The 137,075-nt window shown below is 44.6% G+C and overlaps 1 protein-coding gene across 2 annotated transcripts; it reads left to right on the forward strand.

The window, feature by feature from the left end:
• Window positions 1-61,565: 61,565 nt before the first annotated feature.
• LMCD1 (LIM and cysteine rich domains 1) lies at window positions 61,566-119,134 on the forward strand. Of its 2 annotated transcripts, XM_047849028.1 has the most exons (6): window positions 61,566-61,724; window positions 91,017-91,105; window positions 96,908-97,163; window positions 103,936-104,265; window positions 117,540-117,755; window positions 118,476-119,134. In XM_047849028.1, exons 1-6 carry the CDS (start codon window positions 61,683-61,685, stop codon window positions 118,632-118,634), a joined length of 1,092 nt encoding a protein of 363 aa, XP_047704984.1. In that variant the 5' UTR covers window positions 61,566-61,682; the 3' UTR covers window positions 118,635-119,134. The 2 variants fall into 2 exon arrangements, with proteins under 2 accessions (XP_047704984.1, XP_047704985.1); XM_047849029.1 differs by lacking the exon at window positions 117,540-117,755.
• Window positions 119,135-137,075: the final 17,941 nt, after the last annotated feature.

The raw sequence follows: 137,075 nt of genomic DNA on the forward strand, positions 1-137,075 counted from the left end.
TACACCCTGGAGAACAATGGAGTCTGGGGCCTTATGGAGCAGAACAGCATCGTCAGAGGCCTGAGATCTTAGAACTGACAGCATGTTAGTGGGTCTGCCATCCGCATTTCATGTCAAAGGGGACTTAGCAGGGCACCTGGTCAGCTCAGTCGTAAGAGCATGGGACTCCTGATCTTGGTGTTCTAAGTTCAAGCCCCATGTTGGGTGCAGAGATGACTAAACAAAATATAAAAATTAAAAATTAAATAAAAGATGACTTAGCACTTAGCACTACTAAGATAAACAGCTTATTCTTTGCAAACACAAAAGCTTTCCAAGTATTCAACAACCAAACAAGAGGGTACTCAAATACCTTCCTGAGAAAAAGTCACTACCTCATTTATGAGAAAGCCCACTTTCCTTCCTCCCTCATGATGGTGGTAGTCAGCGGACCCCTTGTGTGGTAGACTTCTAAAACTTGATTTTCTTATTTTCTGTATTCTTTTTTTTTTCATTTTTATTTTTTTATTTTTGAGACAGAGTGTGCACAGGGGAGAGGCGGAAAGGGAGGGAGACAGAATCCAAGCAGGCTCCTTGCTGTCAGCGCAGAGCCCAATGCAGGGTTCAAACCCACAAACCGTGAGATCATGACCTGAACTGAAATCAAGAGTTGGAGCTTAACCCACTGAGTTACCCATGCGCCCCTGTTATGTTCTGCTTTCCTGATGCTCTGGCACTTGAAGCCTTTATCCCGGTGAGGATAATGTCTCCCAGGGCTAGCTGATTCCTGGGCATAGCAAACACCTCTGCACAAGTATAAGTGCCTCAAATACGCACTGCCAACTAATCCCAAGCCTATATTCCAACCATCTCCTTTATCAAATTCTCACACCTCAAATCAGCATTCCCCCTCCTCCAAATCAGCCAGGGCCAAGTACTCCATAACTGAGACCACCCTTAAACCCAGAGCCCACAGAAACGATTTAAACTATTATCCAGCCCACAATTTACTCAGAGCTCCTATCCTGCCTATTTCTTCCAGTGAAAACCTCAGCAAAATCTCTGGACCTTCTCCCCTCTCCTGCTTCCTGACAGACCTGAGTGTCCTCCCACGTGACCCTGCATAGCTCACTGAGCCTCCTGTTTCTAGACATCTGTGAGTGTAAACTTCCTTCTTGACAATAATGCCCTGGTGAAAACAAATCCCGGGTACAATTGTTAGAACAACCCCACCCAGTGTCAACCTTTATAACTGAGAATTGGCCTAAGCAGCTGACAATGCTGAGCCAAGCTAGGAAAACCCCCACCCTCAAGTGGATTTTTCCCTTTTTAAGCTTATTTTCCAAAAGTTTTCCCTGACTTAATGTGACAGGACAATTTACTGAGATGGTATGGTTTCTTCCTTCCATCACTTTTTCTCCCATCCACGCAATTCCCACATGTATTTCCTTGACTTGGAGGATTTTTGGAAGAAAGCAGAAGCTGCTTGAAGTCAGTAGCTTTTCCCTTACTTGGTAAAAACTTTACTAATGGTCATGATTATGCTATAGATGACCCCAAGGAGAAAGGGAGGAGCAGGCTTTGTCTGGAGAGTAGTGAGAAAGATGAAAGAGAAGTTCTCAGATGCTCCCAAGAGTTACAACACCCCAGAGGGGACCGGTAGGACCCAACTCTGGACCTAGCCCCAAGCTTGACAACAGAGTCCCCAGATTCCAGTGGACCAGGTAAGTTGGGACATGGGGTCACTGCAGAGTAACCAGCATGGACCAATGCTTTGGAGCTACCCAAGAGCCTCCCTCCACTCAGGACTTTAGAAAGACCCCAGGGTAGGAGCTACAATAATCATGAGATGTAACATACCTGTAACCTGTGCAACAGAAGTTCGGAGGGTAATTTAGATTAACTAAATAAAAAAGAAGCTTGATGGGGCAAGCCAAAAGGACAGAGGTGCTGTGGTAGGCAAAAAAGGACCCCCACAAAGACATCCATGCTGTAATCCCCAGAACCTGTGAGTATGTTACATTACACGGCAAAAGGGACTTTGCAGGTATGATTAAGTTAAAGATCTTGAGATAGAGGGGATAATGGGCTTGGTTGTGCCCCCTCAGAATTCATATGCTGAAGCCTTAACCCTCAATGCGACTATACTTGGAAAAAGAGCCTATAAGGAGGAATTAAGGTTAAATTAGGCAATGAAGGTCAAATTAGGTAGGGCATCAATGTGATAGGATCAGGGCCCATAAGAAAAGACACCCGGAGGGAGTTCACATTCTCTCTCTTTCCCTGCCTTGTGAGGACACAGCGAGAAGATGGCCATCTGCAAGCCAAGAAGAACACTCTTACCAGGGACCAAATCAGCTAGCACCTTGATCTGATTTCCAGCTTCCACAACTGTGAGAAAATAAATGTCCCTTTGGGATTGCTGGCTTTGAAGATGGGCGGAGGCCATGAGCCACTGGATGTGGACAGTCTGTAGATGCTGCAAAAGGCAAGACTAGGAATTCTTTCCCACAGCTTCCAGACAGGACTACACGCAGGCAACTTCTTGATTTTTGCCCAGTGAGTCCCATTTTGGACTCTGACCTCCAGAACTATAAGATAATAACCTTGTGTCATTTTAAGCCATCAAGGCCACGGTAATTTGTTACAACAGCCATAAGAAATTAATACAGGAGCCAACCTATAAAAAGAGTTCTCAGTGGCCAAATCTGAAGCCATTTAAACAAAAAATTAAATAGCATGGTATTGGATTGCAACTCAAAGTATAAAATAAATATATGGGTTACAGGAATCCATATTGATTTAGACAATTCAATAAATAAGTAAATGGGAGGAAGGGGTGAGTCTTCCTTTACAGAATGATTCCAAATAATAGAAGTAGATAATTCTCCCTCCAGGAGGTGGACCTTAACCAACTCCCTCTAGTAAGTGGGGTTTCCACTCACTAAACAGGCACCCAAAGAACAGAGTATGGAAAGGAAAAAAATAGCGACCCGGCAACATTACCCTCATCAAATGCTCAGGGTTAACGTCACTAGCGGCCCCTCTTGTGACTTAATCATGAGAAGTGTCAAACAAACCCAAATTGAGGGAAAGCCTACAAAATATCTGACCAGGGCTCTTCAAAACTGTCAAAGTCATGAAAAACAAGAAAAGGCTGAGAAACTCAGACCAGAAGAGATTAAGGAGATACCATGGATAAATGCATTATGGTAATCTGGATTGAATCCTAGAATACAAGAAGGCTTTGGTGTAAAAATTGGCAACATCTGAATAAGGTCCGCAGCTTAATGAATAGAGGGAAGGGAAGAGAAGGGAAGGGGGGAAATGTGTTATTTTGTCAAATCTGAGTTTGTGGTTACAAAGCCCTACCAGCTACATAAACAAGAATGAGGACCAGGAGGCTATTATAAAGTATTAGTTATAAAGTAACACAGAGGTAAGTGTGTAGACATATAGACACATAAGTATGCAAGTTGTATTTTGTCTACCTCAGGCGCAGTTCTTTAACTTTTAAAATTACCTAATCAGGAATCCACACCCCAGGGTGGGGTGGTTAGCATCTGATGGACTCTAAGCAGAGGTCCATACTCTAGAAGCTGTCAGCTCAAGCACTTTAAACACTTCTATATAAATCTGCTCTAAAGGATCATTAATTGGCAGATAAGACATTAGAAAAACTTCTTCAGTGATTAAGTGGGTGGAGCACAGGGTATGTGGGAGGCTGGAACCCCATTGGTCCTGTCTCCTGCCTTTGTCATCTGGTCTTTCTTGTCTGTTGCCGGATCTGCTTAGAAAGTTTAGCTGCTGTCCCAAAGATCCTTTCATACAAGGGGCTTGTCGAAGCACCTAAAAGCACAGCAGCCAGCACAGAGCTGGCAGGACATGGAGTGATGCTTTGGTGGCCTCTTGCTTAGTAACAAGTGTGGCAGAGTTTAGAGAGGGCATAATAAAACACCCAGAAGTGAGGCAGTGAGAGGGAGACCTAGAGCCTCCACCTGACTCTAATAATTGGATGCTCCGGATGGTCACCAAAAAGAGCAGGACAACTGAATGGCCAAATGGGCTGTTTGCCTCAGTAGGGGATGGGAGGGAGAAAGCAAGGGAAGGGGGAGAGAGATGGAGAAGGGAATAAATATGAAGAAAGAAGAGAGAGAGAAGGGGTCGAGGGGAGGGGAAGAGAAAAGAAAGAAGGAGGGTAGAAGGAGGAAGAGAGATGTGGACGATGAGCCTTGGCTTGGAGTGGGAGAGGACCAGGGACAGGAGCAGGATGAGAAGGGTGTTGATGTGGCTACGGACTGGACTGAATTCCTGTCCAGAAAGGGAGTACGCATCATGTGCGCTGACCAGCTTTTGCACCCATGGTCACAGCTGCTGCCTCCAGCTTTCTGTTTCCCAGGCAGTGCTGGCTGCAGGAGGCAAAAATCAGGCCATGACTAAATAACTACAGGTAGGAGTGCTAAGAGAGGAGCTTAATGAGGTGAAAATAGCACATTCCTGTCCCTACCAAGGCCTGGAGTAGGGAGGGAGATGGGGCCCCCAGTAGTAGCACAAGGGAGCCCTGAATCTTAGGGCCTGAGATATCTGGGCACCAGACTCCTTGGGAGCACAATAAAGTGTTAGACCAACCAGGGCCCCTTCCTGTCTAGGCCACTGAGCACCCAGAATCTTAGCAGAGCAGAGACTAGCTACCTCCTTCCAATGTTTCAATAAACAGCAGCTGGCTTCTCTCCTCCCCCAGGAAGCCTTCCTGGAATGCCCTTCTTTAGTAAGCTTCCTCCACGGGTCTCAAACAATATCCCTTCTAGGCCGCTTACATAAAACACTTTGAGGCATTGAGAAACGCACAAGGATTTGGAGACAATAGTAAAATATTACTATTAAAAACGACCACAATAATAGGGGATGTGCTATATATTAAGCACTTATTCTGAGCCACATTTCGGGACAGCCATGCGCATGTACTGTCTCAATCAATTTTTCCAACCTATGAACTAAGTACTATGAAAATCCCCATGTTAGTGCTGAGGAAAACTTAAGGGAACTGAGGCACCAACAAGTCAAATATCTTTCCCAAGGTCATGACTAAGGGGTAATGAAATCATGATTCACACTCTGAATCAGACCCTAGCTCAGCCACTGGCTCTCAGGGGCACTGGGACAAGGGACTTCAGCTCTCTATACCTGGGTTCCCCCAATGGTGTGGATATTCCACCTACCCAACAGGACTGTAAGGAATGACAAAAAATAACATGTGTGATGGGCCCGGTTGATAGCCTGGGAAGGGAGAGCCACTTAAGAAAAAGTTGCTGAATAAGGAAAGAAACATGTAATGGCTACTAGCCACCACTGTTGCCTTGTGACATCTCCTGAAGTTCTCACATCCATGGGTAGTTTGCCCAGTCATCGGTGCTGTGGTCAGGATGCTGCTCAGTAGTACCCATCTCCCCGGGGACATCATCAGTGGAAGTGACCTTGACCTCCAAGTTCATGGGGTTTGGGGGGGGGGGCGGGGAGGGCCTTGCATCTAGTCCCTCCAGACCAACCAGAGTCCTCTCTTGAGATTTTTCCAGCAAAACCTAGAGAGGACAAGCCTTCAGCTCTGACTAGGGAGTCCTCAGGATGAGAGCAGGGGTCTGCTGGCAGCTATTTCCCCACTGTGCAGCAGGGGCCTCCACTTGGAAAGAGAAGATAAAGCTCTCACTCAGAGAGAGGCACAGATGAACCCTGCCAGCAAGTGTGTGAGTGCTCGGTCCCAGTTGTCGCTGAAGCCAGCCCCATCCCCACCCCTGCTGTCATGTGGTTTCTTGAGCCAACGCAGTCCCCTCTTTGAGCTAGTTTAAGTTACGTTCCTGTTACGTCCAAACAAAAGAAACTCAACAAATACAATCACTGAGCTCACCATTCATTCACTTGTTCATTCATCCAACAGGTAGGTGTTCACTGGGTGCTAAAAATAAGCCACGCACAGTGGACTCCGTGCAGACGCTGGAAGAGACACAGCGAAAGAAGAATGCAAAGGGCACAGGCGATGTTTCTGCTGAATCCAAGAACACACACGGGGCACATGCAAGGAGGACAAGAATTCTGCCAAGTAGGTACTCTTGTCCCAATCTTACAGATAATAAAACTGAAAAACAAAGTACATGTTCACTACTGTAATTACAATAACCATTATCATTAGCTGAGAGTTTACTATGTGGCAGGTATTGTGCTAAATGCTCATATTTAGTGATTCACTGTATTTCACTGACTCTAAGGAGCCATCACTTATAAGATACATTAACTGAAAAGACAACATTTTAGACGTTTGTTGAAGATGAATTGTGTGTTCCCAAAATTCATGTATTGAAACTCTAACCTCAGAATGTGACCTGATATGGAAATAGGGTGACTGCAGATGTAATCAGTGGAATTAATATGAGGTCACACTGGGGTGTGATGGGCTTCTGATCCAACATAACTGGTACCCAAAAAGAAGACTGCCATGGGAAGAGACAGACAGATAGACACACACACACGGAGAACACATTATGAAGGTTGGAGGGTGGCTGCTATAAGCCAAGGAACTGCTAGGAGAGACTCTGGGAACAGATCCTTCCCTACAGCCTCCAGGGGGAGTACGGCCTCACCAATACCTTGATCTCAGATCTCTAGCCTCCAGAACCATGACAGGATACATTTCTGTTGTTCAAGCCATTCAATTGTTTGCACTTTGTTACAGCAGCCCTAACAAACTAATACCACATTGTTGCTTGGAAGATGCCCTTGAATTACAAGATGTTAAAATGTCAGTCATCCAGCCATGAAATAAAGTAGTTTGGTCTTCACAACAAACCGACAAGCTGTCCCCATTTTACAGATGGAAAAACGAGGTACCAAATATCTTACTCAAGACTCACGTTATACACTGGTGGGCCAGGACTGAATGCAATGCTGGGTTTTTAGACAGTGTCCTGTGTTGCCTATCAGAGGCCCCCATAACCACACACAGCTTCACACACACATGTGCACACCCCCACACACACATACACACACACCCCCCCCCCCACACACACACACATACACACACATCTCTAGATTAATACTTAGGCCCTCAACTCACAGACCATTGAGAACTACTGACAAAGTTCCATCTCCAAAGAGGAAAGACCATTTGTCCAAGGAGAATTCCTCTTCTAACTTTTGTGGCCAAAACCAATTCAGACTTTGCTCTTTGCTCAGACCAGATTTGTGTCAGCCAGTTTACACTCTTCCTCAAGTGGTGGAGATTGTCCAGACCATTCCTTGGTAAAATTCTAGCCATGATGTATCACATCAGCACAGAGGGCTCCTCAAGGGACGCAGCAGGAATGCTGACAGAGGCCACAGCTTGCCCCCTCTGCACCATGAGTGCAATACAAAGTCCCCAAAAGGTTTCTCAAGTCTCCCAGATGGCTTAGGGGACACTAGTGTCATGGTCTGGCAACCCTGTTAAATTCTGGAAATGCCTTCCAACCCCTTCATCACTTTTCCTGTGTTCTTTTAGTTCTCAAAGGCATCTTGAGAAAAGGGCATTTGTGACACTCCTCAGAGACATTCTGTCTGGTGGGGAATGGGGAAAATGTAAGGACAAATGATTCCAGAGCTTTTATTTAAGAGTTCATTACAAAGTGCCATGGCTCCATGCAAATAAGGCAGGTCAGAAACTGTCATCTGCCACCAAGAAGGTGGGGTTGGCTTTGTTTGTTTTTCCCTGCGATATCCCTGGTGCCTGGACCAGAGCCTTGTGCACAACAAGCACTCAAAATACCTCACAGAATTAACAAAGCAAAAAGGGTCAAGGATATAAGAAAACAGAAGTCTAAACAGAGAAGGAGGACACAGAAAACAAACGTTCATGAAGAACCTACTACATGATAGGGACTTTCCAGGCATCTTCCCTACTTTCAGGGGGACCAACCATTCCAGTTTGCCCTGGACTGATTGCGTTCCTAGGATGTAGGACCTTCAGGGATAAACTCAAGAAAGCCCCAGGCGAACAGGGGCAAGTTGTTCATTCCACTTACATCATCTCATTAAACCTCGCAACAGTCCCATGACATAGATACTAAGAGCCCCAATTTATAGATGAAGAAACTAAGGCTCAGAAAGGTAAAGTCTTGCCCAAAGCCATATGGAAGTTGGCTATTGTGGCAAGATTGAAATCAAAAGAAGTCTGATTTCAGAGACCAGGCTCACCCAACCAGACCATGACATGGAATCCAACTGACTTCATGGCTTACTCAAATATCATCCCAATCTCCAACTACCACAAGGGCAGTAAATCCTGGTTTGCCAACCTTCGAGAACTTGCTAGAATAGAATAGAGCCAGGATCCGTGCCTCACATCGTGCAAGTCTTCAATAAGTACCTGTTGAATGAATGAACAATCAGTTGGGAAATCTCGGCCCATCTCCTTCCTCCCTGTTCTGTATCACCTGCACTGGAACCTACTTTCTTGGGCCTCAGTTTCCCCAAGGTTTTCCAAAATGGAAAGATCTGGTACCAGACCTTCAAAGGGGGTAGACTTTGGGCAAAGGGGTGAGGTGGCAAGAGAGTTCCAAGAGGGCAGAATGTCATGAACCAAGGCAGGGAGAAGGGACAGCTAGAGCGTGTTCAAGAGGTGTGAATTAGAAATAGAGTCTGTATCATAGCAATGGGCCCAAATGGCAGAAGATTCCACGTGTCAGGAGGACACAGATGATTCCCTGGGGCATACGAGGAGAGTGTTAGACCCCTATTTATGTTTACTTTTTCTCAGATTTAATTTTTTTTTTATTTTTGTCTACTTTTTAATGAAAATAGCTTATTACTGAAATAGGACACATACAGTTTGTAAATAAAATAAAAACACTGGAAGTTCTCTGGGTTTTCATAGCTGAGGCATAGTTTAAAAAACAAAGAAACAAAAAACAAACAAACATCTGGGAGTCACTGCATTTGCCTAAGGGGAGCTTAATATTTTTTAAAGCAGGGAAAATGAAATGGTCAAATTTGTACTATAACCTCCTGTTTCCTTGAGCTTTTACACTCCCCAAAAATTCACTGCACTTTTCCTCCAACTATCTGGTTACTTACTTTACTTTACTGTCTTAAGTTGAACTAGCCATAGATTTATGTTCATTCTGAGTATTAGCCAAATATACAGCCAGTTGGGGTTTAATGTGAAGGGTGCTAAGTTAGTTCCAACTGGCCAAGTGCCAAGGGGACTGATATAGTCTGCATTTATGATTGTTTTGTGTGTTTAACCCTGAAAAAGGATACTAAAATAAACTGCTATTTAGAACATGCTGTGTCCCAGTTGTGTGTTAGCACTTGGAATATAAAAGAGAAAGAGAGAATTCTTGGGGTGTGGGTGAAGGTGGGGGAGATTTCACTGTTTATGGGGGACACAGGAATGTAAACATATTACTACAATTTAATGTAATAAGTGCCTGATACAAAGTGGCTTTTCAGAAAATAGTATCGACCAAATGAGTAGATGAAAAACAAGTTAAACTAAGGGAAATAAGAAATGTCTTGAAAACCCAGAAGAACTGGCCTGGGTAGAGCAGGGGTAATTCATGGAGCTGGGGGCTGTGGGTGATACATGAAGAATGACTCTGTCATGCAGAGAATGGAATCATGGGACTTCATACAGAGGGAACTGTCAATCATCTGGCACCAAAACCTTAACTCCAGTCATCCTAGCGGGATTGAGGGACTGGGATCCTAGCGGGATTGACTACTGATGCAAGTTGGAGCACTGAGGTTGCCTGACTCCAGAAAGACAGAGAAACAGAGACACCAATGTGGCAGATCCAGGGTGAGGGGCATCTTTTTGGGAATGGGGAGGGAGGGTTGGAGAAAGCAGAGGGGGGAAGGAAGAACAAATCTGAGGCTTTGCATTCAGCTTTGACAACTACCTCATCAAACCACTAGATGTCACCAAATGCAAAACCCGCTGGAGAGTCCAGAGAACAAAGCCAGGAATCTTCATCCTTAAGAATTCCTCAGCTCACTCAGCCTTAGGAAAGTTTTAAAGCTAAGGAATGCTACGCCCAGATCACTCTAGGTCAAGGAGGACTGATTTTCACAACTGTCACCAAAGGAGATGCCACAACTTGGTGTCCCAGCATCTCTATCTCAGGCACGCAGTATCTCAATGAAACCTCAGAAAAACCCAGAGAGGCAGTACCATAATTAGCCCCAAATTACAGGGGAGAACACGGAGAGCCTGACAAGCTCTTACCTACTCATGCTCGCTCAGCTAGGAAGTGGCTGAACTAGGATTGAACCCAAGTCTCTCAGACTTTTCATGAGCTTTTTCACCTAAATTATGACATATTCCCAGGGACATGGCAGGCTGTCACCAGCACAGGGAGTCATCAGACATGAGGCTCAAAAGTCACACCGAATCAATTCTTTAATTCAATGACTCCGTGATTTTAATATAATTATTTTTCCTTGATTTTACAATAGGTAATAGGAACAGCTAGTAGAGTGGAATGATAGCCTGAGTTACCCCCAAACACAACTTTTTAAAAAAAACTTTTGACATATACTGTATATGTTGCACTTCATTTGGCGGGGGGGGGGGGGGGGGGAGGGGGGATGAGGGAGGTGTTGTATATTGTTGAGCAGCCTATTTATTTATTTATTTATTTATTTATTAAATGTATATCTATTTTGAGAGAGAAAGAGAGAGAGGAGGGGGGAGAGGAGGGGCAGAGAGAGAGGAACCCAAGCAGGCTCTTTACCATAGGTGCAGAGCCCAATGTGGGGCTCAATCCTATGACCATGAAACCAAGAGTCAAACACTTAACCAACTGAGCCACCCAGGAGCTTCTTGAGTAGCCCTATTTAGCATCTCAGTGTTGTTTGGTGTGGGATACCATCCGTGTGAGGGTATATGTTGTCTGACACAGGAAATGTATGAAAATATAGACTGATGGAGACAGGCAGCATATTAAGAAACCTACCACTCAACCATCAAAAGTCAAGGGACAACAGCAGTTTAGAATGGAGTGCACCAAAGTGTACTCATGTTCTCATTTGAACATTTCCTGGAAGCCACAGAAGTGGCCGAGGCATGCCCTTGCCTTTCCAGCCGGTCCCCACAGTGGAGAAAAACTAGAAGTGAATAATCACAAGACAGCACACCCAGTGCTGTCTTTGAGACACAGAGTGCTAGTGGAGGGGAAAAGAGGACAGAGAGGGAAGGCATAAGGGAAAATGACTTTACAAACCACTGGATCTGGGTTTCAAATGTGAAGAGAAATTCAGGTGCAGAAGGGAATGCCAATCAACCCTGTAGGGCAGGTGCAAAGGCACGGAGGCACAAGGACATAAGAAATTCACAGGATGGCAAAAGTTGTGGTGTGCTTGGTGGACTGGCAAACTTGGGGAGAGTGAGAAACTGGAAAAGGAGACTGGAGGGGTAGCCTTGGCACCACTAGCCACTAAGCACTTGAAGTGGGGCCGGTCCAAACGGAGATGTGCCACAAGCAGAAAATACGTAGCCAATTTCGAAGACTCAGTTGGAGCAAAGAAAGTAAAATACTTCATTAATATTTTTATATTATTTTCCTGTTGAAACGATAATATTTGGGATATAATGAGCTACATAAAATTGTTAACATTAGTATCGCCTGCTCGTTTTTACTATTTTAACGTGGCTACTAGAAAATTTAAGATGGCATATGTGGCTGGCGTTATATCTCCACTGGACAGTGCTGGGCTCGTTCAAGCATGAGAGCATCGAGTGCCAAGGTAAGGGGCACGAGGTTCATCTTGTGGCAGGAAGGAGTCATCAGAGGTTTGCAGCGGAGAGGCGATTCAGTATGATGAGGGTTTAGAAACATTCTGGGTGGATGTAGATGGGAGGGGTAAAGCTGTGGTCTGAGAGGGCACTTGGGACCATCAAAATTTGCTAAATCAGAAACGTTTAGTTCTGAATGAAACAGAAAAAGGAAACTTGGGAAAGCTATTTAGGAGGGCGAAAAAAAAAAATACCTTGCAGTTCCAATTCAGATTACTGCCCTGCAAAAAGACAGTCCTTTGGGCGGAAATTCCTCCTCCTCCCCAAATCACAAAATCAAACCTCCATAGCTGATGTAGAACACAAAGCTGAAAGGATAGCTCTCAAGGCACAGGAAAGTATAGTGGCCATGCTTAAGAGAAGGACTTACTCCTCTTTCCTTGTTAAGGATCCAAGAGGAAAATCCAACCCCCATTAGGCCCCAAACAGCAACACTCAACAGTGCGCTCTTTTATACGTAACTTCAAGGCTGCTGACAGGAAAGACTGTTGCCATGGAAACAGGCCCAGCCTGGAAGCAGAATGGGGCAAGCACAGACAGTCTCACAGCCTGCTGTGTCCACAGAGCTGACCAGTTGGTAAATATTACACCAGGCACATACCAGAGACACAAACAGTAAGTCATCCCAATGCTGTGCTGGAATCGGTCCACCAGGAAATGTTGAACTTGGAAACTGTGTGGCTTGGTTCCTGTGTTACAAAGGACCGTCTCCCGATACAACAGGGTCTCTCAACATTTCGCTATAGTTATAATGAGTCTCTTGCAGACTATAGACCTGTGGCTCCTAGCCTTTCCAGACTATAGACACCAGTGGCAAGAGACACGTCAAGTTATTCTGGAGAGAAACAGAAAATCAGTGGGCAAGTTACTTTCCCTTCTTAGCAGTCTCAATTATGTTTACCTTTAAAAGGGGTATTATCAGGGCACCTGGGTGGCTCAGTCGGTTAAGCTTACAACTTTGGCTCAGGTCATGATCTCACAGTTCATGGGTTTGAGCCCCACGGAGGGCACTGTGTTGACAGCTCAGAAGCCTGGAGCCTGCTTCAGATTCTGTGTCTCCCTCTCTCTCTGCCCCTCCCCCGCTCACCCTCTCTGTCTCTGTCTCTCTCTCTCTCAAAAAAAAAAAAATGCTAAAAAAATTTTTTTCAATGGGTATTATCTACATGTCAAAAGGTCACTGGGAGCATTCAATGAGATTAGGTTAATAAGTAACTGTGTAGCAGGTATATAGTAAGTGCTTAATAAGTGTTAGTTTCACTTTCCACTAACATGTATTCACATAATGTGTGGCATCTAGAACTAAAGATATTCTAGGCATGGTCTGATCACCATACATAACTATAGGATGATCACCTCCCTCTTTTTAGGCACAATATTTCTGTTAAGCATAAAGCTGTCTTAACTTTCTCTTTCTCAATACCTATCACTGAATAAAACCACAGTGACTTTTCTTCCTTTTTATTTATTTAATTATTTGTTAATATTTATTTATTTTTGAGAGAGCACAAGCAGGAGAGGCAGAGAAAGAGAGGGACAGGATCCAAATCAGGCTCTGCGCAAACAGCAGAGAGCCCGATGTGGGGCTCGAATTCATGAACCGCGAGATCATGAGCTGAGCGGAAGTTGGCAGTTTGACTGAGCCACCCAGGCACACCTCCTTTTTATTTTTTACATTAACTGTAGCTCTAGTCTAGAAAGATGATTTTAAAGCTACCCTCTGTCCTCAGAGACTTTACTGTCTGGAGCAATCTTTTTCAAAATGTGGTCTCTTAACCCCCTGAATCAGAATTGGCTAAGGTGACTGTTTAAAATGCAGATTCTAGGGGCACCTGGGCGGCTCAGTTGGTTAGGCGTCCGACTTCAACTCAGGTCATGATCTCGTGGTTTGTGGGTTCGAGCCCCACATCAGGCTCTGAGCTGACAGCTCAGAACCTGGAGCCTGCTTCAGATTTTGTGTCTCCCTCTCTCTGCCCCTTCCCTGCTCATGCTGTCTCTCTTTCTCAAAAATAAAGATCTAAAAAAAAATTTTTTTAATAAAATGCAGGTTTTAAGTGGTAAATGAAGTTTATCTATACAAATAAAATTGGATAGTATCTTTAAAATAATAATAAAATAAAATGTAGGTTCCTAGACATAATCCTAGATTTATCTAATGTGAACATCTGGAAGTGGTGCCCAGAAACTTGCATTTTAGCAAACTTCTCAGGTGATGTTCATGACCAATAAGGTTTGAAAATCAATTCTCCTTCCATTATTTTTGCATTTCTTACAAGGGTTCCTGGACCACATATATTGGAATCTCCTGCAGCCTGTTGAAAATGTGGTCCAAGAGCATCATCCACATGTAAAAAAATCTTAATCTCTACCCAGGAACTGGCAAGTGTAAAAAAGATCTCCAGGTGATTCTTACCCACACTAATGGTTGAGAACCATGAGCAGGATGAATTACAAAGCAGCAAGCCTAAGAATTGTTTCGAGAGCTTGTTAAAGCCCAGATTCCTGAGCCCATGTCTAGAGAGTCCCAATTCATTGTAGGTCTTGAGAGGGACCCAAGAATTTATACTTCTAACAATCTCCCAGGTGACATAGAAGCTGCCAATATACAGATCATGTTTTAATATTGTGTAAAACAGATATTGTCCTATATATTTAGAAACGTACCTATCGGGGCACCTGGGTGGCTCAGTCAGTTGAGCGTCCAACTTCAGCTCGGGTCATGATCTCACAGCTCATGGATTCGAGCTCTGTGTTGGCCTCTGTGCTGACAGCTTGGAACCTGGAGCCTGCTTCGGATTCTGTGTCTCCCTCTTTCTCTGCCCCTAACCCACTTGCATTCTGTCTCTGTCTCTCTCAAAAATAAATAAACATTAAAAAAAATTTTTTTAAATACCTATCTATAAAGAATCTATGCAAATTCTATTGAAACAAAAATGGCCATGCCCTTTGTTCTCTTGTTAATGTCTTATAAATCTCTTTTAATCTAGAAAAATGGTAACCATGGATGTTTTGGGGTTGTGTGTCAAGTACACATAACTTGACCATTTTAATTATTTTAACATACACATTTCAATGGGTATTTAGTACATACACAATGTTGTGCACGCATCACCGCTATCTAGTTCCAGAGCTGTTTTATCTCCACAAAAGGAAACTCTATACTCATCAAGCAATCGTTTCCTATTCCCACATCCCTTGACTCCCTGATGACCATTAATCTACTTTTTATCTCTGTGGATTCATCAATTGTGGACATTTCCTATAAATGGAATCACACAATATATGACATTTTGTGTCTGGCTTCTTTCACTTAGCAGAATATTTTCAAGGTTCATCCATGTTATAGCATGCATCCGTACTTTATTCCTTATTTTGGCTGAGTAATAGTGCATTGCATGGATATACTACATTTCATGAATCCATTCATCAGCTAGTGGGTATTTAGATTATTTCTACCTTTCAGCTATCATGAATAGTGCTGCTATAAATGTATATGTACAAGTTCTTGTTTGAACATTGGTTACCAGTTCTTTTGAGTATAAATATGGAAAGTTGCTGAATCATATGATAATTCTATGTTTAACACATTGGGGAACTGCCAAATTGTTTTCCATAGGATGCACCATCTTCCATTCCAACCAGCAAGTATAAGAGTTCTGATTGCTCCACATCTTCACCAACACTTAGTCTCCTCTTTTTTTGTTGTTGTTATGGCCAACCTATTGGGCACAAACTATTATCTTACTGTGGTTTTGATTTGGTATTTCCCAAACAACTGAAGACATTGAGCATCTTCTCATGTGCTTACAACCATTTATTTATGTATCGTCTTTGGAGAAATGTCTATGCAAGTCCTTTGCCCGTGTTTTAATTGGGTTGTCTTTTTGGTATTGAGTTGTAAGAGTTATTTTTATATTCCTGATACCAGACCCTAATCAGATGAATGATTATTAAATATTTTTAAGCCCATTGTGTGGGTTGACTTTCTACTGTCTTGGTAGGCCATACATTTTGAAGATTAATTAAATTTCAAGGTGATGGCAGTACTACCAAAGTTAATAACAGACAAGGATTTGGAATGAGTCCAGACAAAAGCTTTTCAAAGAAAATAAGGCCCAGAGAGCTACAGTGTCTGCTCCAAGGTCTTGGGGAAATTTAACAGTTTCCACTTCCAACGTAGGACCAACTTAGTTGGAAGGCAACTAGGGAAGATTTAGTCTACTCCCCCGAACCCAACATGCACATGCAAACACACACAGATGCTTGTGATCCCATTTTACATCTGGGATATTGACATCCGCCATGCACATGCAAACTTATTACCATACATATGATGTCATTTTATAATAGGAATATTAGAGTACACCCATAAAACATTAATTCTTCTCAAAAATCTACATGTAATACATCTATAGTGTTTAATGCATTCAGTGCTAAACTTTCAGCATTGGACAATCTTCTATTAAAATTCTGGGGTCAGAGTTTGCAAAGAGAAAGTAAAATAGGTGTTCACTTAATGGGAATCTGGAATGACTTTATATTGAACACTTTTATAATTTAGGCACTATTTCTGTTTTTATAAATTTGTTACCTACTGAGGAAATAGGTTAATAACTATAAAGCAGGTGTCTCATATGCAAATAACGACAGGGCCAAACATGTACTATAAAACATTGAACCCAAAGGAGGGAAAGGCAGCACAGCTGAGCTGCTTATTGTACAACTCCTGCCTTGTCATGTTGCCTCTTATTTTATGTTCATTTATTTATTTGGAGAGAGAGTGTGTGCATGTGAGCAGGGGAGGGGCAGAGAGAGAATCCCAAAAAGGCTCCACCCTCGGCACTGAGCTCCATTCTGTGCTCCATCTCACAACTGTGAGATCCTGACCTGAGCCAAAATTAAGAGTTGGGTGCTTAACCCAGATGCCCTGTTGTGTTGCCTATTAGAACACCAGGCATACCAAACAAAATGGCAGGATGAAATACTTCCAATGGCTGTGACAGCCCTCAACCAAGCCACCACTTGATGATTCCTATGTAAAATGCTCTTCCTCTTATTTTGAAATAAACTAAGTATCTTGGTACCTGATCCTCTCAAATCTAAAGAACTAAAGATTAAGAAAACAAAAGAAAAATGATCAAGTACTGAATGAGTATCTATTATGTGTCTGGGGCTGGTCCATCTACTAACCTCAAAGGTGCAGAAGTGAGGAAAGGGTAGAATCATCTGAGAGTACGATGCTAAGATGCTTAGCATAGTATCAGCAACCCACAGGTGCAACAACTGGCTAGAATTATGTGTTTGTTCATTCCTTACTTCTTTCTCGAAAGGATTCTGTGGAAGCCTCCAACAAAGAGTATAATAAAGTTAGTAAAATAAGTACAGGAAAGGTAATTCTAGACAAAGGAAAAGGTGGAAGAAGAAATATGAAACATGGTAGTAAGATAGCATAGAGTCTATGAGTAGCATCAAATTTGGCTGTGAACTTCCTGGCAGACGGGGTGAGAGGGAAGGAAACACTACATAATTTTTAGCATCAGGACCAGTGATTCTTCACAAATCCTTAAGAAAGAAAATGTTTTTCTTTTTTTTTAATTTTTTTTAATGTTTATTTATCTTTGAGAGAAAGAGACAGACAGACAGACAGAGCATGAGCGGGGGAGGAGCAGAGAGAGAGGGAGACACAGAATCCGAAGCAGGCTCCAGGCTCTGAGCTGTCAGCACAGACCCCGATGCGAGGCTCGAACTCATGAACCGTGAGATCATGACCTGAGCTGAAGTCGGACGCTTACTGACTGAGCCACCCAGGCACCTCAAAAATGTTTTTCTTAATTAAAAATTCCCAAAGAACATTCTTAGTTAAAATGTTTCCCAGTGGTTTAAACATAAGGATTTGATAAGTGCATCTAAAAACTGTCATTCTACCATTAATGCTTTCTCCTAATATTCTGTAGCAGTGAAGCCCCATGCAAAACAAACAGACAAATAAGACAGCTTCTGTTTCTGTAGCAAAACAGAAAGCTGTGTGCTACAGTTCAGAGAAGAGGGCATACTGTAAATCTTGTGGGAGGACCTGGAGGGCTCATGTGTTCAGCCACACATGCCCATCCCAAATAGGGCCATCCTCAAACATCAAGAACAGTCTACACTACACATCTCAGGAGTGAAATAATTCCAGAGTCTTATATAGCTTTCCAGGAAAACAGAATGGATAGCTCTGTCAAAAGAAAGGAAGAAAGAAAGAAAGAAAGAAAGAAAGAAAGAAAGAAAAAAGGAAGGGAGAGAGGGAGGGGGAGGGGAGGGAAGAAAGGAAGAGAAAGAAAGAGAAAGGGAGAGAGAGAGGAAGAAAGAGGGAGGGGGAAGGGAAGAAAGAAAGAAAGAAAGAAAGAAAGAAAGAAAGAAAGAAGAAAAGCAAAGAAAGAGCAGTTCAATTTTTGGAAAGAAAGAACTATAGCTGAGACACGCAAAAGATAAGCCCCTGGAAGAAATCCAGTTATACATTTCCTAGTAAGATGATGTCCCCTGAAGCAATACGTTGTTCTGTAGCCAACACTTGGTGAACTAGCAAAGGAAGAGGCTTTCTTCAGGGGGGACTGCAAATGTTAGTTAATAAATCCAACAAACCCTGGAAGATTGTCACCCAAATGCATGTGTAAGTGGCAAAGAGGGAGAGAGTGCAGGTTTAGCAACAAGAAGAAGTGACCATGGTCAACCAGAGTTTTCCATTCTGTGTCTACTTTCTAATTCTTGGTTTAGAGTTATTGAGTCATTAAATCTAAGGGATTAACCATTGCATTTATCAAGAGACCTTTATCAGAAGCAACAGAAACAAATTCAAGTTCACTTAAGCAAACAAGAAATTTTCTGATGGATAGGAAGTGACTCAGAGAATCGAGGAAAACTGGAAGAAGCCAGAAGGCCCCCCAGGAAGCCAGAAACCAGGGCATCTATCAGCATCTAGGTGCAAGAAGACAGGCCCAGTCTCCTTAGGGCACAACATTATTATTTTTTTTTTAATGTTGCCTATAGCCTCAGAACTTGACTTCCTCAGTTCCAGTATCTTTTAAGTTTATTCATTTATTTTGAGAGACACAGAGACAGTACAGGTGGGGGAGGGGCAGAGAGAGAGGAAGAGAGAGAGAATCCCAAGCAGGCTCTGCACTGCCAGCCAACACGGGGCTCAAACCCACAAAGCCATGACATCATGACCTGAGCCAAAACCAAGAGTTAGATGCTTAAACTGACTGAGCTACCCAGGTGCCCCAGGACACAGCATTCTTGAATCAACCTGATGATGTATGCTCTTGCATCATTACTCAGCTGGAGTGAAATTCCTGGGTGGGAGAGTCTGGGTCAAATGTCCATCCTCTGACTAGGGAAGGCAGATCACCTTGACCAGCGGTTCTCAATGGGTGGTGGTAGGGGGGATTTTCCCCTCAGTAGACATTTGGTACCATCTGGAGATATTTTGGGGCACCAGTGGGTCATCACAACTAGGGATGCTGCTAAATATCCTCCAGTGCACAGATATCCCCTCATGTCAAAAAATCCTCCTGCTCCAAATGTCAATAGTGTCAAAGCTGAAAAGTCCTGACCTTGACTGATAGGCCCAACAGGAGTGTGAAAGGGGTATTTTCTTAACATAAAGTTGAGGTGCATAGAGGACACGACCCACATTTCCTTGAATCTGTTTGGCCATTTCTCTTTTCCCCTCCCAAGCTTTGCTTCTTCCAGTTCCCCTCTGTACGTTCCTTCAAATGACAGTCCTCGGGCTGCTGGAGCCACCTGCAAGCTAGAGAGAGAGCTGGGAGTGCCTGGGAATTCATATCTTTCATGGGTAACTTTTATTTGGGGCCGGTAGGTAGGAAACCCCTGCTCTCTTGCCTCAAGCAGGTGCCCTTTACAGTCCAGAGCTCCCCCGGGGCCAGACTGAGACTCGGGCTTTGCTGAGTTTGCACCTGCTTCCCACTTACTTAATGGGTTCTCCTGGGAACACTTTCTTAATAACTCATTTTACTCAAATCCCCTCTCAGGGTCTGCCACAAGAGGACGCTGCCCTAAGATAAGGTGCTATTACCAAAAGAAATGGAGGTGGGGGAGATTGCTAGATAGCCAAAAACAACAGAGATCCACCATAATGATGCAAACTTTTCCTGGATTTCCAGCTTCCCTCCCCCCGGCCCCAGCCCCCACTACAGGTTTCTGGGTGGCCCAGGGGTTAAGTGCACCAACTTTGCAGTCCTATCTGGGTTTGAACCATGGTTTTTCTACTGTGCGACTTTGTGCAAATCATTTCCTCAATTTTCTCTCTTTTCATCTGTGAGAAAAACATAATGTTAGAACCTACCTCGCAGAGTGGTCTTGAAGATTAACAGGGAAGAATAAGAAGTGCTTATTCCAGTGTGTATGAATACTCACCAAACGCAGATGCTATGACTACTAATAATTAAAGGGTCTTTTATTCAGAGAGCAATGAAAACTATTCGTATCAATTAATTAGAGCAGAACAAACTCACCTTTCAATGTGAATCCAGAAGGTGGGGATTTGTAGGAAGGTGAATAAGACACAATTTGTAAAGTAGTGAGTACCTTCAACTCGCTGTTTTTATTTTATTTTATTTTTTAATTTTTTTTAACATTTATTTATTTTTGAGACAGAGAGAGACAGAGCATGAACGGGGGAGGGGCAGAGAGAGAGGGAGACACAGAATCGGAAACAGGCTCCAGGCTCTGAGCCATCAGCCCAGAGCCTGACGCGGGGCTCGAACTCACGGACCGCGAGATCGTGACCTGAGCCGAAGTCGGAAGCTCAACCGACTGAGCCACCCAGGCGCCCCTCGCTGTTTTTATTTTAAAGGACATGGTAACCTCATGAAAATCAATAACAATAAGAGAGAGAGAGAGAGAGAGAGAAAGTGCCCCAACCTAAATGGAATTCTAATCGGTGGCTTGCAGGCCATCTGTTATTAGAATTGCGTCTTCACAAGGAGGAGTAGAGATTTAAGACTCTAAAGTACTTTCTAATCATTAACAGGCTGATGTGCTGTAATCATTACTAGTATGTACAGCAAAATCACCACTGTGGCAAAACATGAGGCCTCATCCATGTGGATGGCTGGAGAAGCAGCCAACCCACCCAGGTAGGAAGAGAAGATTATGGAGACAGAGAGAATTAAGATCCTTAACCACAAAAATGAGATGGGAGAAGGCACAGCAGAAAGGAAAACATGGAACCCTGGGGAGCTGAATTGCTAGTTCCTTGTGTAAATTACAGCAGCCGAAGTACAAGGTTTAGATGAATGCCTTATGAATGAAATGTAAGAGATTACTAGTCTGCAGATAACAAAATTAGATGTTTGCAACAGCAGCAGAAAAGAACAGAGTAAGCAATCTTCACAGATGTGCAAGCAAAGTCTTTGCAGTGGATCGAAACCAAACAAAGGATATTAGCAGCAACCTGGAATGGGGGCAGAAAACTGGTCTCAGGGTGGGCAGGGAAGAAGAGCTTAAACCACTCTTGTTTCTCTGCCTTCCATGCTGCCTGTCTGGAGGTGACATTAAGGGCTCTCGGTGAGGTTAAGGAGATACATTTTTCTAAGGCTATGGAAATGCCTGGTACAGTAGCCACTAGATACATGTGGCTATTTGAATTTAAATGATCCAAAATTAAATAAGACTTTAAAAGCAGTTCTTCTGTTCCATTGGCTTCTCTGTTTTTTAAAGTAATTTCTATACCCAATGTGGGGCTTGAACTCACAACCCCGAGATCAAGAGTCATTTGCTCTACAGACTGAACCAGCCAGGTGCTCCCCTCCATCTCCCCACTCCCATTCATTGGCTTCTAATCCTAGCTCAGTCACTTGCTTAGGTAAGTCGCATCCCTCCCTGACCTCAGAATCTCTTTAGGTAAATAAGGGGATCAGACAAGAAGGTTTCCAAGATCTCCTGAAGCTCCCATGTTGTCTGTTCTGCAGTCTGTCTTGGAAGAAAAACTCAGGAGGAAACATCGTTTAAGTGATGGCTAGAGCTCGCATACCTAAACATTCGAAAGCTACATCTGCCTTCAGAGTAGGATTTGTTGCCTCTCTTAGCTCTTGTTGCCTTGGCTGCAGAGAGCTGTCCCGCCCAAAGTCATAGCCCTCAGGGAGCAGCCCATATCCACTGACTGAGTGAGGTAGGGCCGGAAAGCCTGGCCATTTCTCTACCACATGGGACACGTCCAATAGGCAGGACTCAGTCCTTATCTCCCCCAGGTTGAGGAGACTTTGTGGAGCCCATGGGGCAGTTCAGCTTCACCCTGTGCCCAATCCCACTTGCTCTCCATCCATTGGTGTTGACTCCTAACAAACATCATGTCCGCCAATAAACATCCTAGGATTTGCTACCAGAAAACCCACTCTGTGTCAACACGGTCTATCCGAGGGGGTGGGAAAATCTAGGAAAGTAGAATGAACAGATTCTGTGGAGGTTTGATGATATAATAATAGCAATTAATACCAATTATAATAGCTGCTCCAGAAACCCCCCACCCCAACCCCCACGTAGGTTTCCATGTCTCTTCTCCTAACATCAAAGGTGTAAAAACATATAAAGAGACATGGTGTGTTAGGGTCTGTCTCTGTCTCATGCACACACACGCACACACATACACACATGAAGTGGGACTTTCTCTGACTTAGCACGTAAAGCTTTATATCTGTTCAATTTTTAACTCCTACAACAAATGTGAAAGTGCAGTCACTCTTCCAAGGTCACAAAGTGCAAAAGTGTCAGAGTGAGGATTTACACCCAGGTAAGCTCCCACATGTGTGCTCTTGGTCTGTGATGATTCAGGGCCATCAAGGGTCCCCAGTGGTGCTTATTCAAAGTCAACCAGCACCCTCATTCCACGCCATTCTGCAAGGAAGCAGGAGATTAAGGGAAGTGTTGGAGAAAAGAGAGGGAAGAAAGGAAGGAGAGGGAGAAAGGGAAAAGGAAAGAGACAGATGGGAAAAGACAGACAGGGGGGCAGAAAGATAGACAAAGATGGCTGGAGTTACCAGGCAGGGGTGCCTACAAGTGAGGGAACTACAACCTTTGGTTTTCCAGTCTGACACCTGCTCAGGAAACTGCTAAGTCACTCCTTCCTTTGGCAGGGAGAACAGAGAAGAGAGAACAGGAAGAGAGACATGGAGGGCTGGAGGACAAGGGTGAGTGAATTTCCTGCTGGTTAGGAGCACGCCAGGCCCTGCTTGAAGCACTTTTGACCTGAATTGACTCATTTAATGCTCACAAGAGACCCATGAGATAGGTACTTTCAGATCGCCATTTTGCAAGTGAGAAAAGTAAGGTACAGGAGGGTTAAATGATTCACCCACAGTCACACAGCCAGTCAGTGTTCCCCAGAGTTTCATCTTGAACCAGCTAATTTCCTTAAGTTTCCATGATTGGGAGTTGCCATCGTGGCACACAGTCCAGCAATGCTGGGTCATGGAGGAATCAAAGGAACATTGCACTATGAGTTAGGATACCCGGCTGGTCCCACCTATGCCCCTAGCAAATTCTGATCTTGGGAAGGTCATTCCTATCTCTCAGAATACATTTCCTACTTATAAAACGAGATGATTGGTATAAATGATGAGCTCATGTGGTCGTAGTAGAAGTATTAGCAGTAGCAATAGTAGTAGTCATAGTAGAAATAGTAGTCGTAGTAACAAAAAAAGTAATAATAGATGCAATGGTAATAAAAGTAGGGATTGCAATAGAAGTAATTGTAGTAATACAAATAGTAATAGTAGCAGCAGTAATAGAAGGAGTAGAAGTCATAGTAGCAATAGAAGAAGAAACAAAGGAGCAAGAGGAAGAGGGAAAAAGAAATGGTAGCGGTGGTGATAAAAGAAATAATACTAATATAAGAGGCCACAGTGCTAATAGTAGTGTGGAACAAAAGCAGTAGTAATAGAATTAGTAGTAAAAGAAATACAGGGATAACAAAAGTCAGAGCAACAGGAGTAGCAGTAGTGATGAAAGAATAATCGTTATAGAAATCATAGGCGGTAGGAATAGAATATGTAGTCACTGAGGAAGACTAGGGCAGGTGGAGGAGGAGCGATAAGCCTTCCCTGAGGACCTTCCATGTGCAAGGCACTGTGCTAAGTGTGTCTTGTGCGCTCACTCCTCACATCTCTCTTGTTAGATGGCTACCTGTCATTATGCCCATTTTATCGATGTGAAAACTGAGATTTGGAGATGCCAACCTGTGCAAGGCAGAGTAGAGTTTAGACCACCTCCCTGGGGCCTCCTGTACAGTGCTCCAGAGCTTCTCAGCTTTTACAGTGCTGATTCCCAAAGTCTTATTACATCTAATGATCTGAACCCCCTGCCCTCTGAATTAGAAGGAAACTTAGGGCTAACTTCCTTCAGATAAGACCCTTTATAAACATTTTCCATGGAATGCCCTCTTTGCTTTGTTTGAAAGATCAGCGTGAGACTGGTTGTCACCCAACATTCTGTTGACATTTCCTTTTTAAAGAACATAACATACATTCTTGGGCTGGACTCAAACATTCTTACATTTTTAAAAACTATTTATGGAAAAACATAATCATTGAAAATGCTAGGTGGAAGCCCCAAGTTCTTTCTTCCTCTATAATGAAGGGCATAAAATGTCAGCCCTTTACAATTCTAGAATTATTCGTGTCTCCATTCCCAGCCCTCAGGACTGGCACAAAGCTTTATATGTATTGAGTACATGTATTGAGAGAACATGTATTGAGTACCTAGTGCATTAAGGATGCTGAGTAAAGCATTTTATCTACATTTGTTTTCACTAATTCTCACCATAACCTCATGAGCAGGTCACAAGTAAATGACAGAGGAGAGATCTTAAACACCAATTTGTTTGAATCCAAACCAGCAGTTCCAGACTGACTAGAAGTAACTGGAAATAACCAGCTAAAGGGATTTAAGTTGCTATAGATGGACTGAACACTTATTTGGCAAGTGACCCCCAAAAAACCACTCATGAAAGACGACTGGCAGTATTCACCTAAGTAAGATGAGGGAGGAGGGCTCTGTGAATATCTTCACAGTCATTCATTCATTGTTTATTGAACAAACATACACTGATCATCTGGAACACAGAGCAAAGCCCTAGGAACTGGGGATACAATGGGAATCAAGATGGACACAGTTCCTGCCTTCCTGGACAGCAGGAAGTGAACAGGCAATCACAATTACAATGGGAGAAATGAAATGCTTAGGTTAACACAAAGGAACTGTAGTAATCTGCAAGGGTACCCGGATACAGCCCTGGGGGAGGGAGAGTATGGTCAAGGAAGGTTTCCTGGAGGAGGTGACACTGAACTGCAATTAGAAGGACAAACAGAAGTCAGCTAGGCAAATAAGGTTGGCTATGGAAACAGTAGAGAGAATGGGCAGAGAGAATGCATCCATATTTACTCAGCATCTGCACCTGTTAGAATCCTTTTGATTGTGAAAAGCAGAAAACCCAATCCAAAGTCTTCACTAACAAGGGCATTTATTATTTCACATATGAAGAAGCTCAGAGGATGCAGAGTGAATTAATACAGTACCTCAATGATGTCACCAAGTACCAGACTTTTTCCCCCATGTTTTTCTCTGCCACTGTCTTGATACAGTTCCTGGTGTCTCACACAGAAATAATATTCATCAGTAGAAAAGGGGCTTTTCCATCCCTGTTTTTATTCCCAAAAGTGCCCCCTCCCAGAAGATTTCATTTCACATATCACAGAACAGAAATTAGTGGCATGCCCCTTATAGTTAGGCCAAAATTTGGTTTAAGAAAAGAAAAGAAAAGGAAGACTTGCTTAGACCAGATCCACCATGGGGAACAGAAAAAGCATCACCAAGCCTGACCCACAGCTCTATGGAGAAGGACAAATGTAAACTATTAGAGGTTCTGCCAGCCAGGAAAAGTGGGGATGGGTGAGAAATGGATATGGGTTATTGCTACCATGGCCATGTGTCTGGCATACAGTAAGGGCTCCATAAATGTCTTCTGAATGAGGAAGAGGAAAAACAAGTTGGGATGGTTGTAAGAGGTGGGGCAATGTAGTGGCTATGGATACATATTCAACACAACTCTTTGAGTTGCAAGAAATAGTCACCGCATGCAAGCTAGTTTCAGAGAAGAATATGTTCTATTTACTGATTTACATAATTGAGAAGTCGGAGATTATACTGGCTTCAAGACGTGGATGGATCTAAGTATTCAAGTAATATTTTCAGGAATCTGTCTCCATTCCTCTCTCAACTAGGCTTTTTGCAAGATGAGCAACAGGAGCTGCAACCCCAAATGCTCCCAGTTCAATAGCCCCATGAGAAAAGGGGCTCTTTTTTCCCCATCTTTCAACACCAGTCCCTGATCTGACACTCAGTGACCAGGCTCAGATCACATGTCCATCCCTGACCCAATCCCTGTGGCCATGAGGGGGCTGATTGGTCACCTCTGGGTCACATGGCCACCACGTATGAGTCACATGACCATCCCATGGGTAGGGGAAGGAGGAGGGTGGGTACTCAGAAGTAAGCAGCAAAAGGGGACATGGAGGCACAGCAGGCACAGGACAGGGAGGGAAAGAAGGCTGGGAAAAGAATGTGACTTGGTCCCCTTTCCATTGTTCCCTCACAGCTTCTACCTTGCTTTCCTTGGGTAAACAGGAAACAATGGAACAGTGTGTACATTTCAATACTCTCCTCTTCCTGCTAAACAACAAAAATTACTTCCAAGAAACATTCTAAACCAAGAGCGGGGTGGGTAGATGGGAAAAGAAGTTCATGTTTAATTAATGGAAACTGACAGTCTTCAAATGATCTCAGTGGTAAAACCTCATTTCACCCAGGTTTAGAAAGGGAACACTCTGGAGATTGTTAATGAAGTTTTGTTTTTCGTGGCTATACTGAAAATAAAGGGGGAAGTGTAATTGGTGCCATTTGGTTAAAAGTTGGCAATTTACTCCCTGGCAGATTTGTTCAGATGGGAACCGGTGGGGACAGGGCCAGGGCAGAACAAACAGGGCAAGCATATCTTAACAACGCACAGCCTAAGTAGCATTCCAAGCTGCCTGCCCTTTTGGAAAAGGAGTTGGGTTGAACATGTGAGTGGTTTCTATGTAATTTGGAACCCACAACACATGTACTGATTTTAGGAAGATTTCCCAAATGGGGCCCTCCCACACGAGCCTGTAGGAGGCATCAAGCATCACAACCCCCTGGGGTGATCACATGACAAACATAAGGACACACTCACGTAGGTTTGGTTGTGATGTATTCTTTGGCCCAATTTTCCCACCAGAGTCTTTGCCCTTGCTTATCTCCCCATCTGGCATGCCCTTCACCATAATTTTTACGTGGTTGGCTCATGCTCAGTCTTTAGATATCAACATAAATGTCACCTCATCAGAGGGCCTTGACCTATGATCTATTTTCTCACGGCACTATTTAAATGCTCAGCATCTCTCCCGGCTGGCCCTCAGGCAGGACCTTCCCCTTTATAAGTCTGTCTATGTCACTTTCTCTATCTCAGTCCTGGGCTGGCTATCACAGGAGGAGGGCTGGGGATGTTGTTCAGGGGCCAATAAACTGCTTTGATTCCCAGTAAGTAAGTAAGTAAGTAAGTAAATAAATAAATAAATAAATAAATAAATAAATAAATAAATAAATAAATAAATGTAAATTCTCAGCATCTCACTAGCTGATAAGTACATGGTTTGTTGGCATATTCATAGACTTATTTATGCTCTGGCTCTAGGATAGACCCCCATACAGTTCAAGCCCCTGTCCAATTTTGGTTGCCAATATGTGGTCATTGCCTCCATCAAAGACTGGCACAGCTGACACTAAGATATTTGTTAAAAAGATGAAATGAGTATCTTTGGGCCCTTCCCCCAACACTTAGCCCAGATAAGGGTCATAGCAGACTCCCTGCTACTCTATCCTTGTGTGCCTCCAAATCCTTACAGAGTTTCCTTCTAGGGGAATCATGACCTTCCCCATTATCATACTCTTGGACAACCTAATGAACCCCATTCATTCATCATGGCCTTAACCAAGTGTCCCCTTCTTTCTGTACCTTGCTTCAACCCCCACCTCAGCCCATGACAGAGTTGATTCTGCTCCCACTCCCCCACCCCCAACCCGATCCCCAGTCAGTGCTCCTGCCTCTCTCTGATCTCACGGCAGAGGTGAGGTTATAGAAATAGCACAGACTCAGAGACAGACAGTTTGAATTCCGGCTCCAATGTTTACTGGCTGTGGGTGCACAGGAAAATGGTTAGCTTTTCTGGACCTCAGTTTCCTTGTCTGAAAAATAGAGATCATAATAGCATCAACTATCATCATTTCTGGGAAAAATAAATGAAATCACATAATATACAATGTCCAGCCCCAGAATGTCACATCATTATTTTAGAATTCTAGCAGTAATCACAGCTATTTATGGATATGTGTATACTATAGGTTGTGAATTCTTCAGGGGAGGGATGACATTCTGCTTTTCTTTGTATTCTTGTGTCCTGCACGTTCCCTCAAATATAGTAGGTGATCAATTAATGTTTCTCCAGTTAAACTGGATGCCATTCCAACATGACTCGGGCATTTGAGTGGCTTCTGTACCCCTTTCTCCTTGACTGACAGCTATCCAGAGAAAGCAAACCCAAACAGCTCATGTGTTAGACAAAACTTTAAGAAGAAATGTTACCAGCCATGAGAAAATAGTTGTACCCCACATTGCCACACCAAACAAAATTATTTTCTATCAGCTGGCTAGTCTACACTCTGCCCTTCTAGCCCATGTTAATTAGTGTGAGCAATCAAGAGATTACTAAGAGAAATTGCACAGAACAAGCAGGAAACAACATTTGGTTGGTATCTGAGGGTCTCATCTCTGAAATGGTTGCCTCTTCACGTTCACTTCTCCACGTCCACTTCTCTCCACATTCAAGTGGAGGTCTGTTTCCCCCAAAAGTTGTTCAGAAAACACAAAACTTAATATCCTAACCTTTTGCTGCCTAAAATTACCAGTCCTTCCCTTGTTCAACCTCAGGGACTGTGTTAAGTTTAAGATCCTGCCCACAGGGCCACAGAGGAGCCAGACATGCCAACAAAATATTATTTGCTTCCCTGGTTTCTGGTGCATTTGACAGGAGCCTTCAGCTCCCAGAGTCCCAAGACTGCAAATGCCTGTCCCAACCCATAACTTCACTACTTACCCTGGCACCAATCATTTTCTCAGACACCTAAAGTGGCTCCACTACCTCATTCCAAGTTCTGACTCTGCTTTCTTTTTTCCAAAATTGTGAATGTGCTTCTTTTTTAAAACATATTTTTCTTGGAAAGATCTGCATGTCCTTATTACTGTCTTTCCTACTTCACCAGAGCATAATATGTCCCTTGAAAAGTCAATCACAACTGATTAAATGGTTTTAATGCATACATTTAACAGGAAGGCAATGAGATATGCTACATCATTCAAAGATGGGAGTGGTGTCGGGAGGGAAAGGAGGTGACCGGTGTGAGGTCACTGATGTGCCATCTGGGACCATTCTTCATTCAGCAAGTTGTCATTTACTTGGAATATGTCCTCCATTCCATAGATTTTAGGCATGCTTTCTTATTCAATGGGAAAATGGAAGGAATAGGTCATTGAGATGTTTCATTTTTCTCATTCTTGTCATATAAACATGAAGAAACTGCCCTCTCTAAAAATGCTGCTAAGTTAGGGCAGCCCAGGGATATTTCAAGCCTGCATTCTGGCCACTTCTCTGTTTTATGTGGCTTCCTGCTCTCACATCTGATGAAAATAGTTCTTTCCATGGCAACACCACATCGAGATATGGCAGGGTTTTTTTTAAGCAATACTGTTTATCTTGAAACTGAACAGAATTCTCCTTTTTCTCTCACTCCACAATCACACCAGTGTTGGCAGGCTCTCTTGAGGGCATATGAGGACACCTTAACCATCTTTACCAAGGAATTATAGTTCTTTCTCTAGTCCCCCATAGGACATTAATCCTGTGTACCTGTAAATAGTTTTTAACTTTCAGTACTAAAGTCCCAGTTCTTAGTTTGATGTTCAAGGCCATTTTCACAATTGGCCAGGCCTGCTTCTACATTTTCATATCCTAACACTGTCTACGTTTTATTTTGCACACTAACAACACTGAGCTGCTAACGTGGGACCCGAATGCACCTGAACTTTCATTACCAGCCTGCTATTATATCATAGTCAAGTTCAACATATCACCTCCTCCCAACACATGCATACTTACATGCACATATACATAAATACATAGACACTCAAATCTATTCTCTACAGCATTCAAACAGTAAAGGTGAATTATACTGAAGGTCTATACAGAGATATTGAAAAAGGGATTATACTACTTCTGCTCTATCACCCTGGGTCCTAAAGATTACATGGAACAGAAATGCAGCTAGCCTATGTAGCCATACAGCACAAGCATTAAAGAAACCTTTGTTCCTGTAAGCCACTAAGATTTGAGGGTCATTTGATTACTTCAGAATAACCTAACCTAAGCTGTAATGAACTCCACAAACCTTGTCTTTTTTTGATGTTCTCATGGCTGTGACTGAGACTAGCATCCCTCTATCCACACAAGTCATGCATCTGGAATTCATCTCTGGAACGTGCTCTCCTTTCCCCCAAAAGAATAAAATTAAAATTTTAATAATTGCAAGCCCTGTCAGTGAACTTTCCTACATCTCCCTGGAATGGAGTGCCTCCAGTTCTCTCTTCATCGGCAATACCACCATCTTAGGTCAAGCCACCACCATCTCTCCCTTGATATATCTGAACTCCCCAGCCCCACCTCAACCTGCCTTTTCCTCCCTCCATTCTATCCTGCACATATGCTCTGTTACAATGACAGCATCAATCATGTTCCCATGGTGCTTGAAAAATCTTAGGTGCCTTCCCATTGTTCTCAGGAGACTGAGCGATATCCTTAATTTGGTGTCAAGTCTTTCTGTGATCTGGTCCCTGCTTAGCTCCCCAGTCTCATCTTGCCCTACCCTCATGAACTCAATGCTCCAGCTACTCTCATCTTCTTACCACTCTTAAACAAGTCATGTTACCTTCAACCTTCAGACCTTGCATATGCTGTTCCTTCTACCTGGAGTTCTTTTTCCAAGACTCACCACCATTCTCCATCTCACTACTCAAATGCCACTTCCCTGGGGAAGCCTGCCATGACCGCCATAGTTTGAGTCAGGCCCCTTAATTAAATGCTTTCATTGGCCCATGTACTTCTCTTTCATAATATTTTTCACAGTTGCAATTTTAGTTAGGATTGTTTTATGAAACTGCCTCCCCAACTAGACTATAAGATTTGCATTAATGAGAATCATGACAAATTGATCTTTTAACCTGGATACCTAACAATTTCTGAAATATGGCAGATGACCAAAAACTATTTGATGAATGAGTAAGTAAATAAAGACCTCTTTCATTTGGATATTCTAGGGCTCCTTGTAATGCTTGACAAATACATGGGCTTGCTATCTCCTGCATCAGGAATTAAAGACAACCCTCCCCATTCAATTTGTTGGGTCAGAATACTCAAGATAACAGAACAGCAATATTTTTGCCAGTGTTTACAAAGGTAATTTCACATGTAATCCACTTGGGCAGCCTGGCCATGCAGATGAAAAGTTAAATTCAGAGGTGCCTTGGTGGCTCAGCCTGTTAAGCATCCAACTCTTGATTTCAGCTCAGATCATGATCTCAAAGTTCATGGGCTTGAGCCCCATGTCCAGCTCTGTGCTGCCAGCACAGAGCCTGCTTGGGATTCTCTCTCTCTCCCTCTCTCTGCCCCTCCCTGGCTCACGTACTCTTGCTCTCTCTCTCAAAATAAATAAATAAATAAACTTTTAAAAAAAGTTAAACTCAGAATTGCTCTGGACTCAGGCCCTGGACCTAAAGCAAATAAGATGAACGTGAATACTGGCAAGTAGGACTGGGTCTCTGCAGTCTCAAAGTTAACTTGGTCATCAGCTAAAATGGACTATTTGTCTTTTGGAATGTGTACAGATGGTGACCAGAATGGAGCACTGGCTGATATTTTCCCTTAACAACCGGCCAGGGCTTTGGGCATCCCAAGGGCACGGTATGAGCAGTTTCATATAAACAGTACCAGAAGCCCACAGCAGGGCCCCTGTGTTTTTCTAGGCCACTGATCACGACACTGGCTGTGCCACTGCTCTTACTGATGGTGGGCAGAGGGAGAAGGGCTGGGCTAGCTGACAAGAGATGCTCTGTGACCGGCCAGGCTGTGTTTGTTATTTCACAGAGTTCCAACCTGAGTTCTAGAAAAGAGCCTCATTGACATTCGCAGGACTGGGGAGTCCAAACATGAGCCCCATGATACAATGAAAGGAAGCCAACTCTGGCTTTTCATTCTCTTGGGTTCAAATCCCAGAGTAGCCACGTACTAGTGATGTACAACTGGGCAAGTGCCTGCATTGCTCTGAGTCTTAGCATCTTCATCTGTCAAATGGGAGCAGAGGAGGGATAATTCTTTCTACCCCTGGAGTATGAAATGGTATAACATATATGAAGCACCTAGCATATAGTAAATACTCAATACATATCCACATCTTCTCTCCATCACTAATCCTTCCTTCAAATAAGTGCAGAGTCAAATCCTCAGCTTTTATCTTAATGAACTAAGAATGATTCTTTGAACCTCATACTCTCATCCTTGCTTTCATGGAAAGGACAAAATGTTTTGGTTCCTTTAGAAGTATGACAATTGAGAGTACATTTCATGAAAACCAATGGACCATTATAGAAATGACTAAATACTAAGAAATCTCTCTCCTTCTGTTGCCAAAGCAATAACATCAATTCTCCCTTTTCTTGGGTGCCTGTCAGGGGTCAGGCACTGAACTGAGTTATTTGCATCCCTACTAGCAGTGTGAGCTTGGGCAAATTATCTAGCTATGCCTCAGCTGTGTCTACCAGAGAATAAGGATAATATTAATGCCTCTATCATAGGGTTGCTTGGAGGATTAAGTAGTATACTCTTTCACTTTTAAAAACGTGGGACTGTATGCATATTAAGCATTCAGTAAGTGGTAGATACTGTTTTCATTCATGAGTCTGCCAGACCCAATCTTGCTTACTCCCAAGAATAGACTGTCTGCGTTTCTTCCCAACTCCGTGCTTAGTGACATCACATAAATAGCTTGAAATCAGTTATGGTGGACATATTTAAAACAGTGTTTTCACCAGAAAACACTGCAAATAATGGCTTTTTATTTTCAGAATTAGTTATTAACTATCAGCATGCCAATCTAATTATTCTTTCTGTTTTACACATGAGGACATGATGCTTCTGGAGAGGTTAAGTGACTTACCCAAGATCACACAGCCATTAAATAGCAGAGTTGGGGGTTGTTAAATCAGGTCCATCCAACACCATATCCCATGGGCTTTTTTCCACAATAATTGTTCTGACATATAAAGTAAAGGAAGGGGAAGCAGTGTTGATTTCTAATGGGTTCCTTATATACCATGAGAGTCTTAAAAATATCTGAGCTATTGTTTTTAAATTATCAAATACCTTTATATCATTTGCTTTTATCTCATATTGCTTTTATCAGCACTTCATAAGTGTTAATTCATTAAATCCTAGTAACAACCCATTAGGTCGCTTTATTGTCATTCCACTTTACAGATGAGGTAACAGAGGCAGAGGGGAGCTGTGTAGATTGTTCAGGGTGGTGCAGCAAAACAGATTCAAACACAAATACTCTAATTATAATCTGTGTTCTCAGCTATGATGCTAGGCTGCAAGTCTATGCTAACAAGAAGCATTTGCTTCATGCTTCATCACGAAATCTGCTCCACTCCTTAGCCCTGGGAACTTAGCCACATTTATTTTTATTTTTTTAATTCCTTGAATCACAGAGAAAATATTTATGGATGCCCCACAATCACACCACGGGGGCAGAAGTCATTGTGCACAAGGGTCTAGCATGTGGAATTTTTCAGTCAACAAAATTCTAATTATTTTACGAGTATCGACTTGGAGTAATCCCTCATGCTGCTGAGAGGTGGTGGTTAGAGGCTCTGAGAGGGCAGCCCAACGTGGTACATCGCAAAGATCTATATCTCCTTTTTAGCTTTTTATTATAGAAATTTTCAAACATTTGCAAAACAAAAGAAATTGATCATTTTTGATTCAAGGACTGATTTATTTCCCTAATGAACAACTGAAAACTGTTCAACTCCCGTGGTTAGGAGGTAAGCGAGTCCATTCCGTATACATTCCAATTCCAGTCACTTCTCCCCAAGTCCGTGGCTGTGACCTTAGCCCAAACGGATGGTATCACTACCTGGAAAACTGTGGCAGACTCTTGGTGGGCCTCCTTGCTTCCGCCCATGCTGCCCTAATTCTGTTCTCCATAAAGCAACCACAATGAGCCTCATAAAGTATAAATTACATTATGCAACATCCCTAGCCCCCGCCCCAGTGGCTCCCCATTACACAAAAATCGAACTCAAACTCAAATTCCTTGCCATGACCCGGAAGACCCTGCAAGATCAGCTCTCAGCCTATTTCCTCAACCTCATCTCCCACCAGCTCCAGCCAATGGGCTTTCCTGAAGTTGCTCAAATAGGCCAAATTCTTTTTAACTCAAGGCCCTTGCACTTGCTACTCCCCTACCTAAATATTTTCTTTCTTCCCAAATGGTAATATGGCTGGCTTCTTGTCATGATTCCAGACTCAACTCAATACCACTTCCTCAAAAAGCATTCCTTGATTTCCCTGTTTCAAGCACTGTTCTGGCATGTTCTGTCCACATTTTGTTTCCTTCACAGCAGCTGTTGCTAGCCTATGCGTTTCTTTATTTAGTTGTTATGTTAATCTCTCTCTCTGCTAGCTAGAATGTAAATTGCATGAGAGCAGGGACTCTGTCAAGTTCACAACTGTCTCTCTAGTGCCTGAAACCGTGCCAAGTACCTGACAGGTGTTTGGTCAATATTTGTTGAGTGAACTAATAATAAGTGATGAAAATGAATTATGCAATGGTGATGACAGTCTGGGGAGTTCATTTCCCAAATGGGAGGGTTATTGAAAAAATGTCCTGTGGTGACAGAAGTGAATGGATGAAGAGGTTTCCCAAACTGAATAACATCCCACTGGAGGTCCTCAGAAAAGCAAAGTGATTTCAAAGACCAAGAGGTACCTATCATTCTGCCTGTACTACATCTTCAGATTGACAAGAGGGTGTGAAAGGCAGATACTCCTGCTGGTTATGCCTTTGTGTAATTGTGATGGGACATTGAACTTGCTTCTGATAACTAAAAATGGCAAAAGCAATGGAGTCTCATGCCTATAATTGCACTGCATTATTTAAGACTCCATCTCAGCAAAGCTGAACAGGAGAGGCTTTCTCTCTACTGTGGCTGCCATGTTGTAAGAAGGCCCATGGAAAGGACCATAAGGGAAGCAACTTCAGGTAGCCTCTGGAGCTCACAACCAGTGAAAAAGAGGACCCCAGGCATACAACCACAGCAGCTGAGTTCTGCCAACAACCTAGAGGAGGTCAGAAGTGTTTATTTCCACAGTTGAGCCTCTGATGAGGCCACAGGCCTAGCAAATACCTGGATTGCTGGCTGGTAAGAGCCAGCATGGGATCCAGCAAAGCTGTGTCCACACTCCAAACCCACAGAAACCATGAAGCAATTAACATGTATGTATCTTTAAGCCACCCAAGTTGTGGTAAATTATTACACAGAAATAGAAAACTAATACAGAGGAGATTAAAGTCATTCATTCATTTTCAGAAAGACCCCTTCGCTAAAGATATCTACTCTAAGGCCAAGTCAGAAGCAATTAGAATTTATAGAGCCTGGAAATCAAGAAAATAAAGAACCTGATGCTTTTATTTGCCATTTCAGAGACAATCAATGCTTGTTAACCAATAGTGAGTATGGTTGTGACAGCCCCTGGTATTACCATTAAGTTAAGCAAAATGTCCTGTTGGACTTGTCTTCTGGAGAGGCAGGAGAAAAAAGGGTCAGGAACATTTGTATCACTCTCCAGCCAGGCTTGGGGAGAGAAAGCCCCAGGGGATGGGGTACATAGAACTGAGAATAGAACATAACAGGTTGAGACCCTGGGACCTGGACAACATGGGCCCCCAAATGCAAAGGGGGCTTAGCAATAAAGGAGCCACTGGTGGCCCCAGTGTAACAGCTCCCTTCTCTTTCATCTCTCTCTGTCTCTCTCTGGGACACAGCTATAAACATCTTCAAACCATTCATTCCCTTAGGCAGGAGCTGAAGGGCATGCTGCAACACACATGATCGTGATCTCCTGGCACTCTAGTCCACTAGATGGGCCACGTCTATGATGATGTTGGACAGCACCTACAGTACAGGGTTGAATTCTGAGAGTGAGTTGGGCTTTAGGTCCAATCACTTTCCAAACTCCTGGGTAAGCTTCATGACACATCAGTTATGGTCCCATGCAGAACATCTCGTCCCTCAAAAGTTGTTAAAGTCAGTGCCTTGTGAGGGCTGCCACTGGGCACCAAACACATTTTGGAAGTGAAGTTATAAGATGTTGCACAGATGCAATCAATCAATCAATAAACCATCAGAGAATATTGCCAAGGTACCCATTTACTTCCTAGAATATCATCTTCATATCAACTGGTGATCCCTACCCAAAACGTGAAGTGCTTTTCTCATGGAGGTTATGACTCAGCTGCCTGGCTGTGATGGGTGTGTCTGTCACGCACACTCCAGCCGCATATACCCTCGGTTCTCTTACTTCCTAGGTGCAAGGAGAAAGGGAAACACAGGTCAAGGTGCTACAGAGCAGGAGAAGGACGGAGGAGCTGTCTGGGAAGAAAAATGGGGTGCAGAATCACAAGGGAAATGAATGAGAATAAAGGAACAAAGGTGGCAAAGGATGGGGTTGGCATGGAATCAAAGGAGAGGAGGCTAGGCCAAGCTTAGGCAAGATGGTCATTAATGAATATTGGCTTGTCTTCAGTAAAAACGATCTCCTTTGGGAAGTAGTTTGCAAAGTATAGTTCCTATAGGAATAACCAGCATTGCCTAGAATTTGTTGCAGGTACAAATTCTCCGTCTCTAACCTAGACCTACTGCATCAGAAATTCTGGGAGTAGTGCTTAGCAATCTGTATGAACAAAATTCCCAGGAAATTACATGCTAACTTTTGAGAACCACTGCTATTGGGTATCCAGTGCCCATTGTCTCCAGGTTTCAAAGCACTGCCCACCTAGAGAATAACTGGGTTTTGTCTTTATTCTTCTCCCCTCCCCTCATGGAATTGTATGAGCTCTATCTGCCAGGGCTCCCCATTACTACTTTCCATGTACTAAGTCACCTAATTCATATTCAGTTACTAATATTGGTCCCAATTCCCTGTATCTGGTACCCTCTGCCATGAAGCCATGCAGTACCTCCACACAAAAAAAGATGTATAACCCTATCCCTTTTCTTTGGGCTTGGTCATAGATCTGCTTTGCCCAAAAGGATGTTAGCAGACATGATACAAGTAGGGGCTTTCAATCTGCTTACGTGGTTGAGCTTTCCCTCTGCTATCCCTATGAAATGAGCTCCCCCAGAAACACTCCACCACTTCAGCCTTCTCCCAGAAGGAACCCATGTAGAGCAGAGCCAAACCAGCCATCTAAGCCAATGCACACACCTGAATAAAATAAATACTCATTGTTGTATGCCATAAAATTCTGGCTTTATTGGTTACCCAGATAGCTACCCATTACATTGGGGAACAGTGGATTTGGGTGCTAGTCTCCTGGGTGATCTGTGTTCTCTACAACATAAGCCTCCTGACATCCTCGTGTCTTATGGCACAGTAGGCCTTGTAAGGAGACAGCAAGGAATACAGTCATCCCCCCTTATCCACATTTACAGTTACTCATGGTAAACTGCAGTACAGAAGCAGGTGATGCTCCTTCTGATGTATCATCAGTTAATAGTAGCCTAACGCCACATCACAATGCCCACGTCACTCACTTCATCTCATCATGTATGTATTCTATCATCTCACATCAACACAAGATGAGCAAGTATAGTACAAAATAATTTGAGAGTAAAAGAGACCACAGTCACATAACTTTTATTATTGTACGTTGTTATCATCATTCTACTGTATAATGAGTTCTTGTGAATTTCTTACTGTGCCTAAGTATCACAAATAGGTACGTATGTATAGGAAAAAACAGATGGTTGAACCCTGAATCTACTATCTGTGGTTTCAAGCATCCATCGGGGGGTCTTGGAATGTATGTCCAGCAGATAAGGGGGGACTACTGTGTATTTTAAGGAGGATCAGTTTGGGGGATGGGGAGCTCTCCACTTCTCTCAAGCCAACTGAGAGCAGGGCTATTCTATGGCACTACTGGGTCAGCTGATGAGAGAGACACAGAGGACAGGGGGTTCAGAAACAAGATAGAAAGGAAAGACAAGAACAAGTTTGAATGGACAAGAGGCACTGGCTTAAAAGAGAAGGAAGTAACCGTCAATAAATGCCATGTTGGGGCGCCTGGGTGGCTCAGTCTGTTAAACTTCCGACTTCAGCTCAGGTCATGATCTCATTATTCATGAGTTCCAGCCCTGCATCGGGCTCTGTGCTGACAGCTCGGAGCCTGGAGCCTGCTTTGGATTTTGTGTCTCCCTCTCTCTCCACCTTTCCTCTGCGCACGCTCTCTCTCTCAAAAATAAACATTAAAATTTTTTTTAAAAAATAAATGTCATGTTGTATCCTCATCACCTCCCACTCCCGAGGCCCCCACAGGAAACCTGCAAGTCTCAGCTCCAGGCAAACCTATCTTCACTCATGCCTGCTTCTGATCTCGCCGCCCTGTCCCCTGCCTCTCACTTAGCAAGGCTGAGAGGAGACAGGGCCAGTTTGAGATGCAGCATCCTCTCAGTGGGAGGCGGCTGGGGACTATTTGTATTGAGTGAATTATTCACTCTGGAAGCCAAGTACTCCCACCCGGGCTCTCATACTGCAATTTATTATCCCTGGAGTGCCCTCCTAGGTGGGGTCACAGCAGGGAGATGCCATCCGGGCTTTGCCCTCAGAGCTGCCTGGGAACTTAGACACTGAGAGAGGCAGCTTTTGTAAGGTGCCAGCTGCCATGGCGCAGCCCTGGCTGTGCCGGGAAACCTGAGGTTGCCCTGGTGATCGCCATGCAGCTTCCCCATGTGGCAGATGACACTCACAACAGGCATGGCAGAAGCATTGGTTCTACATGTCAAATCCTGTCAAATGGGGCAATGATTTAAAAAGTGATTTCTGGGTAGCCAGCGGTGGGGAGCTGGCAGTTTTCAGCACTCAGTGACAGTGTCTGAGATATGTTGTGAAACAGCCTCTCTTCTCAACTCCAATGAATTCGGCGGGCTTGCACTATAGAAATATCAGGCAGGGATGTGGGCTGGCCACAGCTTCCTGGACAGAAAGGGAGGTGGAAGCCAGGGCTGCCGCCTGAGTACTTGCTTTATGCCAGACATTGGGCCAAGTGGTTTACATAAATCACTTTAATTCACCCACTAACTCAGCAAGGTGGTCTCCTTATCCCCATTTTGCAGATAAGAATAGTAAAACTCAGGGAGTCAAGTCCACATCGTTGTTACGTGGACAACCAGGGTTGAAATCCAGACTTAACAAGCAAATTTGCATTCTTGCTGTAACACACTATAGGGGCTTGTTCATTTTATTAATTGTCACTTTATTATTAACTTCCAGAGAATAAAGACTAGGTCTGTTCTCTCCCTGGGCTAAGTTTACTCACATTGCATCATCTGGTCTTCTCAGTGCTAACGTTATCCTGATTTTACAGATGTAAAAGTAAAGCTCAGAGGAGTCAAGGAACTTGCCTAAGATCACACAGCTAATAAGTGGTAAAGCCAGGACTTGAACAGAAGCCTGATTCCAGAGTCTAAATCTCTGATCATGTGCCCATTCTTTAGGTCGTGGATGTGTATGCATGATGGCCCAATCATGTCAGCTGAGAAGTTGTCACCAAGCAGAAAAAGAGCTCCCTAAAGAAACTAGATTTCTCAGAGTACATCCTTTTTGAGACATATGCCCTTGCTTACATCTGTATTCATGGCAAGCTTGAAACTTCAAAAATACTTTTGTAATGAACTCTACCCCCTCATACAACTGCCCTGACCCCGCCTTTGGAGCTCACCTTTGGAAACACCAGGAATGAAAACAATGATTTGAATGAGTGTCTATAAAAGTAAGTTACTTCTTGGATGAGAAACAATATTAAAAATGTATTCCAAAGGGTCAAAATTCCCCAGCCTGAAAACATCCAAAAATGGAGATAAGAGAGATAAACGAGAAGAAACAGAAAGAACCATGTCTATGATAGTTTTCCCCTCATTAATCCTAATTCTTCATGAGTTTGGAGAGACACAGGAGGAGTTTCCATGTGGACACATCAGGGGCTCCCTACCTGAGCTCATATCCTAATAAACCATTTTTTTATTTCAAAATATCTGCTTTTTCTGTTTGGTTTTGTCTGCTTAGCATCCATTCTTTCTTCTGGGAGCAGCATCCTAATGTTCCTGGAGGGGAACTACCATCTCCCACATGTGTTCTGGGGTTTGGGAGGGGACTTTACTCCCCAGCCTCAAAGACACTTGATGTACATAACTCTGGTCTCACCAGTGGGCATGCTCTGTTGCCTTGGCCACAGGGATTGGTTCAGGACCTGCTCACAGCTCAGCCTGGGCCACTCAAGAGGAATCTGAAGCTTCTGGGGGAGTTACCGGGAAGGTCAGCCCTCTGCTCCGCATGTGTCTGCAGCTGCAGGAGGGGATGGTGGCAGTGGAGACTGCGATGGACACCCTGCCTCACAGAAAAGTTGTGAGATGGGCGGGGACACTGACTCCTGACTATTTGACCTTCTTTTGCCAAAGGAACAGATGTAACCTCAGCTTTCCCTGTGTGGCCAGATTGGTGCATTAAGAAACCACATTTTGGTTCTTCAAACATGGCTACCAAGACAACCTAACTGATATAATATTAATGAGTAGAATCCAGGAAAGAAGTACAAATGGCCACTCCCTATATCCTAGGGTACTGGACAGGAAATCTAATATTAGCCATGTACCTCCTAAGTCCTGTACCCTGGGCGAACATTTTTCTTATTTTGAGGGCAACCATACCTGCTTCTACCCAAGTGGTCCTTCTTCCTGGAATAATCTCTCTCCTCATTTCCTCCAAGCACACTCCTACCCATCCTGCAAAACTCTCCATCACCCCCTCCTCTAGAGTTAACAGTCACCTCCTCTGGGTTCCCATGATGCCAGCCCACATCTCTGCAGTCACTTCTACCAAATCCTTGTTTTGTATATGCCTGTATGGTGATTTTTTTATTACCAAATTAGGGGATGTTCAATGTCAAAAAGAAAAAAATCCTAACAATAGGAAATGAGATACAAAGGGAGATAAATTCTCCCTCAATCCAGTGTCTCTCCCTGGAAGTAAACATCATGAACACTCATGAATCCATTCAGATACTGTTGATTGCATTGAGATAAAATGTCTGTCACGAAACACGTGAACTCTCCAAAAACAGGGATTCGGCTTCATTCATTCTGCAGTGGTACTGTGGGTCCACTCTGCCTGGATTCCAAGCCTGGCTCAAATATTTACTAGTGTGTGACTTGGGACAAGTTAATTAAACTCTTTGCACCTCCCTGTCCTCATCTATAAAATGGGACTCACACTGGTTACCTATCTTACCAGGTTCTTGTGAACATTAAATGACTTAATATAAAGTGCTCAGAACAGGGGCTAGCACATGGTATGTGCGGTGTAAATGTGTATCATGACTATGTTAGTCTCCATCTCCGGTGTCTGGCCCTAAACAAAAAGTTCTGAGTAAAGAGTCATTTCTCCGCAGTCTGCACACAGTTAAATGGACTCCACTAATTCTGCTGACTGTCTCTCAGGCAGACTTCTGGCACTTTCTCACTGGCATTTCTTCCCCTTAATAGGATCCACTTTCATCACCACAACTATTTATTGAGTCCTTATCATGGGCCAGGACATAATTTACCCTCTCAATATTCCTGTTAAAAGTAAGTATTCATGGGGCGTCTGGGTGGCTCAGTGGGTTAAGCGTCTGACTTCAACTCAGGTCATGGTCTCGTGGTTTGTGAGTTCGAACCCCGCATCGGGCTCTGTGCTGACAGCTCGGAACCTGGAGCCTGCTTCAGATTCCGTGTCTCCCTCTCTCTCTCTGCCCCTCCCCTGCTTGTGCTCTGACTCTCTGTCTCTCAAAAATGAACAAATGTAAAAAAAAAAAATTAAAAGAAAAAAAGTACTCACTAGTGTTCATAACAGCATTATTCACTATGGCCAAAATATGGAAACAAGCCAAAACATGGAAAAACTTGGTCAAAGTTCCCACAACTAGTAAAAGACATTAAACTCAAGCCTGTCTGACACCTAAGTACACTATCTGCCCAGTATGCCCAGTGTGTTGTAGGTGTTTAATAAATATTTGTTGGATGGACCAGATAATAGAAAGCTCTCATGACACTTTTCCCTTTTGCTATGTTTAATCAATGGCTTCCTGGAAACAGAGATGGCAAATGATAATCAAGTAAAAGTAAGAAAGATGTCAGTACTATCCTTGTTCACTCCAGGGCTCCCAATCCCCAAAGGAAGCAAAATCCTTGGAGCTGCCAGTGAGACACAGTTCTCCAAGAGCAAGCATACAACAACTGCACAAGGTGGTAAGAGCTGGTGGGGGGACATTCCCTTTTCCAATACATCAGCCACACTTGTTCTTAAAGTCAGTGAGAATCAAAAAATATGGAGATAGGTCCACAGAGCTTTGCTCAAAGAAAAGCTGTCCCTTTACAGATGAAGAAAGTGAAGCCCAGAGACAGAGAGATTAATTCAATGCCCTCCATCCTACTGGTGGTGTAGCAGGGGCTAGAACCAGACCTCATATTCCACAGGTCCACAAACTTGGCAGTAAGAAGACTGTGTAGCCCTGGTACCTTCAGTATACACCAGGTCAAACTGGTCCTCCGTGAATAGCTGTGTGATCTTGAGCAAGTCACTGACTCTCTAGGACACTCCGTTTCTCCACTGATAAAATAAGATGTTAATTCTTCTATTTGGATGAGTAACAAGAACATAAGAAAAAAACAGAAATTATTAAGTAAAATACAGCCAGTGCAATAGAAAAGTAGGCCAAGAAACAAACAATTCACAAAAGAGGGAACATAGTGCCAAAGAAAGATACGTGAACTGATGTTCAATATCACTAGTGATCAAGGAAATGCAAATCAAAGCCACAATGGGAGACAAAGTTTTTTTTAAATGTATTAGCTTGGAAAAAAATTTTAAATCTGACAATTCCAAACACTGGATTGGATATAATACAAAGGCTTTCTTCTACATTGCCATTCAGAGCAAAAATTGGTGCAACCATTTGGAAGAAGTGAGATACATAAGAAAGTTCAAAGGCCACACTGTTAACAAGAGCAAAAGTCTGGCAACCACCCAAAACCTCATGAGTAGAAGAGTGAATGAATAAACTGGGATATTCCCACAGTGTAATCTTCTAGAACCATCACCATGGATGAGGTACACAGAAGTGCACAATATGGATGGATCTCAGCAAGATATTTATTACACTGAAATTGTGTCAAGTATGGCAGCCTTTTGTATAAAGTTAAAAACAACTAAAATGAAATATACACATACATCTTTATGGATGCATACAGATGCAATACAATTATAAAGAGGAAAGCCAGAGTGTAGTGGAAATGGGGTTCAGGACAAAGATTGCCTCTGTTGGGGTGGCAGGGATGAGATGGGAGAGGGAGCCCTATGGGTAGATATGAGTCCATGTCAATGCCTGAGCTTTAGTTCTAAGTCCAGGGTCGTGAGTTTTCATGGCATTATTAAAACATGGGATTCTGAGTGTGTGTCATGAACCCAGAGTCACTATCCATTTAGTTCTTTGAAGCTGAGGACCAAGGGTGACAACAGGGATTCCTTCTTGGCAGGGTTGCTGGGAGGATTTAGAACGTATGGCCCAGCGCCTGGGCACCTGCACCAGAACATCCAGATCCTGGCTGGTGGTAGTGGTTGAGTGTACAAGTGGCTTGAGAACAGCTTGAAGTGAGCTAAAGAAAACCAAATTTCACTCCAGCTCCCTCTGCCTCATGGCTCCACTGATTTTGTGAATCAATGCAATCTCTCCATCCTCTTGGGCATCTTGCTTTTAAAGATCACATAGCTCTGGGTCATAACAAGACCCAGTTACTTTCAAAAGCTTCAGCCAACGTTCTCTGGAGAGTAACCTCTTCAGAGTGGTGTGACAGGCTTGTATTACCTTCCCTTCAGAAGGACCTCTCATAGTTCGGTCCCTCGCTCTGTCTTCTTGAAGGATTTCACATGGCCAGGACTTTGCTTTAAAAGAAAAACTGGCTTTCAACAGAGGTGGGGGTGGGGGTATGTTGTTGACATTGCTCTCTCACCCCACTGAAGGTAAGAGTTTTCTTTTTCCTCCCACACAACACAAGGAACAGAGAAGTCATTTAAGCCTTATAAATACTGGCAGGCTCAAAAAGCAAGTCGCCAGTCTTAAAAACATGTCTCTGTTTCCTTTGGCTATTCTGCAAATCCAGTCATATTTTCAGATAAGAAGGTAAACAGAGGGTGGAGGAGATTAAGAAGGCCTGTCTTAGGCCAGTATCTTTATAGAGAGACTGCGAGAAGAAATGTTATTGGAGTCTTTCCCTTTCAGGGAAAAGGATAGTAGCTAAACCCATAATAGCCCCCAAACCTAGGAGGGTGGTAGAAGTAGGCACTTCTCTCTGCACCTCCAAGAAAAAACCAGAACACCAGTGAATAGGGTGCCAGACATATTTGTGCCAGATCCCAGTCTCGGGACTTAGAGGCAGGGAACAGGGTGGAAAAGGAAATTGGTAGAGTCTGTAGGGCTGCCTCTATCCACTACTTGGATGGAATTGGCTGCCTGGAGAGGTAATAAGTCCATCATCTCTTTGAAAAAGAAACAAACCCACACCTTGTGGTAAGCTTCTCTTAGCAAGGATGCTGAGGAATGTTCTGAAGGTGGTAGAACCAGATCGGAAGCTTGAGGCTGGGGAGATAGGAAGGATACAACAGAAACCCTCTGAAACTAAAGGCAGAAGATGGCCTAACTCAAAGGTGGGTTCACGGCTTCTACAGTATTCTCAAAGAAACATGTCACCCTAAGAAAGATAATGAACCAACAGACTAGGTGATCTTCAAGGTTTCTGACTCTGTCAAATCCCAGGATCTGTGATCCTTTAGGTCTCTGAATTCAGGGTAAGGCATGTAGATATTTCATGAGACTTAAATATGTACCCTAAGTGGCATGGGGGCTCCATAAAGGCAAGGATTTCTGTGTGCTTCCTTTACTGTGCTGCACCACTCTCATCGACAACGGTGGTTGGCACATACTTGGGAAACATCTGTTGATTTATGTGCATGAATGAACCCTAGTCAAAGCCTCTACTTCTTTTCCTTTGTGACCCCTGGACAAATGCAGTCTCTCATCTGGCTGGCAGTGGTGATGGCTGGGCCTTGGCAAATGCTCATCTTTGGACCTTATCTGCACAGATTCAAAGAGTCTCCCCCATGATTCTAGTGATAATCTCATCTGGAATCTAATGTCAGATCCTGATTACTCAGTCTGATGGAGAAACCCTGAAATGTCCCCCTACTTCTGGCCTGGAAAGAAAGGTGTTAACTGTGGCCCTGGACACCAGCTTTATAAAAGGCTTCTGATGCCCCTGACTTCAATCCTTCCCATGTCGCTGATATTGAAACCTAACTGTGTTGATATTGGTCTCTAAGGTAAACAAAGCTTTACAGAGGAAATGTTTGGAACTAGAGATTCCTGTTTGCTCCAAGTTTGGACTAATGGCCGGAATAATGAACATTTCCATTCATTTCCTTTTAAAGTACCACTGATAATGTAGCTAAGTGGAGAGTCCTAAACCATTCCTATTGGTCACTTACCAAAAACAGTTTCTGAAATACAATTGATACTTCCCACCCCTGTGGAATTTCATAGAGAGAAGGCCAAGAACTATTCCTGTGTGAAGGCCTCAAGACCCTGAGAGGAAGAGCAAGGAGAGAAGGGGGAAAGAAGAGAAGGTTAAAAAACGAGATAGTGACAAATAGCAGTGGCTAATCTGAATTGCTAATCTCCACTCTGATTATGGGCCTGTCACAAAATTAAGCCTTTTAAATATATTAACTCATTAAGCCCTTTCAACAGTCCTGTGGGAAAGGTTCTATTTATCCCATTATAGATGGGAAAACTGAGGCCCAGAGACTTGCTCAAGGTCACACAGCAGAGGTGTGACCAAGCTGGGATTTATACGAAAGCCTGTGCTCTTAACCACTGGCTTGCACTGTCTCTCTTTATGCCCCAATTCTGCTCCTCTTTCTCTTTACCGTGTGTTTCCTTCGCCACCTATGAGGATGGTTTGACTTAAACAGTGACTCAGAGCCTGGAGAGAAGAGAAAGCAAGCCTATGAAACAGGGCACTCAGGGTGGTTCTATATGGGTGGGTTGTAGATTGCAAAGGCTAGAGATAGAAGTGGAGCTTTGTGGGTAGGCCAGGGAGCTTGACCAGGGCCAAGGCAGGATTTGATGTGAAGGAAAAGCGTGGCCAGGACTGTGTGTTGGAAACACACGCTGATTGTGGCGTGCCAACCCTCAATGGGCCCCGAGCAAGACAGACACCGCTGCATTGAGGAAGCCGTCTGGCCCACAGCATTCCCGGAAGGGGCGAGCCTGGCAAACCTCAGCCTCGTAACCCAGTCTGGGAAGCCGGCCCCTGTTGAGTTTGGCAAGGAGGCGTTTGTGAGCTCAGCAGGAGAGAATGCGGAGTGTCACTGGTTTAGAGAGGAAAAGAATCTGCTGCACCAAGATGACAGCTGGGCCATCACACAGAAAGGCTTGGCAGTGCGTCTGGGCTACCTTTGTTTCTAACACGTGTGGTATCACATCCGAACCACAGTCAGGCTCCTCCATGGTACATGGGGGCATAGAGCTCTGAAAATGATCTCTGTGAATCTCGTTATCCAGAGTGTGGTCCAGAGACCAGCCGTGTGGGCATACCCGGGAGCTCATCAGGGATGCAGATTCTCAGGCTCCACCCAGGCCTGCTGAATCAGAATCTTTAAAGTCCGAGAGGTGCTGTCCTAGACATGCCCTGACCTAGGATCAGAATCTCTGGAGCTACATTTCTCAAATCTGCCTGACATATAAGCTCCCCAGGTGAATCAGATACAGGCTGAAGTTTGGGAACCAACACAGGAAACCTGTGAAATGTCATAAGGCATTGAAGCCTCATCTCTCAAATGCCTCCCTGACCCAGAAAATTCCCTTTGAGCTAGCATGGAAAATATCATTAGTTGATTTGCAGTCCATCTACTTGTAAAAAAGGATTTATGACAGTTCGTGAACAGAGAAGATGGTTAGTGAAGCAGCATCACAGACTGGATTGCAGGGAAACTCCACCAGCCCACAACCCACTAAACACCTTTCTCCATACGTGCGGCATGACAGAGCCTAAAATCCCACCGCTGGGTTTATCCCTGTGCTTCTTTTTAAAATTATAAGTTTTCCTTGGAGGAAAAGGCATTTTTACGTTCAGAGTAAATTGCTGATGACTTTTCAAAGCCTGCTTTCCTGATGGCAATCTGTGAGCAAGTTCTGTCATTCTACCTCCAAAGAAAATCTCTAGGGTTCCACTTCTCTCCACCTCCACAGGGGCACTGGGTCTCACCTGCAAAGACCTGACAAGACCTTCCCACATGGTCTATTTCTACTTCTGTCCCCTCTGATCTCTGTTCCACACAACTCTCAAGGCAGTCACTGAAGGAGGGAAATCACATCATGTCACATCCCAGCCTAAAGCCAAAACCTGCCTGTATCAGTTTCCTTCAGCTTCTGTAACAAATTATCACAAACATGGTGGCTTAAAACAATAAAATTTATTATCTCACAGTTCTGGAGACCAGAAGTCCAAAATCTGTATCACTGGGTTGAAATCAGCATGTTGGCAGGGCCATGCCCTGGAGACTCCAGAGGACGATCTGTTCTTTGCCTCTTGCAGCTTGTGGAGGCTGTCTGCCTTCCTTGGCTTGTGGCCACATCACTCCAATCTCTGCCTCCATGGTCAAAATGCATTGTCCTCTTCTGTCTGTCCACTTTCTCACTGCCTCCATCTTTATAGAAATACATGTGATGGGGGCACCTGGGTGGCTCAGTCAGTTGAACATCCAATTTCGGCTCAGGTCATGATCTCCCTGTCTGTGATTTCAAGCCCCGTGTCGGGCTCTGTGCTGACAGCTCAGAGCCTGGAGCCTGCTTCGGATTCTGTATCTCCCTCTCTCTCTGCCCCTACCCCCCTCATGCTCTGTCTCTCTCTCTCTGTCAAAAATAAATAAACATTAAAAAAAAAAAAAAGAAGTACATATGATGGCACCCAGGACCACGTGGATAGTCCAGGATAATCTCCCCATCTCAAGATCCTGAATTTAACCACATCTGTAAAGTCTGATTTTGTCATATCAGATAATGGGGACAGTTCCAGGACTAGGGTGTGCCTATCTCTGGGGATCAGACTACCACACTGTCTTTCCATTGCACTTGATGAAATCCAAAGTCTGTACTGTGGCCGCTAAGGTCTCATGTGACCTGGTCCCAATCCAACTCTGAGACCTTCTCCTGCTCCACTTTCCTCATTTTCCAGCCCATTCCTCTGGTCTGCTTTTAGATCTTAAAGTAAGTACATCCCTGCCACAGAGCCTTTGGTCTTGCTGTTTCTTTTGCCTGCAGTGTTACCACTCTGGGCCTCATTTGCTGGATGAATGAATGCATAAATCAATGAGTGAATGTCTTATTCCTAAAAACTCAGGTAACAACATGATGGGGAAAGTAGAAACAGCAGCATGGGCAGAAATGAACTTCATCTACCTCTCAATTCTTCCTAGAAATTATTTGGCTAAAGATGCTTCACCTACTCTTTTTTCAGTTGCCAAACACTTCAAAATACCCACACCTCTTAGGCACTGGAGGCTCCCTAGAAAGGAGGTGCCTTAGATGGTTGTAGCCAAGGTGGAACTGGGCATCGATAGGAATAATATCACACAGAACCATCCCCACTCTCCTCATTCTTGAAGAAATAAGACAGTCCAGGGTACACAAAGCTATTTTGACTTCCAGCAACAATTTCGATGATGTTTCTTCTAGTGGTCAATGAATGTTCACTGTTGATTTTAGTGGCAATTTTACAAAGGCCACTGCTAATGGCTGCATCCTGCCCTGGAGACAGCATGCCTGCCAGTGGTTAAATGACCTTTAATTATCTCCTGATTCTGAGAGAAGGTCTATCATTAAGTGGAATTTCTTGCATGCTATTATGATGAAAATGTAAACAGAAGTTCTTCCTGCCCCAGAAAGAAGTAGTCTGAGTTCCATATAGTTATATAAATCAATAGTGGTCACTACATTATAGGTAGCAGGTAGTCTAGATTGACCAACTCATTTTCTTTTTAAAAAAATTTTTTTAACGTTTATTTATTATTGAGAGACAGAGACAGAGCATGAGCATGGGAGGGGCAGAGAGAGGAGAGACACAGAATCCAAAGCAGGCTCCAGGCTCTGAGCTGTCAGCACAGAGCCCAATGCGGGGCTTGAACTCACAAACTCCAAGATCATGACCTGAACCGAAGTTGTACGCTCAACCGACTGAGCCACCCAGGTGCCCCTGATCAACTCATTTCCTTCCAGTTTTCCCAGGTCTTTCTCCACTAGCACTTTAAATCCTGAATCCCAGGAAACCCCTTAGTCTCAGATACACTGGGACGACTGATTGCCCTAGTGGTAGCTAACAGGCCTACCTACCCCTAACATTTGTGGGACATAAGGAAAAACGGTATAAGTAGAGGCCCATGGGGTATATGTCTAAATATACACAAGTTATAAATCAAGCTAACATACTGCTAAATAAAAATATATTCTATCCTCCTACCCGACAATTCTTCAAAACAACCTAAAAGGCTGAGTTTGAGTTCCAAGCTCTTGGACTTCCCTCTGGTTTCTGGCCTGTCACCACCTTCTCTTTCTGCTCCTAGCTCTGCCCCACACCCCAAGGGGTCTTGCTTAAATAAGTGAAGATACTCAAACTCCATCGACATCCCATAAGCAACCATCTCTTGGTTTCCTCCTGGGCCTAGGGGTAAAGTGTGACAAGATTCATCCTTGGAGGAGAATGGCCCTAGGGCAGAGGCCCACTCTGTTCTACAAATGAGACTGGGGCCATTTACGAAGAGAATTCTGGGGTCCATGGAACCTAAGCCTGGCCTGAAAGGAATGGACCTGAAAGGGAGGACCAGGACCAGATGGGGTTTCAGGATAGGAGCCACTCTTGCCTGCTGGCAGTCATCACTCACTAGAGTCCCCTTGACATTAGAAACAATGGGATAATTTCCAATTTCCATATACACCACCAGGGCCTCCTGGGCACAGGTTAGAGTTGTTCAACCAGGAGAAATAAAGTTTGAGCAAAACGTTACAGATGCCCTGAGACTGTTCCTAGAAAGAACTGAGGTCATCACTAGAGAAAACAAAATTATAGGACAGTAGGGAAAAGAAGTCCTGTATCAAAGAGGAATAACTACTTAAAAAAACGGCTCTCTTGCCTGGAGATTGATAAGTGTCTGCCAGAGAGGGGAGACTGGGAGTTTGAATGTCATACTTCTGAGTCCATACTAATGCAGGATTTCTGTTTTCCTTCAGGGGATTTACTTTAATAGATGATGCAGACCGATCCAAATATCAGTGCATGCTGAAAATTACCTGTCTGTTCCTACAGTCTTGATCATGTGAGTATAGCAAGTATCAGGCAGCCAGTATTACAAAAATTAACCGCACAGAAGTGATAGGATGATGATATGAGATGGTGGAAAAGATCACCAAGTTAGAAAATACTGAGGTCTTAGTTAAAAGCATAGTGTCAGATAAGTTGGGTTTAGATAATTCCTCCGCCAATTAATAACGGTGAGACTGCAAGTGAGTTACTTTGCATATTTGAACCTTGTTTTTAACTCCTAAGCAAAATTAGGATCTCAATAGCACCTATTACATGCGACTGGTATGAGGATTAATTCAGATAAAGCGTATTAGGAACCCAACCATTGTCTCTAACATTCTAAGTATTCCAAAATATTGCTTACTAGGAGAAATGATGGTAGGGGTGCCACTGATGGTAAAGGCTGGATTGCACTGGTAGAATACCACTAGTTAGTGTCCAGAAGAAGTAATACTACTGTAGTAATACAGAAGAGAGGCAGATTACATGGATTCTGAGGCTCACGGTTCTTGGGTCTAGAAAGGAAATTCTTCAAAGATAATTAAGATACTTAAGAATAAGGGGATGATGTATGGACTACACCTGTGGCAACTGCGGAATACCAAACAGGACTGACAGGGAGACACAAGGAAACATGACTCATGCATACCTTCACTGAGAATACATGGCACAAACTTAGTGTCAATGAGCCCAGAATCATCTCAGACCACGTGGGGGACACCAAGAGAAGTTGCTGAGGGAGCTCGCTGTTGTATTCACAGTTGTACAGACTCAAGCTGAGTCATCACAGCAGTTCAGTAATATCTCAAGTGATAGAAGACAGATCACTCACTGGCAAGCCTGAATCAGCACCAGGGCAAGCAACTATCCCCATCCGTGGCCAAACTTAGGTACCACTCAATGTGCAGATGAATCATTTCTAAATTTAGCACAAAGATTTCCAAATTATCCCAGTATGATCTAACATCTGGATGGGAAATATTTATTATTGAGTTCGTGTTCGAGGAGGGGACATAAGGAGAGAGAAAAAATAGAGAGAAGGCTATGTTCTCTAAGAAAACTATTTTCTTTTGAAATAGGGGACTATTTTTGCAAAAATGACTGACTCACATTATTTTTTCATCACTGAAAAGGAAAGAGAGCATGTGTAATGGATTGCTTTACACTAAATAAAGACATCCTGTGGACATGAGGCTTTCTAATTCCGTTTTATATTATTCTAGCTACATTTAAAATGCACATACGAGCATAAGATTGATTCATTTCTGCGTTGGATTGCCTAAGGTCTTTCTACTGTTACAAATAACTTCCCGCAAAGCTTTCTCATGCCTTCTGGGATGCAGGAACAGAGTTCACCCCAAGATGCTCTCTGACCTGATCACCCCAAGTTCTTGCTCTTTTTCCCATGGGCTGTGAGGCTCAATGCAGAGCTCTTGGTTCTTTGGGAGTAGAGTAGGAAGGTCCAAAGGCTCTCTTTGCCCTGGCTTCTCAACACCTTTTGTTACAGAGTTTCCACTTCCTGGGCACAAAGGGGGAAAACATTCATGGTTATTTCCATGAGCTCTAGAATCAGACAGACCGGTGTTCAAGTCCTGGCTCTGCCAATTCACTCTATGTGACCAACACAAGCTGTTTATCCTCTTGTGAGCCTCAAATGCCTCATCTGTGAAGTGGGAATATGTAGAGACACTAACTCAGGAAAGATTAGGTGTTGTCTCAGTGGCTGTCTACATCGCAAGGGCTCCACAAAGCTAGCTCTTATTCTTTCTAATGGAAGAGTGTTTGGAGTTATGTATTTAGACACCCAGGAAGTTAAGCCACCGGGATCTGATGTTTTAGGTAATGGAAAACTGTAATCTCCAGCCAAACTGAACTTCTTTTGCCTCAGGGTTCATGCTTTTCCTATCATAATGCTCCCCATTCATCACCTTTTGTTGCAATTGCTTGTTTAGCATCTCTTTTTCCCAGGAGACTTGATTCTGTGAATCTGTTTTCACTGTGCATGTCTGACACCCAGGAGAGCTCTTGGTACAGAAAGAGATGTGCAAAAGTCATTCAGTGAATGAAAGACTGAACAACCAATGAACCAATGAAATGACTGAGTAACTGATAGAACCACAGACCAAATGACTGAATGATCAACTGAGTGATCAAATGAACAAATGAATGAACTAATGAATGAATGACTGACATTGGTCATGTAAATTCAACAGGATGTGAAAATACTTTCCTGGGGCACCTGGGTGGCTCAGTCGGTTAAGTGTCTGACTCTTGGTTTGGGCTCAGGTCATGATCTCACAGTTTGTGAGTTCGAGCCCCACATCCGGCTCTGTGCTGACAGCGTGGAGGCTGCCTGGGATTCTTTCTCTCTCTCTCTCTCTCTCTCTCTCTCTCTCTCTGCTCCTCCCCTGCTTGCTCACTCTTTCTCTCTCGCTCTCAAAATAAATAAATAAACTTAAAAAAAATAAATTTAAGATCTCGTGGTTTCATGAGTTCAAGCCTCGCATCAGGCTCTGCTCTGGCAGTCTGTAGGGGAGAAGACCTGTGAACATATGACAGACCCTGCTTGGGATTCTGTGTCTTTCTCTCTCTCTGCCCATCCCCCGCTCACACTGTGTCTCTCTCAAAACAAATAAATAAACTTAAAAAATTAAAAAAAAAAAGAAAATACTTTCCTAGTGTGACAAAAGATGAGACTACTAAATAAAGAATTTAAACTTGGAAAAGTAAGGTATTTAGGAGGATACAGAAAACCTGTTTTTTAATATCTCAGAGTTCAATTCACCCACCCCCACCAATGATAGGATGGGTGGTAATACCCTACTGAAAAACATTACTCATTCCACACTCACACGGCCCTTAAATTGTACATCCTTCCCACCCTCCATCATAATCCAGAATCTGTTTGACAGTTTCTGGTCTCAGCGTGTCTATCTGTGTCAGATGACATCATGGCCAAACCATGTGTCTTGGGCTGTGAGAACAACTTGGGAAATCAACAGGAAGCCCCAGATCTTCCAATGCCTAATTTCTGATAACTAAGAATCTTTCCTGAAATCTCCCATCCACCGTTTTCTTCTCAGTGAGCTCATCTAGTCTTTCCAGAAAGGCTGATCAGTGGCAAGGCATTGCTGGACTTCGTCAGGGGGATTTGGTGTCTTCATACATTGTTCATCAGCCACAGGACACACTCATCTTTCAAGAGTTCTGGAATTCTGCCCATGGATGTCTGAACACTCCACTGCAATCCCAAAGGACCTCTTAGAATGTACATGTTTAGCCACAGAGGATCCAAACTGTTTTTAAATTAAAACCTGCCTCCCATGAACATACTTAAAATGACCGTTGAACAGTATTTTGACAGTCCTATCATCCTCTAAGAATCTGTGATTGTAACAAAATACATGGAACACTCATTTAATGCCTTTTTCCTGGTGTAAGGGAGTGGGGGGCGGGAAAACTCCCAAATCCAGGCTGATGACAATGTTACAGGTCACTAGGAATATTTTCTAAGAGAACCAAGCATGGTAACCACTTGCCTAGAAATTAGTTAAAAAGTAATTATACAGTTACCACACCTTTTCCATGCTGGGCAAGAGATTGAATACTTGGTACATACATTAGCACATTTAATCTGCCTAGGAGTCCTAGGATATTGGTATCACTGTTTCCATTTATAGATAGGTAAGTTGAGGTTCCCAGCGGGTGTCCATGCAGGGATTTGAACCAAATGCCCCGGACTTCAAAGCTGATGCTCTTACCCCTCCACAGGTTGCAACATAGTTACCAAGATAGGGGAAAGGATGGCTATTGACAAAGTGGAATGGAATGGTGGAATGTAACTGGGGCCAGATAAAATAGTCCCTAAAGTCTGGGGGAGAGAAGACCTATGAACACATGACAACAGTTTTCTAACAGATCAACTGTCACTATTCAAGAAAGAGAGAGCCCTTCAAAGACATTGCAAAGGCTAGAAAAAACACGTAGGTAACAGCTCTAGGAAGGCAGATGTCAGCCAAGGTAACACAGAACCTTCTAACAATGAGAGATGTCCCAAACTGCCAGATTGGCCCAGTAAGAGCATGTGTTCTCGGACATGGAAAGCATCCAAGCAGAGGGTAGGTGCTGCATGGGTGGGGATAGGAACTTGGAGGTTCTGGCCCTCTTGTTTTTTTGGGGGGTAGATGCCCACTCATCAGCTGACAAGTTTACCCTTGCCTGCACCTGATCACCATGTGCAAGTAAAACAATGCAGAAACAGTCTAATGCAAGTTTCATCTCTGAGGCTAAAGAAAGGAATAGCAGGGAACTGTTACTCTGAATCTATTTGTGGATTTGAAGACATTCCAAAGGACAGAAAACTTGGGAAAGGAAGGAAACCATGGGTATTAATTACTTTGTATCAAGCAATGGGTTGGGTGCTTTGCACATGCCCCCTCATAAAGCAGGGTGCTACCCTCTGGAAGTAGGGCTGATCATTTCCATCTTACAGCTAAAGCAGTCTAAGAGAACAGTTAATTTGCCCACAGCCACATAGCTAGTAAGTAGTATAATCAGGGCTCAAACTCAGGATATTGGTATCACTGTTTCCATTTTACAGATAGGTAAGTTAAGGTTCCAAACCCTCACTCTTTTCTCAACAGTTTTCTGCCAAACCCAGCAGCAAGAGAAGCATTTTGCTGCATCTTGGCTGCAAAGTTGATGCAGGTCAGCAAATTACAGCGATTCAAGAGGGTCTACCTCAGTAAAGGGCTCCAAGTCCCCCAGCGTCTCACATTCAAGACTTGTCCCCAAAGACACAAGACTGGCTTTATGTCAGCTGGAACCCTGGCATGGGAACAGAACATTTGGAAGGGCCGTCAGGCGTAGACCAAACTTTTGCATATGACCCACATTCATTCCTCACAATGAGCCCCACTGTGACACAGGAGAGTGCCGAGGCACAAGGGAGTTATGCACCTAAAGCCACTGTCAATGGCCATGGGCAGCCTCCTCTTCATGACTCTAGAGCAGCTGTGGCAGTCTTGCGCTGGGGAAGGCCCCCAAATTTGTCTTGTTTCTCCCAACACCTCCTATTCTGGACAGGTTAGGGTCCTGGCTAGACACACTTGAAGGGGTGACTGAAGGAAATTTAATAAAGGCACTCTCAGTGAAGGAGAAAACAAAGTTCAAAGGACTCACTTGAGAAGAGGAAGCACCCTGAGGCCAGTGACAGCAGGAAGCAGGGACCACACCCAGGCCTGAAGCAGCCACGGGAGAGAGCTGTCCCCAGGCTGACAGGAGCTGTGGCTGTAGGTAGAAGAGCATGACCATCTCTAAAATCCAGGCCAACAAGGTGGAAGAGGGGAGATTAAATACTCACACCCCTGATCTCCTACCAGTCTCCTGCTTCCAGGAAGACAGCAAAGGGGCCCGAGAGTGGAGACCCATATGAGTCTCCAGGTACAGAGCAAAGAGTGGATATGGAAGAAAACACAAAAAATACCCATTACAATCCTGAAAGGTGAGGAGCCCATTCTCCCTGTCTTAGTCCAAGCTAAGCCCTTACTGTAAAGCCAGACATCTTGTGAGTGATCCCAGTTGGGTTTGGATCCTAACTAGCTATGAGGCTTTAAGCAGCTTAAATAACCCAGCGGGGCTCCATTCTCTTACCAGCAAATAGGCAAATACATTGTCCGAATGCCTGCACCCATCCCTGTGACAGAGCTAAAACACATGCAGAGATTTTCTGGGTCTAAATCCTGGCTCTTCACACTCTCTCACTGACCTGGCAAATAAAGGGAAGGGCTCCATTGCACCATCAAGTGGGATATGTATCTGATATTCAGAGCAAATTTATCGCTGCCTCCTAGTAAATAACACATTTGAGTCACAAGTGGCCTTAGAGATGATGGCCAGCCATATCATTTTAGGAGAGCTAGGATCAAAATGTAGGGCTCTGGACTCCTGATCCAGTGCTCCTTCACAATGGATAGATTCTCCTTGGGTCCTTCACAGTCCCAGTCAAAGTTAGGCTACAAAGCAGGAGAATGCTTGGGTCCAAAAACCATGTTTTGTTTTTATCCAGATGTTTTGACCTTATAGACAAAGCCTTTCCTGATCTAGGAACCCATCCGAAAATCTGGAAAAAATTAGATAGTTATTCTAAAATTAAAGTCACTGTAAGAATGGCAGGAAACAAACCAAAATATTTAAGTTGTGAACAAGTCATATATACTTGGTATAAATGATGGTCCAAGTTGATACAAATTAAAACATGTAAGTGGTTCATGGTATATTTGTATCAATTAATATTAATATATTAAAATATATCATATGGTTCAGGGATTATTTGTATCAATCAATTACTGCACATCAAAATATATCAGGTGACTCATGGATTATTTATATATAGCTATTCTTGGGTGCTGGGTGTTTTAATGAACACAATAGGTCTAAAAACTCATAACCAAATAGAAGCCATCACTCATGTTTGCATACTAAAACAACTGAGCCACACCTGCTACAATGTAACAATAAAAACATCATCATTGTGAGCCATTAATTATTGGCAAGTTCCTAAAGTGTCTGGCTTGAAGCCAAAAGATCTGGATTCAAGGTTTGCTTGGCTTCTTTCTACCTTTGTGACTTTGGCTAAATCACTTGCCCTTCCCAGTGTAAGTAGAGTAGAGTTGAAACAGAGTAGACCAGACATGTAGTTATTGGTTTTCAGACCCTTGGTCTTTCCACCTGATAACAAGCTAGGTCTCTGTTAGTACCTTTTGGGCATCCTTGCTGTGAATTAAATAGTAAATCAGATACTGTCATTCCCTGCCCTTGCTTAAAACTCTGTAACTGATCTGTTCAATATGGTAGGCACTGCCCACAAGTGACTACTAAGCATTTGTAGTGTGGTTAATCTCAACACAGGTGTACTGCAAGTATAAAACACACACCAGATTTCAAAGACACAGTACCAAAAAAAGAATGTAAAATATCTCAGTAATACTGTATATCAATCACAGGTAGAAATGACAACCTTCTGGATATACTGGGTTAACTAAAACATGTTATAAATAGTTCACCCATTTCCTTTTACCTTTTTTTCATGTGGCTACTAGAAATGTTTAAATGACTTAGTTGATACACATTATGTCTCACATGGAAAGCACTGACCTATAATTTCCCACTCCTCCCAGAAAAGAATTTAGCCTCCATAGCAAGGTCCAATGTGATCCAGTTACCAAATACCTCTCAGGTCCCCTGATGTATTCTCCCTGTCCCTCACTGCCCTCCAACCACGCAACCTTATGATCTCTCAGACACAGAAAACCTGTACCCCCCTTAGAGTCTTTTCACTTATGACTCCATCCTTCTGAAATGTTCCTTCCATGGAGACTCTACTCACAGCTGACTCATTCTCCTTCTTCAGGTCTTAGCTCACATGATCCCTTCAGTCAGGCCTTCCTGGACCATCTGACGTGAAAGGACCACATATCCAGTGAATGTCTTTTCCATGTACTTCCTCCAAGGCAATCACTGCCATCCTCAATTACCTTATCTAATTATCTGTTCACCTAATTAATGCCTGTCTCCCTCCACTAGAATAGAAGCTGTGTGAGGGCAGGAACCTTTTCTGTCTTATTCATGGTGTGCCATATCTCAGCTCAGGGCCTCCTAACCCATTGTAGTTCTCAGTTCAATGTTTGTTGAATGAATGAATGAGTGAACAATGAAAAGGGCAGGAGACAGAGTGAAAAATCCCAGTTAGGACAAACCCATTGGTAATGACAATAACAACAACACCATTTTCAAGTGCTTAACTTTTCCCCCATAATCAATCCTTAAGATTCATTTGAGAGGTAAAGCAGTACAGTTGAAAGGACACAGTTTGGAGTTAGAAATCCTGAGTTCAAATTTTAGCTCTGCCACTTACTGGCTATGTGACCCTGGATAGAGCTTGACTGTCCAATATCTCCATTTTTCTCCCAGAAAAATAATAAGAATTATTATGGAATAATTAGAAGTATTCTGTGAGTGTCTTGAAGTTCAAGTAAGAGAAGAACTTTGTCAGCTGGAGAGCTCCAATGATGTTTATGACACCAAAACATTCTTGAAAGGGAAGGATTAGTTTATGTACCTGGGGTGTCCCCAGTACCCAGCACAGGGCTTGGCTAAGGCAGGTGACCCAAATTGCTTGAAGGATGAATGAAGCTTCTGATAAGCCCTAGCACCACAAATCAATGAGCATTGGGAAAATCAGATCTCTCACTGTTCCTACCTAGAAATGACAGTCCACTTTCTTCCAAACAGAAACAAAAGGATCTCAGAGCTAGAGTGAAGCTGAGGTGTAATGGTCACATTTCCTCCTTTTTCCAGAACAGTCCAAAAATATAATAGTCTGTCCAGCTATCCAGCCAAGACTCTGAACTATAGGTCCCCTGGAACATTTGGCTCAAGAGAAGGGTTTGAAGAGTCAAAGTCAGCATCTTTAGCTGGGGACAGAATAAGTACTAAGCAGGGACTGGGGGGGGGGGGGGTGCCTTTCTGCCCACAACAGGTTATTTTCCAGAAAAAAGGGACTGAGCCACCCCAAGCAGTAGCTCCTGATTCTCACAAGAGCCACAATATCTGCCTCCTTAAATGACACTAAGGCCAAGGGTAAAAATATGGAGAGGAAGAGGGTCATGTGTTTGGAGCTATACAGTGTTAAAGTTAATACAATTAGAATTATTCCATGAAACAATAATTTCTCAAGATGGGGCAAAAGGGTGGCTGGGAAAGGAGTGAGAAATGACTTCACTGAGAAGGCTTCTGCCCAGTTTGTGAGGGATAAAGCCTGTCTTTGTTATTCTCCTGGCTTCTGTTCCTGTAACTCTGAAATACAAAGGCTTCTGGCATGACATCCCAGTTCAGCACTTTTGTTCCTAGGATTTGCTACTGAATGGGCTATTCACATGGAAACTCTTTCAGGCCAGTCTTCTGTTGGCCACCGTTTATTTATACACGGGTTTACTGTGCAGCCCACCTTGGAAGTTTGGACAAACTAAACCAGGTGTAGCACTGCACCGTTTCTTCCTAGCCCTGCCTGCCTGCTCAAAGCTGATTAAAAGACAGAACCCAACCTTCATTCATTCAACACATGTGTTCCAAGTGTCTGTCACATGCTAGGTGTTGGGACTACAGCTGGGAGCAAGCAAGACAAACATCAATTCCAGCAGATCCACGAAGGAGGAAAATGGGGAATCACGAACAGAAAGCCAGCCTTTTCCAGGAATGTAAAAAAGGAATCATAATTTGGGATCATTGGTTAAGATTTGGGATTGCTGGGGATGATGATGATATGTTAACAACCAAACTGGAGGAGGTTTTAAGAAGGAAAGTATCTCCAATAAGAGAGGAAGCCCTAGAATGTGACCTGCAGCTCCCCCATCCTCCTAAATAAGTCACATAAAGTACTTTAAGACCACTCCCCCCCCCCCTTTCAGTCTCCCTGCAACCTGGTTTATGTTAGCCCACCTGAGTCCTGGTAGAAGAGGGTACTCATTTCTGGCAGTGAGTTACAGGACCGAAAACCTCACGAAACAGCAGTATTCTCCCCAGGGTAAAAAGGGGTGGGGTTTAGTCCTCTGTCCGGGCAGGGAAAATGCCCCCAGGACCCCAGGTTTGTAGAACCCGCTTAATAAAGATGTGGAGTTATAGGCACACAGCACGGCACTGCGAGGGAAGACCTGGCTGATAATGTCTTACAGGACCTGTTATGCTAGACATGGCCAGACACTCTGCCCCACGGATGTGAGAAATCCACAGAGGGAAGCTTGCTGGTCCAGATCTCCATAACCCAATTTTCTGAGTTTAACTAGAATTTCCTGGTTTATGGCTTGCTATAATCCCATGCCCCTTCTTCCCAGGTAGGCGCTCACTCTCACTAACTCAGATTTTAAAGCCTTGCTGAAGAGTTCAACTTTGGACCAGTTATCCTCTCTGATCGTGTGTCCTCATGTACCAAATGCGAGTGAAAATCACCGTCATTATCATCACGGCAACAAGAACACCTTAAGTACTCACGAAACTAGAAAGAAAATGTGCATCTCAGCGCTTATTTAAAATCAGAATTGTATTCTCCTCCTCGCTGAATTGGGAGGGTGTACTCTAACACAACTTACGGAAGGCAGATTCATATAACTTAGAAACCTCCATTTAAAAACAAAAAAAACAACAAAAAAAACTTAACTCCGCTGGACTCTCACCTCTTGTCTGCTCACTGGAGGGAGGACTTGCCCGGGTTGGGGAAAGTTAGCAGGCCCAGTCGGTGAGACTGAATACCACCTGCCTCCCCCGCCTCGTCCCGCAACACAGCCCCCCCCCCCCCCCCCCCCGCCCGCCCGCCCTCCAGAACAAGGCAGAAAGGGTGGGAAGGGGAACACGCTCAGCATTTATTTTTGGACCCAGCTCACTAAAAATACCTCGGCCTACCAGTTTGATCACTCTCCCCTCTGACCTGAATGGATCGCGGGGCCCAGCAGCCCGCCCCACCCTCTGCCCGTTGTCCTTTAAAGGAGAAGGGCGTGGGGACGGATTCCTGCAGCTCACTCGAGGGACTGATGAGAGCCGCCCGGACGGGCAGGGGCCGCAGCCGCACTGACGTCAGGGCAGCGCTCGCGCCGCAGCAGCCGCCCAGCGCGGCCCTGGCCGCCCAGAGGGAGGGGGTTGAGCCGCGCGCTGCGATTGGCTGGCCGAGCGCGAGCGCTCGCGAGGATTGGCTGGCGCGGTTTTAGAGGGAGTCCCGCTCTCCAATTAAAGGACCTCGCGGCGCCGGGCTGAGCGCAGAGCTCCCCCTGGGCCCGCGAACCTGGCCATTCAGCCAGCGCTGTCCCCGCTGCGCGCCCTAGCGCCTCTGCCGAGAAGCCAGGCGCTGTTCCTGCACCACAGAAGATGGCAAAGGTGGCTAAGGACCTCAACCCAGGAGTTCAGAAGGTGAGCTGCTATCTGTCTGTACTTAACCCACATTCTACCTTTTCCTTGTGCCCCTCTCCCAGGTTTCGCGGAGACTTCCCCAGACGTAAGTAGAAGGAAATTCATTAAATTCCAAGACTTCCCAGAAAACAAGTTGGGAATACATATTTGAGCCAACAGGCACACACCCTAAAACTTACTCTTAAAAGCCATTGTGTAAAGTATTTGCAAAGAATCTTAGTTCTTCGGTGATGCTAATTAAAATTTAAATAAAACTTTTTTTTCTTTTTAAGAGTAATTCTATTGTCTGAAACGAGGGGCAAAAAAAACCCCTACCTCCTCCCACCCCATCTTCCACCTCCCGGAATTGAGGTGAAGGCTTGGGGGAGAGTAACATTTACTCACAAGGAATCTCCCTTTTGGCTGTCTGTCCTCCTAGTATTTTGTGTTTTTCGCTCACACACACGTTTCTTTAGTTGGTGATGTTGACAATGGCAGCAGTGCCAGCACAGGGGAACTAATTTCTCTCCCTAGGGTCTGCACGTTTCCCTTTCAGGAAGGGCTGGCCCAGAGCCCAGAAGGTCACGGGTGAATTACTGCAGGAGAGGCCCTCAGCTGTGCCTGTAGCTTCAACACCCACCAGCTACTTACCTGGATGCAATTGGGAGAGGGCACAGGTCAGAGACTTAGAGGGCAAATGAGCTGGAAAGGAACAGAGAGACAGTCTAAGCCAGTGGAGAAACAGAAGCCCAGGGTTATAGAGCATTGGTTCCAGCAGGCAACACAGGGTAAGGAAAGCCTGAGGCTCTGAAACCCTGGCCCTGCCCCTTTTTAGCTATACTGTATTGACCAAGTCACTTTTCTGTGCCTCATTTTCCTTGTCTCCAGTTTGGGGGATAATAGACCTCGCCTCCCTCCCAGCAGTTGTATCAGTAATGATACACTATGGGTTAATCTCCCAAAGAAGTCATTTTTAAACTCTTGCAGGCAGAGTCCTCCTTAGACATCTGCCATTACCTGTGGAGTAGAATGAGAGGCAAAAAACCAAAACCAAACAAACAAAAAACCCCAAACCCATGTCCGACTCAAAATAAAAATGCAAGCCAGATACTTAGAGCCACAGAGTTCGTGCATCTGATTTATTGCTGCACCATTACATAGCTGTCCTGCCCCAGACTCCCACACAGAGTCCTGCAAACCTTTCTGAATGTGTTCACCAAGTCAGACTTAATCAGGGCATCTCTGGAACGTACCATGTCCCATCACATTTGCCAGACTATTTGGAGAATCAGGTCGTCTCTCCTTCTATGGAATTCTCAGAACACTTTAGATCTTGGTAAGGTACCTGCTAATTTCTACCTAGTAGTGAGTCCTGCACACACTGCTCTTATTTCTTTACACATCTTTCTAAACTCCTTGAAGGCAAACCTTTCTGGTTCATCTCTGTTCCAGCACAGCATACCATACACAGGACTCAATAAACTACCGGGGAACCACTGAATATCCGTCCAGCTAAGACCATAGTGTTCACGGACAGTACATTTTGTACATGAATGTTTTTTAACTTGTAGCAGCCGGACATTTGTGTGCCTGAACTGCCTCCCCAAATTCAGCTGAGGTAAAAGAGTTTAGGGCTAAAGGGGCAGAGCTCTCACTGTCCTCTACAAAGTCAGGTGATTTGGGGGTGGTTTTACTACATGTTGACTGATAGATAATGTCTGAAGTAAGGCAGAGTACATGGAAACCCTCCTCCTTACTGAAAGCCAAAGCCACAGCTTGGAGGAAGCCTTGTTTTTATTTTCCTTTGCATCGGAGAGTGTGATTATCCGGATTAGAGGTGGAACATGTTCTCCTTCTTGTCACCCTCTAGTGCCAACTTCCTTGGCCTGCAAAGGGTTTATTTTCCATTTAGATCCAATTACAGGCTTAGAGAAGGAATGTGGTGGGTAGAGATGAAAGGGTGGACTTTTTTTTTTTTTTAACCTCTTGGGACTGTGGCAATGAGGACGGTCACCACTATGTAGATTAACCAAAGTCTTCAACTCAAAAAGTCAAGGGAAAAGAAGGGAGTGGGAGATAACTTCTCTTTGCTGAACTTTATAATAGTGATTAAACACTGTCATACCAACAGCATGCTGAAAAGCTTTTATTGCATATTTACTCTTTAAATCTGCAGCAGCGGGGCGGGGGGTATAACATTTGGCTTCAGGATGCCTAATCACACGTAGGCATTTTGAAACCATTTCATTAGACTCTTGGAGCTGCAAGAGACGCATTTACAAAATGAGAAATGGTTTAAAATGGCATACAAACTGTCTCTGCTGCCCTACCCCCAAAGGGAAGAGGGATACGAGGAATCCTTAGCAGCTGGAAAGTCATAAAAAGGTCTTCAGGAAAACATAAAATCCAGAACCCGGAGTAGCCTTAGAGACTGTCTAACCAATCTGACAGAGTGGCTCCTGAGGATCACATACCTAGTTAGTGGCAGACCTTAGAAACAGTTACCTGCCTCCTCTCATCTGTTCAATGCTCCCAGTGGCTACTCTTGAGCCATCATGTGTTTTTTTTCTACTGGGAAAGAGAAGGTGTCCTAGCACAGAAAGTTCCCTGAGCATAGTCAACATTCCTTGGTAATAAAGGGCCTTGAAGGCCAAATGCCATTTCTTTTAGTGGAATCAACCACTACTGCGGATTTATTCTGTTGTTGATTAAGCAAATTTAAGAATACTGGTACTGCTGTTCTTGTAACCAGATCCAGGTTCCTACCCCAACTCTACCACTTACTAGCTATGTGCTCTTGGGCAAGCGAATTAACTTCTGAGTCTGTGTCCTTATCTGAAAATTGGAGAGACGGTCGCAGCACCTACCTCCCAAAGTATCCGTGGTCATTAAATGAGATAACGTATATGACAGGCTCAGCACGGCAGCTTTCAGAGTTAGCTAGGAGTAGTAGGCGGAGTGGTAGGAGTAGTATTGGTTGGCAATGGTAGATTTCGATGGGTGTGTGAATGCTGAAAGGAGTCTTTTGGTGGATAAAGGACACGCTTTTCTTTATGACTATCTCAAGAGCAACTAATTTTTATTCAGCTGAACCAAAGCCAGTTGCTCAGTCTTGATAAGTTGAACATTGATCTTGTCTTCATTCTCCCCCCAACAGATACAAAATCTGCTTACAGGGAACAGAGATCACCAGTCATCTCACTCTGGAGTCATAGAATTTTAGGCCTGAAAAGGGACATGGAGCTCTCTTCACTTTTTAGACAAGGAAACTTAGCCCCAGAGGGGTCCAGCTCCTTACGTGAGATTGCTGAGAAAATGTGCCGAAACCCATTAGGCTTTGCAAGAATACAGGCCTATTGGCTGCCAAGGAGCCACTTGCAGGAATTTAGAAAGGACTAGAACAAAGAGATCTAAGAGCATGTTCACTGTTGACTGTACATGTGCCAGTGGATTGGCTCCAAAGGGAGCCAGTTTTTTCTGTTTTCACCCCTCAACACAATGTCAGAAGAGGATTACATGATGGTTCTAAGTGCATTGCCAGGTTCAGCTGGGCGTCTCCCCACATCCTCGTCTGCATCCCATCCCTCCTGGCTTTCCTGTCCCCCGGCTTCATCCTCTCCTCTGCCCTCAGCGCTTCCTGCTTTCACCTCCAGTTCCCGCAGCGTGCAAAACTGCTGGCATGTTGCCTGAGCAAGCCGATCCAATGTAAACACAGCTCCTCAAGAACTGTCGTTGGCTCCTTCAATCTTAAAAATATACTAGGCTGTCACTTAAAGATCTTTATAGCCAAGGCAGTGTAGACATGCCCATAGGTGTATAAGGAACTTGGCCCCAAAGAGAGCCTTTTTAAAAAAGAAAGACAGAAATTATCCAAGTCCTTCTTAAAGGATCTCTGAAAACAGATGCTGAAGCCATTACTTGGTAAATTGCAGATGCTTGTCATCTTGTGCAGACCTGTGTGAATATGTGGGGTTGGCGGCTGCTGATGGACTTTCACCATTGCATCCACCACCTGGGGTGGTGGGGGCAAGGAAAGGCTTAATCACAGACCATCTCCAGGCTTTACACTCAGCCATCTAGGCTCCAAGACCTCCTCTCAGCCAGGGCTTATCCACCATTCTATAAGCAGGACAGGGGGGAGAGGGCTTCGGTATTTCCCTCTGAAGTTCCTGTGGTTTGATCCTCTCTCCACACTAACTAGCCAAAGGTGACAGGAAGAAAAAGAATAGGCTGAGTCCAGCAAAAGCTGGGGACCAGGAAGGAGGGACAGTGACACAGGCTCACGTGTGCCTCTTTCTTTCCCACCCCCATGCCTGCCACTTCTGGTGAGAATAAGGTAAGGACAGAAAGGTGAGGGAATAATTCCTCCTACAGCCTGCTGGAGTCAGCAGGTCTCCTGAAGAGGTATTCAATTTGATTTTGGAAAGGAGATTCATTTTTGCTTTCCAACTTACACATTCAAAATAGCGTGTGAATAATAAAGTGGAAATCTGTCATGATGAGCATAGACCTTGGGAGTTCTTATCTCCCCAGGGTTCATCCAACACCACTGAAATATTTATTATGAGAACTTTTCTGGCAGGGGTTGAGTCATGATAATAACTGCAGGCATTTCTTTACCAGGTGACTTTGGACAGGTCACCTTTCCTAGGAAGTAGCGGACCTTGAAGGAGAACCAGTCTTCCTTTTCCCTCCAGTCCACTGACCTTTCCAGTACACCAGACTGTCTCCCAAATAGCAAATGTTTATGGAAAACAGGCCTAAAACCTTGTCCCACTGAAAGTAGAATTGTGGAACAGCTCTTCAGGACATCCAGAAGGAAAAGACAGCTGTTGTCCTTTAAGTGCCTTCCTTTGGAAGTACCACCCCCCTCCTTTTCATTTTCTGTTGGGAAGAGGATTTGGCTGGCAGCTGCCATGATCTTGCCAGGTGCAGGGCCACCAACCACTTCTATAGGAGTCGCTCAAGATGATGATATTTCTTTAACTCCACATGGAATGTCTAGGGTGTCCTAAACCTATTCTTGGAGCTTCATACATATCAATGGCATGGATCTGCAGAAGTTCTAGAAATTCTTTCTATAAAGCTCTTATAGAAAGCATTAAACAAGAAGTTGGGTCTCATTATGTGCACTGAGATTCTTTCAGTGGCCAACACTTATACTTGGTATCTAAGCCTAAATATCTGATGTGGAAATTTGATGGTGGTTTCACCAAAACAGAAACGGTAATACAATTACAAGGCTTTGTCAAACTTCCAGATCAACTCTTTGCTCATTGTCTGCTGTTTTATATGAGAAGCAAACCCTTTTACACTTTCTCTCAGAAGGGACATGTTTGATATTTTATCATTTATTTGGACTCCTGTCCCCTAAGGACTCTCCAGGAAGACTCCTTCATTCTCTGCTAGCATAGACAAATTCGAGGAAAGACAAAAGAGAGGAGGGAAAGACATCTCTTGAGTACATGTAGGTGCCTGACATTTTCTCACATCCCATTTAGCCTTAAAGACTACCATGCAAAAATTTGAATATCCTTTCTACACATGAGTAAATTAAGATTAAGTGATTATATGATGGCAGGTTACAAACTCAAACCCAGTCTTCTCTGGTCCCAAACCTTAACCTCTTTCCACTCTAAGAAAAAAATAAGAAGGCTTTCCTCAGAAGTAGCAGTCTGGTGGAGGGGAGCTGTGATTATCAGCGAGAGCTCCACTCAGAGATCAAAGTCCCTCTACACCTTACTAGTCTGATTCAGGAATTACTCAGCATTTACCAAATGTTACCAGGCATTTGTACCTCTCTGGTATCTCTTGGTCACTATACTGTCACCCACATCAAGTCAAAGCCATTTCCAGATATAGAACAAGGGCTTTCTAGATTTCTCCTGGTTCTTGGTTTTCTAGAAGTCTGGTATAACTCTCAAGGGAGGGGGCTAGTAGGGAGACAATCTAAGGAAGCATACAATAATATCCTGAAATTACTGAAGAAGCAGTGACCCTTGGCCAAAAAAATAAAAATAAAAATAAAAATAAATCCTAGAGATCCCAGTCCCAGAGCTTCCAGGAAATTCTAGCCTGGGGATAAGCTTGACCTCTGGAATGTGTATCTCTACATGCCTGGTCAGCCTGACTCATGGTCTACCCAATAACACGTGAATCAGGACCAAGCAAAACACAGCCAAGCCCCCACCAGGACATGCTTTAAAAGGAAATAAGATTGCTGAGGGGGGCGAAAAGCAAAGGCTCCATTTGGCACATCACTCTCTGGAAGAACAAAAGAGTACTGGGGTCCAGCCCATGGCGGCTGTTTCAAATCCACATGATATGTTTATGGATTTTTTTTCTCCTTGTGTTTTAAAACATTAGGTTCTTTATCAAATTAATCTTTGGAGAAAAATGCAAATGAATCATTTAAAAGAGCTGAGCAGAATCTAGGGATCCTTTGTGTGGCAGTTGGGACACAGGGGAGAAATAACATGTCCAAGATTTACCTGAGACATAACGAAAAGATGCACTGATTCACATCATCTTTTATGAATGCAGGAGAAAAGGGGATCTTCTCTATTCTGTCACTTCCATGCCCAGAGGACTCTAATTTCACGTCAACTTCATACCCTCAAACTTCAGAAGGTCAAGTGAACGTTTTGGCTATGAATTTAGCTTTAGCCACATGATTTAGAGGCCAACTGAGAAGCGGTTAAACACACAGCCTTTGCAAGTATGGAGATCTAGATGTGACTCATGGTTCTGCCATTTGCTAGGTCTGTAATCTCTGCCAAGTTGCTTTTCCTCTCTGGACCTCTGGTTCCTCATTTGAGAAAGCGAGTTAACAATAGTTCTACATGTAAACAATAGTTAACAAGATAAAGCACGAAAAGTGCCTGGATGCCTAGTAAGTGCTCAAAAAATATTTCCTCTTGCCGTTACTGGTATCCCCTCTCATCAGTACAGCACAGAAATCCCATAGGTAGTTAAACCAAGTTCAGCTTACCTACGTCATGTCACATGTGGCTTCCAAGATATCAGATTGCAGGACCTTCTCTTTGTAGCTAAACTTAGACTTAGCCATAAATATACTCAGGCAGCATCATATGCAAAATCGTGACAATGGCAACAATTTGCTTTGGGTATCTGTTGCTCCACTTCTAAAAAGGAGCCCTCCCCTTGCCTGAGACCAGTCATTGGCACCAGCCATGTGATCTTACACAGGGACTTCCTCTCACCAACCCTCGGATGTCTTGCTTATAAATCAGGGTAATGGTCAGTAATTTCTTCATTTAGCAAATATTTATTTAGCTTCTGTCATGTGCCAAGCACCGTGCTGAGCGCTGAATAAAAGACAATGAATAAAACAAGTTTTGGTCCCTGCCACATAAACTTGAGTCTGCTCAAATGCATTTCTCATAAAGGTAGGATAAAGGCCAAATAATGTCAGTGTCCTAGGATTCTGTGTATTCCATGACCATCTGTAGCGCTCAGGTGTATACACACACACCTACCTCTTCTCCTTTGCTACCCACCCTCATATTTCCCAGCACTGCACATTTGAGCCACAACCAACCCCAGTCATGTCTACAGTGCAACAGTACAACGAGTATGATAATTCTCCCAGTTACTGCATTTTAAACAGGCAGTTTAGTGATGAGAAGTCTGAGGCAAGGGGCATACTGGAAGCTCTCAGATGCTACTGGTAACGAGCAGCCCCTTCAGCTGCCTTGCAGACATGGAAGAAGACAGATCGTTGGTGCTCAGCCTATGTCCTCAGATACAGCCCAACACCCCAGGCTCTGTCCTTAGTGGTGTTGATGGCAGGGGCACCAAAGGACAGGAGCACAGAGAAAGGTCTCTTGGCTGACTAACACCCCATAACCTGCCCTTAAGAAGACGGCATCTATTTGGGCTGTATGACTAAGTGACATGTCCAGGTACTGATTCATGAGGCTGACTACCAAGGTGACTGGCCTGGCTAATCCATTGGCTAGAAGAAGTGGAGGGAGAGAGGAGCCCAGCCCTGCCCTCATCCTGGAAGAGAGCCACCCACCTGCTGAGACATTCCTGTGCTCCCTACCCAACCCTGGCACTGATGCCAGCCAGTGTCCTTCTTAAGGGGGATCTGGCCCCAATGTGGGCAGGGGTCAGCATTTGTGGGCTTATTGTAGAGGAAGTCAAGGGAATTTTTTAAATCTTGCTAGTGGATGGAGGAGAGGTTTTTAACCAGGGATCTGTGGATAGAACTGAGGGTATCAAGGAATGTAAATGAGGAAAAATCGCATCCCAATATACCCAGCCTCTATCTGATTCAGCTTTTTCTTCAGTTATGATGGAAGGCAAAAGCCCAGATAGCTTAGCAGCCCCTGACTTGTCTTTTTAACCAAATAAAGCTATTGAACAAGATATTTACATTAGAAAAAGATAGCTGGATGTAGGCCCTATGCCCTTGATACCAGTGGAAATGTGATACTTTCATATCCTATTACAGCTGAGATAGATGTCTAATGTACCACTTACGCTTATCCATGTTCTGTAATAACAATAAATCCACTGCTGAGTCTTATTAATAACTTAATAAAGGCATGTGTGTTCCTAAATCATAGATCTGTTTTTATCTATTGATACTGTTTCAGTAATAATGGTTTCCTCTGTAATCCTACATATTTTATGCATTTAGAACATTATTCTAAGAGGGAATGGCTTTGTGTCAGACAACCAAAAGAGCCCAAATATATTAAGACCTCTGTCAAAGTCAAGCTTTGACAGTATTCTATATACATATACACAAATATGTGCATATATAGGGGCACCTGAGTGGCTCAGTCGATTAAGCGTCTGACCATTGGTTTTGGCTCAGGTCACGATTTCACAGTTGGTGAATTTGAGCCCCACATGGGGCTTCGTGTTGACAGCATGGAGCCTGCATGGGATGCTCTCCCTCCCTCCCTTCTTCCCTCCCTCTCTCTCTCTTTCCCCCATCTGCTCCTGTGTGCTCTCTCTCAAAATAAACTTAAAAAAAAAAACGAATTTAGTTTGTTCAAACATATATGCAATTATGATATGCCAGGAACTAAGCTGATAAGTAGAAAAATAGAAGGAAAAGAGTCCCAGAAGCTGATGGTTTCAGAAGAGGAGCAGCCAGTCTGGCCATTAAAGAAGAAACAGTCCCTGAAGACCTTGACCAGAGGTAGGAGTATGGAAGTGAGGGGGATCAGAAGAGGCAGTACTTAAACCCCACCTGGGAGGTCAGGGAAGGCTTACCCAGGAGGCGACATCTGAGCTGAGTGTTGAAAGACAAGGATAAATGAGCTGTTAGGATCGGGTCATGGTCTAGTTTTATGCTTTCCAAGTACGTCACGTATACTGTCCATCCTACCTGACTTCTAACTCAGGGAATATCATCCATCTTGAATTGCAGAGAAATACATTTCCGTGTATCCATCCATCCCTACATCTGCAGCTTTTGTTTTCTCCTCTGAGAACTTGCTCCTCTTGCCTCTCAACCAAAATATTTCGGGTGATGAGGATAGCAAACCCTGTCAGATGGGCACACAGAAAGCTTTATAGCAGTGGCTTGAGACTCTCAGCACAGGAGATCTGGCAGACTCACCCCCGTCGAGTTTGAAGTTTTGCAGGAAGATTTAGATTCAGAGACCTGAGATTATGCAATAGAAATGGGAAGAAAGGAACACACACACACACACACACACACACACACACACACACACACACTGTGAAATTCAGCACACAGCACATGTGAGCAGAACATGAAAACAATCCAGAGCACCACAGGCAGCAGTTTTGCCCCCCGAGTTTTATTCACCTTTCAACTCTGAAACCATAAATGATACTTAAGAGGAAAAGAAATCCCAAGTAGGACACCTTAATGAACTAACAGAAAGAAAATCAGCCTTTTGAAATGCAGGAAGTTGGTTAATAAGATGGAGAATCTGCCATCACAACAATTCCTTTTGTCCATTTCTTCAGATTTCTCACTTGGTCTGACAATGTGGGTTCCTTGTTGCCATGTGGTAGAGCAGATGAGGCATCAAAATGAAAAACACATGGTTTGGATGTCAAAATGCCACTGGGATGATTGTTCTTGATTTTTGTCAGTTGTATATGGTATGTAAAAGAAAAATTCCAGATGATTCCCTGCCAGTTATCTGGCAAATGAAATTATGGAGATCATTGCTATGTGTGGACCTGAGAAGAACCTGAGAAGAGGCAAAGTTTGATGGAAAAGCTGTGTTTCCTCTCGAGTCTGTCCTCCTACACAGCCAAAGTCCTGAACAGCCCATGGGGGGGAGACACCCTATAATTAAGATTCATGCTACCTAGAATGGCTGTTGTCACTCACCTCTATTTTTCCTTGGACCCAGCCCAGGGCTGGGACCATCACAAGGGAAATCATCATACATTTATTTTAATAATGCTTGTAGTGAATACTTCAGCAACTACAATTAATTTTTAAGAGGTCGAAAAGGCTTCAGAGTTTCCCTAGGTCACCTTCCTTATTTAACAGACAAGGAAACAACAGATCTAGCAGGTTAGGTGACTTGTTCCAGGTCACAGAGCTAGTGAGTAGAAGAGGTGGGGTAAGAATTTGAGGTATCATAGCATTTCAGGTTCAGAAAAACTTTTAAAACTTTATTTTGCTCAACTGTCCCATCCTTAAACATCAGATGAACTGGACACGACAGGCAGATGCTCTGAGAATACCACTGACAAGCACTTGCAGCTCCCGAGGAGACCTATTGAACTCCTCTGCTTATGAGACAACTCCTCCTTATTGTGAGCTAAAATCTATCTCTGCAACCTCTTCCCATTGCTTCTGTTTCCCTAGCTCCTCAGTGCAAGGATGTGATGACCACATTTTCCTAACGTTCCTGTTCTGGTAACTGACCAAGTCCTACATGTTGTTCAGGATTAAGGTCAAAGCATCTGTTTTCCTGGGTTAGTTCCTGGCTTCTGGGGGACCTGGTGTCAGCCTTTAGCCAAGTGAGATGGCCAGGAGACAGCCCCCATGTTTTGTTTTGGCACGAGTTTGGTGACCTCCACTTAAGCAGGTTATTTACCTCTCCTTAAAATCTCACCCAATTGGGAAGGTCACTTCTATGCCACCAAACTATCCTATTTCTTGGAGGATAGCTTTTAAAGTGGAAAAACATGGCAAAAGAGGAGGGGATAGGCAACTCTAAGCACTAAGAACTCCAAACCTGTGTCCTAAATACTCATGAAAAATCAGCACTGGTCTATACACAAAGTACCTGATTTATAAAGGGCGGAGGTGTGGGGATATGATAAGAAATCAGAAAAGGCTAAGGAGGAAAAGAAGAAAACCTTGATAAACAGAGGTAATATCTTTTTTAAAAGCTTTTAAAATTATTTGCAAAGTTGTCATAGCTTACTATATGGAATGCTAGAACAGTAACAAAGTAGTCTAAATTTTATATCCTGGTGACTTTACCATCTAGAAGGAATGCTCAAAATATAAATATGAAGGGGGCACACGCCTAGGTAGCTCAGTTGGTTAAGTGTCCAACTGATGATCTCAGCCCAGGTCTTGATCTCAGGGTTATGAGTTCAAGTCCCACATTGAGGTCCATGCTGGGCATGAAGCCTCCTTTAAAAAAAAAAAATGAAGGCTGGTCACCAATAATAACTTGTTTCATTAAATGATGCCACTAAGAAAGTGAAAGACAATCCACAAAGAAAATATTCACAGTACATATATCTGACAAGAGATTGTATCCAAAATATATAAATAACTGCTTTAAATCAAATTTTTTTACCTTTTTTTAACATTCATTTTTGAGAGAGACAGAGCATGAGTGGGGCAGGGGCAGAGAGAGAGGGAGACACAGAATCAGAAGCAGGCTCCAGGCTCTGAGCTGTCAGCACAGAGCCTGAGGCAGGGCTCGAACTCACCAACCCTGAGATCATGACCTGAGCTGAAGCTGGGCTTTCAACCAACTAAGCCACCCAGGCACACCCCATTTAAATCAATTTTTTAAAAGCAGTCCAATTTTTAAAAAAACAATAGGTGAAGATTTGAACAAGCATGTCACAGAAAAAAATGTCTAAATGGCTAATAAGTGTAGGGAAAGGTATTCAACCTTATTACTCCTGAGAAAAACACAAAAGCACAATGATACGGCATTACATACCCAGAAGAGTAGTAAAATTAAATATTGACAATAGCAAGTGTTGACGAGGATGTGGAGCAGCTAGAATTCATACATTGCCAGAGACAATATAAAATGATACAACCTTTTTGGGAAACTGGTAGAAGAATCTTGAGATAAAAGAAGGAAAGAGAGCATGAGGGCAGAGGACACAAGACAGACATGGAAAAGAGTAGGTGAGACCAGCGTCCCTCTGCGGGATCCTCAACCATGGGGCTTATTCTAAAACCTTCTTACTCCTGGGCCAAGATCAGAACTGACAAGGTAGGAGTAGAGCCAGAGACATGGGAGGGAGACTCTGGTAGATTTAGGAAGAATCTGGAGATGAAAAGGAAATGAAAGTGAGAGGGTTGGGGAAGGCACCATTCCAAACCAAACTGAATTTTTAATGTCTGGTCCCAAGTTTTATTATCTTCCTGCAGGCTCGCCTATGAAAGGATTGGTTTTAGGATGGTGGATGAGCCAAGCCTTGATTTGTTTCCCTTCTTCAAACAACTGACTTGAACTTTCATCTGATCCTTGAGGCCCCCTCTTGCTGGCTGGAGGTCTCTTGAGAAAAAACTCCAGTGATTTCCATGGTCTGGGGAGGCAGTTGGCTCAGTGCTCTGGACAACAGCAGCCACATCTCAGCAGAGTTGGCCCTCCTGAGAGACAAGAGCCAGAGCGACAACTGAAAATTGGCTGAAATTTAGTCCAAACCACTCAGAGCTCAGACCAATATCGATGTTAAGTTTCTAGTCCTTGATGAATATTTATACCAAAATAGGGCCAGTGGAAAAGTTCCATCTGTGTGGATTTTAAGAATTTTGCCTTCCCTCAGCCACGTTGACCAAACTCAGGAAAGCAGCAGAATCATTGCCAAGTACGTACTCTTTGAAGTACAAGAAATTCTGAGAAGGCCCTGGACCCATCATATTTCTTCTTATCCCAAAAACTTAGATTTGGCACTCCTTTCTTTAAAAAATTCTTACTATCTCCACCTCTTGGTGCTTTATAATTTTAGCCTAGCCTTTGACACCATGAACACTCTTTTTTTAAATTTTTTTTTAAATTTTTTTTTGAGAGAGAGAGAGAGAGAGAGAGAGAGAGACAGACACACACACACACACACACACACACACACACACACACACACACAGAGTGTGAGTGGGGGAGGGGCAGCAAGAGCCGGAGACAGAATCCGAAGCAGGCTGTAGGCTCTGAGCTGTCAGCACAGAGCCCGATTTGGGGTTCAAACTCACAAACCACAAGATCATGACCTGAGCAGAAGTCGGGACACTTAACTGACTGAGCCACCCAGGCACCCCCACTATGAACACTCTTTTGAAAGAGTGGATAAGTCTATTCAAAGTCTTGTTGGGTGAAATTGCTTTCCTGGTTGATATTTTCCCCATCTTTCTAAAATCTGGGTGGTCCAGTTAATCACTTTAACTCACCTCCTTACTTTGCTAGTAGAGAAATGGCCCCAAATTTTCTCCTCAGTTGTATTACTCACTCCATACTCCTCAGAACCAAAAACAAAAAATTTCAGTAAGTTCTGCCCTTGATAGGAGGGATTAAATTAGAAGCTTTGCTCTTGCACCAGGCATATTAACTGCATTTATCAAACATGGGCCATGTGCCAGGCACTGTGCTACATAGTTTTTTCCTAATGTTTATAGAAATCTCATTTTATGGATGAGTAAACTAAGATTCAGAGAGATTAAATAAATTGCATTGGTGACATAGCTAGATGATGAACATGAATTAAATGTAGGAGAGTCAATCCACAGCTCTCCCTCTGCCCTCTATGCCATTTCTTATCTACATGTAACACATTTGCAGGGTTCCAGAAGATGAGTAATGATAGAGAGTAGTGCTCAGGCTCAGACCTTTTAAAAGTCAATAGCACTAGTTAGAATTTAATAATGTTGTTTTATATTTGTCATATTTTTTACACTTACCTTCTATTTTTTAAATTCTTTTTAACATTTGTTTATTTTTGAGAGAGAGAGAGCATGCACAAGTGCGTGCAAGTGGGGGAAGGGCAGAGAGAGAGGGAGACATAGAATCTGAAGCAGGCTCCAAGCTCTGAGCTGTCAGCACAGAGCCTGACGTGAGGCTCAAACCCACAAACCGTGAGATCATGACCTGAGCCGAAGTCAGATGCTCAACCGACTGAGCCACCTAGGTGCCCCAGTTTACCTTCTATTTTAATATATTTTAGGGTTAAAAGGTTTTTTTTAAGAAATAAGTTTTTTTAAGTAATTTGTTTAAAGAAAAATTATAATAATCACCCAGGTGGTATACTGAGGACAGAATTCATAAAGGAGGAACATAGGCTTTCATAAACATCTAATATTGGATTACCCTTGATCTCTACAGCACTTTACAAATTTCTCAACATCCTATATGCATGATCATGTTTGATTCTCACAACAGCCCCATGAGGATGGTAGGAATTATGATCCATTTTAAAGGTGAAAAAAATCGAGGTTCAGAGAGCAGAAATTGCTCACCAGGGTTACATGTGTAGTGATAAAGTAGTCAGGGCTTGGGTTCAGCTCCAACACAAATGGTGTCCCCTGCTGCTCCACCAGCAAATTCAAGGGCAGGAGTGGAGAAAGCGATGTTCCAAAGCAATAATCCAAGACCAGAAATGCCATTGAAAGTCTGTAGAACTGAATGACTCTCACAGGCTGGCCTGAGTTTTCACTTTCCCAGTGCTTGTGTGTATTCTGTTTCATGGAGAAGCCCGAGATTGCTAAGTCTGAGTTGCTCTAGAGAAGTTGGATTTTCTCTCTCTGGTGAGTCACCTTTCAGAAGGTCAGAAAGTGGCTCTCCCATCATGAGAGCATCTCCTATCTTCTGGGGTACACCATGGAAGCAATGGCACACACTAGAAATGGGCCCCTCAAAGAGGAAAAGCTGGATTCTGCCCAAGAAGAAGAGCATTTCTTTCCATGTCTACTTGCCTTGAACAACTGACTGGTATGCAGACCACAGGTCTGGGTGACTGGATGGGTAGGAATACCATAAAGATGGGAGAACCAGTGGGTTTGGGTAGCAAAGAAGGTGAGGTGGGAGTGCCAACAGCCTATCCAAGAAGAGATTCCAGGAGCTGAAAGCACTCATGGAGGGAACACTGATAGCTGGAGAGAATACTGAAGCCATTGAATAGACAAATGCATAAGAGAGAAAAGCATGTTGAAAATCAAGAGGCTATAATGGGGCACCTGGGCGGCTCAGTTGGTTAAGCGTCCAACTTCAGCTCAGGTCATGATCTCATGGTTTGTGAGTTCCAGCCCTGTGCTGACAGCTCAGAGCCTCGAGCCTGCTTCTGATTGTGTGCCTCCCTCTCTCTCTGACCCCTCCCCAACTCACTCTCTCTCTCTCAAAAATAAGTAAACATTAAGAACAAGTGCTGGAACCTTAGAGTAGAGGGGAGGAGGAAGCGGTTGGGGAGGGCTGTTAAGAAGGGTTGGGCAACCAGGGTAGGCTAGAATCTTGGAAACTACAGGAAATCAGGTTGATTCTTGTTTTCCCAACTCTTCCTACAGGCATTCACCTCAGAGGAAGGGTATCTATTACGCATTAGCTTTTAACGCAACACTGAAGAAGCATTAATCGAAGGCAAAAATGAAAGTGTTATAAAAGAAGCTAGTCAGACACATGTTTATTAAGGAGCTACTATGTGCAAAGCAGAATTTGAGGCACTGGTGACAGAGCAATAAACTAGACACACAGGGACCCTGCCTCCATGTTGCTTTCTGTCTAGCAGGAAAGAATGTCATTGAAGAGTTATATTCAGGATTAAGTGATAATCATGATGAGTGCTACAAAGAAGTATAAGATACAGGGTTTTCTAAGACCCTATGATAGGGGTACCTGAATGACAAATACGAGTTAGGTGAGGGGAGAGAGAAATGTTCCACACAGAAGGAACTGCATATGGGCACACTCAGAGGTATACAGGAATGTATCATCTTTCCTGGGGCATATGGTTAAATGAATAATCCTAAATTTATTCAAGAGATAACTTTCTGGAAAGTGACTTGGTTTCCATAGTTCTGACTACATTTTGATTGTGTTAAATGAGCTGCAAAGGTGAGACCTTGAAAATGAATTATTTGCAAGGTGAGTGACCAAGTGCTGATTTCTGTTTCATAAAACTAGCTTGCAAAAACTTGATCTAAATGCCCTTAAAGTGTTTTTATTTCTAAGACTATGATTTCCTTGTGTCAGATTTTCTTAAACATAGAATTCCACTATATAAAGTATATACAACTGATGCATTATGGAGAGGGAAAGTCAAGGAGAGGATTAAGTATTTGAAGATATATTTAATATTAGTTTGAAAAACATATGCTAGCGAAGAAAAAGAAGAGGGAAGTCATTTGTAAGAAAGGGTACTTGGTTGAAACCAAGAAACCTTCTTGGTAAAGGCACTCCAGTAAAACGGAAGTGGTTTCTTAACATCAAGGCACCAATGTTGGCTGAAGGAAATGTGCGTGTCTCCATGCTTCCAATGTCATAAGTTAACCTGAGAATTTATGTGTGCGATTCCCAGCAGGAGTCATTTGCATAAGCAAAGCCTTCAGACTTTTAATAACAGTGCTGTACTTTTACATGGCACACTCCCTATTACAATGTTAAGATTCGGATAAGCAAGATTAAAAATTCTCCAACTTGGTTTGCTAAGTCTCTCCATTTCCAAAATTAACTCCAATAAAAGTGTGTTATCCTTAGATCAGTAATGCTGCAAGAATTCAGACACATACACACACACACACACACACACACACACACACACACACCCAATTAACATCCTTTTAGGAAAAAATTCTTAGGACATCAGGCCACTAAAATCAGGAGTCTTATAAAAACTGGGGAGGTATAATAACTAAGTATTGCTGGCCTCAAGCTTAGAGTTTTATACGAGGAGGAGTCTACTAAGGGCTGAAACCTAAGAAGTAGGAAGCCACTTAGATTTTAATTTCCAAGTATGGCCTGAAGGTATTAGGCCTGGGGACACCAACAGCTTGTTCTCATTTAGGAAATGGGGGAGGGGAGAGTAAAGAAACCCTACAAGGACTTTATTTTATCTTAATTTCCCTCAAGCCACTTGGTAAATCTCTGATAAAATTCCCAAGGGGGTTGGAGAGCTTCTGGCTCCTAGCAAAACTAGTGGCATTACTTACATCTTCCCAAGAACTGGCAGGGCCTATCAGTGAAAGAAAAAAAAGACAAGTTTAAAAAAGATATGTTGGAGCCTCTGCAAACAATTTGGCAAGAAATGCTAGGTCAGCTCTTGCCCTGTGGGAATCCCTTTCACAGTCAATGAAAACAACACCCATACTTTGGGAACCTAGTGGTCTCAAAAGATCCATAAAAAGTCTGGATGTTGGGAGTGGGGGGGGGGGGGGAGGGCAGGAGGACCCTCCCCCCACTGACTATTTTAACTAAGCAGTGTGCCCTCAAATAATGGGCTGACCTGTCTAAAACCAGGCAGTTCTCAAAAACAGGAGAGAGTGGTTTTGGCAGTCTGCGTTTGTGCAATTCACTATTCATGTTAGCCTGGGCAGTCCAAAGGAAGCTGGTGTCAAAGGAAAATATTAGTTCAGCCTGAAAATCCTATCACTTCAGTCCAGCAGGGTCCCTTACACGTAAAATTTGTGGACCTGCTTTGGATTCAACCACATGTACCCATGAGCTGTCAGCAAGAAGCTGGCAGCACACGGGCTGCTTACCTCTCTCCTTCAGTCACCATCATTTCTGCACTACCAAAGGAATGTTCGACAATGGAGGCAGAGTCCTGAGCAGGACCTGACAACTTCCAGCGTTTTCCATGCGCTGCCTTCAGATGCAATCATCCAGCCATGGAGCACTCGTTTTAGGATTTGGAGCTTTCTGCCTTGTTCTGTACTCCTCTTTTTCAAAGTGACCCCAGCCCCATCACCTTTGAAAGAAGAGTTATTCTGCAAATATTTCGAGACTGCCCACTTTGAAGGGCTCCGGCCATCGCCAAGTGGGAAAGGAGCCCAGCCATGTGAATCGTCTCATGCAATTGCTACAGCTCCTTTGTCCAAAGCTCCCTCATGTCAGGCCTTTCCAAGAGCCGCAAACCCTTGGAAAATGTACTGATTTGAGTCTTATCGCTTTTTTGCCTATTTTTGATGAAAGTGCTAAAAATACAAAAGAGTAAAATTACCCAAAAGGCAGATGGAAGCAAAAGAAAAAGGGGGTAGATAATCCCCTATCTTGGCTAGCGGAGCACTCACAGTGCCTGCTCCATTATGCCAAGTGATGATGTGGTAAGAGGTAGACATTACTAACAGACGCAGCCAACCAGGCCTGATAACGGGAAAGAATGGTTGCAATAACTTGTTCTAATCAAGAGGAGACATTCAGGATGCAGACAGTTAAGGATGGGGTCAGCTGTTGGATGGGCTGCAGTGTTAGAACCAGCTACCCCAAAGGCAGGCTTCCGTGTGCCCACTCTGTTCATGGCCCTGGGTCTGGGCATTCCTGTTTTTCTGAAACCAGCCTCAAATCAATGAAGGTTGGCTCAAAGAGGAGGTGGGGGGGGGGGGGTGGATAGGAAGGGAGGCAAGAGCAGGGTCTTAAACAGAGAAAGCTTTCATTTCACATTTCCCTTCCCCCATATGGATTTGCTTTTCTATTCAGTTTTCATAGCTAGATTAACCCTTTTTGTTCACACATGTGAATCTTGGGAATCTCCAATAATTTCCTTCCCTGGAGGAGAAGACAGAACCAAACAAGTGATTACAAGTATAGAAAATGTTCCATACAGGGCTGTGTGTGCGTGCGCACTCATGGATATGCATGCTGTGTGTGGATGTGTGGATGTGTGCACGTGTGTGTGCATGCATGTGGATGGGTGTCTAACAGGTCATACGTGGTGGTTAGGAGCTTAGAAAGGACAGGAGAGGGGAGAGCTTCCTGAAGAGGTAATGGGCGGAACTGGTGGCAGTTTCCAGAACTACTCCAGGGGCATGGTCATCAAGGAGACTCAACAGATGGATTGGGACCCATTTCAGGGGAAGCTGGCAGGGTAGACAGAGGAGCGAAAAGCTTCTTTCACCACCCCAATGGGCTGGGATCGCCGGGCATCCTGATGACTTTTCACACCCTCTAGAGCATGTGCTGGGATTCTGTGAATTTTCTTCTCCTTGCTGGCTGCCCTGCTTTCAACTTAATTTTACCTGTTAAATATCATGTGTTAAGAGAGGAAGAATAGTAAAGAGAACATGATGTACTCTGTATTTTGTCCCAAACACAAATTCTCGTAGAGTCAAGCCTGGACAAACCATCTTGACAAAAACAAAAACAAAAACAAAAACAAAAAACAAAAACAAAAAAACTTTTCTTATAGAGAGTAAAAAGTGCTCTTTTGTTGGGCATTTGTTCAAAACTTTATTTGGGATACCAGACACTCCTAACATGAGCTAAATTCATCAGACTAACTCTCAACCACAGCTGGTCTGAGGAATCAACTTAATACACACAACCATTTAACAGGAAAGATAATCAGATCTATACCCCAAAATACTGACAACTCAAGCATTTCTGCCATCAGCTCATCAGCCACTAAATGTTTTCCTTTTCTGCTGCTTTAAATAGGATTGGGCTTTAAAAACAAAAAGGAAAAAGAACAAGTTTTCCATCCATTGAATTCTGAGTACAAGATCAGCTGGGCTAATCTCAATTTGTTTAGTCTATGCATTTTTATCCTTATTACACAATTCAGGAAAAGGGTATCTAAGTTGAAGTGATTTCGTTACATCTGTGCTTGTCCAGACAGAAGACTAGGAACGCCCAGGGAACAACCATGGAGAAGAAACAGTGTATGTGGACACATACCCACACAGATATCCACATACATCTGCACACACACATCCATGTACACACATGCACACACACACAATCCCCTGAGGAATATTTGTGTCCCCAGATATGACCTCTGATGTAGACAAGGTCTTTGTTGCTGCCTTTGTGAGACTTGCTGTGGTTTTAGGAGGCACTTTATCCTAAGTTGTTTCCATGGCTAATTTGCATGGCATTATAGAGAGCATAGGTCAGTCAGTGCAGAATGGAAATTTGAATAAGTAAGTTTCTGCTCACTCCTCTGTACCATATTTGAAGCCAGCCACCTTAAGGCCAGGCTACACACCCCACTTTTTCATCTCCTCTTTGGGGAAACAGGGTTTTCTTGGCCACAAACTGAAGCCCTGGCTTGAGGATTCTGCAGCCAGAGTACAAGTATCAGTAGGGAGGAGAGAGAGGCAGGAGATCAACACAGGGCAACAGTTGTGCCTAAGATTGGAGGGGACAAGATGGAGAATGCCCATTTTATATATAATATTCCATATATATGTGTGTATATATATATGTATATACATGTATGTATATATGTATATATATGTGTGTGTGTATATGTATACATATGTACATATACATATATATATATATGTATATGGAATATGGAATAACGCCCAAAGTCACCCTAATGTAAGAGTTTGTGTTGTTCATCCAGCATCCCTGGATTTCTGGGCCCCAGTCTTTACCTCTGGTGGCACACAGGACATGTCACAAGGAGGGTTTATGTTCAGGAAGGGTGACGAATGTAACTCTGACATTAAGAATGGACAGTTATTGTACTAGTAAGTGTATTGATTTCATTACTTTTTTAAGATTTTGTAAGGCTATTTGGCAACTCATTCTTTCAATCACTGGAGAGCTTCAAAAAAAAAAAAAAAAGAAAGAAAAAAAGAAAAAACACAGAAGTTCAGACCCTGTCGAGGCCATGGGGTTCTTGAGTGGGACAATGAAATATAAGGCCCCCATTACACTTCCCAGCCAGGTCAGTCTCTGAAAGGATCACACTTCTCAAGTGGGGGGTGGGGAAAACAACTTTCCACGATGCAGCTTGTAACCATCTGGGCCTTGAGTGTCCCAGCTTGGGCCCCTCTGTCTGGCAGGACCTCTCAGTCCCCACTTGGGCCCCAGGTTTAGGGAGGACCACCCTGACCTCAAGCCTGGCAAAGGATCTCAACATCAGTGGGAGTCATCCAATAAGTCATCCAGCCAGGGAAATTTAGAAGCAGAGGAAGGGCTGTGGTCTCCCTTCTGTCTGGCTATTCAGAGAGTTACTGCATTTGGCATGAATGCCTGTGAGGTGGGCTTATGCCAGGGAAGAAGGAACCAAAATGAAATAACAAAAGTCAGACATGCTGTAAATCTCACCTTGTAGGGAATGGTGGTCGGGGAGGAGATGTCTCTCTCCGATGAGCTGAGAGCCAGAGTCCAAGTTGTAGTGGCTGAGGGTACAATGGGGAAGCCCAGTTGTTCCCAAACTTGTCTGCACATTGGGCTCCTCCAGAGAACTTCCCAAATGACTGAGGTCTGTTGCCTGTCCCCAGCAATTATGGCTAAATTTCAGTGGCATGCAGCTGGGATTTTAGAAGTGTTAAAAGATCTCCAGGTGATTCTATTGTGTAGACAAGTTGGGAACCGCTGATGTAGCCCTTTGCTCTTTAAAGCGTGGTCCCCGGACTGGCAGCATCAGCTTTCCCTGGAAGGTCGGTAGAACTACAGAATATAAGGCTCATCCCAGACCTGCTACACCACAGTCTTCTTGTTAGCTAGATCCCAGCTGATGTTCATGCTAATCAGAGTGTCTGATTAATTTCAAACACATGCAGACCAGGCCAAATCCCCATACTAAAGTACAATGTCATGGCACATTCTTTCTAATTCCTGGCACCAAATGCATTTGCAGTTCTACAGTTATATGGGTTCTTTGAGAAGTAAGTGTAAGGGCCCCAAAATACCTGGAAAATTTCATTTCTTGGCATTGCCTGTAGTGCATTGGTTAAATTAAAATGGAGATTGGGGATTCTGAGAGACCTGGGTTTATTTCTAAGCACCAGGACTTTAATTTGACCTCTGTGAATAGTGTTAATTAGGGAGACCAACTCGTTGTGGTTTGTCCAGAGCATTCCTGGGTTCAGCACTAAAAGTCCTGCATTCAAGCCCTGATTCAGTCTGGAGCAAACCAAGACCATCCGTTTCCTTCAGTTCCTTTATGCACAGCCTGATCAGTGGTTGTCAGACTTGAGCTGTGCATGCAGATCCCCTGGGGGGCTTGAACAGCAATGGCTAGGCCCTACACCAAGTAACTGAGTTAGTGGGTCTGGGGTGAGAACTGAGGATTTGCACTGCTACCAAGTTCCAAGGTGTGTGGGGGTCCACACCTTGAGAACCACCACGAGGCGGTGTAAGATTTGCCTGAGCTTGGGCTTAGCACAGTGGCTGGAAGGCTGCAAGGCCTAGTAGTCGTTCCAGCTGCAACTGGTTATCTTTTTTATGGAAAAGATGCGACATGAGCTGGTCTCAAAAGAGTAGGTGGGGCTGAAGCTTCCTGAGGTTTGATAAGCCTGAGCAAAAAAACAAAAAAACAAACCCCAGTGTATATTTCAGAGAACTTCCAGAGGCTCAAGTGATTGGAAAGAGAATCTGGGTAGAAATAGTAGATGATATGGAAGTAAAAATAGATAAATTTGGACTGGTGAAGTGGGCCACATTCTAGGAGAATGGAGACATCTAACACTCAACAACGTTTATCCCTCTTAATGTGGCTTAATTCAACTTCAAAATGAGATGGGTGTGAGTATCCTTGATCTAAACAAATTATTAGGAGTTGGGAATACGTGTGCCTGGGTGGCTCAATTGCTTAAGCGTCCAGTTTCGGCTCAGGTCATAATTTCAAGGTTTGTGAGCTCGAGCCCTACATTTGCCTCTGTGCTGTCGGTGCAAAGCCCACTCCGGATTCTTTGTCTCCCTGTCTCTCTGCCTTTCCCCCTTTCACACAAGTTCTCTCTCTCTCTCTCTCAAAAATAAGTAAACATAAAAAAAATTTTTTTAAAGGAAATACTTGAGAATAAACCCCAAAATGACTTGCCTCTTGCCTTAGTTATTATGATTTTGTTCTTTTTTAAAGTGGTAACAGTTTCTAGAAGACAGTTTTCAACATGTTGTCCCCCAAGCCACTGTCTGTCCAATCATCTCCAGACCTTGGGTTGGAGGGTGAGCCCCAGCTCCCCAGTCTGGTACTAAACATAAGTGACCTCTCGCCCCTCACTTGGGCTTCCAGGGAGGGAGCAGATAAATCAACTGAAGCCAATACCCTGGTGCTTTTCTCCTACAGGCACTGCCTGTGGTTCTGATTCACTTTCTCCTCCAACCACTGCCTCTCTAGCTGTCTTCAAAGCCTGTCCATTGCCTTGAACATGTATACTTTAGTTTATTTAGCAGAACAGAGTTGGATGGTAAAAATACTGAGACCAATGTGATCATGGCCTTGTACTACTGCCCCCAACGCTAACCTGGAACCCGCCCCCCCCAACTCCTACAAGACACACTGTCCTGCCTGTTTGGATCCAACTGGCCTAATGCCCAGAGTCAGGGCTAGACCTGTAGGAGGCCGTCTGAGGTCTGGAGACTCCTAGTGTGGTAGGAAATCATAGGGTCTGGATTCCAAAAACATGAGTATGAATTATGTCCTGAGCAGCAAATCCCATTAGATCTATGAGCTCAGTTTTTTTTTTTTTCATGAGACAAATGCAAAGTGTCCACATCCTAAGGTTGTTGTGAAAACCCAGTGAGATAAGGAACGTAAATATACTTTGTAAACTGTCAAGTGCTATATCCTTGATGGAAAGTACCAGAGCAGATCAGATGAGAGCACAACTCTGAAGTAAGACCCGCCTGGTTTCACTTCTTGGCTTCACCACTTGCTAGCCATTAGATCCTGAAGAAGAGGCTGAACCTCTCTGCGCCGGCTTCCTCATCTGAAAAGGAAGTCACTAACAGTACCTCTCTCACAGGCTTGTCAAGCATAAATAGTATGAATATGCCTGGCATATGCCTGGCACATGAGGTCTACTCAATAAATGTTAGCTACAGTCAGAATCATTAGGAAAACTATAACATTTTGGCTTGAAGTACAGATGAAGGTAGAGTGAGGGGACCCCCCCTTCCCCATAGGGGCTCCAGCACAGACCATTCTGAGTGGACAAGTTGCTTCTCCTTTCTCAGTCTGTCATGCATCCTCCGTTGTTTAGGAATAATGATTATCCTTCATAGTGTCATCATAATTGTTCAGGAAAAATGCTTAAGTAAGTAAGATCAATCCATGGATTGTCAAGCTGTTAATAGTTGGGAATTGTTGATAGCAATAGAGTCATTGCTGGAATCATTTTTTCCTGTTGATGGCAGTTCTTTTCTGGGCCTTCTCATAATTTCACCCCACCCCATTCTTCACTACCCTGACTCTACCTTCTCTCGTTGGTGGGGAGGAAAAGGTTTGTTTTTAAGAAACAGCATGTTGGCTAATAATTTTTAATAACACATATGCTTATAGGGGCTCCTGGATGGCTCAGTCGGTTAAGCGTCCAACTCTTGATTTTGGCTCAGGTCGTGATCTGACAGTTCATGAGATCAAGCCCCATGTCAGTGCTGACAGCTGACAATGTGGAGCCTGCTTGGGATTCTCTCTCTACCTTTGTCTGCCCCTCACCTTCTCTCTCTCTCTCACTCTCTCTCTCAAAATAGAATAAATAGAACTTAAAAAACAAAGAACACATATGCTCAGAGACTTTACTTGTAAAAATAAAGTCAGGGTAATTGACTTGAAACAGAATTTAGTGTCAATATTCAGAACACCCCAGCTCAGAAAGCAAACCCATGGAGAGTCAGGAGTGCATGTGATGGTGTTAAGATGAAATTTTCAAAAACATAAAATCACAACTCTTGTGCAAATATACAATAAAACTTAGTAAAGATTTTACTCAACTCATTAGTTAATAAAGTAATCAGTAAGATATTTAGGCCAGTTCATAAAGCATCTGAAGGGCTGTATATTTCAATGTTAGGACAAGATTGATGGGTTAGGTACATAACTAGCTAATGTCCAGCAGGACAATAAACCATAACCTTTAAGGTTGTCTGTTTCAAAAAGACAAAAACTGCTTGTATTTGTATCTTTACTGGACAAAAAATCTGTAAGTTAACACGTGACTGCACCAAGTCTTGGGGTAAAGCAAAGTAAATTTGTCTAGATAATCCTCATGGGGGTGGGGAGTGAGGGCCAAGGTCATTGTCACCATATGATACTGAGAAGATGTGCCACCCACTTTTCTGCCTCATGCTCAATGTTTGGATAAGTTGTTTTTAACGATGGTAAATATTTTACTTTGCAAACAACCTTTTAATCTGATTTGTGGCTTACTACAGCCTGGTGGAGGCAGAAAGGGCAGGGAAAACCCATTTCTCAGAGGAGAACACCGAGTTACACAATGGGAGGAGAACTCGCATTTTCTAATCCCAAATCCTCACTCCTACACTTCGTATTGTATGTCCTCTTTTCCCTTCTTCATCCCCGTCCTGCCTTGTTCTTGGCTACATCTCCTCCCTGTAATACTTCCCCTGGCGGTTCACCTGAAGGAAATGCTCAAAGTGAGGAGAAGGCCCTGTGGCTCCCTGCCCTTTGCGCCCCGTGGCCCTTGCGCCCCCACGGCTCCTGGCCTAGCTAAGTCCTTTCAAGTCCCTGACAAGATTCAGTTCCACAACATCCTACTCCTCCAGAGCCAAAGAAAATTGTCAAAACATTTTATCTCCCCTCAAGAAAAGGGTTAGAGTACATGCTACATTCCAGGGACCCATTTTTTAAAGTGATGGCTGCTTTTAAGCTCTTCTGTGTTCAGCTACTGTGAACCACTGTGAGCAGCCACTGGGCCATCTTCCATCTGAGACCGAGTCCGCATCAGAGAAACCTACTGTTTATAAACCAGAATGTCTTGTTTGAAACGCTGTTTCTGCTTGGTGTTTTCCTCCCCTCAATAAACAGGATCATCATTTTCTGTGTCCCAGATAGCTAGGTCTGTCTGGCTCCTGGATAAATGACACACAGTGGACAAAATGGCTATTTATTGTGCTAAGCAGTCATCCAGGAAACTGGCTGCAAGTGTGTCCTGATGGCCCAAATCTGCTGCTTCCTTGCAAGGCCATCTATTTTTCTCTTCCATGGACTTCTGTCACCATGGAAACTGTCCCACTAGCAGGATGAAGGCTAAGGCCAACTGTCTGCCTCCTCCCCTTAGTCAGAGAGACAACATTTGCACGCATGAAGCAAAGTAGACAGTAAGAAAGTCTATGAGGTATGCGCTTAGAAAGTAGTTCCTCTGAAGCTCTCTAGAATTCTGAAGCTGGGAAAAGAATTGTTTTTAGAATGTCTGATTCAGGGTCTCTCAGACTGTTTACACAAGGTACAGTGACAACAAGAACAAACACTCGGTGCATAATATGTGCATGCCAAGCCCTTTCCATGCAGCAACCCACATAACCCTCACAGTCTGCAAGACCAGTTACTTGCCAAGGTCCAGCAGAAGAGCCATCCACCATTTGGAAACACATCATACAAGAGGATTCTGGGTAACAGAATTCCAACAACCTCGATCCAGGCCAGTTTTCTCATTTTACAGGGGAGCAACTTAGATGGGGCAAGGAAATGAGTCGCTTCTAGCCGCACAGCTAATAAATGTCAGAGCTGGCACCATAGAGCCAGCCCCCCGCCGCAGGCCCGTGCTCTTCTGTGCTGCCTTACATCACTAGTTCTAGCCAGACCCTGAGCCAGCAGCTCAGCCCTGCCGGCCAAGCATCAGGTCTAATCCCCTTATAGGATGACTGTTGAATCTGCCGCTCATTAGAAGAATGGCAATGCTCACACGCAGGGTGTTTTGCCACTTATGAAATGCTTCCACCTAGCTCTTCTGTTTCCAGGCTTTGCTGCCTCTGGGTCTAAAACAATCCAACAATGAAGCCTTATTCATACGTTGTATACCTTCCAAAATAACCATTGAATCACTCAAACATTAAGTGCGGAAGGATGGCTGCATTTCAACTAGTAGAATCCAAGGTAACAGGAGGCAGAAAGGAGAGATCAAAGTTTGCAAGGTTTTAGATGCCAGGGTCTTAGAGAGTAAAGTTCCACGTGTGAGTGAAAGCTCCGCAGCTTAGGACGATGACTTGATAGTGAGCATGCTCTTGTTTTCAATTTTCAACGCGAATCTAGCACTGAACGGGCACAAGTCGGAACGTGATCCCCTTTAGATATGTGCAGTGTGGCTCTTACTCTCCAAAGTTGTGAATGTGTATAAGAACAGCATAGTATGGGGGCACCTCGGTGACACAGTCAGTGGAGCGTTCAACTTCAGCTCAGGTCACGATCTCACAGTTTGTGAGTTCAAGTCCCGCCTCATGCTCACTGCTGTCAGCACAGAGCCTGCTTCAGATCCTCTGTCCATCTCTTTCTCTGCCCCTCCCACAGCCCTCCCCTCAAAAATAAACATTAAAAAGAAACTTTACAGAACAGCATAGTACGAGAAGATATGGTGCAAACCGCAGTTGTCAAAGTGGGGGGTGTGAAACCTAGGTGTCATTGTGGGAAGATTTGAGCAACGGAAGAGAAATCTGGTAAAGAATAACTGTGACCTTTCGTGTACTTCTCTGGATTCTAACAGTAGCAGTGAGGGTGGACTCACAAGTTTCACTCCTTTTTTTTCCTGCTTAAAAGCAGGAAGAGGAAACAGGGGTGCTCAGAATACAAGACACCCCCACACACACACCATCATGCCCTTTCATATCTTTTTGCCCTCACACATTTCTCTTCCAAGAATCCCCTTCTCCCTTTCTGCCTGCTCATAGCCCCCATCCAGAGTCACCTCTTCTAAGAAGCCTGACTGGACTTCCCCTACAGGTTTATTAACACCTCCCTCTGGGCACCTAAACTCTGTGTGCAAAACAACAGCAGTTACCATCTTGAGTACCTCATGTGAATGGGCACTTTGCATACATTATCTTTGTACCCATTTGACAAGTAAGGAGACTGAGGCTCAGTTGGTCCAAGGCCAGTATGGCTGGTAAGTCCCGAAGCTGGGTTGGTAATCTTGGTCTCCCAGGCTCCAAAGTCCAGCCTCTGCCACACAACAGGCAGCTTCCTTTGCCTCAAACTTACCCCTTCCAGGAGCAGGTGATAAGTATGTGTTTCTCTCTTCATCCCCCCCTAGTCTGCGAGTACTCCTAGGGCACACCCGAATCTTATGATGTATCCCTGTGCCTGACATACAGTAGATACTAAATTAGTGGTTAAATGAATCAAATGTCTGTTGAATGAGGAGCTTATCCGTTTATCTTACTAGTTGATGAAGACTTGTTCTTGATAAAATCATAGTACGTGTGCATACCTGCCACCAAGTCTTCCCCACCCCCAGTTGAGAGTTAGGGAAGTTTCTCAGCCAGCAGATCCATACACTAACCCCAGGCTTCTCCCATCTTAATGTCATACAAATCTCCCGGGAAGTTTATTGGTGTGCAGATTCTGATTCCGAGGGCTGGAGCGGGGCCCGAGGGTCTGTGCTTCTGGCAAGCTTCCCATGATGCTGCTGATTTGAAGACCCCGTTTGAGAGTCATTTGGGTCTCAACACATCAGCAGCGGCTGGTGACAAAGAGTAAAGCCTGTGCCGGGTGTTGTTCTCCTTCCAAAGGACAACCAGATTTCAAATGCTCCTGATTTTCCGTGGTTTAGCGAAATATTTAAGTTATGCTTTGAGCGATAGACACGTGGCAGCATGCGCATTTGTTTGTGCCTGTAGCTTTGGTTTAATCACACCCTATCAATAAATCACAAATAAATGAGGGAGAGGAGGCACTCACTGGAAGATTCCATTCCAGTGACAAGTGGACCAGGGGAGCTGATGAATATAAAGGGAAGAGCGGAGGGTTTTCAACACAGCCCTGGTGGCTGGTGACAGCACTGAAAGGCCAGCAATAAGCCCCCGCCTCATTCCATTTTTACTGGCAAGGACCCCACCCTTCCCCACTTGCCTGCCCTATGGCCACTTCCCCGGCTGGTCTTCTCCATTCTTGGTAAACAGTAACTGATGGCTTATTCATCTTGAGCCCTTTGAACCCCACACAATCCCTTTGCTGGCATGCCAAGTCTTTTAGAGGTCAAGCATCCCCGATCCAAGACTTGTGGAAGTGAAACACCCTCTTTTCTGTCTCCTTTTCCAGATGTCCCTGGGCCAGCAGCAGTCAGCAAGAGGTGTGCCTTGTTTGAGATGCAAGGGGACGTGTTCGGGCTTTGAGCCACATCCATGGAGGTAACAAACTTTGTCAGGAGAAGCTCTGCCTGCCTGCACTTCTTGGCTGCCCTTTCTGGGAACCCCAGCCATTCTTCTCTGCTGGGACTGCTTACTTAGGATGCATGTATTTCAGGGAGGACTGGCTCCAGAGTGAACGCACTCCTGCTTGGCCTCATTCAGAAATGACAGAAAAGCCCTTAGGAGCCAAGATGAGGAAGGAGCTTAGTGCTTCATGCACCGTTTTGAGGTGGAGACCACCAAGCTGGCCCCACGAAGGACTGCACTGGGCAGATGTGGGCAGATGTTAGTTGGTGCCTCGTCCTCTCTGGACTGCTCTATCCTTGGGCTTGGTGCATATGGCGGATCTCCCCATACGGTGCCGTCACCCCATTTGGATCTCAGAGTACCCCTGGGCCAGAAATAAAAGTCACTGTGTCCACAGTATTTAAAAACCAGGCGCTACATTCATATCCGTGAGGGAGGGCCATGAGATCCAGCTGGACTTGGAACTGTAGAGTGTTTCTTTCTCTCTTTTTATTGAGGAATCTGAAAAGCAGAGGTGGAGACCTCACACTGCACAGCCCCCAGGCGCTATTCCCATCAGCATCTATGTGGAGTTGTGCAGGGCACACAGCCTGTGTGACTGTCCTGGCAGCCCTGGAAGAGAGAGGCTAACCTCTGTAGGGCACGATAGTGAAGTAGAGCTTTTGATGCCCCTGCCAGAGGGGTTCCTGGGGCACTCAGAGCAGGAGTGAAATTTGGGAGGTATTTGTCTCAGAGTTGTTGATTTCCATGGTGGGATGGCAATTAGAAAAACATTCATTGCTAAATCTTGTACATTGGAATATTGAAGCAATCCTGAGCAGTTGGTATTAGTATCTCAGTGTCTCCATTTTTCATATCAGGAAACTGAGGCTGGCTAACAGGGGTGGGGAGGGGATGGCTACTAAATGCCAGGATTCAAAGTTGGGTCTTTGTGAAACCCCACTCCATGCTCTTAGACATTCTACAGTAGTACTGTGGGTCGTGAGCTTTTGAAGCACAGGACTGTTCCTTGACTTCATTCCCTGACAGTCCTTGACCTCACAGGAGCTCATGTGGTCTTCTGGATGCAAGTGACTTTCAAAGTCATCCAAACCCCACTGTATCCCCTGCACAGATACCTCCTACAGCTAGCACACTTCCTGTTGGGGGAATGCCCCACGCATCTAGTTTGGTCACTAGAGCTCTTTCTGGCCTTGAGGAGTCAGCTTCTCTATCATTCCGCCCCCTTGATGCTGAACCTGCCATCAGGGTGTCACGGAACAATGCTGACTCCTCATCAGCTCTCCAAGGACAGCTGGGATGCCTCCTTTCAGAATCCTTAGGGCAGCGGGGAGGGATAATGTTCCCTGAATGCACCCCCTGACTCAGTCAATAATGTTTCCCCCTCTCAATGTTCAGCCCCTTGCTGCCTCTTGTCTGACATCTGAACAGGGTCATTTAACATATTCTGTCTGGTTTTCTAGCTGTTTATGGCAGGAGGACACTTCTGGGCCCTGTTCTTCAGGACTGTAAGCAAGGAGTCTCAGCATTGTTGTAATCCCTACATTCCCCCACCATTCTACAAAGGACGTGAATGTCCGGTGAATTTATCCTTGAGAAATGCAGACTGCAGCCTCGGGTCCCCCATAGCAAGCATTGTATTTGGTTTGAATCACTTTAATGGGGACTTAAATTCAAGCCACACTGGAGCAGTGAGGTCTCAGAACCTTAGCAGGGAAGCTACATAAAACCATTTTTATGCTCCAATTTTCACACTGTCAGTAGTTAGAAATTTATTTAAATGACCCAAGTGGCAGCCAGCCTGGTTTAGTGAGCAATTTCCTCAAACAATAATTCATGTGCTCACTCACCTTGAACAAACACTTCCCTTCTGTAAGCCTCACCTTTTCCATCTGATAAATAGGAGCATTGGAGCCAATGTGCTCTTGGTTCCCCTTCTGGCTTTACAATCCATAGTTTCAGGCAAGTTGTCTGTAATCAAACTTGTGACTGACATGGTTAATGGAATTAGAATGGTATTAGAGGCACAGATGGTAGAGTTATTTGAAGAGGACAGTATGGAGTGAAGGCAAGAGCAGACTTTCAGAACCAGCATATCATGAAAATGGAAGGGGAGGCTCCCCCAGCAGCCTGCAGCCTCCCACTTCCCAGATGGACATGCTGGGCTTGCTGGCATTCCGAGACAACCTCAGGATGCTGAACTGCCCTTCAGGGCAGTGGCAAACATGCCTCCAGGACTTCAGGCTTTTCAGAGAGAGCCCAACAGAAAGTCTCTTCCTTGCGTACAGAGATATTTTTATATTATCTTTATTGTAATAACTTTATTTTTTTTTTAATGTCTACTGACTCCAGTGAGTAGAGAAAAACCGCAATTTGAGGGAAGCAGGGACACAGTATGAAAAATGGAGACAGACCACACAGGTGCTTCAAATTACAAAGTTTTACATGCTTCAGGGGTCACTCTCCAATGGATTCTCCCGGTCTCCTCACTGTGACGTGCCTTCTGATGAGGTCTTGTCTCCATACCAGCTGCAGGAATTATATTGTTCCCTCTGCCTCTTCTGCCCAGGGCAGTGGATCTTCACAGATAACTGTGCCCTGAGATTTGGGCTTCCTTTGCTTTTTGACAGACAATCTAGAGAAAGTCAACCAGAGCCGCTTAAATTCCCGAAAGGGACCGACTAGTGACTCTGGCACTTTGATGTGCATCCGAATTACCTCTGAACAGGATTACAAGTACCCATGACCAGATCCTGCTCCTGACCAGTGCATCTGACTAGCTGGGGCCAGGGAGGGCATCTCCAAGTTTACCAAGCTGCCCAGGTGATTTGGATGCATAGCAAAGTGTGAAAACTCATCAAATAGACCAGGGGTAAGCTAACTTGCTGTAAATAGCCCATTAGTAAACATTTTAGGTTTGTCAAGCCATAGGGTCTCTGGCATAACCAATCATCTTGGCCCTTGTAGCATGAAAGCATCCATTAAGCGTGTAAATGAATGAATGTGATTATGTTCTGTAGATCTCTATTTCAGGACACTGACATTCAAATTTCCTATCATTTTCTTGTATCACAAGATAGTAATCTTCTTTTCAATTTTTTCAGCCATCTAACAATGTAAAAACTCTTCTTCAGAGGCTGTGCAAAAATGGGTGATGGGTCAGATTCGGCCAATGGAATGTAGTTTGCCAACCCCTAATGTAGACCAACTCTCTCATTGTCAGATAGGAAATTTGACCACGGGCTGGTGTTGGGCTAGTGTTGAGGCTGGCATTACATTCCAAGGCTTTGCCTCTTCCACCATTCCAGGTAGCCCAGGAGAGATTACAGAAATGGCCATTTTAACACCTTTGGGGATCTTCCTGGGTGTGTCCGTGCCCTCTTCAGTCTGGGTGCCTGGAAAGAGTAGAGTGGGGCCAGAGGGGTGCCTTCTTCATTTATGGTGTCCCAGCAACCATACCTGGCAACATGACGGCATGAATAAAAGGAGACATAATACTGACATAATGTCAAAGAATATCTCATATCCGTCAACATTTTCCATTTCAAGGTGTTTTGCATTCCACACATCTCTAATAGCATCCTGAGAATCTACATTAACCAAATAAGCAAATTCAGCCTCCCCACCCAGCTCCACACATGGAAGGCATTGGGGGTCCAAGGGTCCACTTGGACACTGGGCTTTCCCTCACTTCTTTCCACTTCCTCCTTCCATTTCCTCCTCTGCTGCTGTCACTCCCTACGTGTAAACTAGTGGTTTATTCCCTACCTTAGGGAAGCAGTCTCCTCCATGTCTATCTCATGAAAGGGAGAGGCAAGAGAATATTTATCATGAGTAAGATGCCCCAATTCTGAAAACACGAGCAACAGAGAAAAAAAGAAAAGACTTCTTGGTTTTGCCCCACGTCATCTTTAGGGTCATATTCTCTTTTGTAGTGCTGGAATTATTCTTGAGATCAACAATTTTACCATTTCTCAAATTATAGCCCACGGAACGTGGACTGGGGCTGCAAGCTTCTCCTTGAATAACACTGGAAACGCTGCATTTTCCCTGACTTAAAGTCACGCTGTACATCAGTGCGTTAAAAACAAGAATCAGCCTTGCACTGAAGAAACTCGTTTCACCATCTGTAACCCACTGTTTCCCCACACTGAGCCTTTTTCCGTGTGCCACATACTTACATGCTGGGGGAACTGGTCCAGACCAGCGGAACCACCCCAGAGGATATGTGACTCTCATATGGCCCAACCTTACTCTATGTTACATTTTCCATCTGATTTGCTTTCCCTCTCCCACTCCAACTATAGGCTCCTGGAAGGGTGCGCTGGGTCCTCCTCACTTTATATTAGACAAGGTTTCTCAACCTCAGCACCACTGATGTTTGGGGCAGGATAATTCTTTGCGGTGGAGGGGGCCATCCTATATTTTATGGGATGTTTAGCAGCATCCCTGGCCTCTACCCTCTAGAATCCAGTAGCACTCCATTGCCATAATCAAAGGTGTCTTCAGACATTGCCAAATGCCTCCTGGGCATCAGAATTGACCTTAGTTTGGAACCACTGAGGTAGACTATCAAGGTGTGCTCCTGCGGGCATCCCAGGCAATATTTGTGATACATGGGTGAACATATCAATCTCCTGAGTTTAGAAGAGAAAAAAAGGAGGGTTCCTTCAGGCATGCCTAGCTGTGAGGCGCCCACGCTACTGCAGTGACACTTTTGCTTGGGCCTGCCCCATCCATCCCTGCTGCAGTTTCCGATGTTGCTTGCTTTACTTAACAAGCTCTTAAGTCTCATGCATGGGAGCAAGTGAGATACAGCACGCCTCAGGAGTCACAGCACACCTCAGGTGACAAGCCAGAAAGGGAGGGAAGAGGTTTTCCTCTACACCGCGAACACTCTGGATTTCACAACCTTAACAGCATGGCACAAGGCAGCCAGATGCTTTTGTTTTTCATTGTCAGAGAGAAGTGTCAGGCTTTCAAGTGAATGTGAAGCTTCCCTAGGATGCTTTTCCTTCTCGCAGCCTCACAACATAGCCTTGCCAGTGAATATCAATCTCTCCAGCCCAAGGGGTTTTCTTAGCTCATTCTCTTTCCCCTGGGTCCCAGCCACAAGTTGCTTAAAGAAATTTTCCAGCTGTATTCTAACTTCAGTATGAGTGCTAAAGAGTTCACAGTTGCTGAAGCTCCAACGCTCATGAATCTTGGGAGACAATTTCAATAATTCCTTAGAGCAGGGGTCAGCAAACATTTTTTATAAAGGACCAGAGAATGGATAATTTAGGCTCTGTGGGCCAAATGGTCTCTGCTGCAATTACTCAAGTCTGCCGCTGTAGCCCAAATGCATCCACAGACAATATATAAATGAATGAGCATGGCTGTGTTCCAATAAAACTTTATTTATAAAATCAGGTTGTGGGCCAGGTTCAACCTACAGGTCAAAAAGACTCCTGCTTTTGAGCATCTTTAATGAATGAACCAGCCCTTGCTGCCACCATGAGTAAAAATGTGCTGTTCTTCTGACCAGCTGAAGTCATATCCCACATTCCCCACAGACAGACAGATGGATTGATAGGTAGTCTCCCAAAAGCAGTTCCCAATCCCAAAGTCCTTTTGGTCTCACATTACCATTCATCTGCTGCCAGCCGTTCCAAGTTACTAAAGTTGAGCCTTGAACTTGCTTTCAAAAAGGCAGATGCTACCATCAGGAGACTGCTCCTCTTCTCTGGAGGTTGATCTCACTTTTCCCGATTACCGCCCCCCCCCCCCCCCCAGGAAAATATGCAAGTCATGCAAATGCAGCCATGAGGACCACTGCCTGAGCTCTGAGCTGGAAGACGATCGGAAAATTGGCCGCTTGCTGATGGACTCCAAGTATTCCACCCTCACAGCCCGAGTGAAAGGCGGGGACGGCATCCGGATTTACAAGAGGAATCGGATGATCATGACCAATCCCATTGCCACTGGGAAAGATCCCACCTTTGACACCATCACCTATGAGTGGGCCCCCCCTGGAGTCACCCAGAAACTGGTAAGACAGCTTCCTCCAACCAAATGGTTGTTGTCCTGTCCTTGTAAATGTTAGTCATGCCTGAATTTCAAAGACAAGGTAAGACGAGGGCAATATTACAGAAATGACAGGAATAACTAAGGTTCCAAACCTGCTCCTGCATCACTTATGTGATCTTGAAGTGAAAACTGTCTGGGCCTCGGTTTTCCTCTTCCATGAAATGGATAGAAGTGTTTCTATGAATTCTGAGGGCCCTTCCAATTCCAGTACAGGGTCGTTCATGATTCCCTTTGGGCTCCCCACTTCTGAACAAAGGCTGACTTATCATTCAGGATTCCCACAGTGCTTGTCTTCATGTGTGAGTTGTTCCTTTTCCCTCAGAGTGGCCTGGGATGTATCCTTTGCAGGCCTGTGGGGGAGCACAAAAACAGTCCTGTCTTCTTGCCAACAGCTGAAGGCTCTTAGCCTTGGAAGGGAGAACCAGACTAGCTTTACACAACCCTGGGGGTGAGGCACCCAGAGAAGGACAACATCCAGAGAGAGCAAGTAACTTGCACAAGGTCACACCCTGGCTGCCCACTACAAAGACCCGTATCAAGTTCCCATGCACAGGCCTCACCCCAGATCAGAAGCTCCAGATTACAGGATCAGAATCACCAGACATGGGCATTTAACTCTTCAGATAATGATACCTTCAGCCATCATCAAGACCCCACAGACATGACCAGTGCCCCTCCAATTTCAACAAGCACATACATCATCTAGACAACTTGCAGAAATATATCTAGGAAGCTTGGGGCTGGTCCTGAGACTCTGCACTCCTGACACGCTCCCAGGGGATGCTGGCCCCCAGACCACGCTTGGAATAGTGAGGGCCTAGATGATTTCCACAAGTTCATGAGATTGAAAAAGTTCCTACAATTTTAGAGATGGAAGCCTGGCATGTAATTAAATCTCTTCTGGGAGAAAAGGAGAGCCTTCAGAGTCCTGCATGGTCATACCCCCACAGGCTGTACCCGCAGCTCTGGCTATGACCCCTCACCCTTTACTTTATAGTGCTCTGACCTTCTTCTTTCCTGCTCTGGAACACTCCAGGCTTTTGCCCTCCTCATGGACTTTACACTTGCTGTTCCCTCCCCTTGAAATGCCTTTCCCTGCTCTTTGCATGGCTGGGTCTTTCTGATAGGTCTCAGACGGGCCTTCCCTAACTCCCCAGTCCACCTATCCTCCAGCTATATTTTTTTCTCTCTCCCTCAGTTCGCCATTGATTCTATAGAAGATTTATTGTGAGCCGCAATTGTCTTATGTATGTCTTTGTTTGGTTATCTCTCTCATTGGAGTGAAGCGAGGTCCATGAGGGCAGACACCACACCTGTCCTGTGCACCATCCTATCTGGCACATCCTATTTGTGCTACATCACCCTCCGGGGCAGTGGCATTCCACACGTGGTCTGTGGACTAACAGTGTACCACAAAATCCTGTGACTGGTCCACAACGAGAAGTACAGAAATTGAAAATAAATGTTGGGGAAATATAGTAGCAATTGACATCCAAGCATGTGATCAGACAACTCCTCTCACTGAACAGAATTCCACTGTGGTCAGACCCATGTGGAAATCTCATGTGGCATGAGCTACATTCTCATCGCATGCAGTGAGCCCAAGAATCCTTCTGCAATCGGTGAAAAAAAAAAATCAAACAAAAAAACCTGATCCTTCACCATAGAGCATCTGAGCAGCACCCTTCTAAGCTGTAGCTTAAGTGGAGGAAAGGAGGGGGAAATCCCTTTTCAATCAAGTGGAGAGAGGCAAAGATGCTTTTTTTAAAAAAAGCTATAGTTCTTGAAAACATATTTTAAAAGAATGCGTCAGCATTTGTGAGCTCAGCCACCCTGTGAGGTAGGAATTATTTTGCATGTAAGGAAACCTAGAATGGTTAATCGGCCTTGACCAGTTGGAGGGGCTGGGCAGGGGCAGATCCGGGCCACAGAGAGTGGCATCCAACTATAGCAGTGCTGGGTGGCTCCAAATGTGGGTCTGCCTCCAGCACCCAGGTCTGGCTAAGCCATCAAGCAGGTCTCCAAGATGTCAGTGGAAACTAAAGCAAGCAGCTCGTAAAAGAGCTGGCTGTGGGCGTTAGGAACTGGCTGGTGAAAACCCCAAATGCTTCGGCTCCAGACTAATCAGAGGAAGGCATCGTGAGGCTGTGATTAATGCTCGCTCATAAAACCACATGGTATAAAGGCCCCTCTGTCTGCTCTGCATCTGGCCTGCCTGAGCAAGTTGCCTGAGATTGGACAGCTCTCCCTTCCCATTCACCCTCCCCACTTTTTTTTTTTAATTACCAAGTGATCAGGACTGATTATATTTTGGAAATGGAACTGAATCTTGCTGTCATCCTTCCCAACCAGCATGAAAAATGGAGAAATTCTTAAGCCTTTAAAGATTAGTAACAATAAACCTAACAGCTAATATTTACTGAGTACTTACGTGTGCTAAGCTTAGCATATGCTAAGAGCTATGCATACGTGGTCTCGTCTAATTTTCCAACACTGTTAGGGATATACTGTTACTACCCTTATTCACAGAGGAGGAAACGGAGGCTCAGAGAAGTGACACCACTAGCCTGATGTCCCATAGCTGGCTTAAATGACAGAGCCAGGTCTTGGATTCAGGCCTCCCTGACTCCAAAGCTTAGGCTCCCACCTATCAAGCCAGGCCAGGAGAACCAGACAGGTAGGAGGAGAGGCAGAAAACAGCATGTATTTTGGGTTAGCACTTTTAAGGGAAGGCTTCTAAGAATAGGGAGGGACTTGGGAAAATCTTTGAAAGCTAGCCAGGATTTGGGAGAGGCAAGGATGAAAAGATGAAGGGAACCAGCATCCACTGAGCATTCTGCATGTGTGTGCGCACGTGTGTGTGTGTGTGTGTGTGTGTGTGTGTGTGTGTATGTATGTGTGTATTTATGATGATGGGGAGAGAGGGTTGGGTCAGAGCTATCTGTGCCACTCAGAGCTTGTTAGAGACTCTCTCAGGAATCCCTGTGATATATTTATGATTATGATAAAAAATACTATGATATATTTATATATATGATATATGTCATCAACATCTCACCACTCCCTACATGCTTAATAACCCCATTTTACAGGAGAGCAAACAGAGGCTCTTGAGGAACCCATGCAGGTGTGGCACTCCTACCTTATCCTCTACTCCCACACCCATGGCAAACATTGCTGGTCAGTTAGAGCACGATCTTCCATTGAGTCTCTTTGGGCCTCAGAATCCTTCTCAACACAGCACTCAAGTAGCCACTGTTGATGGAGATTAGCATGTAACACAAAGCCCATGTACTGTCCTTGCCTGACCGCCAGAGAAGCCGAAAGAGCAGGCAGGATGGGGTCTTCCAATTCCAGAGTCCATGTGTGTTCAACTATGCCCAACTCTGGGAATAAGGCACCTTTCTTTTCCACTTTTCTCTCTGCCTTTTGATTCTTCTCCTGATAAAGCCTGATTCTGGGAACCTCTTCACCCAAGATGTCCCAGCCAGACAACAATGCACCAAATGACTCAGAAAGGTCCTCGTGAAAAACTTGAAACCTAAACCAACCTTTCCAACTGCTCTGAGGAAAGGCCTCTTGCTAAAGGTTTTGGGAACATGACCTTAATCAGCTTCCTGGAGGGATTTCTGAGAGATTCTCTTACAAGCTCTGAGTGTCACAGGCAGCTGACTCTGAGCCAGCCCTCTCTCCCTATCGTCCCCTTCCCAAGCCCATGCCAGTCAACAGCAATTGTCTGAAGGGCTGTGTTGAGACGGACTCTGATGCCCTCACCGGGGTTGATGAGTAATGTCTACCACAGGTGTGTGAATAGGGTTCTCAGGCCAGCCAGGCAAGGCCAGCCATCACAAAACAACAACAACAACAACAACAACAACAAAACATTGGCGGCCACATGGTGTGGCCTTGACCCTGCAAAGGTAGAAAGCAGGTACTCAGCTGGGGCTTTGACCTGCAACAGGTTCCTGGGAGGGAACACTCCCTGTCTCCAGAGTTCTGGCCAGGAATCCGTTAGCCCTGCAGGTCACAAACACCTGTAGCCAGGACAGAGCCATGAAAGGACACTGAATACAGGGATCAACAGACAGGTGGCCAGTAAGGCCGCTGCCCCGGGACTCCTACCACAGTGTTTATTTGTAAAGCTATGCAGGGAGGGATGCATGCTCTTGAAGGCCGGAATCAGGGGCATATCCAGGGGCTGGGGGATCATCTCACTAGGCAGTGCCCACACAGCCTCCTCACCCTGATGAAATGAAGACAGAAGGAAACTCCCCTAGAGATTGAGGGAATTTGTTTTTTTCCTCTTTGCAAATCATTCGCCTTCTAGAGAGGCAGTGTAGAAGGGGTTGAGACCCAAGCTGCTGAGTACAAAGCTGTGTCCACCACAGACGAGTTGTGTGACCCTCTGGAGGTTATTTCTCTGTGCCTCGGTTTTTCGAGGGGTGATATTAGTGCCTTCCTCCTGGGGGTTCTGTGAGAAGTAAACGGGCTAACATGGGTCAGGCATTTAGAAGGGTGCTGGAACATAGTAAGTACCATGTAAGTGTGAGCTCTTCCTGCCGTTCCTTCAACCACTCAACCTGGGAGGTCAGCAGCCCTCACAGAAGAAGAGGCTGTGCTCCCATGAGCTCGATCAGCCATGCACTTGGAACTGCTTCCACAGTGGGAGCGAATGAGATGCTAGGCAGGTCTGGGTGCCCTTTCTGGCACGGTGAGCCATAGTCTTGTCACCACCTCCCCATCCCTTCCACAGATCCCGAGGACCGGGCAGGCCTCAGACACGAAATAAGAAGGCCTGGGATAGATATTTGCCCCCCCACCCACCTGTCTCTAACCCATCTCCCCAGGGCCCTGTGCCCTGCCCCAGCCTGTGTGCTGCTGGTCTGCTGCTTGCCCTGTCCTCAGATGGTCACACCCCTTCCCCCTACCCACTGTCCCTGAGTCCTCCGATGTCCTGCTTCAGATGACCCAGGAGGACCTGCAAAAGTGCTCACTTCTGGGCTCCTCCAGACTCCCAAATCAAAGTCTAGGGTGATCCCAGAAAGCTTTTTCACAAGGTGGTCAGGCGATTCTCATGCACCCCAAAGTCTGTGACTAGGTTCTTCAGACCTACCTGCCTGGCATTTTTGTGCTGGAAGCCACCTGTGGTTTCATACTGACCCAGGGAAAAACAGCATCACCCCACACCACCCGCAGACAGAGTCAGGACCGAGCCTTTCCCAGACGTGTGGTCAGCCGTGTGGCTCCCTGGCACTTCTTCCATGTGTTGGGGTTCAGAGTCTTGGCCTCTTTGGCGAACCGGAAACCACGGGTTTCCTTGAGCCGCTTTCCTGCACTGTAGACCCGGGTCAGTGCTACTGCCTCTCTCTCTGCTAATTGTGGTGAGGACCGAGTGAGGTCACCACAGACTTCTCACAGTGCTCAGGACCCTGAAGATCATGCAGTCTACCCCAAACTTTGCAATGATGAAACCGAGGCCTGGGTGGCTGGGTACTTTTTCAGTGTTACACAGAGAACAGCATCAGGGAGGGAGCTAGAAACCAAATTCCCTGATACCCTAAGATTCTATCTACCACCCAGTCCATCTCCTATGCCTGAAAAAGCACCTGGAAAAGTCCTTAGGGACTGTGCAGGTGAAGGGGGATTCACAGTATTCTGTGAGCCCACAGGTGTTCCAAGCTCTAGGGCAGAGCCACATAGGGCCATCTACAGCCACCTCTCACTTCATGAGTCCCACAGAAACCCAGGCCACCTGCCTCTCCCTTCTCTAAAACTGCTCTGACCCGGAATTCATTTATTATGGAAGTTAGCAAACCAGGCTCTGGACTAGTACGCCCCTCCATCAGGTTCCTTGCCCCTCCTCCCTAACGTGAGGCAAAAGCCGGGATTGTTCATTATGAATTACAGTATGACTTTCCATGTTGATTACCACAATCCAGTTCCAACCACGGGATGTGACAGGACACAGGCAGGTTCCAAGAGGGTAAATATGGCAACAGCCACCTGGGCAGTGGGAATCCGGCAAACTGGTGGGGGTGTCAGAGTCACAGTCAGGGTCAGGCACAGAAATGGAGACCAGTTGTAAAGGATAAACAGTTTGCTTTTCACACTTCCTCATGCTGTGTGGCCTTGACCTTTTTCTCCTCTGAATCTCCCCATCCCTGCAACCCACCCAAGTATAAGATTACTGTTCATTACAAAAAAAAAAAAAAAAAGCCAAATTGGACAGTTATCTATGGACATATTAACATTCAGATGGTTTTCAGTCATACTGATGTGGAAATGTTATTACCACGAGACCTTATCAATTTGTTCTATTAGAAGGTGCCTTTGCCTGTTTTTAAATGAACAAACCATGAAATACCTTAAGCCTATAATGATTTAATTATACTTTTCCAAGCAAAGCAATTTTAAACTAGATTGACTCTTTTTCTTTTTAAGGAGCATTGCCATGAGGTAAAGCGAAGTATTTAGTTTTGAAGGAAACCAAATCTGCGTTGCAAAGCCAACGCATCCAGTACAACACTCCCATTCAGAATGTGAATCTGCGACCACTTGGGTGGAGAGTGACAGCTTATTTAGGCCTCTCCGGGTGTCGCCAAATTCACAGCATTTCTGCCTTGACAAGCCTTGGGGCTCTGCAAAAACAGATGGAGATGCTGGAGGCTGCTCACCAATTCCAGATCTGGCTTGGGTGCCTGAGAATCACAGTCGGTTTATCTCCTCCCCACTAGGGCCTACAGTACATGGAGCTCATCCCCAAAGAGAAGCAGCCGGTGACAGGCACCGAGGGCGCTTATTACCGCCGACGCCAGCTCATGCAGCAGCTCCCCATCTACGACCAGGACCCCTCTCGCTGCCGCGGACTTCTGGAGAATGAGTTGAAAGTAATGGAAGAGTTCGTCAAGCAATACAAGAGCGAGGCCCTTGGCGTGGGAGAGGTGGCCCTCCCTGGGCAGGGTGGCTTGCCCAAGGAGGAAGGGAAGCAGCAGGAAAAGCCAGAGGGCACAGAGACCACCGCTCCGACCACCAACGGCAGCATCGGTGACCCGTCCAAAGAATACGTAAGTGTCTGCCGTGCCTCCAGGTCTGGCTGAAAAAACCAGGCCCAGGGCTTGCACAGGCAGGGCCCCAGCTCCAGGCTCTTGCCCCTCATTCCAACATTCATTTCACGCATTCATGTCGCCAGCGGCTGTTTGGTGCTCAGTTACTCTGTGCCAGGCATTATCCTGTGGAAAATAACACAAGGTCACTGTGCTTGAGAGGCTACTCGTCCAGTGGAGGTCACAGGCTACCAAACTGTCACGGCTTAGAGAAAGGGCATCTAACCTTGCTTGAGGTGAGGGTGGGCTTGGAGGAGGAGCTGAGGCCCAGCCTGGCCAGGAGAAATGACTAGGATGAATTCAGGCTTGGCAGGGAAGACCCAGGCCGTCTTAAAGAGGCAAGCTTGGGCAAAACAACCCTAAGTTCCAGAGAGCACGGTGGAGCCAGAGGATTGAACAAAGTCCCATGTGCCTGAGAGCGTGGTGTGCTGGGGGGCATGGGGACACGACGCTGGCAGGGTCAGCAGGGGCACACTTCCTGAAGAGGCAAGCCTTCCATCCATTCATCACCCAAGTATCAACCAGCCTGTGCTGTCTGCCAAGCCCCAGGAAATCAAACAAGTGGAGGACACCGTCCCCACACTGGAGAATACCATGGATGTAGGACTTCACTCTGAGGGCCACCGGCAGCTATGGCAGATTTCAGCGGGAGCTATCACAGGATCTGAGCTGTGCTTGGGAAGGCGCCCTCTAGCAGAATGTGGAAGATGTTCTGTAAGGGAGTGAGGGACTGGAGGCTATTTGAGAGAAAATGAAGAAGGTAGAGTGTCTGGGAGGTGAAAACCTCATGGATGGCTTTGTCTTCATCTGTCCCACAGGAGGTATAAAGGACTAGCTGGAGACGGGTACCACAGAGGGCTGATGTTTGCTGTTTCACGGCCTCTGGCTCCCGTCTACCTTTTGCCCTCTGCCCCAGTTAGCCAAGTGACTTCAGCTGCCTCTAATTGTTATTTGGAGATAAATGTCCCAATACGTGGAGCTCTCAAGCAAATAACCTGCCTTGCTGGTAACAGGCTGGCAGTCGCCCGTGTGAGCCGGACCGCCCAGGGAAATGCCAGCCCTGGTGATGTTGTCACTACATTCAGAAAGGGCCAGGCTCTTTCCTGCCTGCAGTGACTCAAACTTGCCATCCAAAACCTGTGTCCTGAATGTCCAACCCCCATTTGTTGGCACATTCATTTGGGATTACCGTCCAGTGAACTATGGCCGCACACAGTCAATCTGAGAACTCTAAGTCAAAAGAACAAAACTTATTTTCCTTACCACAGGTTTGGCGATGGTGTTGAAAAGACCCATTTCCGATGAAGAATCCATGTCCCAGCGACTTAAAAAAAAAAAATTAGATCCAGTTAGTGTTTCATAAACTAGTGTCCTCCCCATCCAGCCCTATATCCAAATAGTTATCTGTCCTTAAAGCATAAATACTGCATAATTCCAAGTTGGAAGGCAATCTCTTTAAGTTGTTGCGACATTTCCCAATTGCCATTCCCAGGAGAGATACGCTATTTTATCCTTGACTCAGCCCCACATATTTGTACAGCATGGAAGTGGGGCAAAGATGGCCTGAGATCCTGAGCCCCTGCCTATCGTCAACTTTAGGAAGTAGTTCTGACAGTTTGGAAGCATTTAAACAATAAGACCAGACCAAAAACAGAATTTGAAGGAAGCCCGTGGTGGTTGGGCTGGGCTGACTAGGGAAAATGGCCTTCTCCTTCCTTATCCTACCCCCAATCTTGATTGGATAACTAGTTATGTAACTAGTGGATCCCTGCCTGTACATCACGCGTTCATGTCACCTCTAGGTGCTGTGGGTTTCTTTTTCATCTCTGTATCTTCAGCAGGTGCCATTGATATAGATAGTAGGTGCTCAATAAATATGTGAACCATGAATGAATGAACAAATGGATGAATCAGTGAATATTCAGACTAAATAGAGCCTCTAATGATGGGGACAGTTTAGATGACCATTTTGCCCTGGAGGATGATGAGATCCAAGTTCACATTTATTAAGCACCTGCTGTGTGCCAGATGCCATGCCTACTCTTTCAGAGTCTTTGTTTAACTCACCCAGCTGCCTAGTAGGGTGAATTTCACCAACCCCATTTGACAGGTATGGAATCAGAGATTCTAGAGGGTAGGTAACTTTTCCAAGGTTCCACAGTTTCTAAGGAGTAGAACCTGGATCCGATACTTTTCCAACTACATGATGCTGAGTTATAAAACCCTGCTTATTATCTGTTCCAGGAAGAAAGAAGGCTGGGTGCTTTTATTGACTCCCTGTTTATCTCCTAGAAGCCAGGGAGCAAATCCTATAAAGGTAGCTAGATAGCCTGCCAGTCCATAGACAGTGTGTCCCCAGCAACCCCAAATTTGTTCTGCCTTACCCTAGTCAGTGGCCAAGTCAAGTGGACGTGGGTGCTGGCCATCCTGTGTGCTGTGTCCCTTCTGTTTCTCATAAAAGGGAAGTGTAGGACAGTTACCAGAGCCAAGCATCAGGCAGGAAGCCTGATTTTTGCTCCCCTGATGAGGACAGTGGACTTTGCCAGAAATGGTCAGGGCATTCAATTTGAGAACCCAGATATGGGGAGGAAATTGTAGAACTCAGACTGATGCCCCAAATCCAAGCGGTGATTTATGAGAAAAAAAAAATGGGCAAAAGAAAGAACACGTGAAACACATTTTCCTAGAATGATCTTGGTGACATAATATTGTTTGTCATCCTAAGAGTGATCATTATTACTATAGTTAGCAGCTACGATTTGGCTTTCTCTGAACCAAGGGCAGCGCTAAGAACTAGAGGGTCTGATTTAAAGCCCCCAACCACCCAATGACTTGAAGAAAAGCTGTGGGATTTGAACCAACCCCCCATCAGTCCCCAAGTCCATCTTACCTGTCGCCCAAAGCTTGTTCCTCCGATAGCTAATGGATATTAGATCCTAAAGGGGTTACATGGCCATGTAAGTTTGGGAGACATTAGAGTAACCAAAACTAAGTGGGTTTCTTTGAGGTAGGACTTCTGAGAGCTTCCAGCAGGTTGTGGCTGTGGTTCTCAAACTAAAATCACCTGAAAGGCTGGCTAAAATCCAGAGGACTGGGCCCCACCCTAGAGCTCCCTGCTTACTAGGAACAGATGGGGCCAGAGAATCAGCTATTCTAATGAACACCCGGGTTGATGCTGACATTGGTCTGGGACCACACTTTGAGAACCACTGCTAAAAAAAGTATAAAAATAATTTTACATATAAGCCGAGGAAAAATAATATCATTAAATTGGCATATGGTGAGGATCGGAGAAGACAACAGGGCATTCTATAGATGTTTTAGGCCTCCTGGCTTAGGGAGTCCAGCTCTGAGGACGCTACATAGGAATCTTCCTTTAAAGACCCACAGGGAGTTCGGGAAACACAGGCAGGGCATCACACACTGCATTACACCACACCCAACCACACTACTCAGCAGCCTGAGGCCACCAGCTCCCTTTTCACGGAGCCACAATCAGCCTATGCTGCAGGGCACTTCTATGAGCTGGCACGGCTCCGTCTACACTGCAGGGCGTTTCTCCTCGGAGCTGGCACGGCTCCATCAATCTGCTGTCAGCCCGTTACAGTGCTGTCCTTCCTCAGAGACCTTGGGACCCGAGCTACGACAGGATCAGGCTGTTGAGTCTTCACCAAGCCCCTCCACCAAAATGTGCTCAGAGGAAAGGGTTCTCCAGACCAGAGGAGCATTACTGCCAAAAGCCTTTTCCACCTTGTCCATGTGGAAATGGGCCCCTTGAGCTGAGTTAGGGGTGAGGCCACATGTATAACAGAGGTCTAGCCAGAGTGTGGGAACAGCACCCTCTGAGCTCAACTCACCCGTATGGCTGGGGCTGTGCAGTCCTTAGATCCGGGTACAGTTCGCAGATGTGTACCCCAGCTTTCCAACTCCAGGCCTGCACACCCACCCCTTGACGGGATAGGGCAACCTAACATCAGCTGAGGCTCACCTGAGAAGAGAACCCAGGAGCTGTGGCTGCCCTTGCCCATCTCAGAGCAGCCCTAAAGAGTCATTATTACACTGAGCTTAAGAGAGGCAGGACACCATGGGAAATGCTCTCAGAGGCACCTGTCTTTGTGAGGAAACACCGCAGTGAAAAATCCCAGATGCTAACTCAGCCACTGTCACCCCACAAGTGTGCCCTTTAAATCAGTGAGGCCAATTAAAAACCCCAAATATTTAATGTCTCCCCCTCTCTCCTTTACTTGCCCCACCGTGTGTGTGTTGGCAAGGAAGGGGGGCAGGTGGGAAGGGGACTGTTCACAGCAGGCTCACTCATGTCTTTGAGTCCTCCTAACAACTACTGGCAGAGGCTGGAGTTGTTCATACCCATTTCACAGCTGTGAAACCTGCAGCAGAGAACTTAAAAGGCTTGCTGATGAGAGGTGGGGCTGGGATTCCATCCCAGATCCTTGTTAGTCACCAGTCCTGAGGAGTCTGAGCGGTCCTGGGGTGGGGCCCTGGATGGGTGAGGACAACTCCACAAAGGTGTGTGTATTTATGTTTGCTGGTTGAGCCAGAGTTTGGAGTCACCCACAGCCCAGTTCAGTGAAGAATCTGGGGGCCTCTTGTAGGCATGCCAAGAACAATGGAAGGCCTCGCCCATTACACCCCAATCCCACCCACCATGGGTTCTCATAGGTTTGGGGGGCTTCAGAGAGCTCCATGGCCAGGGATCTGCCAACTCCAGCAATCTGGAACATTCCCTGGAGAATGGCAGAGCCCCATATCCACTTTCCAGGCCTTCCGCGCCCCACCTTTCCCACCTGGATGGAATCTATGAGCGCCTGGGCTGCGAGGTCAATGACCTCAATGCTCTGATTGTTAACAGCCCCACCAAACCATTTCCCTGCATTTAGAATGCTTACTTGGTATTTTCTCAGAAATGAAATGTGCGGATTTCCTGGGCATGGAATTTCCTCCCTTCCCTACACCCCAAACTTGTAACTGAAGAAAGGGGAAAGGAAGCCAGAACATAGCATTCAATGTAATCTCCACCCGTTAGTAATTTACCATCACTGCTGGGTGCCCCTCACCCAGCCCCTTCCCCACAAGCACCCCGCCCACTGAGGCCTGCCTCTCAGATGGAAACTTACAGCATCTGGCTGCTCAGCCCAACTCCTGCCCCAACAAGGGACATATTTGTGGGCAAGGGACTTCCAAATCTTTGTGCAGCAGATGTTTGGCTTGTGGGCTCGGCAGGCTGGCTTTCCTGCCGGCCCCTCTCGGGGAATTTGAAACCACTGCCCCACCCCCAGTCCTGAGCCCTGTCTGAGCTGGAGGACAGAGGGTAAAAGGCCCAGGGAAGCAGCAGGAAAAATCACCATGGTTACCAGGCTGCTCAACATCTGCCTCCCTCCTTCTTTACAGTGGAGATATTTTAATGACATTAAAGGAATTTTTTTCCACTGAAAATTCCCTTTATCCCACTTTTTTATGCTATAAATATATTTCCATGTTGCCACAGAGACTTCACAAGTTGGTTTTTTTTTTTTTTCCTGGAGTGGGCTGCATAATATTCCATTGACTAAAACAGGAGCTGGCAACTTTTTTTCTGTAAAAGGCAGATACTAAATATTTTAGGCTTTGCAAGCCACATGGTCTCTTTCACAACTACTCCCTCTGTTGTTGTAGCACTAATGCAGCCATAGACAATATCTAACAGATGACCATGGCTATGTGCGAATAAAACTTTATTTGCAAAAACAAGCAGTGGGCTAGGTTTGGCCCACAGATGTAGTTTGCTCACCCCAGAACTAGCACAACTGTAAAACATGATTTTTATTAGCTTTTTATGAATTACTTTGGTTTTATTCAATTTCATTTTGCTAATGCAGGTTAATGAATAATGATGATAATGATGTCATCTGCCATTCCTTGACTACCTAGATTGTGCCCAGCACTTGTGCCAAAGGCTTTACCTAGTTTTGTTTTTTTTCAACTGAATCCTAAGAATTCTCCTACAAAATATAATTTCCCCTTTTTCTAGTCATCTAGCTTGTGAGCGGTTAAGGCAGAACTGGAACTTACCCCAAACCCCACAAACACCACAGATGATGGAACCTCCTTTTTCCATAGCACCCCATGCAGCTGCAGGCACGTGCATGACCACTGTGACAAGATGACCACATATAAGGCTTCTTCCTACTCTGCAATGTCCTTGGTGGGAAGCCAGCTCTTGCCCACACACTTGTCAAAGCTGGAGTTGAGAACACCCCAGGCTGACGGTCTCTCTTCTCTGAGAGTAGCATTTATGAAGCCTTCCTGGCTCCGTGTTCCCCCTTCATCAGGTAACCAGTGAGAGGGATTCAGTTAGAGATGCCTAACATGTGACTTTGCTTGGCACAGAGGCTCATGTTCAATCGTCTGCCCCAAGAAGAAGCATGAGGTGAAATCGTTGGCCAACAACAGGGACCGCCATGTGTAAAGCATCTCCCATAAGCCAGGGCCTGTCATATGTTACAAGTGAGGAAACTGAGGCTCAGGGAGGTGGGTGATTTGTCTCAGGGCTTATCAGTGATGGAGCAATGGTACAGATCTTATCCCAAAGCCCCTCACCCTAACCACTGCACCCAGCCTGCCCAGTCTGTACTGTGAGGAGTCTCAGGAAGATGACAGTGTGGAGGAACAGAACACAAGAGTCTAAAGATACCAGAAATGACACTGGGCTGAAAAAGGAAAGAAAATGAGAAAAAAAAAAAACAAAAACCTCTGGGATACATGAGGCTGCAAAGCAAAGATGGCGAATAATCACCATAAGAGGAAATGGGGAGAGGCTGTTTATAAATAAATTGTTGAGTATTTGTGTTGGAAAGAACCCAGTGCCTGAATTCAAGGCCCTTGTGTTAATATTTACTGTATTGTAATAGTGAGATTTTCACAAGGCACTCTGGGTTTAGACTGAGTAGGCCTTTGGATAAGAGCCTTCCAGAAAAGAACAGAATTATTGGGACAGAGCTTCTGGCAACCCCAGCAGAGAGATTATTGCTGGAGAGGGTTCTCCACATCTGCTGATCCTGCTCTGAAGGCCAACACAACTCGGTCCTTAGAGACAGGTCTTTGGCCATGTAACCTTTGGCCACTGTCCCTAATATACTGTTGCCTAAAACACTTTGTGTCTAGGTTACTCCATTCCAGAAGTCTGAATTCTGTGTACTCACATTGGATGTTCTCGTCACCTAATGTTGCATATCCAACCACCCAAAGGTGGAGAGGCTTAAAGAAAGAACATCTGTCTTGCTCAGAAATCAGCAATGTGGGCAAGGTTCAGTGGGGATATCTTGTCTCTGCCCACGTGGCATCATTTGGAGCAGCCTATAGGCTGGGGGCTGTCTCGGTGGTCTGGCTTCAGTGCTGGGAAGACACAAACAGCTGGGTTGGACCAGCCAGGGAGGGGGTCTTTGGGCCTGTTGCTCTCTGTGTGGTTTCTCCACAAAGTCGCCCTGGCATAGAGGTCTCGCAATTTCTTTCCTGTCCTCCCAGGGCTCCCAAGGTGTGTGTATAGAGAGAGATCCCAGTGAAAGGTGTGCTGTCTTTTATGCCCTACCACAGGCATCTGTAACATCCCTCCCACTACACTCTGTTCAATAGAAGCAAGTCATTAAGGAGGGACCACAATCAAAGGAAGGGACTTAGATACCCCATTGGATGGAGGAGTGTCCAAGAATTTGTCAACAACATTTCCACACACCATGACCAAAAGAACCCCAACCCTGCAGGGTCTTAGCTTCTGAAGTAGCCAAATCTGAAATGTTCCTCAGCTTTCTCAAACCAGGCATTTTTTGTTTGTTTTTTGTTTTTGTTTTTTTACAGATTACAAAGGCCCAAAGTATAGAATTTTCAAATCCTTTCATTTAGACCTTTTTCATTAAGAATCTCTCGCCATTTGAGCAGGGACAGGGCAAAACTTCAGGGTCATAAGGAGAAACTTCATACCTGTTCCACCTGTGAAAGATTTGGGCCACTCCCCCCTCCTCCCAGGGGGAAGTGGTCTGCAAACTAAGTTATGTGGCAAATGTTAGAAAGATTCTCATGAGCAAGCTCTGATTTTAGATGGTTGAGAGTATGAATAAGAACCAACTGATACGCTAATGATAAGTGTTCTTCTGTATGCTTTTTAACATAGTCCCAAGGGACTTGTACTTGGCCACACTATCTCCTTCACGGGGGAAGTAGCCTGGGAATGACCACACTGGGCTTTCTTAAAAATTGTGTAGAATTTAAGCATCCCAGGAATTCAAACTGGCGTTTGCTATAACTGAACAGAGTTGATGATATCATTTTTGCTGAGCTTATTTTTAAGGTCATTTTTAAACTCTGTGTGGCAGTGGTTCTCAAAGTGGGTCCCCTGACTACACCAGCATCCCCCAGAGCTTGCAGATTCCTGCACCCCATCCCAGACCTATCCGAATCAGACACTGTGGGTGTGGGGCACAGCAGTCTGTTTTAAGAAGCCCTCTGGGGGGTATTGGTGCAGACTTCAGTCTGAGAACCAGGGTCTTACAGGGGGCGGTTTGGGGGAGAGGACTGATTGTAGCCGAGTCTGGGGTAGTGATGGACGATACAATTCCCAGAACCCTATTCTCTGGCCATGCACAGATGGAGACAATGGAGATGGGAAAGTACAAAGCTCATCAGTGGGAAAAGACACTTCCTGCCAACCTACATGATCATGGTGTTATGGAAAGGAACCTCAGGCCTCCAAACCTAAAGCTCATCCTGCCTCCAATATGTCTTTGTCATCTTGGGAAAGGGACTTAACCCCTCCGGGCCACAGGTCTCTCATCTATAAAGAGAGCTGGGGTACGGATAACCAGAGATTTTAGCTAATTATTACTGAGCCCTTATAAAGTCCATTAACTCTATTATCGCATTTAATCCATGCAACAGCTCTATGACATTGTTAATATTATTGGTATCCTCACTTGATGGGTGAAAAAACTAAGGCACAGAGAGGTTGGGTAACTTGTCCAAGGTCACGCAGCCAGCCCCACTCTCAGCTACCTACTGCAATTTAGAAATTGTCCACTTCAGTACCAAGGATTGTTGGAGAATAAGTTTGTGCAGAGAAAGGCAAGGCAAGGATCCTAGGAGCCAAGCAGGCGAGGGGGCGTTCGGACTCTTGGTTGCCAGCCTGCCCCTGGTGGCTGAGGGGCCACCAGGCTGACAGAGCCAGCACACTGTCAGATCTACTATCCAGGACACTGTCAGACAGGGAAAGGAACACAGAAAATAGCTCAGAGGCCAAGGGAGGAAATTTGTTCCTGACACATGCTGACAGGGCTCATTACTCGGACATCTTGTTTTCATAAAATGGCAGTGACACTGTTTGCTTTAAAAAGGGCTGGCTACTGGTAATAACGAGGCCAGGAGCCAGGGATGCTGAGGGAACAATGAGGGAAGGGCCACTCCTCACTGAGGGAGGTGCTTAAGACAGCACTTCTAGATGTGGTGGGGAAGGTCGGGACCAAGCTCTGCGAGCATGACTCTCCCTCCCTTCTCCATGCTGCCTCTGCCACTACAACTATCTCCTTCCAGTGCAAACCAAACACAGCCCTTCCAGCCTCAAGAACCAGTAATGGCCCCCCATTACCTCCAGAGATCTCAGCCATAACCTAGGCTCACAGCCACCCAGACTGCCCCTCTGACCTCCCAGCCCTCCGTTGCCTTCTGTGGGTTGTGGGTGCTTTCAGATGCTCCCCATACTCCGCCGCATTTCTATCTCTTTCCCTTCCTCTGCTTCCGTGTTAAGCAACATCTGGAAATCTGGAGTTGGGAGCCCCACTCGTGTACCACAGTGATACCCAGCCAAGGTGGTGGATTGACCCCAAGTCCCTTCTTTGCTGGACGAAAAGGGCTGGAAATTTCGTCCCATGAAATTTAGAAAGCCAGGCGGACAGAAAACTCACTTGGTACTCACATGACACTTGCCAAATAGTTTACACGTCCTGGCTGTGCTGAAGGGATGGTGAAAATAAGTAAATGATGATTCATCACTTGTTTTTGGTTTAAGACCTCTGATGAGCTCCATGGGAGCTGGGACTCAGTCACGTGCAGAGGAACAGGGTTTTCATTGCGGTGAAGGACTCACACCGTTCATTCTTGTGGGCATAACTGAAACAACAAGTCCAGCACATTCTAAGGAACATTGTCAAGCTGTCCGGATCCATTAGCCAAGCATATTTTTTATGTAGACATTCATTCAACAACTACTGTGCTCAGGGACCCCTGTCAGTACATGGGCATTCTTTGTGGTCTGGTTTTCTTTCCCTATTTTTTCTCATTGTAGCTTTTATTTTTTCTTCATATGCAAGAATATATATTAAGAATGTAATTAAACTATATAACTTAAGAATGCCAAGTGTCTAGGCTCTTAACTTATGCCTACTCATGTCTGCATGGCAGGACGAAATTTCTAGTTTGGCTGACACATAATTGGTGCTTGGTAAGCTTAGAGTCCTCGTCTAAAGCCGGGATCTGCAAACATTTTCTCATGGAGGCCAAATGGTAAATATTTTAGGTGTTGTAGGCCCAGAGCCAAAACTGATGATATCATGTAGGTACTTTATGTAACAAGAGGGAAAACAAATTTCCACAGTTTTCCATTTCTCAAATTCACAATCTAATAATATAAATACAGGTTTTTGTAATACAGGTTACATTGGTCAGCTCAGACCACCATAACATAACACCACAGACTGGGTGGCTTAAATAGCAGAAATTTATTATCATAATTCTGGAGGCTGGAAGTCCAAGATCAAAGTGCTGGTGTGGTGGGTTTCTGATGAAGCCCCTCTTCCTGGCTTGTACATAGCTGCCTTCTCCCTGTGTCTTCACAGGACCTTTCCTCTGTGTGCACACAGGGTGGGAGAGAAGTTGATTGGTGCCTAGTCTTCTGGTAAGGACACCAGTCCTGTCGGATTAGGGTCCCATCCTTATGACTTCATTTAACCTTAATTACCTGGTCTTGTAGCCACATACAGTCACAGTGAGAGTTAGGACTTTAACATATGAATTGGCGGCAGGCACACAATTCAGTCCTTAATACAGGTCTACTAATGGGGAAAATGAAGTTCTTTTTTGGGAGAAAACATTTCAGTGAATTGGAGCTCAAACATAAAATCTGTTCTTAGCCAGTGGGTCTTATGAGTACAGGGAGCATCAGGGTTTGGTGTGGCTGCAGTTTATGGACACCTACACACAGTATAGTAGAAAGAACCTTGGCTTTGGGGTCAGGCTTGGCCCATGTTCAAATCCCAGCTTTGCCTCCTATCATCTGTATATTAATGAACAACCACTGAAACTCTCTGAAACTCAGTTTTGCCAAGTCTGGAGGGAAATAATGATTTCCTTAAAAGGGAGCTAAATCTAGAAGGGGGAATATCTCTCCAGGGCTTCTGTAAGGAGTGCAAAATCCTGAGCATAACGCTGGATGTAGACCTGTCTTTAAGAAATGATAGCCACTGCCATCATCATCATCATCATCATCGGAATTTTGAGGAGCTGGAAATAACTCCAAAATGACTCAAAAGATTTGACGGATTACATATGTACTCTGGAAAGTATGTCAGGAGAATAGCAATTAACCTCTGTGGTTTTTCTCCCAATGTAATCATGACAATAACATCAGACAAATCCCAGTTGAGGTCCACCTGACCAGTACTCCTCCAAACTGTCAAAGTCGTCAAAAACAAAAGAAGTCTGAGAAGTCACAGGCAAAAGAAGCCTAAGGGACATGAGGACTAAATGTGATGTAGGATCCTAGAATAGAAAAAGGACATTAGGAAAATCTAAGAACATCTGAATAAAGTTGGGACTTTACTTAATAATAGCATATCAATATTGGTTAATTAATTGTGACAAGTATATCACTTTAAGATGTTAAGAACAGAGGAAATTAGGTGTGGGGCAAATAACTCTCTGTACTATCTTCACAATTTTTCTGTAAATCTAGAACTGTTTTAAAATGTAAAGTTCATTAAAAAAAATAATTATACAGAACACCTGGGTGGCTCAGTTGGTTAACCACCCAGCTTCGGCTCAGGTCATGATCTCACGGTTCCTGAGTTTGAGCCTAGAGTTGGGCTCTGCGCTGACAGCTTGGAGCCTGCTTGGGATTCTCCTTCTCTCTCTGCCCCTCCCCTACTCAGTCTCTCAAAAACAAAAATAATAATTACACGTGGGTAAAAGATCCATTCAAAGTGCAAGGTGGTCCAGTGGGTTTTAATGTAAGCAGGATGAAAGGTTAATTGATATGGTTCAGATTCCCCATTGACTTTTGAGAAACTACCACTTGTCCCATTTTGATTTAGTATCAAGGAAGAATATCCACAGTTATCTGGAAAGGCTATTAAAATACTCCTCCATTCCTTTTCTAACTCCATAGCAGGGTGAGGTCAGATTTTTTTCATATATTTCAAAGAAAGCAACATAACACAAAAGACAAAAAGCTACAACGGTTACAAGAATCCAGCAGTCCTTCATTGAGCTCGTCATTAAAGAGATTTGCAAAGATATAAAGCAATGCCACTCTTCTCACTAAATTTTTCTGTCTGGGGAAAATGGAGCTTTTTTTTTTTTTTTTTTAGCGTTTATTTATTTGTTTGGAGAGAGAAAGAGCATGTGCACATGCGGGAGAGAGCAGAGAGAGAGGGAGAGAGAGGGTCCCAAGCAGGCTCCAAGCTGTCAGCACAGAGCCCGACATGGGGCTTGATCCCATGAACCATGAAATCATGACCTGAGCCAAAATGTAGAGTTGGACACTTAACCAACTGAGACATCCAAGTGCCCCTACAGTTATTTTCAATTACAAATATTTATATTAACATGTCGGTTTATTATTTTAAATGAATCAACAAATAGTTATTCAAGTTTTTATTCAGTTTTAATTTTTCTTTTGGTAAATCCCAACAGCTGTTACCCATATGAACAAAAATTCTTTGGGGTTCTTAATAATTTGTAAGAATATAAAGGGTCCTGAGAATAAAAAGTTTGAGACTCACTGAGCTAAACAACTAACTAATTCGTCCCCACAGCAACCTATGAGGTAGGTTTGAAGATGAGAAAACTGAGGAACAGAGAGGTTTAGTAACTTGCTGGAGGGCCCTCAGGAAGGAAAGAGATGAGCTGAAGCTCAAACCCATGTCACTATGCTCTCCTGACCACCTGATATCCCTGGTGTCCTCCTCCCCTTCTAGGTCTGTGAGCTCTGCAAGGGAGTGGCCCCTGTGGACAGCCCTGTGGTCTACTCAGACAGGGCAGGCTACAGCAAGCAGTGGCACCCCACCTGCTTTGTGTGTGCCAAGTGCTCGGAGCCACTGGTGGACCTCATCTACTTCTGGAAGGATGGTGCCCCCTGGTGTGGCCGCCATTACTGCGAGAGCATACGGCCCCGGTGCTCTGGCTGCGATGAGGTGAGAAGAGCTGTTCTGCTCTTTCTGAATTCTTTCTGAGCCTCAGGGATTCCTCAGCATACATATACATATTCCAAAGTGTGTGGGGCGCCTGGGTGGCTCAGTCAGTTAAGCGCCCGACTCTCGGTTTCAGCTCAGGTCACGATCTCACGGTTTGTGGGTTTGAGCCCTACGCCAGGCTCTGCACTGCACTGTCCATGCAGAGCCTGCTTGGGATTCTTTTTCTCCCTCTCCCCCCCCCCCCCCCCCCCCCCCCGCTTGCATGCTTGCACGCTCTGTCTCTCTCAAAATAAAATGAACTTAAAAAAAAAGAAGTGTTATTTATTCAAAGCCCCAGTGACCCTGTGTGACCTTGCTGGTGAAGACTGGCCATTGGCCACTTAGCTATTGTTGGTCTGTCTTCACCGGGATATGTAATCCCATCTCAGAACAAAGCTGGGCTTTGGATTCGGGCCAAAGAGTATCATGGCTGCTAGCTAAGTAAAACTTGCCTACGGCAGAGAATTTTGTTTTCCATCTAACAAGCTAAGAGACAATTATGACCTGTGCAGATAACAGTAATTACTGCCTGAGGTTTGTGTCCCATTCCTCCACTGACGCATTTGAAGGTCGAGACCAGAATGGGGGAGGAGGAACCACCATTCTGCAACTTGTCCTCGATGCCCTGTCTCCACAAGGGACAGAACCTGACTGGCGCACTGTCTCTGCTCCCCTCCCCAGATCATATTCTCCGAGGACTACCAGCGTGTGGAAGACCTGGCCTGGCACCGAAAGCACTTCGTGTGTGAAGGCTGTGAGCAGCAGCTGAGCGGCCGGGCGTACATCATCACCAAGGGCCAGCTGCTGTGCCCAACCTGTAGCAAGTCCAAACGCTCCTGAAGGGCTGCCCGGCCACAGCCAGAATCCACAGGATCCCACCAAGGAGGAGAGCCAGGGGTGCTGAGGTCATTCTAAGGGTCCGATGTGACGGCCAGCAGGCAACAAAACCAGTGATTTTTTTCAGTGGGAATATATATATGCACACGTACACACACATATTCTAGGCTGGTAGATCCTTGAGAGTCAATAGTTTTAAAGCCAGCGATGTCCCGAGAGGTCTAAGAATGGGGTTACGTTGTTGTTTCCCAGCCACCGACTACAGACACAACTGGCATCCTGCAAGGGATCTCTACGAGTTTCCCAAAATGCAGTTCTGAGTGATCAAATCACGTAGCTGTCGGATGTGCGTGCTTTCTCACAAACGTGGGGGCTCCTCCAGGAGCTGGCTGGGATCCCAACAGTCATTTGTGGCCTCCTTTTTCAAATGGAATTTGAATTTGAAATAAAAAAAGATGTTTTTGGCATGATGAACGTATTCAATAAAAGTCTGATGAAGTCCATCTATGCCCTGATCTAGTCATTTACACCATGGCGGTGATTGCATGGCACCCGTTTAGCCCCTCGGTCCTGAGTGCTGGTGGTGGCAGAAGGCACAGAAGTGCTGCGCCTCCTTGCCAACCGCATCTCGTCAGATTTCTTTGTGAGCACAGGTGCTCAAGGCAGAACCCCTGGACCCCCATTCCAGGAACCCCCAGATCAGTGATGGGACATGTCATGGTTTACGGTACATCAAAAAGCAGCCTCCAGGAGCTGATCGGCTGCCCTCGCAGGGAATGAGCGAACCCCTCTGAGAGTGAGACCAGGTGGAGTGTTGGGGAGCAGCCACACAGGGCTACCTGAGCTCGGCCAATGGGTGCCCCGGGGGACATGGTGACCAGTGAGGGCAGTCTTGAAGAAATATAGGATGTTTATGCGAAATCTCTCTTCTTCTAAACGTTGCCAACTCAGCACAGAATGAGCCAAATAGAACAGGTCTTTGGGCCAGATTTTCTCTCTTTTTATGACCTCTGAGCATTTGCAGCTCCCAGATTAGTTTCCTTTGCACAACATCTAACAAAAGGAATCTCTTTCTCTACTGGGGAAACAGAGACAAAAAAAGACATGAGGCTTAGGAGCTCACAGTTCGGTCACCCATGGCTTTCCTTCTTTCTCAAATTTCCCATGTGTTGCCAAGTTTCTTTCATTTCCCCACCCGAATTTCACTCTGCTCATCTCTTACCTACAAAACCCTGACCTTGCAAGTTTGACCGAAGCTTTTGCAATTGCCTCCTGAGGTGGTTTTCTGTTCCCAGCTCCTTGCTCCAGTCACCTGCTACCCTGTTGTGTCCGTCCGCCCCCCAGAGAGAAGCTTGAGCTGTGTCATCATCCTCACCCACCCTGCCTGGCTCCCTGGTGTCTCCAAGTTAAGAACCAAGTCCTCACCCTTACATTTGAATCCTTCCAAGATTTGGCTTAATTGTCTTTTTGGCCTTGGAACCCTTCATTTCTCTTGATTTCCATTTCCCTGTTTCTCCTAGACATTCACCCACTGCCTCTGGCCAAGCCCTCTTCTGAGCTTTTCCCAGTTCTGTGCTGGTTACTTGAAGGCCAACACCATCTGTTGAAATTCTATCTGTCCTGTAAGGTGCTACTCAAGCACCTTTACTTGCTTCTCAATCCCTTCCCAGAGGCACCAATGGAATATTCACTCTTTCATTCACTCACTCACTCACTCATTCATTCTGCAAATATCCACTGGGCATTACAGAGTTCCATTAAGCAACCTGAGTACAGGAGACAGTGTTCATAGAAAGCACAATACCCCTGCCTCCTGGACTTTACAGTCTGTGTGGGAAATGGCCTTAGGCAAATATTCCTACAAGTCAATGTAAAATTATAAAAAGGGGAGGAACATGTCTCTATAAAGAATATAAAAGAGATTGGACCTAGTCAGGAGAAGTGCTCCTGGAAAAGTGATACTTGAACTGAGATCTAAAGGGTGAGTAAATTCTGAGCAACCAAAGAGGGAAAGGAAGATGGTTAAGGATAAATAAATGGGTGGCATGTGCAAAGTTCCTGTGGCTGAAGTAGCATCAGTTTATTCAGTACCTATATATTAGTGTTGAAGATACAGTGGTGACCATGGCCCATGAGTGGGGCTTACAGAAGACTAGTGTGGTACATACAGAGATGTGAGGCATAAGAGTTGCACCAATTTTGTGGGCAGTGGAAAAGACCAGTCTCTCCTAAGAGCAATGGGGAACCTTCAAAGAGTTTTAAGCAGGGGTAGTGATGACTGGATAAAGAGATTATTGGATACACGCTCTCTCCTCTGCTGAAACCCCAGCATGATACCTGACTGATTTTGTCCTGGTATCTTTGTCCACATCATTGTGGGCAGGAGTGATGTCCCCCAGTAGACCCTACCAGATATCACCCAGAGCATCCTCCTGCCTTCCCCATGTCTACTAACAATACCTCACGCTTGCTATTGGAATACCTGAATCCTCTCTGACACTCCTTTCCTGTCAGATAGGTCACTGTCATGGCTTTCCCTCCATCACTGAGGCCTTATTTCTCCTTGAACGATTTTAGCCGAGACTGACAATAGTGTCCTAGTGAGTCTCCCTACCTGAACTCACCCTCTCCACACACTGCCCAGATGAACTGCTCAGAAACACAGGCCTCCTATAAAACAGGGGCTCCCTGTTGCATACCTAGAAGAAAATCAAAACTTCTTAGGCTTGCAATCAAGCTTCTTAATTTCTCCGGCCCCAAACCACCTTGGCTTCCTGCTCCCCATTCAGAGGCCTGGTGAAAAGTTTGCAGGCCCCTGCTTCATGCTTTCTCCACCTCTGCACCATCACTCAAGCTATTCCCTCTTCTGGGAGTTCCCCACGCTGTGTTCAACTGCTGCCTTTTCCAAGGGACCACCAGAGCTGAGTGGCAGTTCTGTAGTAGAACTGGAAGGAGGTAGGCTTTAAAAGGCTACAATGTTAACTACCCCCCCCCCCCCAATTCAGCAAAAAAGTCAGCCACTGTTCCCATCACTGTCTTTCTCTAGGAAGACTTCCCTGGCCTCACCCTCCCCTCGGGGGTGTTTTAGGTTCCTCTGTGTGCTCAAAAGCATCCAGGCTTTCTGCAATCATTGACTGATGCTATTGTGCTATAATTACTGGTTTCTGAAAGCCTTCCTCTATGAACTTCTTACACTATCTTTGGTTCTCCAATCCTTACTATGGCACCTACCAACTAAATGCAAGGACAAACAGCCTAGGGCTCTTGGAGGATGCATTGTTGCCAATGGCCCTGGGCTTCAGAAAGAAAGAACATGTGACTCAATCCTGGCCAACAGGGCTTCTCCACTGGGGAGCTGCTTAGAAAAGTTTTCTTCCTTAATGGAAAGAGACGTTCTGGAAAAAAAAAGCCCTGTATTTTTATATATATATATATATATATATATAATTTCAAACTTACAAAACAAGTTTCAAGAAGACATTGTTTTTCCCTTGAACCATGTGAGGGTGTGACTGACACAATGCCCCATCACCCCTGGGTATTTTAGCGTCTAATTCCCATGAACAGAAACATTCTCCTACATAACCACTAAACAACCATCAAAATCAGAAACTAACACTCTACCATCTACTCCTCATATGCAAGTTTCAGCGATTGAACCAATAATATCTTTCACTACAAAAAGATCCAGTCCAGGATTATGCATTCCAGTTTAGTTACCTTGTCTCTTCAGTGCTCTGTAATTTTGAAGTGTTTCTTGTTCTTTCCTTGACATTTATGACCTTGACATCTAAGAAGTCTGCTTATTGAATATAAGGTCCATCAAATTGGGTGTCTAATATTCTCTCATAATTAGATTCAGGCTATGCATTTTTGGTGGGAATGCCATGAAAGCGAAGCTGGTTTCTTTTCACTGTGCCCTATCGGATGATACGAGATTTTTATTTGTTCTATTAGGTGTTGCTATTAATTTTCAACACTTGATTAAGCTAGGTTTTTCCTTTGTAAAATAACTCTTTTCCCCTTTGTATTAAATGAGTATTTTGTGGGAAGGTGCGGGCCTATCTTGGAGATGCTACGGGTTCAGTTCCAGACCACTCAATAAAGGGAATATCACAAATAAAGTGAGGCAAATGAATTTTTTGGTTTCCCAGTGCACATAAAAATTATGTTTATACTATACTGTAGTAAGCATGTAATAACAATATGTCTAAAAACAACGTACGTACCTTAATTAAAAACACTTTATTGCTAAAAAGTGGTAACGGTAACTATCATCTGAGCTTTCAGCAAGTGAAAATCATTGATCACAGATCACCACAACAAATATAATAATAATGCAAAATTTTGACATATTAAGGAAATTACCAAAAGGTGACCCAGAGGCAGGAAGTGAGCCAATACAATTGGAAAAATGGTATCGGTGGATTTGCTCAATAAAGGATTGCCACAAACCTTCGATCTGTAAAAGAATCATAGTATCTGTGAAATGCAATAAAGCAGAGTGACGTGAAATGAGATACGCTTCTCTTTGACACTATGTTCATATCCCGTTCCTCATCAAAATGCCACCCACTCGCTCTTAGTATCCATTGATGTTTCTTGACTGAATTAATTATTATTACGTAGCATGAGTGATTGACTCACTGGGTTATCACAGTTTGGCTCCACAGGTCTGCATTCAAATGCAAAAAGTTACACAAGAGGGGCGCCTGGGTGGCTCAGTCAGTTAAGCAGCCGACTTCGGCTCAGGTCATGATCTCTGCTCAGGTCATGATCTCGCAATCCGTGAGTTCGAGCCCTGCGTCGGGCTCTGTGCTGACAGCTCAGAGCCTGGAGCCTGTTTCAGATTCTATGTCTCCCTCTCTCTGACCCTCCCCTGTTCATACTCTGTCTCTCCCTGTCTCAAAAATAAATAAAAACCGTTAAAAAAAATTAAAAAAAAAAAGTTACACAAGAAAGTTAGACAAAAGTGTGCAATGGCCAACATTGGAGGTGATGCTATTGAAGCAAGAAGTGTGTTGGCTCCTTTTTCTCAACTGCTACTTACATGCAGTCAGATTCTACTAATTTGAAGCAAAATGATCTCTTGGTCTGGTTCCCTCTGTTCTTTGGTAATAGAAACTACAGGCATCAGCATAAAGCATTTCTTTGGTCTGAGTTTGGGACATTGGTTCTTGAACAACAGAAAGGATTTGGACTTAGAGACAGGAGAAACAGCATCTAAAACGCTGTTGTTGCAAGTGAGGAAACTCCGATCCAAACCAGTTTAAACAAACAAACACAAAAATTGGAGGGAATTCACATTCCCTATTTTCTAGTCATAAAGTTCAAGAGGAGCACCAGCTTCAGGAACAAGTGTATCTAGTAGTTCTAATAATGCAGTTAAGAATCTTCTTCCTTTCCCTCTCTCACCTCTGTTTCTCTTCATATTGGCTTCATTCTCAGGTAGTCTCGCCTGGATTAGGCAGCAGCCATGGCCACCAGCAGAAGCCAGGGTCACTTTTACCCCTGGAGCTAGTGAGCCCAATGAAAAGGGACGGTCTCTTTCTAGGGCTTCCTGGGAACTATTCTGATTGGCCCAATGTGGGTCACGTGCCTATCCCTCAACCAGTGGCTGTGCCAGAGGACTGGCTTATTGTGATTGGCATGCCTCAGTCACATGCCAACCAACCAACTGCAAGGGATTCACAAAGACAGCCACAAGCAAATCACCTGAAACAGGCCCCTTGTTAAAAAAGAGAGAGAAAGAGAGATGGTGGGGGTGCTGTTAGAGCAGGAGCCAGGTGGGGGTGGGGGGGAGGTGGAGGGGGGAGCCAGTGGGGCAAAGTAGAGCTGGCTCGTTCTCTACAGAGAGGAAGGGTAGATAAAACAACAGGAGCAAAGCACAGAAAAGGAACAATCTGAGAAGCTGGAAAAGAACCAACCCGAGGAACCTAAGGGACTAAGATTGTGCGAGGAATGGGTAATATGCAGGTTCCTGAGAGGCTCCAAAGAGCAAGGATAGAAGCCAAGTCACAAAGCTCATCTTGAACTAATTATCAGGCCACTAAAAATCTCATTTGTCTTGATATTTTTTTTAATTACTGGCAAGAAAAGACAAATGTTTTTAAAGGCCTAAATAAAATGGTATTCCCTAAAGGAGGTGTCTGAAGGGTTTTACTGTGGATTTTTTTTTTCCTCTTAATTCTGTGAAAGATGATGGACTCTCACTAAACTGTTTTTATGGGAAAACTTTAATAAATGTGGAGGATGTACTTCCAGGAGTTCAAATATGGAAAGTTTTAAAATAGAAGAGTGACACAAGCAGCTAATGATCCCAATATGTTAGATTATTCAGGTTGCTGGCAGTGGTTCCAGTTTTTAATCAAATATATAAATTATGAAATATTGTTGCAAAGGATCGCAAGCCTTTGCCCTACAAGGGAATGGTTTGTGCTTTAGTTGACAGGAGAGCTCTACAGAGTTCATCTTCAGCTGATAAGGAAAGAGGAAGAAGGAGCAGGCGGCGGGTACCCTTGGCTGACGCAAGGGGACCATCTGGTGCCAAAGCTGGACGGAAGATCATGCTCCAGTCAAAGCCCCAAGCCAGGCGGGAAGGTGTCTGTTCAATACGTTGCCTGTGTGGTCCCCCCTGCAGGAGAGGTGTTTGTGACATCTTGGACCAGGGCTTGTGGACACTGCGCTTTTAATACTTGTTCCCACCTGAAAGGTCTCCCTTCCACCACCTCTGCTTCCACACTCAGCATAAGCACTCCCTCTTCCAGGAAGCCCTCGGTGATTCCTTCAGATGTTCAGAATCTCAACCAGCTGCATTAGTGATTCAGCCCTTGACCAGACTGCACTGACGTCAGACTCTGTGATTTGTCTTCCAAGCAATTGGCAACTCTCTCTCTCTCCATCACTCACTCATTCCGTCTTCTTTCATTTATTCAGCAGGCATTTACTCAGCATTTCATATGCCCCGAGCACTGTGCTAAGGCATCAGAAATACAATAGTGGACAAAGGAGACGGCTTCTGCTGTAAAGGAGTCACACTCTATCAGAGGAGAGTAACAAATAACAGATAATCATCTACTCAGACCTAAGGGCATCCAGGTGGAATCCAGCCTGTGTCCCTTCCCAAGATACTCCGAGGATCCCTGTACATAGGCCACTGGCAGGCCTGGTCTTTCCCAGTCACCTACCAAACAGATGCACTGTGGCTGGCAGCACAGCATCGTCACTGACAGTGGGGAGCTAGATGCTTCCATTCTAATCCTGACTCTGCTGTGTCGCCTTAGATAAATTGGTTCACTCGTTCCCAAGTCTCTTCAGTGTAAAATGAGGATAGGAATAGTATTTACCTTATAGGGTTGCTCTGAGGAGTAAATGGGTTCATGCATGTTGAAAGATTTAGAAGAGCTCCTGGCACATAGTAAGTGCTCAGTAAATATTGGCTCTTACCATTATTGTTGTTGTTTGTATTATTGGCCAGTGGACCTGGAAGATAGGTCAAATGCAATCTACTCTTGGAAACAGATATGTTTAAAAATTCTGTGTGTGGGGCACCCAGGTGGCTCAGTCAGGTAAGCATCTAACTTTGACTCAGGTCATGATCTCAAGGTTTGTGAGTTCGAGCCCCGCATTGGGCTTTGTGCTGACAGTGTGGAGCCTGCTTGGGATTCTCTCTCTCTTTCTCTCTGTACTTCCCCAACTTGTGTTCTCTCTCTCTCTCTCTGTCAAGATAATTAAACTTAAAAAAACTCAAAATAAAAATTCCTTGCGTGTTTCTTAAAGTCCATTAGCAAACATCATCATTAGTTTTCTCATTTCTCATCTCTGAGACCTTCTGGCAAATGCCCCTATATGACCTCCCCACTGAGAGAGACATTTCAGCATTTCACTACGTATGCACGCGCGCACACACACACACACACACACACAGACACACTCTTGTGAATATAGATACTCTTTCTTTACTGGTAAAGCCAAACTGCTATTTCAAAGTCAGGTGGTGCTGACCTCCATTTGTACCATGTATGTTTTAAGAATGGTGAGTGGTTCCATTGACCATCAGACTCACAGTGGGCCCCCTAAAGTCATAAGCAAGTGCGTAGAGAAATGTTACATTAATAAAATTATGCATTTTGCGTCTCACCCTAGGACTAAAAACAACTCAGAAATTGAAATCCTCAGCCACCTCTATTTTAGTTTGCTGCTAACATCATATCAGGAAGGTGGTATTCTAGAGAAGTGCTTCCCACGCCTAGTGTTCATGAGAATCACCTGGAAGCTTGCTAAAATGTGGGTTCTGATTCAGCAGGTTCGGCCTGAGGCCTGAGACTGTGCATTTCTAGAAAGTGCTAGGTGAGGTCACTGCTGCTGGCCTGAGGACCACAGTTGGAACAGCAAGACTGGAACATGTGAGAGGTGAAAGGGCTAGTTAGAAGCCAGGTGAGATGTGGGGAAACTGAGGCCAGAGAGTTGAAGTAGCTTTATTAAGGTCACACAGTAAGCTCAAAGTGGAGCAAGACTGCAAGCCAGGTCTCCAGATTCAAAGTCAGGCCCCTTCCTGAGTCCACTAACCAGGGATGGGGATCTAGTGCCCACAGTGCCAGGCAGTGAGGGTAATGCACGAAGCAGGCCCAGTATCAACACCTGGGGCCATGTTGCACGTACACCTGCTTCTGGCTTCACTTTTTAAAAACACCAGCAAAACATACCTGTAAGCTACAATGGTCTGTGGGTGGAAAGTCTGCAGAACCTTAGACCAGAGGCCAGCTAACTCTTTCTGTTAAGAACCAGATAATAAATAATTTAGGCTTTGCAAGCCTTATGGCCTCTGCTGCTACTCAATTCTGCTGTTGTAGTGGGAAAGCAGCCACAAACAGTATGTAAACAAATTTGTGTGGCTGGGTTCCAATAAAACTTTATTTACAAAATCAAGAGGTGGGCCTGATTTGGCCAGTGGGCCCCTGCCTAAGCTGATTAGACAATGGAGGGGAGGGGGTGTCTCTATTTATACCAAGTATGACTTATAACACAGTTTAAGATGCAACTTGTATCCTTCAAACTCAGTAAACTGCTGCCCTCTGTGAGCTTGTAGAAATGGAGGACAGAAGTTGAGTGTCTTGTATCCTCACTTCCAAAGTACACATTAAATGAAAACAATACATTCTTACAACAGGGATTAATCTTAAGTTACAGTATACATTGAATTTGATAGAGTTTCTCCCCACAGCCCCCTACAAAGTGGTTATCTAAGGGGATGGTATGCATAGTGAGGTAAAATCCACAAGTAAGGAAACGACTCATACAAAGAAATCCACCTCAGAGAAGGAGCTAGTCAGGGACATAGTGTTCTTGGCTTCTCAGTTTGCAATGGGATGGAGTATGCAAGTTGAATTTCGAAATCAGGGCAACCCACGCTTTTCCACTTCGGAAAACTGTATGGCTTACGTCCATGAAAGGCATGGATTCTGTTGGAAGCAGATGTTAAAAGTTGTCATTTCCAGGGCACCTGGGTGGCTCAGTTGGTTAAGCGTCCAACTTCCACTCAGGTCATGATCTCGTGGTACATCAGTTCGAGCCCTGTGTCGGGCTCTGTGCTACCAGCTCAGAGCCTGGAGCCTGCTTCAGATTCTGTGTCTCCCTCCCTCTGCCCCTCCTCCATTCTCGTGTGTGTGTGTGTGTGTGTGTGTGTGTGGTGTCTCTCTCTCTCCCCCCTCCTCCCCTTCTCTCTGTCTCTCTCTCTCTCTCTCTCTCTCTCTCTCAAAAAGTAAAAGTTGTCATTTCCTTTCAGAAGTTATATTCTCACTCCAGCCCCACCCTACTCCCCCACAGGGGGTTTTCACAACATACATGGCCAGTGTAACCTCACTAAAGGAAATCAATTCAGTAAATTATCACAAATACTGAATTACCACGTAGTCTGAAAGAGAATGAGCCATGACTCATGAGCACCTATATACTACACTCACATTTTTTTTAAAAGCATTTTTTTTTTAAGTGAAAGCATTTTTCAAAATAGGGGCCTGGAAGAAAATGCCAAGTAATCTAGATGAAATGCCCACAACTTCAAATGAAAACACCTTATTTTGGAAAAACAAAACAGCAGTTTATAAGGCTCCTGAGACACTTTCTATGAACTAATGAGAAGCCCGGTCATCGAGTTAGGATATATCTGGCAGCCCACCACTGGCCTCTTTTGATTTTTTCTTCTGTGTTCAGAGTCCAAGGTGCCTTCTGCCTGGGACACATATCTGCTTCGGTTCCGCTGTTGTTAGCCTGTCAACCTGCCAATTAAAGTGAGATCCTCCAGATTTCGCCCAAACTGTGACTGCTTTCTATTGTCTTGCAAAGGAGTCCCCTGCCTGGGAACGCACACAGGGCTCCATTCATCGGCCATCCATCAGTAACAGATCAGGAGTGGCCTGGGGACCAATTTCACTCTGGAGTCAGACATTATTGACTATGAAACTTCTTTCCACCCCAAAGTTTAAAGGCAATCCCAGTTCTGGGCAAAGGTTTTATATCAAAGGTGGCATCCTCCACACTATGAAACTCTCCAAAAGGAAAGGAATGATAAGAAACAGAGCTAATCTGGATCTTGTTGGTTTCATTTATAATGCATAATGAGAGCTGTTTTCTCTAATTCTTTAGAATTAGATGGCTTTTTTTTTCCCAAAACGCTAAATCATCTGCAGGCAACTGGGCAGGAGCAGTCCAGAGAGTTATTCTAACAAATACATTAGAGGCGCCTGCCTCATCAGGCTTCCTTTCTACGGCAGATGAAGAGCATTGAGCATGTCTGCCTTAACTCAAGGCCGGACACCTGGGTTCTCCCCTTCTGTGAACGCTAGCTGCAGTGTTGCAGGAAAAGTTTAGGAAAGAGGAAAAAGGGCAGACACTGTAACTCACCATCAAAGGGGTCAGCCCTAGCTGTTACTTAGAGGATCTTTCTGAGGATCCTACACACTAGGACACCATTCTGACACTGTGCTCGTGGTACCCATGCCTCTGCTACCCTGGTATCAGGGCCCCACTGGCAGACTAGTGTAAGGAAGGAAAAAATTCTTTGTCCCTGCATGCATCTTAGGTTCATTGGCTGGGGCCAAGGAATCAAACTGAAAAAAGATGGATTACGAAGAGGAAAGAAAAAAAAAAAAAACAGTTACAATTACATACCTATGCACAGCTGTTTGCAAAGAAAAATGTGGCTCAAGGAGGTGGCCAGATGAGTGAGGCTTATAGATGGGCTTGGCCTAAATGAAGGAAAAGGGGTTTAGGGCTCCTGGAAAGGACAGGCAAGTTATGGAAAGGGGACCAGAAAAGTAAAGAAGGATTGTTTAGTGAGGTTGGTCATGAAGAATTAAGTCCACGCTTTCTCCACTGATAAGAGTTAGTGAGTCCTTCTCTTTCTATTACAGGAGACAAAGACAGCTTTACAAATACAAATTCACTTTACAAACATGGATTTCCTTTTGTGCCCTGCTTTAACAGCTTTTTGGGCACCCGTCTGTCCTCACTGGCCTTTAGCTCCTTTTGGGTGGCACATATTCTTGTATACTTCATTAGCAAAGGGCTTTGTTGAGCCAGGGTTCCGTTTCAGAAGCTGGGGCTCCCAGCTCTCCTTGGGGGTTCTAGATATGAAACAGAGGGAACAATGGCCTATGAAGCAGAGGCTGCACTTGGCTCTGAGCTTTCCTACTTCCTGGCAAGTCACGAGATCCCTCTAAACCTCAAGAGACACCTGTAAAATGGAGGTGATGGCACCCCCCCCCCAACGATTGCTGCAGTCACATGGGATAGCAGATAGGAAAGACTTGTGAAAACGAGAAAGAGCCCTATTCATGGAGGGCCTGCTTATTTGATGTTCCCAGAAAAAATACCAGCTTTCTCCTCATGCAGTTTGAGATGAACACTCTTTCAGTGGCACCCAATGGGCTAGCTCAGGCATGTTCACACATTTTGGAGCCATTAATATTGATGAAATTTTATACAGTTTCCTTCTATATGAAATACATGGAAGTATATGAAGTAGAATATAAGATTAGCAGGGGGAGGGGAGCTGGAGACACCCCCCCCCCCATCCATTCCTCTTATGCCTCAAACTGATGACTACATCTGATGTCTCCTCACAGACCCCAGGGTTCCCAGGAAGCAGGGGGAAAGCTCCAGGCCAGACCTCACCATCAGGCTCAATCCCAGCTAATGACCATTTCACAAACAGGCAGGAGCTGAAGCCCTCTGTGTCCAATTAGGCTGCCAGGCTGGCTGCTTCTGGAAGCTCCTTGAGGAAGGACATAGACAGGGGTGGGAAGCCACAGCAGACAATCTGACCAAACAATCCATGGGGTGATGAAAAGCAGAAGGAAAGGAAATTTCCCTGCTTTTGTTTTTCCTAAACAAGCAAGCAGTTGTGGCAGTAAATTGGCCCTGGAGCTGCCGGCTGCCAGGCCAGTTTCAGTGTCTTCCAAGTAGCGGATCAGGGCTGCTATCCCACAGTGTCAGGAAGGAAACTAGCAATGAAAGTGGCCCGGAGCTAACCTGCGGGTGACCAACCTTCACGCCGAAACAGTAGACAACAAGATTCTACACATGACGCACAGGACGCAGGTCCTGGCCTCATGTAACTGATGGGGACTTGCTCAGGCCCGTCTGTCCCCAAAACTGACAGGCTCCCTCCCCCACCCTCCACACCTAGAAAGACAAGCTCAACACAACTGTGTTCACTCTTCCTTGTCTGTGTCATTGTAGATCATCAGATACTAAGTGTGGAGAAAAGGAAAATTTTAACAGGGAAAATGGCAGTGTGGTTCAATAGGAAGACGTGATTGTCAGCAACGCAGCCTAGAAAGAGCATGTCCAGGGACCCTCCCACAGGCCTCGGGTTTTGCCTACACTGGAGTAGGTGTTATTAACTCCTCGGCGCAAATGTGTCTCTGCAGTTCAGAGATGATGTGCCGTAGGGATCTTATACAGAAGGAGACTGACGCCCTGAGGGAAATGTGACTTGCTCAAAACCCCATGGCTAGGAGGTAGCAGAAATGGGACCGGAACCCATTTTCCTGGATCCTGGTCGCGAGACCTTCCTCTTTAAGAATGGTGATAGTGACCCCTGCAACAAGTAGCGATTACTAAGGATGATGTCGTCACTATTTGTCTTGCTGTTTCTCTCATCTCTGACCAAATTCAGAGAATTTAATTGAAGTGGATTGGCAAAGGGAGAATTAATCCTAAAAAAAAAAAATACCACTTATTTTTCTTGTTTTATTGTAATTCTTCACTAGACTCTCCCCGTGATGCTGTGTGGTATTCCACTCTCAGCTTAAAAACAAACAAAATTCACGCCACCCCAATCGGTTTAATCCACATCGAGCTCGGTCCCTGCTGGCAGATCGAGTCCCCGTGTTAGCCAGAATTTGAGTGCTGTTCAAAGGATCACAACGCGCAAACATGACCTCCGTTCTCACAGAATCCACACTAAAATACTGACTGGCCTAGGGAAGTACTTGTAAGTCATATACCTCCAACAGAACATGTAACAAAGACAGGAAAAACAGTCAGTGACCCTGGCAGACCTGGCCGCATGCAAGGCACCTGCCAAGGGTCCTGCAGCCCTGTTCATAGTTCACCCAGACCACAGTGGAGAGGCAAATTAGGTGCCAGACCATTCTGTTATGTGCTCTTCTAGGGAGCAGCTACTTAAGAGGTTTTGCTTATGTCTCCCAGCAGGAAAGTAATTTGGGAGAGAAAGTTGGACACTATGCAAACTGTCCGGCCCCGTTAGGAAGACGAGGCTCAAGAAACTGGCATGAGGGTGACAGGTGATGAGATGCTAGTCTCTGTCCTGGGTATATAAGGGTCTCTTCCTTGCTGGTCTGCTCTTTACTCTGTGAGCCCCTGAGGACTGTGGCCCTTCAATGCCCAGCATGGTGACTGGCGCTCGATCACCACTCACCTGGTCTACTTCGGTTCCATCCCAGCTGGTCTCCATTCCTGCCCCCACCATGACACATTCCCCGCAAGCTGATGTTCCATATGCATTAGCTCAAGTCACTGCCTACTTATGGCCTGATGATATCTCCCTATGAGGATGATATTCTCCCTAGGAGAATATGGCATCTCCTTCAGGGACCTGCCTCCCCATCCCCACTGAACCTTTGCCCGGGGTATCTACTGTCACCTGGACTGACACAGCCACCTTCAGATGGACTGAACTCTGCCCCCGTTCTCACCCTTTCCCTTTCTCCCTTCACCCCACCTCCCAAGGAATTCAATTCTGGTGCCCTTGCCACAGGAGTCTTGTTAGAAAATATCCATTTTATCAGGTTACGCCCTTGCTCTAAACTCCTGACCCTCTGTACAACTTAATGTCTAAACTCCCTACTGGAACCTACTAGGGCCCCAGCCTGTCCTCTTACTACCCTTCCAACCTCAGTTCTTTCTACCTACTTCAAAACCATCTTAAACGATAATCGTATCCTAGTGGGGAACACAGACCAATTAACAAATGAAGAAACAAGGCTATAGAAGAACTATGAAGGAGCCGCTCAGGGTAGTGTCATAAATGATCATGGGTGGGTCAGCTTAAGGTAGAGCATCTGGGAAGGCCTCTCAGAGGAGGTGGCTTTTTGAGCTGAAACCTGGGCAGATAAGCAGGGTTGTCTGATGACTGGTCCCAGAGGCTCACTCAGGTTGCTTGGGTGGTGTATTCCAAAACAAATCCAGTCCTTCATGTCTTCATGTCTTCACAGCCCTTGCAATATGACTTTGCTGCCCATTCCATCATGAGCTAGAGTTTAGGGACATCTCGGTATTTCCTCATCAAATTGCTTTGGCACCTTTGTTGAAATCAATTGATCATATACATGTAGGTCTATTTTGGATTCTCTCTCTTCTACTGATCTATATGTCTATCCTTCATCAATACTTCCCTCTCTTGATTGCTATGATATTATAGTAAGTCTTGAAGCCAGATTGTGTACATCTTCCAACTTTATTCTTCTCTGAAATTGTTTTGGTTGACTCTATATTATTTGCTTTTGCACATAAGCTTTAGAATCAGCTCATCAGTTTCTACCAAAGTGTCTGCTGGGATTTTGGTTGGGAATGTGTTGAATCTGTACATCAATTTGGAGAAAATTGTCATCTCAACAATATTGAGTCATCCAATCCATGAATATGGTATATCATTTTTATTTCTCTTACTGCAAATGTATTCCATTGCAAAAGTCTTGGATCTTTGGTTAAATGTATTCCTAAATTGTTGGTGATATTGTAATGTCTAAAAATTTCATTTTCCAATTTTTTACTGCTAATATATACAATCACATATGATTTTGTTTAACTTTAGCTGGAAGCTACTTACATCTGCCCTGCACATGTGTTTTCTATGTTCAACCAGAGGCATCCTGGAGAATAAGAATTGGGGTGGGAGGGTTCCCCTTCTCTAGTTCACTCCTGTCCAGGACTCCATTTTGGCTGTCCAGTGGTCATGGTAGCCCCCCAGAAATTACCCCTGGTTCCAGGTAGGATCCTCATTGGAGTTTTAGCTACTGTTGATTTCACCATGAATGTACCTCACCTTCAAGCTAAAACCACAAAAACTGAAAACTACTCAATGCTAGTCCCTTCTTTCAAGTTTTGACCCTCTTCAAAATCTGTTCATGTTAGTGCACTTTTCAGAGGCTTCCATACTGGTTTTTGTATTTTATCCAGAGTTTACAATTGTTCTCTGAGGGAGGACAGGCTATCAGGAGCCTACTCTGCCATCCTGGAAGTGTAACTCCTTGTTGTTGATCTTAATGGCTCTGGCTAAACCAATATTAAAAAACGAACATATGCCCCCAAAAAAGTAAAATAAAAAGTGCTGGCAATGCTGTGGAGAAATTAGAACCCTTGTGCTTTACTGGTAGGAATAAAAATGGTATAGCCATTTTGGGAAACAGTTTGGCAATTCCTCAAAACGTTAAGCAGTATTACCATAGGATCCAGCAAGTCTCCTTCTGGGCATATGCCCGAGAGAACTGAAAGTAAATACTCGAGCAAATACTTGTACACCACTATTCAAAGCAGCGTTATTCCCAATAGTCAATAGATGGAAATAACCCGTGTCCACTGACAGGTGCATGCATTAGAAAAAAATGTCGTCTAGGGGCGCCTGGGTGGCTCAGTCAGTTAAGCGTCCAACTTCAGCTCAGGTCACGATCTCGCGGTCCGTGAGTTCGAGCCCCGCGTGGGGCTCTGGGCTGATGGCGCAGAGCCTGGAGCCTGCTTCCGATTCTGTGTCTCCCTCTCTCTCTGTCCCTCCCCCGTTCACACTCTGTCTCTCTCTGTCTCAAAAATAAATAAACGTTTAGAAAAAAAAAAAAAAGAAAGAAAAAAAAAGAAAAAAATGTCGTCTATACATTCAGTGGAATGTTTTTCAGCCATAAAAAGGAAGGAATTTCTGGTACATACTGTTTTCTAGGGCTATCATAACAAAGTACCACAGACTGGGAGGCTTAAACAACAGAAATTTATTTTCTTCAGTTCTGGAGGCTAAAAGTCCAAGATCAAGGTATTGGTACGGTTGGTTCTCTCTGAGGACAGTGAAGGAAGGATCTGTTGCAGGCCTCGCTCCTTGGCTTCCATATGGTCACATTCTCCCTGTGTCTTTATAGGATCTTCCCTCTGTAGGTGTCTGTGTCCAAATGTTCTCTTCGTGTGAGGACATGAGTCATATTGGATTAGGGCGCACATCAACAGCCTCACCTAAACTTAACCACCTCTGTAAAGATGCTATCTCCAAATATGGTTATATTCTGAGGTGCTGGGGGTCAGATTTCAACATATGATTTCTAGCTGGGCAGGGGACACAATTCAGCTCATAATATGCTATAACATGGATGAACCTGGAAAACATTAAGCTAAGCAAATAAGCCAGATGCAAAAAGACAAATGAGATGAGGTGCTCAAAGTAGTCAAATTCATAGAGACAGAAAGTAGAATAGAGGTTTACAGGCTGGGAGGAGAAGGAAATGGGGAGATAGTGGTGACTGATTATAGGATTTCTATTTGGGATGAGGAAAAAGTACTGGAAATTGATGGTGGTGATGGTCGCAACAATGGGAATGTACTTAGTGTCACTGAGTTATTCCCTTAAAAATGATCAAAAGAGTACACTGAGTTATGTGTGTGTGTGTGTGTGTGTGTATTTCTAACCACATTTTATATATTTTATATATATTGCATATATATAACCACATATTAACCACATTTTATATATTTTACATATATAAATGGTTACCATATTAACCTTGGTTACATATGGTTACATTAACATATGGTTACATATTAACCACATTTTATATATTTTAACCACAATAAGAAAGTCTACTTTTATAAAAAAAAATCTACAAAAAGAAATTGTTACCTTACGTTTCTTCACCACATCTGAAAACCGGTGGAATAGTAGAGGGTATTCCTAGTTTTTTGCTTACTGATAAAAGAAATTTCAATTTTCTGTTGTCTTTTCCCCCTTTGAATAATGCACCTCAATACAGTGACACCAACCATTATTTTAAGACAAGAGGCAGGTTATTAAAGGCAAAATGAGAACAAGGAAACAGCTTCTGGACAAGTCTGTTAAAAACGAGATTAAAGTCAGGTCTTCAGTTGGAATAGTGGGTCATCAATAACCCAGGCACTTAATTTAAATAGTTTACTTGCAGTTTCCAAGGTGGTCAGCTGGGTGTCCTTTTGTCCCAGTAAAATACCATCTTCTGGGCTGGAGACTTAGAAAGATGTTTTATCTCTGTGTCAAATGACATCATTACACACGGCACAAAATGTCGTGGACCTATGAGTTTCACATAAGATGACAAGCCATTCTTGTTGCGGGCAGCCCTTCAGAGGCAAAGCATTTCAGACTCTTCATTTAATATTTACAAGAGGCTTGGGGCGACTGAGTGACTCAGTGGGTTAAGCGTCTGACTTGGGCTCAGGTCATGATCTCACAGTTCGTGGGTTCAACAGAGCCCATTTATGATCCTCTGTCTTCCTTTCCCCCTACCCTGCTCATGCCTTCTCTTTCCCTCTCTCAAAAATAAACATTACCAAAAAATTTTTTTAAATATATTTACAAGAAGCTTGAGAGAATTACTACCATCCCCATCAGACAGGTGAGAACACTGAGGCCCCAGTCTTCTTCCAGGAGTCTACGTATAGCTTAATATCTGGAAAGTCTATGTGAGAAAAGCTTTTTAGTCTCTCCTCTGCAGGGTCCAAAATAACTGCCTTTTCTTTCCAGTGGTGAAAGAAAGGGCATGTAGCTGATGCAGTTATATGGAATATATGCCTATATTTTACCTTTGAGCACTTGTCTTCCCATCATTATCAGTACACTGTGTGACTTCAAGCAAATCACCTCACTTCTGCACGCTCAGGTTTTCTCAAGTGCAAGATGGAGATAATAAT

Source organism: Prionailurus viverrinus, chromosome A2, assembly GCF_022837055.1.
Source record: "Prionailurus viverrinus isolate Anna chromosome A2, UM_Priviv_1.0, whole genome shotgun sequence".
Classification (NCBI taxonomy): Eukaryota; Metazoa; Chordata; class Mammalia; order Carnivora; family Felidae; genus Prionailurus; species Prionailurus viverrinus.

Excerpts from the sequence above, each read along its gene's own strand:
- LMCD1 (XM_047849028.1), top strand. The coding sequence starts at position 61,683 with ATGGCAAAGGTGGCTAAGGACCTCAACCCAGGAGTTCAGAAG. Across the intron at positions 97,164-103,935 it reads CTGGAGTCACCCAGAAACTG|GGCCTACAGTACATGGAGCT; the intron begins GTAAGACAGCTT and ends CCTCCCCACTAG. Across the intron at positions 104,266-117,539 it reads GTGACCCGTCCAAAGAATAC|GTCTGTGAGCTCTGCAAGGG; the intron begins GTAAGTGTCTGC and ends CTCCCCTTCTAG.